This window comes from Micromys minutus (genome assembly GCF_963924665.1).
Source record: "Micromys minutus genome assembly, chromosome: 12".
Lineage (NCBI taxonomy): Eukaryota > Metazoa > Chordata > Mammalia > Rodentia > Muridae > Micromys > Micromys minutus.
This window is the reverse complement of record NC_137981.1, coordinates 22,972,219-23,116,397: the sequence shown is the minus strand read 5'-3', so window position 1 is coordinate 23,116,397 and position 144,179 is coordinate 22,972,219. Positions and strand designations below refer to the sequence as shown.

General features: G+C 43.6%; 6 protein-coding genes across 7 annotated transcripts; 2 read left to right on the top strand and 4 right to left on the bottom strand.

Moving 5' to 3' along the window:
• Nucleotides 1–44,829: 44,829 nt before the first annotated feature.
• On the bottom strand, nucleotides 44,830–58,157 carry RGR (retinal G protein coupled receptor; the record flags this gene model as incomplete). Of its 2 annotated transcripts, none has more annotated exons than XM_080925875.1 (7): nucleotides 44,830–44,961; nucleotides 45,340–45,453; nucleotides 49,251–49,368; nucleotides 51,359–51,512; nucleotides 55,065–55,213; nucleotides 56,109–56,265; nucleotides 58,079–58,157. In XM_080925875.1, the coding sequence occupies 7 exons, from the start codon at nucleotides 58,155–58,157 to the stop codon at nucleotides 44,830–44,832; spliced, it is 903 nt and encodes a 300-aa protein (XP_080782001.1). The 2 variants fall into 2 exon arrangements, with proteins under 2 accessions (XP_080782001.1, XP_080782002.1); XM_080925876.1 differs by having other exon boundaries at nucleotides 55,065–55,186.
• Nucleotides 58,158–63,984: 5,827 nt separating this feature from the next.
• Nucleotides 63,985–71,336, top strand: LRIT1 (leucine rich repeat, Ig-like and transmembrane domains 1; the record flags this gene model as incomplete). The annotated part of the gene is made up of 4 exons (XM_080926064.1): nucleotides 63,985–64,106; nucleotides 65,996–66,462; nucleotides 68,708–69,013; nucleotides 70,360–71,336. 4 exons carry the CDS (start codon nucleotides 63,985–63,987, stop codon nucleotides 71,334–71,336), a joined length of 1,872 nt encoding a protein of 623 aa, XP_080782190.1.
• Nucleotides 71,337–76,755: 5,419 nt separating this feature from the next.
• LRIT2 (leucine rich repeat, Ig-like and transmembrane domains 2) lies at nucleotides 76,756–81,094 on the top strand (the record flags this gene model as incomplete). The annotated part of the gene is made up of 3 exons (XM_080926912.1): nucleotides 76,756–76,865; nucleotides 77,161–77,942; nucleotides 80,337–81,094. 3 exons carry the CDS (start codon nucleotides 76,756–76,758, stop codon nucleotides 81,092–81,094), a joined length of 1,650 nt encoding a protein of 549 aa, XP_080783038.1.
• Nucleotides 81,095–88,838: 7,744 nt separating this feature from the next.
• CDHR1 (cadherin related family member 1) lies at nucleotides 88,839–107,811 on the bottom strand (the record flags this gene model as incomplete). Its single annotated transcript, XM_080926726.1, has 17 exons — nucleotides 88,839–89,375; nucleotides 89,895–90,152; nucleotides 91,583–91,811; nucleotides 92,405–92,472; nucleotides 92,999–93,163; nucleotides 94,960–95,112; nucleotides 95,567–95,770; nucleotides 97,453–97,553; nucleotides 98,765–98,843; nucleotides 99,204–99,347; nucleotides 100,506–100,619; nucleotides 101,812–101,898; nucleotides 103,866–103,955; nucleotides 105,030–105,080; nucleotides 106,090–106,235; nucleotides 107,119–107,214; nucleotides 107,754–107,811. 17 exons carry the CDS (start codon nucleotides 107,809–107,811, stop codon nucleotides 88,839–88,841), a joined length of 2,580 nt encoding a protein of 859 aa, XP_080782852.1.
• A 5,439-nt stretch (nucleotides 107,812–113,250) lies between these two features.
• Nucleotides 113,251–120,076, bottom strand: GPR15LG (G protein-coupled receptor 15 ligand; the record flags this gene model as incomplete). The annotated part of the gene is made up of 3 exons (XM_080926992.1): nucleotides 113,251–113,336; nucleotides 117,722–117,802; nucleotides 120,007–120,076. The coding sequence occupies 3 exons, from the start codon at nucleotides 120,074–120,076 to the stop codon at nucleotides 113,251–113,253; spliced, it is 237 nt and encodes a 78-aa protein (XP_080783118.1).
• An 8,788-nt stretch (nucleotides 120,077–128,864) lies between these two features.
• On the bottom strand, nucleotides 128,865–141,712 carry GHITM (growth hormone inducible transmembrane protein). The gene is made up of 9 exons (XM_080925978.1): nucleotides 141,593–141,712; nucleotides 139,932–140,102; nucleotides 139,485–139,584; nucleotides 138,077–138,188; nucleotides 137,310–137,451; nucleotides 134,333–134,441; nucleotides 132,643–132,831; nucleotides 132,138–132,309; nucleotides 128,865–131,035 (listed from the first exon to the last, which is right to left on the bottom strand). The coding sequence occupies exons 2-9, from the start codon at nucleotides 140,061–140,063 to the stop codon at nucleotides 130,951–130,953; spliced, it is 1,041 nt and encodes a 346-aa protein (XP_080782104.1). The 5' UTR covers nucleotides 140,064–140,102; nucleotides 141,593–141,712; the 3' UTR covers nucleotides 128,865–130,950.
• Between the last annotated feature and the right edge of the window lie 2,467 nt (nucleotides 141,713–144,179).

The following is a 144,179-nucleotide window of genomic DNA, read 5'->3' as shown; positions in this document are numbered from 1 at the left end:
CACACATGTACAAAGACCTGTATGCAGCCAAAACATTCATACACATAAAATAAAAATAAAACTTAAAAATATTTCCCTTTCTGTATCTAATGAAAATTATAAAATTATTGAGCCTGAAACCAGAGAGATTAGAAATAATAAATAAAACATAAACAGAGAAATGTAATGGAAAAGAAATAAAATGAAAAAGCACAATTACTATGTGTTGCAGGGATTATTCTTAAAATATTCCTGTCAGAAGCCATCTAGAACTTTGGAGATAGCCCATCATCGTCTGTAATGGGTGAGCTCTAAAAGGCAAGGTCCAAAGAGACTTCACCTCAGGTCTGCTTTTTGCAGCTGATATGCCTTTCCTATCATTATTAAAATAGTTTAATAATTCCTGGGTATTAGCTCATTCTGTTGGGAAGATTTTTTTTGCCACTCAGTGAAGATGTATTCTCTTGTAGCAATGCTATGTAGACAAATTGATAATTTCAAAAGTCTTAATCATGATTCTATAGAATTCCTAACTTTATAAAGGTAATTTGAGCCCTCTACAGTAGGACTGACGAAACCTTCACATGCCTTGAGCTAATTGCACTAGGATAGAAAGCAGACTTGGAACAGATTTGTGATCAGGAAAAGTATTCCTTCTGGGCTAGCTGTAAAATGATTGTCTGATAGCTAAAGGTTGTAAACAGGGAGTGAACAATTTATTGTGGGTACAAGGACAAAAGATGAAATAGTGACTGGATTTACGTATACAAAACTTCACTACTAGTGAGACACAAGGCAGATGATTTGCCTCTTGACAAAACCATGCTAACTTATGACATAAAAATTATTGCTTTACAGCCCTATTTATAATAGCCAGAACCCAGGTGTCCTTCAGTAGATGAATGGATACAAAAATTGCAGTATATTTACACAATGGAGTACTGCTCAGCTATCAGAAAAAAAATGACTTTATGAAATTCTTAAGAAAATGGATACATCTAGAGAATTTCATCCTGAGTGAGATAACCCAGTCACAAAAGAACAGACATAATATGCAGTCACTGATAATGGATACTAACCCCAGAAAGCTCTGAACACCCCAGAAACAACTCACAGATTGCGTGAAGTTCAAGAAAAAATAAAGGTCAAAAAAAAAAGAAAAGAAAAAAGAAAATGAAAAACCATTATGCTTAATCTTCACACACCAAGAAAACTTTGAGTATTTCCATGTTACATCTTGTTTTACATGTACTTTATGCTCATTGTAACTAGTAAGATTTTAATGCATACTATCAAACCTTTAAAAAAATCAAGTACTGACAAAAATGTATTCATATACTTTTATGCAAAAATGATTAAAATCTGTACAATTGTCTTTGTTTTTTTAAAATAAAGTTGTTCAATTTAAAAAAATATTGCTTTAAACTTTTAATGAGCTTGTGGAATTAATGACAGTTAATAAATATTTACTTAGATAACTGGTCTTAATGAATACTAAAGTAAACATTGCTACTGTTTGCTACTGAAACTTCTTATTCAATTTATGAAGAACTTTTGAAATGTAGATACTTGGAAAACCAAGTGATCATGTATCCTGAGAAAATATAAGTACAAAGAACAACAATTAAGTGCTTATTTTTTCTTATTCACAAGGCTTCTTTCATTCAACAAAAAAAAAAAAAGTAAAAGCTTTTTCTCTCTCTGAGCAATAAAGGTTGGAGTTTATTTTTCATTCAGAATAAATAAGCTTTTCTGCAAAGGTCCCGATTCAATGGAACTTGCTCACCGGGACTTTTGCTCTGTCTACCAAATATATATATATATATATATATATATGTGTGTGTGTGTGTGTGTGTGTGTGTGTGTGTGTGTGTGTGTATGTATATATATATGTGTGTGTATGTATGTATGGGTGTGTATGTGTAAGTATGCATGAATACTTGTGAAGTGAATGAGACAGGTGGTCAGGCCTTACAAGAATTTGTGTGTGTGTGTGTGTGTGTGTGTGTGTGTGTGTGCATATTTGCTTGTGTAAAAGTTTTCTTTCTGTAAAGGTGACTTTCTTTTCCTGGTTCACCAAGAGTTAATAACTCCAAGCCTTCCCCTGGCCAGTGAGAGGTGAGGCAAGAAAGAAAGGAGCCATAGTAATAAATTCTCTACTGAATTCCCTTCTGTTATACTGCATATGTTAATCACCAGAGATCGGTGCTTATTCAAGCACAGAGAATTGTAAAGTAAGAGTTAAGTTTCCTACAAGATCAGAGATCACCACCTTTTGGCCTTTGTCCAGTCTGTGTTCCACCTCAACTCATTCCCCCAAGGTGGGTAGACTCCTGGCACATTACACTATGTATTTGTAACAGCATATTTTTGTAATCTCTAAATTACATTTCTCAGCAGAAATTCAACTATTATAGTCCCAGCAGAGATAGACAAAGAAAGGAAAGGAAGCTAGAGAAAGGGAGTATTAAGAATGTAGAATATGACAGGGCCTGCCTATGGCCCTACCTCCCTACATTCCTGCATGCATTGTGTTCCCACCCGCCTAGATGCCAGCTTTAGAAGTAAGAGACAGAATATGGACAGAATGTTTATCTCATATAAGAGACTCAGGCAGAAAAGGTCTGAACTTACGAATAGCAGATCTAAGTTTTTCCCATAGCTCTCATTACAGGATAGAGACATTCACATGACCATTATAGAGGAATTGAAAGCTGTGTTCTTTTGTACCTTAATAGATCACATAGTTCTTAGCCTTACCTTATACAACATGTATCTTTATTTTTAACTGTATGTATGAATGTGTGTCCACGTGTGTCTGTGTAATTTGGAGGCTGTGTAATTGGGGCTGGAGTTACCAGAAGTTGTGAACAACCTGATATAGGTGCTGGGTATCAAACTTGTGTCCTCTGTGAATGGTAAGAACTCTTGCTGGCTGAACCATCTCTCCATCCGTGAAACATTAGCTTTTTCTTTATCTATTTCAGTGCTAGGGCTTGAACCCAGGACTCATACTTGCTAGGGAACTACTGCTAAGCTAAAACCCCAGCCTTCAAAATGCTTCATTTTAAGGGTAGCCCCACCAAGATGGCTAAATGGCTGAAAGCACCTGCTACCCAGTCTGATGACCTGAGTTTAGTCCCCAGGTTTCACATGCTAGAGAGAGGAAACTGAGTCCTGAGGGTTATACTTTGGCTTTTGGCCTCTACATGACTGTTGAGGCACATTCAAGTACACACACACACACACACACACACACACACACACACACAAATAAATAAATAAATAAATAAACAGACAAATTGTATTAAAATGCTGCTTGTAATAACATTTGATACTAACAAAAATGATATAAGCATTAAAGGGAATAGTAAGTAGCTATTAAAGCCTTAATTATTTTCTTGAAAATGTTCACAGATTGCTTTCAACTGGTAAGAAGAAAATTACAAGAGTGTCACAAAATTCATTTTTGTAAACAGTTCTATTTTTTATGCTGGTGATTATATGTATAGTGTGTGTGAAAAAGATTTATCTTTTAATAAAATATTTAAATTATTTTTCTTTTATTTTCTATGCATTATTATTACCTAGTAATTACCAATTTTTTACATGTGGTGGTTTGAATAAGAATGGCCCCTGTAGGCTCATATATTTGAATGCTTAGTAGCCAGGGAGTGGCACACTTGAGGATTAGGAAGTGTGGCCTTGTTGGAGTGAGTGTAGCCTTGTTGGGGGACGAGTGTCACTGGAGATGGGATTTGAGGTTTCAAAAATACAAGCCAGGCCCAAGTGGCTTTCTCTTGCTGCTGCCTGCAGTTCCTGATGTAAAAATTCTCATCTACTACTCCAGCACCATGTCTGTCTATATGACACCATGATTTCCACTGTGATAGTAATGGACCAAACCTTTGAAACTGTAAGTAACCCCCAATTAAATGCTTTCTTTTATAGGAGTTGCCATAGTCCACGTGACAGTTTATTCTGGGGAAGATGTAGACCAAGGGGAACACTCCTCCATTGCTGGTGGGAGTGCAAACTTGTACAGTCACTTTGGAAATCAATATGGTGGTTTCTCAGAAAATTGGGATTCTATCTACCTCAAGACCCAATTATACCACTCCTGGGCATATACCCAAAAGATGTTCCACCATACCACAAAGACATTTACTCAACTATGGTCACAGCAGCTTGATTCATAGTAGTCAGAAACTGGAAACAACCTAGATGGCCCTCAACCAAAGAATAGATTTTTAAATGTGGTACATTTACATAATGGAATATCACTCATCTGTTAAAAACAATGGTCTCATGAAAATTTCTGACAAATAGCTGGAATTAGAAAAAGAACCCCACCAACCTAAATGAGGTAACTCAGACCCTGAAAGACAAATGTGATATGTACTCACTTATAAGTGATATTAGCTGTAAAGTAAAGGATAACCATTCTACAACCCACAGACCCTAAGAGGCTAAGTAACAAAGAGGCTTATGGGAAAGAATTCAAGGATCTTCTTGAGAAGGGGAAATAGACTTCCCAGGTGTGCAGGGGGCAGGTGGGGATAGGAACAGGGGATGAGGTTTCAGGGTTGGGGGTAGAGGGGAGAATACTAGGAGAAATGACTAAAATTGGGGTGGGGGCATTTTGCAAGCGAGGTAGAAACCTAGTGCAATAGAAACTCCATGGAATCTATGAGAATGACACTAGCAAAGACTCCTCATAATGTGGGACACGGAACCCAAAACTACTGCCTTCCATAGCCACGCAGGCCTCAAGTGGAGGGACTTGGACACCAACTCAGCCACAAAACCTCCAGTCTAGTTTGTCATGGCTACATGATGCACTGGGACCAGAGCTGAGCATAATTGTCATCAGAGAGACTTCATCCAGCAACTGGTGGGAGCAGATTCAGAGACCCACAGCCCAATATTAGGCAGAGCTTGGGAGTCCTGTGAAAGAGGGAAAAGGATTAGAGGAGCCAGAGGGACAAAGGACACCACAAGAACACAGCCTACAGAACCAACTGACTAGGATTCAAGTGGGCTCATGGAGATCAGAGAGCCTGCGTGGGGAACTAGGTCCTCTATATATGTGCTATGGTCCTACAGGTGTTTTTATGGGACTCCTAACAACAGGAGTGCGGGCTGTCTCTGAGTCTTCTGCCTATGACCCTTTCCTCCTACTAGATGACCTCATCCAGTAGAATAAGAATATGTGTCTGGTCTTGTTGTAGCCTGCTATAGCATATTTTCTTGATGTCCCTAAAAGGGCTGCTTTTTTTTTTTCAGAAAGAAGGTGAAGGGAAGTGTTGTGTGTTGGGGGGGTGAGGGGTAAAGAAGAGGGGAGAAAGTCTGGGGGAGGTAATGGAGGGGATTAAGTTAGGTATGCAATATATGAGAGAAGAATAAATTCAAAAGGGGGGGGGACGAGCTGCCATAGTCACAATGACTCTTCACAGCAATAGAACAATGGCTAAGGCACTAAAGACACTACACAATTAAACAGAAGTTTTGGTGCTGCGGACTGAACCCACAAGCTAGAGACAAGCAGTAGTTGATACAGCACAGAAATGTACCCTTATGGTGGATAGTTTAAATCTGTAGAAGAATGCACACTATTACCCAGTTTAGGAATGTGATATCATTTTGGAAACAGAAACCCTCTATTTAAAGAAAGACTGGGTAAAGAAAAACAAACAAACAGGAACAAACACCGGTGACAGTTGGGATTTACTGAGTGCATCCTGAGTAGCAGGTCCTGTTCTCAGCACTTTGTGTACATTCCTTTCTTTAAATCTTGCCGATGCCTTTCCTCCTCTCATTTTCAGAGGTAGAAAGTGCAGCTGAGCACCTCAGTGCCAAAGGAGAAAGATGGCATGGCTGGAACTCCAGCCCAGGAAAGAAGACTGTCACACTGCACTCGGAACCTACACAGTATTCTGCATGTAGATTTGCCACTAATGTGACAGTCCATGAGACCAGATGTCATAAGCAGTTTGCCAAGAAATACTTCATATGGGCAATAAAATGTCTGTAGGCCATGTTAACAGGAAAGGCCAAAGACCATACACAGAGCTTCTTCCCTAGTCAGAACTAGCTTCCTTTAACCTATGGTAGTAGAGAAATAGTAGCTTTTAAATGTTAGTTTAATTTAAAAAGTTGTAGTGTTATAGGTGTGTGGCATATATGTGTGAGAGTATATACAGTCCTGCTTACACACAGACCACAGAAGAATGTCAGGTGTCCTTTTCTATCTCTCTGCCATATTCCCTCCAGACAAGGTCTTTCACTGAGCCTGGTACTAGATTGGTTGCCAACAAAACCTGTTTACTCCACCACACCGCCCAACAGTACCCAGGTTGTATGTATAGGTTGTATGCATATGTCTAAAACCATACCTCACATTTTACATAGGTTCTGGGAATTGGAACTCAGTCCTCCATGTTTGTGCAACAAATGCACTTACTTTCTGAGCTTTTGCTCAAGCTGCTCTGTGAAGATTCTGATCAACGTCTCTCAGAAAAGTCCCTCAGCATCAGGGATCATCCATGGCTGGGACTTGCTAGACCATTGGTTATGCCAAGTCACCAGGACCTTGGCTGCTTCTCACCCTCAATGCAGTACATGAATGGTGAACATTTCAGGAGTCCCTGTCCTTTAACATCCTGCAACCCTAGGACATGATCTCCTTTCAAAAGCTCTACAGCAAGGTCACTTCCATTCTGCCAAGGATAGGTTGGTAATTCTTCATTGATCATCAAATCTTAGAGCTGATTTCATATAAACATAAGTAAGACAATTACGAGTACACACAAGGGTGAGAGCAGACCCTGTCCATCTTTGAGTGCATCTCTTCCAGGCTGTCACTTGTCATTAATGGACTTTAGATACCTTACTCTTCAGTCACTGTGGTGTAGACATGGTTTGTTTCTACAAAGGCTGACACTGAAACTGAACTGCCAGTGCAATGGTGTTGAGGAATGGTGCGACCTTCAAAAGTTATTAGGTCACAAGGGCAGAGGTCAGCAGACAGAGGTAAGTTCTTGTACTCATGGGTCTAGGACAGTTGTTTCAAGAATGGCTTGCCACAGTGAGGATACCTCTTATGATTTATGTCCTTGAATGTGTCTGTTTTCCCTTCTTCCTTCATCTATGAGTTGAGTACTATTATTCTCTCCAGGTACAGTTGCCTGATTTGGGACTTTCCAGCCTCCAGGACCAGGAGCCAAAATTAATTATTTTCTTTCATAAATTGTTCCTTCCTGGGTATTGCGTTATAGTAATAACAATGGATTAACTTCCTGTGGCTGACAATCTCGTTCTTACGTCACCCTTCTTTCTCTTTTCCTATTATAGCTCCATTACTGTTTTTGTTTCAATCAATCGATAGGGCCTATCATATTATGTCTACATCAACAATGTTCTGGAGAGCTAGGACTATGCTGTGACTCCTATCCCTTGCTTCTATAACCCTGTGTCTTTCTCTTCTGGAATGAGTCCAAGTGTTCTTTTTTTTGTTTTGTTTTGTTTTTTTCCCCTTTCTTTCATTAAACAAACTCCACTAAAACAAGGTCTTTGTGTTATCCAATTTAGAACTAACCATTTCTTCTCCTAAAAGACAAAGTCCCTCCCAGGGAAATCTATCATTTATTCTGATCAGGGTGTCCCATCCTGATGCCATTCAGAGGCATTGATTAGGTCAAAGAAAGAATGCTTACCTTGTGGCATACTCCTTCCCCCAACAGTGACATAGACCCCAGTACAACATAGGCTTGGAATGGCTTTGATGTTTAGATGGTTATTACCACTAGGTCAAACTGTGTGTGTGTGTATGTGTGTGTGTATGTATCCATGCCCATGTATTTGTGTGTGCTCACCCACGTCCACCTTGGGCTTTTGACACAGAATCTCTCACTTGTAATCCAGCAAGCTTCAAAGATCTGCATGTTTCCACTCATAATACAGGAATTTCAAGCGCACTCCTGTCACAGTTGTCATTTTCCCATGATTCTAAAGTTCAAACTCAAGTCCCCAAGGGTACAGAGCAATCATTTTACTGATTGGGATGCCTACCAGCCCCTGTGTAAGATTTTCTGTGCAATATTCCCACCTGTGTGATCCTCGATTCTGCTTCCTTGGTTATGTACGTCGACACCTTCAACTTCCAAGGACAAGCATTAACACTAATAGTCAGAGACAGAGTCCCAAGTCTCAATAAGAAAATTGCTTTTTCCTCAATGGCCACATAATTAGTGTGCACTTCCCTTTTTCCTGGAGTCGGTTTCCGCATTGCTGGGCTGTGCAGTATTTGGTTTGTTTCCTGTGGCTCTTTAAAAAGCAGCCACTTCATGCATTTGAGGAGGCTCCCCTGGCTTTCCTGGAGGGGCTACAAAGCCACCCGTATAAAAGGCTTTATTTTATTCTCAGCCAAGAGCCTTTGTTCTCACAAGTTCCTTTGGATGAAAGGGTCATAGGACCAAGTCTTCCAATTGCAAGTATGTAGTATGTCTCCAAGTTTACATGTACTAGAGAAGAATAGAGACTGGGAAGCAATACATCGATATGTTAACAGTTACATTTCTAGGAGTGAATGTAAAAATGATTTTATTAGCTCTTATACTTTCTTTTATTTTCTTCTTTTTTCTACCTTGTCTCCTATAAGATACTTCTTAAAAGATGTTTTAAATGTTGGACAAAAAAGGCCATCTTGAAGTGGAATCAGATACCTCTGAACATCTCTGGTTATTGGTATGGGAGGACAGAGGGTCCTTCTGAAAGAATAGGAGTCCTAGGATTGTCACAGCTGTGTCCTCAGCTCCTACCTGCACATCTGGTACATAATAGGTCCTGGGACTATGTTCTTCAACATATTTGGTGAACTAATGAGTGGGAAGAAATTCCTGAGGGCTGAGTCTGAGCCAACCAGGAACTTGGTTACCTGGGAGGAGGCCAGACCAGACATCTCTCAGCTTTGTCTCTCAGTACAGCATTCATTGTTTGAGTCTTGGGAGAACCGGATATTTAAAAAAAAAAACAAACAGAAAGAACTCTCATTCTAACAACAAAGAACATGGCTTTAGAACTGCACAGGAAACTTTTTTTCAAAGAAAGCAGGGAAACTTATTCATTCGTCTCCTTCTTTTTGGATCAGCCTCACTCTTTGGCAAGGGGGTTTGTACAGGAAACAGAAGCCAAAGCCATACCCTGGCTAAGCCAAGACCCGCCACAATCAGCACTCTACTTAATTCTCAGTACATGGGCTAAGGTTATTGAGAGTCATCTGAGCACAAGAAGCTCTCTTAAAACTGTCCCAGGTGGGAAGGGAGGACAGTTAGCCATTTCTCTGTGGGTTATACCCCATGTCAAGTCCAAAGACTGTTCCTGGGGTCCAGAAATATGTTGAAAAGTAAAAGCTTCTGTTCTAGTCATCCTTGAGATTCATATACAAGAATTGCGTTCTCTTTCAGAATTAATACTGCAACACCCGTAGTGACGCTCCCAAGAGCATCTGCCACAGTCCAGCTTCTCTGGAACTGAGACTCTACTTTTCAGGTTTCCTGACTAATAGGAAATGCCTGAGTATTTGTTGTCAGAGACGCAGGCAGGTAAGCTTTGCAGACCAGTGGACTTCTAAATATAGCTTCTTTATATGAAATATGTTCTTCTTCATTTACCTCTATCTTATAAAAATAAGTGCCAGGAGAGGAACTGGGGGGGAACCTGATCAAGGAAGGCCACACAGGCATCTCTCTTTTTTAAATGTACATACTTCACTCAGGCCTTAAGAGAGTTAATTTTATGTTTCAACATGGCCAAGATGTGTGAGCTAGTTGTATGGTCAAATACTAGTCTAGAAGTTTCCTTGAAGCTGGATCCTCCAGGAGGTGGGTGGGAAAGATCAATCATTTGAAGGCCTTAAGAGCTACCCCTGAGGGTTTTCAGAGCAGAATGTATTCTGTTTCAAACTTTAACAGAAATTCAGTCCCGGGGGCTGGAAAGCTGACTCAGCACTTAAGAGCTTGACGAGCAGGCATTCGGATCCAGGGCACATGTAAGTGCCAGGTGGGCCTGGGAGCCTATCTGTAACTGCAAAGCTGGAGCTGGCCATTCTATGTGAGTCCTGGGAGGCATTTGGTGGATTCTGGGGTAGGTTGCAAGCCCCTGTTTCAATGATTAAAGAGAAAAGCAACTGAGAAAGATCATTGCCATCAGTCAGCCTCGGGCCTCCACATCCATTTAAGATACAAGTACGCAAGCCACACACATAGACACATGAAAAAGAGAAAGGAAACAGAGATTGAGATTGAGTTCCTGGCTTGGAGGTTTTTAGAATCCTGTCTGATTTTTCAAATTTTCTACAAATTGGCCTGCCTACCTATGTCATCTTTGTTAACACTCTTATTATCTTTTCTACTATACCATACACATGCACAACATATACAAACATACCACAAACACATACATACACACAACATATACATGTACCACACACACTATACACTGCATACATACACATCATGCATACTCACTCATATTGATATGTACACAGAGACACATAAACATGCACATCACACACATATATACAGTACACTGTATACATACACATGCACACCACACACACACATATATACACATTTCACATAGACACATATACACCACACAAATGCACTACACATATACATCAAACACACACACACACACACACACACACGCACACTCTGTTGGCTGTTTCTATAGATAGCCCTGATGCTAACAGTCACCACCTTCTGGATCAAGGTTCAATCTGGCACACACACACACACACACACACACACACACACACACTATTGTTTCTCTGACAAACTGATACTAACAGTGACCACCTTCTTCCTCTGGATTAAGCTTCAGTATCACTCTTACAAGGCAATAACTATAAATATTTAATAAGTGCAAGACTACTGTTTCCAATATTGCTAGAGTAATTAGAAGCATTGAGTTAGGAAACAGCATATGGGTTTGCCTTGATTTTGGGAGTGAATGGCTGCATTTGTATTCCACTGAGAATTGAGATACTGCAGAAAAGCAGGCATCACTAATTTTGCATTCCTTTGGTCTGAGTAGAGGCCAAAGAGTTCACAGCAGACTGAGGTGGGGCCTAGAAGTGAATGAAGTTTTGTTATTGCAAGCTTCATTGGGAGTAGGATGTCCTTGGCAAGTTCATCTGCCAAATCCAGAGGGACCCTTGTCCAAATAGGTTTGCAAAGCCAGATTAAGTCACTAGGGAACCAGAGCTTTGAGTAAGCAGCTGGCTTTCCCCAGGAAGTGACAAGTTCTCACATGGGTGAGAGTCACAGTGGTAACTGGCATACCAGGTGGCTTCCTCTCCTTGGATGTCAGCATACTCAAAGGACTGAGCTCAGCTGTTATCACAGAACATGAGAACAGTTTTCTCTCACTCGTGGGCAAAAGGCAACAAGATCCAGGTGGGGAGGCTCTATCCTCAAAACAGAGTATCCAGGGAGTGAGTTAGCCATTAGGTCAAGGGACAGAGGTGACTGGGAAGAGAAAAGACACTCCAGGAATGGGTAGGCATCTGGCAAGCAGCCTAGCTGTGAAGTTCCTGGAAATCTAAGGCCAAGATGACTTCAGTGCTGGTTAGGAAGGGTACAGGCCATAGGTAGAGCTTCTGTTGCCGGGGGGGGGGGCATCCCTGAGACTCAGTAGGGAGAGCCTGAGGGGCGCCAAATCCACTGTCTCTTGTTCTCACTCAGAGAAGGTGCAGACACAGGAAGAAGTCTCTCTTTTACTGAGGAAGAGGTGTGTAGACTCAGGTTCACAGCCATGCGCATGGCAAGCAGGTGCACTACAACTACGTGATGTTCCCAGCCTCATCTCCTTCTTGATGTTGAAGAGCAGAGTGTTCTCCTTCCATGACCTGCATCAGTGCACAGTAATACTAGTGGCAGTAACAAATGAAATGACACTTATTGAATATTCTCCCAGGCTAAGCACGTGACATACATAATTGCATACAAACAAGCCTGTCACTCACATTTAAAGATGAGAACACTGGGGCATATGGAGTCAAGTAAATGTCTCCAATGACCCAGAAAGAGGAAGTTTCACTTGGGTGCAGACAGTCTGTGTTGACACTTAGTTGCCATGCTATTATTTTTGAGTAAGTATTTATCCCAGAGTATGGTTCTCACTGACCTGACCACGTCTGAGGTCTGACAATCTCAGAGAGAGTGGCACCTTCTGTTCACTGGGGTTCTTCCCACATCAGAGAATCTTCAAATCGCTTCCAAATGTTAGTGTTCTTCGGCCTCGGGGTATTGACATCCCAGGAGGGATGGTCTTACTTTCTCATTCTGGGTAGAACTTAATATAAACAGACTCCTGCATCAAGAAGAGACTCCCCAGAAAACTGAAAAGAGGCGTCTAGAGGAAGCAGTGTCCTCCAGGTTCAACTTCTTTTAATTTATCAGTGACCTTTACTTCCAGTTAGTTTTTACATAAGTTGAACATCTACAGCGTTGTCAGCTTTTTAGAAACAATAATATTCAAACTGAAATGAACTGGGTGTCTTTGGACAGAGGTCTGGGATAAGATCCTTTTCCCTCCTAAGATTGATTAGGTGACCCTACCTGGGAAAGTGAATTCTCTATGTATCAAATTACCCCTCAGCAAAGAAAATACCCAGGGATTGTTATCATTGATCAGAAAGAAGCTAGTGTGTGTTTTCAAATTCTTGGCCTTATCCGGGGAACTGGAAAAAAAAGGCTTACACAGATCTGCAAAATAGCAAAATAATGCTACTCACAGTAAAGCAGTAAGACAGACTATACAAGTCTGACAGTAGTCTGCATGGGTGAGAGTACTTGGGGTTCCAGGTTGTTTGGAGGGGTCTAGTTTGGGTGGTTCTGTAGTTACATTTATAGATTAAGTTGTGTATTACTTTATCTGCTGCTCATATTCCTTCCCATAATGTACCTTATTTGTATACTTACTTAGGATGACAAAAAAGGGTCATCTCTCGTCTCTCTTAGTTTACTTGAAGACATAGTTTTGCTCTGTTGTGCACGCACCCCAATCTAGTTCAAGCCTAGTCAGCTGTTCTATTATTTTTTTAAGGTGGGAATATATTTATATAGAATCTGTCTAAATGGTTGTTGGTAGGAGCAGGGAAATTTATACTACTTCCCAGAGAGGGATTTATTTGTATCTTGATGTGGATCTGTGTTTGTTAGGAACACTGTTGTTTGAAGAGGATGTTTAGGCATTGTACTCTTGAGTAAGGTAGCTGGGTTGACAAGTACGATATTAGAAGAGGTGTTGTGCATAAGCCAATCAAGTAGAGTTTCAGGTTACTAGACTACCCCCTGTGCTAGACTATCCTCCAGATGAGAATAGGGTATAAGTTCTTCTAATGTGTACTCGTGTCTTCTTTGTTGCTAAAAAGGAACATGACTGTGTGGCAGCCAAACCAAGCCAGAAACCTGGAACAATTCAGGTTTTATGTAACCCCTTTTTCCAGAGATTTCTTGTTTCTAGGGTCATTGTTTCAGCTAGACAGTTTTTTTTATGTTCCCATGGTGAGTTGAATATGTGTGGTGGGCAAAGTCAAACCCCGAATCAGCACTGAGAAGAAGGACAGCGCCTTCCTCCCAAGCTGGGTCCCACTCTGGCCTTGGTGCTGAAAGACACTTAGCAACATTCTCTATTCTTCCCCTCCTCCCGCCCCATCTCTCTCCCTCCCTCCTGCCCAACCAGTGGGTTTGAGGGAAAGCCTGGACCCATTTAATGGCCCCTTTTCACGGTTTACTTTTGTAGTTCTCCATCATAACAATTCTCCCAGTTCAAGAAGACCCTGAAACAGTTTGGATGCTGGGAACACCAACACTCATCTCTGATACTGCACTCAGTTCAACAACCTGCTCCCTGTTCAAGAAAGAATTGAAAGAATGCTGGTCGCATCTACTTCCCCTGTCTAATTCAGCTAAGTAATAGTGTATAATACTCTCAAACTCTGGCCTGATGCAGAATAACTTGCTTTGAGCACTATTGTTTTCCTTTCATCCTTTCAAAACCCCAATGAGCAGATAATGCCATCTTCATGTTGTATATGAATAATCTAACATTTGTAATGAATATATAGCACATGCAGAGGCCACTAATTCAGAAAACATCAGGAAGAAGCTAGACTCAAGGTCATATTGTTAACAAAAACAAAAACCGTTGCCAAATTTTACTAATTCTCTTATGTGTATGTTTATTTGTGTGTGTGTGTGTGTATTCATGTAAGTGTTACAGGACAACATCTAGTGTCCTTTATCTAGTGATGTCTACAATTTAATTTTTTGAGATAGGCTATCTCATTTACCAAATATTAGACTGACTGACTTCACAATGCTGAGATCAAAATGCATCCCACCACACCTAGCTTTAAAAACAAACAAACAGAACAACAAGGATTTGGGAGATTGAAATTATGTCTTTGTACCTACAAGGCAAACACTGTATTTAGCAAGCTATAGCCCCAGCTCCATTGTGCTATTTATTAAAATGTTTCTAAGCCACAAGGGCAGAAGTACATAGTGTGACTATATGATCCGTCTATTACTGAGTACTCAGGAGGTTACTTTTGTTGGTTTAAAAGAACTGGTTGTCTGCCTCCCTTTTTAACTCTGCACTCAATGACATCATTCTTTAGCGCTTGCTATGAAGAGATCATTTACACTGTACAATTGGGTAAATATTACAAATCAGGGCTAAGTATTTTTAGAGATTTTACTGACTGAAAAATCACTAGCTAAGACTATTAGAGTACATATGGGAGTGTCAAGGATTATCACATAAGTCGGTGATATTTGCAGCATGGTTTTCTAACTATGCATGTACTATATTAACCACAAAAGCAAAGCAATATAAATTGACATTATTGTTGTATTAATTATGAAGCTATAGGAAATTACCTTGAAATATAGTGACCTAAAATAATAAATACATACTATATCTTACAGATAGTTGGGCCATGATTTAGGATTAAATTTATCTGGATAGTTCTGGCTTAAATATCATACAAGGGTGGTCACTTCACCATAAGCTTGCAATACCAACACATGGGGGCAAAAAGGAAGAGAGAAAGAAGTATAAATTAAAGTTCAGCCTGATAAGGGGTATAGTAATGCTCTGATTAAAATAATAAATATGAATGAGCAGTAAGCAATCAAAAATGTGTCTTAGGAAATTATAGAGAGGATGGTATCTGGGATTCCAGTTATCTGAGGAGTTAACTCATGCATGCAGACTGCAAATTTGTGTTATTTTGGAGCATACCAGGTCCTGGTCATTTGTACTGTAGCAAAGGGCTGTCACTGTGATCTTTTCTTTGTGGTCAGTGATCGAAGGGAGCAAGGTAAAAGCTGCAGTGTCTCCCATGACTTAGTTTCAAAAGTCAAATTCTGCCATTTACCCAATATCCTTTGCTTACATACAACCTGCCCAGTGAAGGAGATGACATGTGGCCATATACCCCAGGGGTGATGATTCCTGAGGAGATGTTGAAGGCTGGTACCATGGGTTCATCGAGATATTGTGATTTGTTCACCCAGTGGGTATGTTATCAAACCCTATAGCCACCTGCTTGGTATCTATAGCAAACAGTTTTCTTTTTCTAAGCAATAAAGGAGGTTGGCTGTTTGTAAGACAAACAAATGATAGTGTCTGCCACGACATTATACACTCCCAGACAAGAAGCTGTTCTTGTTCTCAGCAGACAATTGGCCTCTACATGTTTTCTCTCATCTTATTTGCTGGGATAAATCAGCCTTGTGTCTTCTGTGCCTGGTTGGCACAAGGCAACTTTGTGTCTCTGATTGAATAGACAGCCTTCTCATGGGGTGGGGCTGGAGCCCAGACTGCATCTCTGGGCAGTGAGTAAGAGGAAAACAGAAACTGACTCGGAGAATAGGATTAGTTTCTTTGGCTCTGAGGGGTAGTAACAGAGGATGCCTCTAGCACATTTGGTCTGATACCAGGTGCATAAATTGGCTGCTTCTGGATCTGAGCCTAGGCTGAAGGAGAGTGAGTGAAAAAGATCCAAACCCTTCCTTTTGGAAGTGTTTGAAACATTTCTAGTGAAGTAAAAGAAGAAAGGAAAAAATTTATAACAAATCATTCTTTTATGATTCTCAGTATCTAACACTTTCAAATTATAAACAGCACAGATGAGTTCGAAGGAAAATATTGTGTTGACATCCCAAACTGCCATTCAAAATTTTAGCCTGAAAGTTCAAAGAAAGCAGCTGAGAAATCTTTGTCTCATACAAAGGGTTAGATAAATGAGATTCTATGCACTCCCCTTTACTCTCTCCAGCCCCCAAATTAAATATTTAAAAACAATGAACTCACAAGCAACACATATACTCCCTGCCTAACTGAGGCCTGTCTGTCAAAATTCACTAAACATGGATTTCCTTATTAATAAAATCAATTGCTCCATCTGCTCGTATATGTGTTCTATGTAGAAAAGCACACCAGAGCAAGGTATGCCAGACACAACAGCCATTCATGGTGAGATCCCTCGTCAGTCAGGTTAAAGAACTGTTTATATGGAGTTATTTGGCTGTCTGTAAGGTACATAGTAGAACACCTTTTTGTTACCATGGGGACAGAAGTGAGGGATGGAGGGTGGACAGAAGTATTGTGGGGAGAATGATTTATGGGTTGTTGAGAAAGTATCAGATGACCATCTCTGCCCACCTGGAGCAAGGCCGCCCCCTTTTCCTCTTAGAAACTCTTAGGTATATTCTTGTAAGATACCTGCAATACCCAGGGTCCACTGTGAGAAGCAGAATATTAGGCACCGTGTTTATCCACCCTTGCATGCTGGCTAAATAGTCTCAATGAGGTTGTCACACTTGTCCTTGGGGCTGAAACTTAAAGTCATTTAAAGGCAGGTGGGAAGGAAAAGGGAACAGGAGGAGAAAAGAGGACATGGGGGGGGGAGAGGGAGGAGGAGGAGGGTAGAGAAGATAGATGAAAATGTAAACAAATGTAACAAGCAAAGTCCAGAGGTGATCTGGACTGTATCCAGTGCTGGTATAGCACTGCCTCCCAGCGAGAACGCAGTGTGTTCCATAGGAGAAGCTGCACTCGTCTTTGTGGAGCTGAGTACACTCCTTCCTCATGTGTAGAAGGCGGAGTACAATTCCTGGGAACAAGGAGTTGCTGCAGGATGGTTGGTGATCCAGCAAAATGGACCAGCAGGTCAATGGCAGAGTGTAGAAACTTTCTGGTGCTAGCATTTCATTTCTCCCTTCCAAATGCCTCACAAATAGTCTACTGTGGCCATCCCTCCTGGAAACAAACAAGAAAAGGATCCTGGAAACCATTTTCTTTTGCCAAGCCAACAAATGATAATGCTGCTGCACTGTGCCACAGACTAGAGTGCTCGTCTCCTTGTCCATAGCCTTGTTCCCCATCTTCCTATTGTCTACCCATAAATTTGGTTATCTCAGCATACAATAAGTGGGACTTTCATATTTTTGTTGTATTACCAAGGATCTTTTTGTCCACAGCACCTTATCATGATTTCCCCTATGGCCCATCTGCATGGTCTAGTTAAAATGCCCTGTCGGACACACCCTTCAATCCAGCTTGCATTTTCCTGAATTCCAGTGTTCTTTGACTTCACCATAAATAGTGGACTATAGGCTTCTTGGTTTTCAACAAACATATAAAACCTTCTTTTTCCAAATATTTTATTTATGTGTTTGTATGCATGAGTGTCTGTATGAATGCACGCATCCAGGTCAAAAGCAGGCACTGAATTTCTGGGAGTTGGAGTCATAGTAACCTGTTAACTGCCCCATATGGGAGGTAGGATCCAAATTGTAATCCTCATGACTTAGCAGGAAATTCTCTTAATCATGAGCCATCTTCCCAGTCCTTCTTTTTCTTTTCTATTTGTATGTCTATTTATTTTATACTATGTCTATGGGTGTTTCACTTTCAAATATATAGGTACATCATATGTATGCCTGGAGCCTACAAAATACAGACGAAGGGTGCAGATTCCTTGGAACTTGTTTCAGATAATTGTGAATTATCATATTGGTTCAGGGAATCAAACCCCAGCATTCTGTTGTATGGATATAAATCACCTCTATTGAACACTTTGCTGATTTATACAAATATACAGATAAAATGATAAATTCATGTAATCCAAAAAAAAATTACTACAGATCTTCTGTACATTTGGACCAATTTTCTTTATTAGTAATGTTTTCTTATATACCAAAGTATCTCAACACTGATAGATTCCCTAATATTATCAAATTTCCTCTGTGCCTGTCCTAATTTGTACTTTAAGTTGCTCTCCATGTGCTCTTCATGTGATGTGCTCTCCAGCATCACAAGGATGCCCTTCATCTGTTTACAAAAGCATCCTTCTTGTTTTGATTCTGTCTCCATCTCTAACTCTAAACAATTACCACCTAACCTGCATATCTAAAATATTGACATTTGAGAATTACTGCCTAAATGGAAGCTTAAAGTGTGTAACTTTCTATGGCACAGGTTTTCCACTCAGGATAATTCTCTGAAGAGTCATCCAGGTGGCTGTGAATACCAACAGTTTATTTTTTTTATTGTTTGTACAGAGGTTAGTACGGTGTATGTGTTCATGTGCATTTCTATGTGCAGCTGCATATGTACATGTATGTGCACTTGTGCACACATGAACATCCTTGTGAAACCAGAGTGTGGGTGTTCTCTTCAGTCATTCTTCACTTTCTTTGAGGCAAGGTGTCCACTTAACCTAGATTTCTTTGATCAACCTGTCTGTCTGTTGTACTCCAGTATCTGTCTGGCTCTGCCCCTCAGTGCTTGTGTTGCAGATATGGGTTTAAACTGCTGGGAATATGAACTCAAGTCCTCATGCTTGACTGGGAAACACTTTATGGACTGGGATTTCTCTTTAATCCCCATTATTGACCAAAGGAGTTCTATGGAAATCCTCAAGCAACTCGGGTTATTGACAAGACTATTGGTTTCTCTCTAAAAATTGGTGGTAAGACTCTATTCCTGAAGACAACACCCATGTAGATCACTGAACATGGAGAAGTTGAACTGGTAATAACTAGAGCCTTCACTCCTGCTGATAGTGTTCATGATACTGGAGGAGATTCTGAATGCGACCATAGCAGAAAGGTAAAGACCAACACTTCTCCGTACAGCTGTGACCTGCCTACATGATTCACTAATGCAACAGTGGCACACATGTTGTGGAAGTAACACACTACTATCTGATTGGAGTTACAGCCTATGCTATGATATGGGACCCATCTCTGACACTGTTAGTCTGGCCAAGAATCTGAGACTGGATAGGCCATGAACCTAGGGGAAACCCAACTAATATTGTTTTGCTAAAGCAGATGCAGTAGTGATCCTGACTGTACTCTGCTATACCTGTAGATAAATGTCTTACCCAAAGAACCTGTAGTGGATGGGAACTAATGCAAAGATCTACAGCTGAATGGTATTCAATAGAACACTCAGTTCTAAATGGGAAGTCTTCATCACATCCTTCATTTTAGGGTTCAGTGAATTGTGCAGAAGAGGAAGTGGAAAGCTTGTAAGAACCAGAGGAGATGGATGGTACCAAGGAAACAGTGTCTTCCAGACACAGCAGGAATGATTCACACACATTCGTAGAGACTATGGCTGCATACACAGGGCCCTCACAGACACTAACCCGGTGGGTTCTCAGCACTGAGAAGGGAAATAGACAGAAGATCCCATGCCCAACTAAAAAGCCATCACCAATTAACAACCACTCAGAAAGGAAATGTTAGTTTCCCCAAGGGAACCTCTCACTGGGAATTTAATCCCCACTTACAGGCAGGCCCCATGCCCAGTGGTAGATGGCCAACACAAAATGAACTCAAACATATTTTTGAGATGGTTTTTGGTCTCATATTGCTTTGTTTGGGCTTTATTTTTTTAACCATAGTGTTACTTTGCTTATAAATTATGGGTTTTGATTTTGAGTTTGTGTGTGTGTGTGTGTGTGTGTGTGTGTGTGTGTGTGTTATGTTTCTCATTCTCTTTAATAGTTTCTTTTTTCCCTTACTTTTGCTTGTTTGCCTTTTAAATTTTGTCTTTTTTTTTTAAGGGAGAGTGAAAAAAAAGGTTTAGAATTGGAAGGATGTGGAGCCATAAAGGGTCTAGGAGACTAGCAAGGGGAAAGTGTGATCATAATATAGTGTATAAAAATAAATTTATTTTTAATGAAAAATTAAAAAGAAAAATAAACAAAATGCAACCAAACAAAAGCACACATAATACGTGGAGTCCTTTTTGTACTGACTGACTGACTACCCCTGAGCATGGGGCCTGCCCTGGAATGTGGTGGACCTACCCAGTGCCTCTCCAGTAGAGAAAACTTACTTGTCCTCTTCAAGCAGGTATCACTGCAAACATTCCTGATGACAGTGGGACTTCATGTCTACATGCCCTTCTAGGTGTTGAGATTTTGACTGGTTAGCACCTGTGCGGGCCTTGTGTGTGCTGACACAGATTTTGTGACTTGCTACGTATATTAGCCGTGTTGTGTCTGGAAGATATGGTTTCCTTGACATCATCCACCACTTCTGGCCTTTACAATATTTATGTCTTCTCTTTGTCATAGACCTTGATGGCAGGTTCTGAAAAAGATCTCATTTAGGGTTAATGTCCTAATTTAAGCTTAGCGGTGGAGCACTAGCCTAGTAAGCATATTCCTTGAGTTCAGTCCTCCGCTACACAACACACACACACACACACACACACACACACACACACACACAAATTAAATTAAATTAAAAAGAAAAGAAATCAAGTTTTTAAAAAAATCACAATTTAGGGCTGGAGAGATGGCTCAGAGGTTAAGAGCACTGACTGCTCTCCTAAAAGACCTGAGTTCAATTCCCAGCAACCATATGGTGGCTCACAACCATCTGTAATGGGGTCTGATGTCCTCTTCTGGTGTGTCTGAAGACAGCAACAGTGAACTCACATAAATAGATAAGTAAATCTTAAAAAATCTATTTTAAAAGAATTACAATTTATGTAATCAAGTTTAGTTTGCATTGGTCGACCAGTGGTAGACTTCCTGTTTGCCATGTGCCTTTCAATTCCCCAGCTGTCTCTCATAGCTGACTATCAACTGAGGTTATTGCTGGCTTGATTCATGGGTTGCTTGTTTGTAAACCCATCAATATCTGGTATTGTCTCTATTTTTCATTTTAGTCATTTGGAAGCTATATCAATAATCACGTGATTAATTGGTTGATTGATTGGTTTGAAGTGAAAATTTTCTCATATAGCTCAGGCTGGACTCAAACTTGTGATCCTGCTGTCTCAGCTACCTAATACTGGAACTTCAGGTCACCATTATCAGCTTCTCCTGAGGCTTTAATTAGTATGTTATTATTTAAATGTTTATTTTATTTTATTTTATTTTATGTGTGTGCTTGATAATAGGCATATGCATCAGGTATGTGCGTGTTTTAGTTAAGGTTTCCATTGCTGCAAAGAGACAACAAGACCAAGGCAGCTCTTATAAAGGGCAGTATTTAACTGGGCTGGCTTACTGGTTCTGAGGTGCATTCTACTATCATCACAGCAGGAATCATGGCTGACATGTTACTGAAGGATTTGAGAGTTCTACATCTTGTTCTGAAGACAATCAAGAAAAGCCTGGCACTCTCAAGCAGCCAGGAGAAAGCTCTTGAAGCCCAGCTACATAGTGACATACTTCCTCCAACAAAGCCACACCTACTCCAACAAGGCCACACCTCCCAACAGTGCCACTCCCTGGGCAAGCATTCAAACTACCACAGTGCTGGAGCTTGCTGAAGTCAGAAGATGAATTGGCTCCTCTGGACTTGGCTACAGAAGGTCATGTGGGTGCTGGACCCTCAGAAAAGTAAGTTCTCTTACTCTGGAGTAAGCAATCTCTCCAGCCCAATCAGTATATTCTCATATTTCCCTACATTCCGGAGTTTGTTCTGTTGTTCCCATTCCTGGGCTTGTCTTTGCATCCTCTCAACAAAACATTTTGCATAAAAACAGTTTAACTAAATGAAGCTCTTTTCATCTTTCCTTTCTACCAGCTGATATTTGGTATGAAGTCTAAGGACATTTTACCGGATTGTGTTTCTGTGCATTGGCAAATAGCACGTGGAACCGAAACTGAAAAAAAAAATAACACTGTTTACAACAGTTCAGAGAAAGTAAGAGATACAAGTAGTGAGGGTGGTGGGGGATGGGGCGGGGTAAAGCAAAGCAGCCAAATATAGGACGTGGTGTGCTGACTAGATAAATCAAAGCTCTTAAGAAATAGACTCACTGCATTCATGAACTGTAGGCCCAACACAATAAAAAGTTAACCTGTAAACAAACACGCAAGGGTAAAGCAATTACTACAGCAGTCTACCACAATTATGCTATTCCAGACTCTAAAGAAAAAGGCAGTGGAGATCAAAATTTTAATACTCTCTTAATTTGTTATTACCATTATTAAAATTTAGATTCATTTATTTTATGTTACGTGTATGAATAGTCTTCCAGCATGTGTGCAAATTCTATTTGCCATCATCATAAGCAAGTGTGGTGCCCTGGGAGGTCAGAAGAGGGCATCAGATCCCTTGGAACGGGGCTGCTGATGGTTCTCAGCTGGTATGTGAGTGAGGGAAACTGAACCGAGAGGACCCTGGACAGAGGGGCTCTTGTCACTGAACCATCCTCTGGTCAAAATCTTATTATTATTGGCAGCAGCAGCCACCATAGTAATGCGTGCACTTAGGGGTGTATGACATGAACCTCAGGAGTTTGTTCTCCCCTTCCACTGTGGGCCCTGGGGACTGACGTCAGGTTGGGAGGCTTTTATGGCAAGTACTTTTACCCCCTGAGCCAGATCAGCTCACCATGAAAGAAGAGAGAGAATGGGCACAACTTGGTATCCAGTTCTTGTACATACTTCACTTCCCCTGAGCAGTTTTAAATGGTGCTCTCTCTTTCTTCCCGAATCCCTTCCAATTCCTTCTCTCTTTTTTAGGATTTTCATATCTAATCCTAACCCCGTGTCTTACTTAGGGCTACAGTTTCTGTGATGTTAAGCAACCTGGGGAGGAAAGGGTTTTTCTGACTTGCCCGTTGAATAGGAACTCAAAACAGTATGAACTAGGAGGCAGGCAACGATACAGAAGCCGTGGAGAAATGCTGCCTGCTGGCTTGTTCCTCAAGACTTGCACATCCTGCTTTCTTAAAGGACCAGGAATGCCAGGCCTGGAGTAGCTTATGCTCAATAAATTATGCCCTCCCGCATCAATTCTTAATTTTAAAAATTCTCCGTAGGCTTCCTTACAGGCCAATTTTTTTCAAAGTAAATGTAAGACGTTAAAACAAAACCCATCATACGGACGTTGGACATCCTGTCTTATTTTTCAGTTCCACAGGCTATCTGCTGAGCAGAGAAATACAATGTGACTTCAACATTTCTCTCAGCTTTTTCTATGGATGCTGAACTCATTATTTATGGGTATCTGTGTCTGGATTGCTTGGTGTTGTGTATGTGGACAACCCTGCCATATGTGAATGAAAGTATCTTGCTTCTTCCTTTCCAGTCTGCATGTCTCTTATTTCCTGTCTTTTCCTTACTTGAACTGTCTTGGACATTTAGCTTCATGCTGAAGAGCACTGGTGACCATGGACACCCCACCTTGCTTCCAGTCCTAGGAGGAAAGCATTCATGCTCATTATTGGAAGCAATGTGAGTTGTAGCCTTTTAAAGGTGTTCCTTACCATATTGTATTAGCAACCTTTCTCATCACTGGAATAGGATACTTGACAAAACTACTTAAGGAAGAGAAAGTTTATTTTGATCCCTGGGTTGAATCCCTCCTAGTGAAGAAGGTGCAGTATCAGATCTTTATTGTTGTTGCTATTTTGTTTTGTGTTGTTGGTCTGGTTTTTGAGACAAGGTTTCACTATGTAGCCCTGGCTGTCCTGGACCTCACTGTGTAAATCAGGCTGGTCTGGAACTCACAGAGATCCACCTGACTTTTCCTCTCTCCTGCTGGGGTTTAAAGACGTGTGCCAACACCACCTGGCTCAAGTGATTTATTTTTAATTCTTTTGGATATTATTATGATGGACTGATTCCCTTCCTTCCCTCCTTCCTTCCCTCCTTCCTTCCTTCCTTCTTTCTTTCCTTCCTTCCTTCCTTCCCTCCTTCCTTCCTTCCTTCCTTCCTTCCTTCTTTCCTTCCTTCCTTCCTTCCTTCATTTCTTCCTTTCTGCATTTATTTATTTATTTGGTTTTTTGAAACAGGGTTTCTCTATGTCACCCTGACTGTCCTGGAACTGAACCTGTAGACTACACTGGACTTGAAATCAGAGATCTGCCTTCCTCTGCTTCCCAAATGCTAGGGATAAAGGCATGTATCACCACATACCTAGCTTGTATGGTGTACTTCACTATTTTCTCCCCAAATCAACTATTTATATAGTTGATTTTTCTCACATGAGATTAGACTTAGATACCAGAGAATAAACCCTACTTGATCGTGGGATTTCTAATTTCAGTATCGTGTTGAGGGATTTGTTTGTTGGTTTGATTTAGTATTTTATTTGTTACTATTCTGTTTCCTTTCACGATAAAACAAAGCAAAACAAAAAGAAAACAAAACAAACAAGCAAGCAACAAACAAAAAACAAGCAGGGTGCATATAGGCCAAGCTGGCCTTGACGTTGCTGTGTAACCGAGGATGACCCTGAATGGCGGATCCTGTTGCCCTCATCTTATGGGTGCTAGGATTACAGACATGCCACCCTATGCCAGGCTACATTTGGTTTGGGGACTGAATCTGGGGCCTTACTCTCCCAACTGAGTCATACCCAAGCATCCATGAGAGGAGCAGTTGTGTTCCAGTGGGCCAGCCAACCGTGGCATAATACATTTGAAATACCACAAATGAATTGTTTCTTTGTGTTATTTGACGTTGTTGTTGTGTAATTTGGGTTTGATATAGAGTTCACGAACATATTTTATAGAGTTTTGATTATTTTGAGTGTTTTATGTCTCAAGATCTAATTAACCTATGTTTGCATTTTGCATGAACTTGAGAGGAGTGTCTCTCTTGTCACTGGGTAGGATAATCTACAACTGTCATTAGATACTGTCTTAATTACCAAAGTAACCCATAAAGAAAGTGCTGACTTGGGCTTACGGTCAGAGAGTCCATGATGGTGGAGCAAAGGCATGGCAACAGGGAAAACTGAGAGCTCTTGGGAATAGCACAGATCTTTTGAAACCTTGAAGCCTGCCTCCAATGACACACCTCCTCCAACAAGGCCACACCTCCCAATTCTTCCCAAACAGTTCCTCCAACTGGGCACCAAGGATTCTAGTATATGACACCATTCTCATTAAAACCGCCCCAGATACTGTTGTTTGAAGGTGTTGAGTTCTGGGTCCTGGCTGATGATCTGCTTAGCTGTCTTCACAGTTATTGAAAAGAAGTGTTAATGTTTCATGCGCTGCTTTATCATAATTTGTACAACTGGTTTGCAGCCTTATTACTGTGTGTATATACTCTTATGATTACTGTCTCCTTGGGGGTTTTTACTCATCATTGCCCACATTTCTGTGGATAATATGGATTAATTAATACTCCAGCAATGAGAGTGAGACACATGTTATCTCTGATCATTTTTTCAAACTCAGAGGACTATTTTATTTAACCTTCCCTTTCCTTTACTTAACAACTTCTCTACCTTCTTCATTTTACTATAGAGCCATGTCCCTTTTGATTATTACATATTTCTGTTGTAAAATTTATGTTTTTTAATAAAATTATTTTGGCTGCATTTTTATTCTTATTTGCTTTGGTGTGTTCAGAATTTCTTATTAAATCTTTCAAAAATTTATTTAGTGTGTGTGTGTGTGTGTGTGTGTGTGTGTGTGTGTGTGTGTGCGTGCACATACATACCATAGCATATATCAGAGAACAACTTTATGGAGTAAGTTCTTTCTGTCCACCTGTATGTGAATTCTAGGGAACAGACTCATATCATCAATCTTATGAAGCGAGAGTCTTTACCAGCTGAGCAGTTTCATTAGCTTTTAAGTTGTTATAAAAGTCAACAGGGAATGGTGGGGTGGATGGTCATGCTTATAATTTCTGTAGGAGAAAGAAAGGCTGAGGGAAAAGGATTACTAAAAACTTGAAGCAATCTTGGGATTTAACCTGAGATCCTGTCTCAGGTTAAAAAAGAAAAGTCATAGCTATGTTAAAATTATTCGTGAGATGACTCATCTTTTCTCTTCCCTTGCATTGGACACTATTGACTTCGTCTTTTCATTTGGGGTTCGTCACCAGTGTGTAGTTTCCACTTAAATCTGGACATTTTTACATGATCTGTCTCTGGGTCTCTCTTATGTCTTCTGTCCCAGCTGGCCATCCTGTGCATCGCTCTGACAAGACACAATGGAAATTCCTCACTACTTCCCAGGGGAAGCCTGCGTGCTCTACCCTCAGGCATTCCGATGATGTGAGGGAAGGCCCCTTATTGCTGCCAGGTAGAAATGGCACGTCACCTTCCATGGCGTCTGCTGACAGTCTGAGGTGGGCTCATTACTTGTTGTCGAGAATGAAATCCTCAGTTGGTGCTGGAGTTTGCCTAGCACCATCTCATCGGGGTTTTCCATGCCTTGTTACCGCCTCGAGAGTAGAAGTCTGAACTTCCTGTCTAGTCTTTGCTAATGTAAGTTGGGTTGCAAGCCACAGTCTGTTGCTTGATGTTTGGCTCAAGTAGGGGGAACTCTCTTCCTTTTTGAAACAGGATCTCGGGTACGCAGGCTAACCTCAAACTTGCTATCTAGCTGAGGATGACCTTGAACTGGAATTTATGATCCTCCAGCCTCTAACTTCCAGGTGCTGGGAATTACAGCCAGGTACCACCACCAAGCCTGATTCTTGCAGAGCCGAGACTGAACCCAGGGCCTTGTGTTTGCCAAGCAAGCACTTTAGTGCGGAATTGGTGGAAGTCCCAGCCCCATGTGCAGCTTTTATCTAAAAGGTTTTTGCCTTCTTAGGCTGGTTTCTTTTCTTTTGATTCAAGACACCAGGCTCTTACTCCTGCTCGATTCTTTTTTTCTGGATTTGTGTTGAGGATTTTGAATAGAACAGTAGATTTTTGTCCTTTCCAAATTTGGGGTCCGTGAGGTAAAAAAGAGCTCTCAGGGCATCCACTACTGTGTCATTCTTTTGTGCTAAGGTCTCTGAGCAGCCTACCTCCTCTCTGGCTTCTGGCCTTCCTATGTTTACATGGAAGCTCTAGGGTTTTTCATTGTACTTAGGAGGAAGAATAGACAACAAACAGTACATCTATTCCACTTTCCTGGAAGTGGCTCTCATTGCGGTTTTCGACAGCATTTCTCTGATGTCTAATAACATCTCAAGTATCTATATCCCATTTGCAACTCCCTTCGTTAAAATCCAACTAGCATTTCCAACCTCCGTTCTCGGCTTTCTGATCATTTTACATCTTGCTTTCTGTATAGTTGCTTCTTGAGGTCTCTCTGGTCCCATGACTCCTCCACGCCTGAGCTTCCCAGCCCTCTGTCCTGCTCTGGGTGATGGGGTGGGGGGGAGTGCAGCTTCCCAGCCCTCTGTCCTGCTCTGGGTGATGGGGTGTGGGGAAGGAGTGCAGAGTAGCCTGTCTGTCTCCTGTCAGAAGGCTGCACGGTTGATCGTCAGTATCTTTCTCGTTTATTCAACTGATCCTTCTCAGTTAATCTGTCCAGTTAAACTTAGAAGCACATAGAACTTCCCACCTTTCGTCAGGTTTCCTTACTTCTTTCTTCCAGGCATAGTTTTTCCTTGTTTTGTTTGAAGTCTAGCTTCCATTGTTTCTCTTCATTGACACTGATCTTGCCTTGGGTCACTGATAACTACCAACCCACTCAGTAAATCCAGTGAACATCATTCAAACCTTGTCTTTGTTGGTGCTTCTCTTCTTGGAATATTCTCCTCCCATTACGCCTAAACACTCCCATTCCAGGCTTCCCCTCCGCTCCAGATACTCCGTCTTTGTCTCCTTGGGAGTCGCCTTCCCCGGGATGATAAGAACACTGCAGTTCTTAAGGCTCAGCCCAGTCTTCCTGCTTCTCCTAAAACATTTCTTTTTCAAAATTGAATACAGTACTACAAATATGGTATTGAACTCCAAAGCAAAGGCTGTGTCCTTCCCATCCAGGTTCCTCTGAGTTCCGACTTCCATAGTCAACTTCTTTCCCCCACTTGACTTGCTTGCACTAAAACAGGGCTGAGATCACATTCCTCTCCTGTAAACCTCAACTCCTTCAGTGTTCTTCCCACTGCCAACATCACGGAACAAGCAACCACTGTCTTTCACCTGGGTGTCAGTAACAGCCTCTGACTCAGTGTACCCGCTCTACCTACCAAACACTGTACTTTGGGCCAGAATGTCAGACTTGACATGTATTGAATTACAGCAGCTTCTGTTCCTTCCAGATGTGCCTGTGACTAAGAGCCAAATCTTAGCTGGTCTACAAGGCTCCTGTGACCTTGATCCTACTTCTGCTCTGTCTCAGGACAAACTATTCACTCTCGTTTATTACTTAAACCCTCATGACTTTCTTTTTTTTTTAATTCATTTTACATTCCAATCACAGTCCCCTTTGGTCCTCTCTTCCCAGTCCCACCATGTGTTAGTTAGGGTTTCATTACTTTGAAGAGACACCATGACCATGGCAACTCTTGTAAAGGACAACATTTAATTGGGGCTGGCTTACAGGTTCAGAGGTTTAGTTTTAGTTTAGTTTTCTATTGTCATGGTGGGAAGCATGGCAGCATCCAGGCAGGCAGGATGCAGGAGGAGCTGAGAGTTCGACGTGCTGAAAGCAGCCAGAAGACGACTGTCTCTTCCAGACAGATAAGAGGAGTGTCTCAAAGCCTATTCTCACAGCAACATACTCCCTCCGATAAGGCCACACCTCCTAATAATGCCACTCCCTGGGCCAAGCATATTCAAACCATCACACGCCCTTACAAATCCCTGGCCTCATTACCCTTCCCCTTGGGTACCACCCTACCTGAAGCATCTAGTCTCAATATGACTAGGCCATGTCCTCTCCCACTGGCCCTTGTGTCTTTCAACAATACCTATACTCTCATCTCAAAAACTCTAAAACTAAAGGGATTTTGGTTTTCCTAACACCATCAAACACAGAGTGCAGAGCAACAGAGGAAAGACCGCCTCCTAGTATAGAGACAACTGCTTCCCAGCACAACTCATTCTCAATGTTGTCCATATCCACAGTGCCCTTGGTGCCTCCTCCATGACTCTTCTGTTCTTTCTGTTCCTTGAACCTGTTCAGATCCGGGGGAAGTTGAAGGAATCTTGGTGTTGGGCGTGGCTTCCCTTTCAACATTGCTCTGCAGTCTGTCGTGCTAAGGCAGAGTGCATGGTGAAACTGCCACAGATCACAAACAGATGCCCACTGCAGCTCCCCTGCAGCTCCCAGCATCCCTCCTGGCCTGCCTTCCCATGCTTCATAGCGATTTGTTAATACCTTTTTTTTTTTTTTTTTTTTTTTTTTGGTCCTTGGCCCATCTAAGCAGTTATATACATTTTGTTCTATTTCCAAACAACTTTTCCCCCCTTTGTAACATTTATTTAGTTGTTACAGTTTCCTCTTTCTTCATATTCAGCTTTCCTTTTGTTTGTTCTTTTTTTTTTAATTCCCCCCCCCCACATGGTTTAGGTTGCATGTATACCCTGCTCCCTACATTAGGGAGTCTAATCTCTACACCTCAGTGTGATTATATTTGAAGAAAGAACTTATAGGAGGTTAATGAAAGTTAAATGGGGTCAAACTTTGAATTCTAAATTTGGTAGAATTGGTATCATTAGAAGAAGAAGCAGAAGAGGAGGAGAAAGAGGGGGAGGTGGAGTGGGGAGGAGGACCGGGAAGGAGGACAGGGGAGAATGATGGGGGAGGAAAGATATCTCGTGGCCAAGAATAAATAAACAGTGTGGTGGTGGTTTGAATAGACATGGTCTCCATAGATATGAGTGTTTGAAAGCTTGGTCATAAGGAGTGGTACTATTAGGAGGTGTGGCCTTGTTGAGTGGGTGTGGCTTTGTTGGAGGAGGTATGTCACTATGGAAAGGCTTTGGGGTCTCAGAAGCTCAAACCAGGACCAGTGTGCAGTTTCTTCCTGCTCCAAAAGCAGAATTCTCAGCTACCCCTTCAGCACTGTTGTCTGCCTGCATGACGCCATGCTTTTGGCCATGATAATAATAGACTAAACCTTTGAACTATAAGTCAGCCCCAATTAAATGTTCTCCTTTGTATGAGTTGCCAGGGTCATGGTATCTCTTCACAGCAAAAGAAACCCTAAGACAGAGACCTCACCAGAAACCAAACCAAGCTACCTGGGAACATGGTCAGAATCTTTCATCTCTTGGAAGTGTGGGAGAAGCACATTGTTGCTGCTTCAGCACGTGGCCTTTTGTTGACAGGTGGAGCCAGATCAGTGTCCGTTCTCTTGGTCACAGTGGGTTCTGGCTGCGTGTACTCTTCCCACATGCCTCTCTGGGGAGCACCTCCCATATTCTTCCACGGTCATGTGATGCCTACAAATTCTCTGACTTATTGCTGCTTTGCTGCTGTTTGTTTCTAGATTTGGAATGCCCTAACTTCTCTTTTATCGTCTTAAAGAGATGAATTTTCTCTTGTTTGTAATTGGAGTGGTTATAATCTGTAATGGCTCAGGAGGTCAGAGTGAAGGAAGCAAAGAATAATGAACACTCTCTTGTTTGTGAACGATAATTTTGTTAAACACTGATATCTCTCTCTCTCTGTCTCTCTCACACACACACACACACACTCACTCACACACACAAATTGACTATGTATGTTATATTTGGGTGTAGTATGTGCACGTATGTGCAGATGTATGCTGAGGACCTCATGTGCCCTGCTCCATCACTGTCCTCCTTATTCTCCTGAAGTCAAAGTCTTCTACTGAACCTAGAGTTAAACTTGAAGCCAGCACACACACACACACACACACACACACACACACACATATACACATATATACACATACACTCACATACACACTCACACACACACTCACACACACTCACACTCACTCACACATACACACTCTCACACACTCACACACACAAACTCACATACTCTCACACACACTCACACACACACTCATACTCACACACACACACTCACACACACACTCACACACACACTCACACACACACACACACACACACTGACACATACACACATACACTCACACACACAGACACACACACAGTGAGATTTTGTTACATCATTGCTGGTGATGTTAACTCAAGTTATCATGATTTTACAGAAAATACTCCTACTTGCTGAGACGTAGCTTCAGACTGCTGCTTGTTTTTAACTCTTTTACTATGCTTTCAATGTCATTTCACTGCCTTCTGCCTCTGTGGCTTTTGTTGGAACATTAGTGGTTAACTGAATTGAAAACAATCCACGTGATGAATTGTTTTCTTCAATATTTGTTTCTTTTTTTGACTTTGAGACATGGGTTATTCTTTGTCTGGCTGGATCTGTTAGTTTTTGTCCTTCTTGGACCCCGAGGAGTTTTTTTAGATGTGCCCAGCGAACATCAATGCTTTTCCTAAAGGCTGTGAAACGATTGGCCGTTACTTCTTCAATGTCTTTTCTTTCCTTTTTCTCCTCTCCTTGTGGGATGCTAATAGTGTGTAAACTTATGTACTTAATGGTGTTGCATAACATTCGATCCTTTTAATTGTTCTTCATTCTAACAAACATCCAATGACCTATGTTTAGGTTTACCAATCTCCCTTTTCTTACTCCTTTACATTCATAAACACTTTAGGAAAAATTGTTTTAACTTCAAAATTTCTGTTTCATTCTTTTTATAACTTTTTTTTATTGGTATTCTAAGCCCCGTAGAAAGTTAGTGTTATGATTTGCATTCATTAGTTGTTTAGATGATTTCCCTCAGTTCTTTGAAAATCTGTAGTTAGCAGATTTAAAATTTTTTGCTTCGTAAGTTTGATACATGGGATTTCTTAACACATCTTTCCTTGGTATAAGATGTGAATTTTATTTTCTTACACATCTCATAGGGTTTTTATCTGTTTGCTTTGGGATTTGGTTTTTGCTTAAAATTTGCTAACTTTCTTGAATCAATTGCTGAATGCTCTTGGTTAATTTCCAGGCTGTATGAATGATGTTTTTGCTAACTGTATATGTATCTATGTATGTATGGGTAATATGCATGTGGAGACCACATATGTGGAACTTAGAAAATAATCTTGGGTGCTGGTCCTGGCCTTCCACCTTATGTGAGGACAGGCTCTCATTGGTGGCTGCTGCTTCACTGACACACACACACACACACACACACACATACACACTGTGAGATTTTGTTACATCACTGCTGGTGATGTTAACTCAAGTTATCATGATTGTACAGAAAATACTCCTACTTGCTGCATGCATTAGGATAGCGGGCCCACAGAATTCCGGCCATTTTCCTAGGCTTGCTTTCCATCTCTTCATCTTGCAGCAGCGCATCTGAGCATACACCACTGTATCCAGCTCTCATGTCGCTCTGAGTATCCAAACTCAGGCTCTGACACTTGGAGGAGAATCTCTTACTGACTGAAGTATCTCCACAGTCTAAGTTTTGTTCACGTAATGTGTGTGTGTGTGTGTGTGTGTGTGTGTGTGTGTGTGTGTGTCAGACAACTTTTAAGAATCAGTTTTCTCCTTCTGCTTTGGAGGCTTTGGGAATTAAACTCAAGGGCATCATCTTTACTGGCTTTGTATTCACTGGAATCTCTAAACCTCTGAACCATACTGGATCATGATAAGACCCTAAGTCTTATTACCAGTCTTACACAGTGAGTAAACACAGGACCCGAGTGATTATAAAAACTTCCAGAGGGTAACCAACCACAAAGTGACACTGTTGTGACAGAGTTCTTGTTGATGATCCAGAGTTTGGTTTTGGTTGTTGTTGTAATTTTAGACAGTAAGACAGAACCTCATGCTGACCAAGCTTGGCTTGAACACACTATGTATCCAAAGGGGATCTCGAACTTGCAGTGATTCTGGCTCCACTCCCAAGTGATGGGATTTCAGGTGTGTGCCACAGTGCTCGGTCTCTGTGGTACTGGGATTGAGGTCTTTGTGCATGCTGCGCAAGTGCTCTGCCGATTGAACTGCATCCCTAGCCTTTTGGTGCTGTTAACCTTCCTTTAGAAGCCAGTGTTCTCACTGATTTTATATAACAGAAGCCATTACTCCTTCACCTATGCTAATCTCATGGGAGTTTAAATTTTCTCCTATGGCAGCACTTGCAGCCAATGGCAGGGCATGCTTCGCCCTCTTCCCCTGTTAAGCTATGGGTTTTCATCTCCTTATTCTCCCCTTCTAGAGCAACCAACAAACCTGGAAAATACCTTGGAAAATAGGCTGTTGTTGAAGGAATAAGGAATTAAATCTTCAATGAAGTAATTAGATGAAACAAAAAAAGTGTTATGTTGTTCACAATGCCAGGCTATTTATTTCCGCTTAAAGTTAGGGAATCCTTGAAAAATATTTTTGCATTTGTACATAGGTAGTTCTGAAGATTTCTGTCCCAGTGGTGCGACTTCTTAATAGATTGTTCTAAAGGCAGTTTTTCTAATCACTCACAACTTCAATTTTTCTCATGCATGTAATATAGGATAAGATGTGACATCATGACATTATGATCCACTTTTATCCAAAGAACTAGGTATGTGGAGGCATATAAAGCCCAGAACAGCATATCAGACACGGATGCATCATATTACCTGTTTATTCTGCCCTCCTTTCCTGACTTTGGGGAGTCCTTTTAAATCACTTCCTGTCTAACATGAACAAGGGTGTGGAAAATGTACCCACCAACAGCAACTGATGGACACAATCTGCAGTTTTACGTAGGTTTGTGAGTTTCCACAAGGACCTTCTCTGGAACTGAGGCAGCTCACGAGGACTATAGGAGATAACTCCAGTCCTTTGCCAAGCAAAGCAGAGAGGCCCTGAGAGCTTGCAGGGTCAGGTTCGGGGAGAGGACGCTTATCTCATACCTTATTTTGATAACAGAAGCTAGGTTTCAACCTTTCAGAAATGCTTCCTTTCTGATATTTTAAAACAATGAACTTAATCTAACTCTTCATTAGATAAATAAAAACACAGCTCAGAAAATCTTGCAGACTTTCCCAAAGCCAGGAAGGGAGTAGTCATGTAGGTGTCTGTTGTAACCCGGAGTCCAAGGTCCCTGCCAACTCACTGCTCAGCTGCCTCCTGGAGCACCTGAAAATGACAGCAGGTATAGAGTTGAGTCACTCGTTCTTCTTGTTTGTGGACATCTTGTCCCCAAGATATCTGAGCATAAATATTTGAATCGTCACTACCTAGATACTAGATTTAGGATCAATAGGGTGTTTCATACTCCGGTTCTGATGTGAGCCGACCTGTGCCCTCTTTTCTCTGAATCCTCTTTCTGTCTGCTTGTCTGCTTTGGGGGGTTACTAAAGCAAAACCATATGAAAGACAGTTTTTATTTTAATTTCCTTCTACTGCCCTGTTCACTGGTCCTTACTCGTGGCCTTGTTTTGCTTAGGTACTTGCTGCAGTAGCCCTCTTACCACAAGGTCATGCTCAGACTGATCCCTTGATCAATCTAAGAGAGACTGTGCCAGTGGCTGGAAGATTCCACTCTGTCCCACACCTACAGGATGCTCTGTGGTGTGGACGAGCCAGCCGAGGATAGCATCTCCATAGCTTAGTATTTCTTGGTGCTTATTGAATAGACACTTGACAAGGCTAATGTATTTGCCTTGCTCCAAGCCAAACTCTCTTCATCTTAGCATATAATTCCTTTAAAAACCTATCTGCCATCCTTTGTTCTTTCAGGCCCTCAAACACAAACAGGGTACACGTGGAAATTCTGAGTTTCTTCTCAGTAACGGTGCTACCCTCACTCACTCCTCGCTACATTTGGTTGGGTTGGCCAAATGCCTAGAGTCCCCAAGCAAGTTAAGAAAGTCTTCAGGTCACCTGCATTTCCAGAGTGTTCCTGCAAGCTTATCTCCATATACAGACTCCCTATAGGTACTTATGCAGGGAGGTATAAGAATCAGAAATTTGGACTTGGAATTCCTTCTTTCTAGAATGTTTCCATTTTCTTCATGCGTACATTCATGGAGCTGCTAAGCTGCTCTCTAACTTGTCACTGAGTGATGGTGGCATCATGCCCTAGTGCAGAGCATCTCTATGAGAGAACTGAAATGAAGATGCCAGCTGGCTGCCAGAGAAAGGGCCTCTCTCAGTGCTTCCTGACTGCTGAGTCTGGAGCTGTTGTGCTATGCTTTGATGGATCGAAACATTGTATCCAACCGACTGAAACATTGTATCCACTGGACTGAAACATTGTATCCACCGGACTGAAACAGTGTATCAATGAGCCAGACGACATCTTTCCTTCCTGACCGCTTTTTTCTTTTTGGCTTTATGTGATGAAAAAAATAACAAGATAATTGATAAAAACGGATCAAATCACTCTTGTCACAGAATATCTTTTGAAAACAAACAAAAAAAGCTGCTTACATCTTATTGTGATACCCTTCACCCCCTGCCTCTAGTACCTAGGCATCACCGGCCTAGCCTCCCGCAACTTTTCCTGTTCTGGTCAATATTCTTACCTATACTGCAGGCCCTGACCATGGCAGCCAAGGGATCAGCTGCTGGCTATTTTCTGACTTAAATCCTTTACAGTCTTTAACTGCTCTCAAAATAACAGCCAGTTATGAAGGCTTGTGTGAAGGTGTATCCTATCCCAGCACCGAGAGAGGCTGAGGTAAGAGATTGTTGGCAGTCAAGCTGAGCTTCTTAGGGAGTTTTAGGCTAACCTGGAGCTACAAAACAAAAACAAACAGATAACTCCATTACTCTTCTCCTCCCGTTTATCCCTCGGCCTCCACAGACAAACAGGTTCTCTGGCTCCGCCTTAGTTTCTTGAGCTGCTGGTCCATTTATCCCCCACGTGCTGCTGTTCCTTCAACTGAACATTCATCTTATTGCTCCTGACTAGCATACTCACATTCTGTAAGCTACTGTTCAAGTGTCACCTCCTAAAGAACATCATTCCTGACCTGCCTTCCTGATTACTTTTGGCCCGCTGGAGTATTTCTCTTCATTGATAACCATCATTCCTATTATTTTTTTCTTGTCAATAAACTGTAAACCAGAATTAGGCTTAGTAAGTATTTGTTGAGTTGTTAAATAATGTTGAATGTTTCAAAAATTGACCTGCAGTGGTAAATCTTGTAGCCAGGGTCCCAGAAGGGCAGCCAGTAGGGCTCTTCAGAATAAGTTCAACTACAGAGTTGGACCCATAGGTTCCAGTCATCCCCCAGATGAAAGAAACCAATGTCAGCTCCCAGCCTCTGCACCCCCAGCTTCCGGATGGCCGAGGAGATTGGATTCTATGGTGCTAATTTGGCCATGGTCTCAGCAATGTCAGCTTTACCTGGAAAGCTTTGGAAGTGCAGACTCTAGGCTCACTCTCCAATGTACCAAACCAGCGATTGTGCTTACCAAGAACCCAGGCAATTCCTGTGCACCTATGAGGTGCATGTGCTAGTGTATGAGACACTGGCCTTGAGCAGTCTCGGCAAACTCTGCCTATACCCGTCTCTGAAAATCTCTGAGCCAGGAGTCAAGAGTCATGTCTTTCTCTGTGCCTTACTTTCTCTGTCACAAGACCTGGCCTTCTTATCTTCTAAATGACATCATGACGACAGAGTGGAAAGCCTTGGACAGAGGTGGCTCCTTGTCTATGGTCAGAAATTAGTAAAAGAAAGATGGACCTAAGCTATGAGACAAATGGGGCCGTACAAAGAAGGAAGTAACTTCCAGGGGAAGGTCTGTGAGCACACACATGCATACACCTTAGTAAAGTTCATCTTCGGAGAGAACTTGTAGTGATTTCGTGGTGATGACTCATGTCCGGTGGAGTGGCAGGGTCCGTAGCATCCAATAACAATGCTTTTCGATCCTATTTGCATATTAGAATCCCCAAAGAGCTTTGAGAAGCCCCTCCCCGTCCCGTGTGTCTAGTTGCAGTTATCCACACACGAGACCTAAACATGACAGGTCAATCTGGACATTCCATTTGGGGTGAGGAAGGACTTGGGAAGTCCCACCTTTCCTGTGAAGCTTGCAGCACCTGATAGCTGATGGGGAAGAGGAGAGTTATTTTACTCAGTGTGACAGCTACAGATACATTGCCCATGGTCTACTAAATAAACCCACAGCCCAGCTGTGCTCATGCAGGCAACCCTAATTAAACTCAGCAGGTCAACCAACAAACTGAGTGTAGGAAGGGGGCTCATTTGAAAGGAGGAAGGGTTCAGTCAGAGTGGGAAGGGAGTGGGAGAGGGGAATGAAGGGCAAAAACATCCAAAATGTACATTATATATGTAAGAAAGCATCAAAAATGCATTAATAGACAAAACTGCTATATCAGATTCTCTGTGGCATGATCCCAGGTGTCTGCAGACTGCACAGTGCCGTGCCTGTCAGTCAGGATTAACACACACACAAACTCCCCTGGCTGTGTTCATGAAGATTCCAATCAGATTTAGGAGACGTGGGTGGGCCAGAAAGTCTGTGCTTCTGTCCCCTAGGTGAGTTTGAGTCTGGCCTAGGGATTGCCTTTTGTGTTTCCAGACCCCAAGAAATTCAAACGTGCAGACAAAGGGGAGAGTTAAGCTTTGGGGATTGAATGGGGGTTAAGTGAGTTTTAGATGAGATGGTTGTTGCTTGTGGTTGTCATTCAGCCACTGGGACTCTGCTGCCCATTCTTCAGGAGCAACCAATGACCCAGAGGGCAGCATTTGGCATCAGAGAAGAATTGAATGGAAAAAAGCCAGCACACACTAAGTACTCACTCTGACCCATGAACTGTGAAATGATATTGCTTCAAGGAGTCCATTTTTTGTGCATGTGGCACAGGTCTGCTCAAACGTCATCCTCCGTTTGTTAAAGGGAAATTATTCTGTAATCCTTCTTAGAGTGTGGTTATGAAAGATGCTATTTAGGATGGTTGCTTTAGAAATAGGTACCATTGCCAAGACATGCCGTGGGAAGGGGTCAATATAAAACAACATGGGTGAGGGGAAATTTATAGTGAAGGAGGTTGTCAGTGGGTAGAAAATAACCAAGAGGCGCACTAGGGGTAGGAGTGAATGCTGGCTAAGATGATTCTGTTAGGCAGCTGTCTGCTGCTGTAATAATACCTGAGGTAATCAACTTAAAAACTGGAAAGGTTTGTGATGGCTCAAAGTTCTACAGGTTTTAGCCCATGTGTGCATTGGGGCCCATGCCAGAGAGCCATCATGTGAGGACACGTGGTAGAGTAAAGCTGTTACCTTAGGAGTAAACTTTCCAGTTAGGTCCCTACTCTTAAATTTCCCACCCATCTCCTAAGAACAACACAGGCTTCTGACCCACTCTTAAACATGAGTCTTTAGGGGGGTATCATAGACCTAAACTGTATCACCGACTTAGACAAGGATAGAGGTCAGACCACATTCGGAGGTGGTGAAGGGTAACCTACTCAAGCATCAGCTATTGAGGATGGGAGACTTTTTGCTATACCAATTATCTAAAATTGGTTGTCTTAAGGGATTTTACAGAGGGGGCTAAAAGAAGCCTGGAGTGCCTGAGTAACCAGACTGTCTTATTGACTAAATTGAAAAACTTGGATTCTTGCCCAGGTCTTCCTGACTGTGGATTCTAAGTGCTTTCCAAGCTGCCACACTGCCTCCTACCTAGAAGGGCGAAGTGGTCACTGATGCCCAACAGCTGCCGGGGAACAGCAGCTGAGCCAAAGATACAATCCACAGAGACAACGGAGGCCACTGTTAAGAGAGTTTGATGGGCAGAGAGAAGAACAGGTGTGTAGCATTGGAGCCAAGGAACAGCTTGAGAAAGAAACAGTGACCGTGACTGACAGGAGAGGGAAGGCTCAGGGGCTGTGCCTTTGGTTTTCATCCAGAAGTTTCCCAGCTCTTGTTTCTTTGGAAACATTGTTCAAATTTAAGAAACGGCACGCAGTGCGCATGTGCACAAGCTGCTTCTCCTGGAGCCGTACCAGAGTGCCTTCCAACCCAGCACTCAGAAGTTTACATTTTGTGTTTGTTCACATGTAATCTCATCATCCAGAGCTATGGCCATCAGCGGTTTTTGTTATTGTTGTTGTTGTTTTCTTTTTACACGCAACTCCAAAGTCAAAAATGTTCAGAGCCTGTCCTAACATACAAGTTAGACAAAGACCAGAGTTAGCCGCACCCCTATCCTGTGTGGGAGGGTTGTTTCTCATCTAACTAGATGCTCCGGTGATGGTTTTAAAGGCGGAAAAAGGGGGCTTTATGGGGGCAGTCTGCAATCACTCCAGACAATGTACATATAATTCCGTTTCTTTCAAGGAGAGAAATGGGATCTTAAGATTATGCAATGAGAAACAGACAAGCTACAGGATGCAGTACTTAGAACAGACAAAAAGGAAGCTCAGGAAGATCCAGCAGCCTGGGCTGGGAATTTATTGGCTTTTTCCGAAAGGCACCACCGGGCAGGTATCTCAAGATACAGTCATCATCGAGAGAACACTGCCACCTTGTGGCAGCAGGTAGGCACTGCACACCTTCACCCACCCGTGAAGGATTCCTACATCCTTATTACAAAGCGTTGCCTCCAATCCTTCCTCCCTCCCTCCCTCCGTTCCTCCCTCCGTCCCTCCCTCCTTCCCTCCCTCCCTCCCTCCTTCTGACTGACCAAGAATCTTTCTAATTGGGAAAACAGAAAACAAAACGACTCTCAGTTTCTCACAACAATGTATCAGACAGCCAAGAATGTAGCTCAGTCCATAGAGACTTTACCTAGTAAGCTCACATCCATGCGACTGGTCCCCAGTACAGCAGCATAAACTGGGTATAGGGCCAAAAGGATCAGAAGTTCGTCATTCTTAACTGCAGTTCAAGAACTTATCTCAAGGTGTGTGTGTGTGTGTGAGAGAGAGAGGTGTGGGGAAGGAGATAGAGATTCTGTGTGTCTGGGCATTTTGTAAAAATTAGGCCAAATAATTTGCTAGTTTCTGAGCGACTAGAACGCATATCTCTTTGGCAAGGCAGGGAGAGCAATGCTTGACAGTAAGGTGAGATGGGCTGAGGATATTCTTTTACTGTTTTTTTATACACGTAAACAATGGCTCTTAGAGTCTGCAGAGATCTTGGAAGACACATTTCATATCTCTTATTTTAAATATGTATTTTTGAGGTCTGACCTAAAGTGTGTGTGCATGTGTGTTTGTGTGTGTGTGTGCACGCACGTCCACCTACAAACATACATATGCACACATGTATATGCTGGAAGCAAATATGTGTGACACCACGCCTGGCTCTCACATTTTAAAATAAAATGATATTATTCAAGCTGGAACTCTCATGAGTGGCCCTGGACATTCCAGGGAGCTCATCTGAGCTCTCGTTCTCCTCTGCTATTCATCTGTTAATATGAGCTTCCATCAAACCCTGCTAGTGATATTGTAACAAAGTCTAGTGAAGCCCGTGCTCTGGCAGTGCAGCCCCCGCCTCTATGTGCTCACAGGGCCCTTCCTTGCAGCATGCATGGGAGGGCACAGGCAGCTGGAGGCCTGGCTCTGTGCTGCCCCTCCTTACAAAGGGACCATTTTGTGACGTTAGGGCGATACTCTCACTTAATTCACTTCTGTGGAGACTATTTCCAGGGTGGGGTTTGGGGTTTTTTCTTCTTGTTATTGTTGTTTGATATTTTTTTTTGATGTTGGGAGGAGATAACTGAGCCCATAATAAACTTTAAAAGGATAAAAGAAGAGGTTTTTGATGGTCTCAGAACCTTCTGATCTTATCAGTATCCACGGAGATCACGAAGGCAGAAAACATGGACGATGAGTGTTCTCTGTCCCCAAGGGGGCAGCAGAGACAGAGGCTGATCCTGACACGGGCGAGCATATATGGAGCCTTTCTCTAACTGATCCCACTTCAGGGGAAATTCTGAAATCATCGCAGCATTTGGGTTCTCTAGTTAAACCTCAGAAGTTTCTTCTTAACCCAGAAGGGGGCTGAAAGTGGAAACACATTCTAATTTTGTTGAAACTCGGGGTTGAACTGAGTGACTGTGAATCTCGGAGTACACATTTAACTTGTGCAGTGGGAAAAATGGCTCCGTTTTGTGGTAAGAACTTTCAGAGGTTTAGTGAAACTCCTGCATTGTCTTTTCAGGCCCTTTTATTACGTCTAATTGCATGGACGTGGACCCGCTGTTGTTCAGGAATTTCTACTTTCACTTCTGATCTACTGGGGACCTGTTTTTACCTGTTTGTTTGTTTTGGTTTGTTTTGTTCTTTTTACTTGCAAATGTCACTGTAGCGTGTAACAGCCATCTTCCTGAGGTAACTGGATTGACCCTAGCACAGGCTCATGACACCATGACACACAATAGCTGTTGAGGGGAGAGAGAGAGTGGGAGGAACAGGAGCTAAAGACAGAGAGAGACAATGTTCCCAGCACTAACACAAAAAGACGGGAGTTTTGTTCTGGTTCCTGGTTCTGCTTGCCTGGTTCCTTTCAGTCGGCCTGCTTCCTGGTGGCTTTTTCTGTGTGCATTCCAGGGCTCTGCATGTTAGCACTGTCTTTATGTGAAGCAATGTGTGCTGCAGCCAATGGGATTGAGAGAGAAATTCAGCAAGTCTTCCTAGGAAACCAGCAATGGCCACAGTCCTTGGGATCCTGGAGTTCTGCAGCTGAGACTCCAGCACAAGGTCCTCACTCTTCTTCCCTGAGTTCTCAGGCTGAGGGGCTTTTCACCTTGTCCTCGTTCTCCTGATGGGGCCTCAGTTTTCTGAGGGTTCGGGAGCTTTCATAGAGCATGGTGCAGCCAGTGATGGGTAACATGAGCCAAGAGACCTTGCTGGTAAGCCTTTCCAAACTTGTCATATTTGTATGACATATTTGTGTATGTGGGGAACAAGAAATGGTACTGATAAATGACACTGAGGGCACACGTGAAGGAACGGAGGAAAGAGATCTATAAGACCCCTAAAGGATCATCAATTGTTTCACAGGCATTTGAGGGAGAGGGACCTGACCTACAGGCCTACCCAGCCTACAGGCCTACCTGACCTATGGGCCTACCTGAACTATGGGCCTACCTGACCTACAGGCCTACCTGACCTACAGCCCTACCTGACCCACAGGCCTACTTAACCTACAGGCCTACCTGACCTATAGGCCTACTAACTTACAGGCCAGAAAATGAGCAATCTAAAAAGGTAGATAACCTCTCCCTTTGCATATGTTTTTCTGATGCTAAGAGTGGTGCAGATTCAATGTTGGAACTGTGGTGCTCAAAGGAATGGGAAAGCAGGACAGAAGAAAATGAGCCTGAGGATGCTCCTGATATTTGGGAGCTGTTGCTTAACTTCAGCCAAGCCTATCCAAGTGCAGGAAATGGGTAGACTTCTCATTTCTATTCAAGCTTAGGGGCTGTACCCAAGTGCTACTGTAAGATAGATCTTGAGCACTATCCAGCCACATTCTTCCTTGATTTGACCCAGAGACAGCTGAATTACTCCATGGAGGGAAAGGTACAGGTACTTAAGGCAAATGGGAAGCAGGCAGAAGCAGAGAAGCTCTTCCTACATGCACTCAAGATTCTGAAAGTTCCCAAAGATGATGAGACACGGTAAAGTTCTCACATGGGGCATTGGAGAGTGGGGGTAGGTTGGGGACCCTGAAATGAATGTCTTTGGGCTTTTGTTGATGGGCTTCTGTCCTTTCCCATCATTCCCAGCCTGGGTCACAGTTTTTTTCTTCCAGGAAGTTGAAGAGGGAAAAGCTCAACATATTCCTAGTCACAGCCTGGCCAACCTGCCCTCTTCCCATGTCTCTACTGAGAATGTACAAGGATGACAATTCCTTTGGCCTATTTCCCATCTCATTAGAATTCAGAGACTTGGACAAAGCTGCTACTACCCAGTCTTGATACTTGTCTTCTGGCTCTGTCTGTCTTCAACCTGTTCTTTCTCTTGGGAGGGTCATCCCCCTAATTTATCCCTCATCCCTCCTTAGCTCAATGTCTTCAAGGGTGGAAGAGAGGAAGGGTCCCCAACAAGGTTACTGAGGGGATTAACTGGGGTTAAGTCAGCATCTTGGGTCTGGACCCCACAACTTTCTTGGTCATCGGCTCCACCCATATACAAAACAACTTAGTCACCAAGATTACTTTGCTTCACTCTCTATCCAGAGCATAAGCCAAGCATCGTATGTGGGCCCTACAGTATGGCCAGGTGCTATCTTGCCTGCATATTACCTGGCTGAGAATGTAATCCAGAAAAGGGTGCTGTGGGAAGGCTGCCACCCCCATTCTCCTTTACCATATTTGGTTCTCTTAAATGACCAAATAGGACTATGTTATGCAAGCTTCATCTGGGTATTGTATATATAACCTGATTTTTTGCATCCAGAGAACCAGGAGGCAAACCCAAATCTACAAGTTGTTCTCATGACCACCCTGCCCCCATCCCTAGGAACTTGCCTATTCATACTCTCAGTTTCATAGGATGTGCTTTATGTCTCTCACGGTGCCTGGGACATTTGGCCCTTCCCCATTAGACTTTCAATACAGCCTCCATTAATTTACAGTACTCATCTCTACTTTCCTCTAGGACAGCAAGTCCCATACAGGACTAGGCACCTATTATATCTTGACCCTAAATTGATGACTCTGTACCTATAGAAGGTACAGGTGCACATCTAAAGGTGACTGGGGGGAGGGGCATTAGTGTTTCCAACCCAGAGGCACATGGGCTCTGTGCAGAACACATCAGCTGAACAGGAATATATATGTCTGGACAAAGGGCACAGTCAGCCTGTTGTGGTGCCAAATCTTCTGACATCTGGAGTGTTAAATAATTGCTTTAATTTTTAAATAATGGCAATGAACTTTAAAACATTTAAAAGCAATCTTTAATCCAAATTTCATACAACCAAGGGCTCATTTTGAATGCTGGTGCTGGTGGCTGACTCAGGGGGCACCTAACCTGCATGTTCTGGTCCAATCTGTATGGTCAAATCATAATTTCGGTCATCTTGTCTTACAATAAGGGACATAGAGCAAGGGGCAGGATAAGTCACTAGGTGCCATTACAATTTAGTACATGCTATTTGGAAGACAACAGCCTCAGACTTCCAAAAACAAATTCCAGGGATTTCTCCTTTTATTGTAAGGCTGGGTTCGTGTAGCACATGGTCAAGGCTCATATCATTATCTGTTTCAGTGAGTGTTTTATGTGCTTGCTGAGTACACGTTAGCTTGTTCAGCCATACCATCATTATTCCACAGTGTCATCTTTACTCTGGGGTTTGGATAGATGAGGTTGGAGAGAGTTACTTGCCCATGACCCCTTAGACTGTGGCAACACTCCTTTCATTGAACCTAGTATCTGTATTCTTGGGTCCAGCCTAAGGTTAGACTCTACAGGGATCTCAGGGCTGGTGGGTAAGTAGTAGTGTCTGGCATGGTTTCTGGGGCTGCTGGGAAGTATACGGCAGCATCTTCCTGACCTGGGGTGTACTTAGCCCAGGCTTGAAGAGGTAGGCTTGAGTGTGATCAGCGCCTTGAAGAATTTCACTGGGTTTTGTCCTGCTTGCTCTTTTGTGTAGACAGGCACTGCCAGGATTCTCCATAGACCATCTCTCTGTGCAATGCATAGTTGATGGCGTTGATTGTAGGCGTGGTTTTGGCAATGAGGGCAGGTACCTATTGTGGTAGAAAAGTCCATGAAAGATGCTTTGAAGCCTCTACTTTTCTCCCAGTCCCACTCGAGACTTCTTGCTCTTTCCCCTTGGAACTCATTTGTACTAAGCTTCATTCATTGGCCTCTGAGCCTCTCCTGGTAGATGTTCATGGTCCATAGGACATCACAGAACCCCCGCTACCACATCAGAACATACCTGTTCTGAAACTGGGTGTTGATTTCAGACCCTGGTCTCAGGGCTCATGCTCTATGTCTAGCTGTCCCTGTCATCTCAGTATGGCCCAGTATGGGGTGGGTGTATTAGCAGAAAGCCAGAAAGAGTGATACAGAGAGACAGATGTGAAGATGTATAGGGTTTCTGAGACTTTGAGAATCTGTACCATTTGTAGTTTGGGAGAGATGAGGCTCACATCTGCGATGGCTGCATACAGGTACAGGAGGGCATAGGGGCCCCAGCCTAGCATTAGTATCCTTCCTGGAAGAGTAGTATTCACCTAAAGAGAAAACATCAGAAGGAGCATCAGGTCACTCCAGAGGCAAGGCTCCTAGCACAGACTATGCTCTTGGAAAGGTTTGAATCAGATGATCTGGGCTCACATGAGCTCTCTACCTTGAAAGCCTATACAGCCCTCAGCTTGTTAGTTAAGCTCACCTGTCCTCTGTTTCCTTGTCTATAAAATAGTCTGAGTTGCCTGTAGGTAGGGCCTGGCGTGGGGTGGATAAGAAGCTTCCTTCCAGGTCTTGAAGTGCTCAGCTCTGAGCTCTCCTCAGGCTTAAAATGATCTCATCCTCAGTGGCTGCAGCCACGTGGGAGATCAGTCTGTCTGGGCTCAATTTTTTCTACCATATCAGATGTAAACAGGGAGTGGGGCTGGCAGGGAAGGTTGTTGATGCCAAAGTTTGTCACGGATCCACAGGAGTACTAACAACTCGACATCTAATTTCAGGATGAATTGGAAATGGTTTCATTCTTTACATTCTCTGAGGCATAAGGATTTTTATCAAAATATCTCTTTGACAAAGAAGATTTAGTTGCAGGAGGACACATTTCCTTCAGTGTTGGGTTTTAAAAATACACCGAACAGTGAGGCTCCTAGCACTGCTCAGAGGGTAAAACTGGTGATGAGTAAGAGTGGGGACCAGTGTAGGATCTCCAGCTCCCACGTGTAAAGGGAGATGTGGGGGCTCCTGTGTCTGCAATCCCAGCACTGGGGGGAAGGGAGACAAGAAGAAACATACATGGGCTCACTGCTTACCCAGGCGAGCCAAGTAGCAATCTCCAGGTTCAGGGACAGACTCCCTCTCAGAAACTAAACTGGGTAGTGACAGAGAAATGAGCAGGGACTTCTGGTCTCCACAGGCACACGGGCCTCCCTCCCCCTCCCCCCCAGCTCTTCAAACACAAACCAGGGAATGTTCAAACTGCTCGCTAAATTTGTATATCTATACCCAAACATTAATGAACTCTCTCAGTACTTTCGAAAGAAAGCTTTTTTTTTTTTTTTTTTTTTTTTGCAATGAATGACAGTTAATGCAGAAATTTGTAATTGGTTAGAGTGCAAAGGATGTGTGCCAGTTGAGAATCCAGCCACAGATGGGACATCTATATCATCCACAAACACGACAGACAGACAGACAGACAGACAGACAGACACACACACACACACACAGCTCCAGAACCATAGAGGAAGATGGAGCACAGACAATCACAGCCAGGGGTCAGGAAGAGCAGAAGTAGCAGTGTCTTCTGCTGCGCTGAGGAAGTCACAGAAGTTGAGGTTGTCTGCACTAGATTAGGCCAGTCAGCACTCTAGCATGGAGTGTGAAGAGGTTGCTGAGCTCCACTGTTAACTGGGAAGCTGTGGCAGTTGATAGCTTGCACCAGTGTGACCTCACCTTGGCTAGCCATGCTCCAGTGGAAGGTCCCACATGTGTGAATATGTGGGCAGCGCAATGTGGGGTTGGTGAGGTTTTTTTTTTTTTTTTTTTTTTAAAGAGGGCATTAATCTGTGGATTTAGGAAGTGGAGGTGGAAATTTTCTCCAGTACACATGTGTTCAAGGCTTTTCTTCTATTAGTTTTGACTGTATCTGGTTTTATATGAAGGTCCTTGGTCCACTTGGACTTGAGCTTTGTACAGGGTGATAAGAATGAATTGATTTACATTCTTTTACATGCTGACCACTAGTTGGACCAGCACCATTTGTTGAAAATGATATCTTTTTCCACTGGATGGTTTTAGCTCCTTTGTCAAAGATCAAGTGACCATAGGTGTGTGGGTTCATTTCTGAATCTTCAATTCTATTCCATTGAGCTACCTTCCTGTTTCTGTATCAATACCATACAGTTGTTATGACTATTACTCTGTAATGCAGCTTGAGGTCAAGAATGATGATTTTCCCAGAAGTTCTTTTATTGTTGAGAATAGTTTTTGCTATCCTGGGTTTTTTGTTATTCCAAAAGAATTTGCAAATTGCTCTTTCTAATGCTATTAAGAATTGACTGCATGAAATTGTTAGGCAAATGGATGGATCTAAAAAATATCATCCTGGGTGAGGTAACCCAGTCACAAAAACAAACAAACAAACAAACCCCATGATATGCTCTCATTGATAAGTGGATATGAGCCCAAAAGCTCAGATTACCCAAGATACAATTCACAGACCACATGAAGCTCAAGAAGAAGGTGCAGATTCTTCATTCCTTCTTAGAAGAGGAACAAAAATATTCACAGGAGGAAATACAGAGAAAATGTTTTAAGCAGAGACTAAAGCAAAGGTCATCCAAAGACTGCCCCACCTGAAGATCCAGCCCATATACAGTCACCAAACCCGGGCAATATTGATGATGCCAAGAAGTGCATTCTGATAAGAGCCTGATATAGCTGTCTCCTGAGAGGCTCTGCCAGATCATGACTAATACAGAGGTGAATGCTGGCAGCCAACCATTGATCTGAGAACAAGGTCCTTAATGAAGGAGTTAGAAAAAGGATTGAAAGAGCTGAAGGTGTTTGCAACCCCATAAGAACAATACCAACCAGCCAGAGCTCCCAGGGACTAAACCACTATCTAAAGAGTACACATGGACAGACCCATGGCTCCAGCTGCATATGTAGTATAGGATGACCTTGTTAGGCATCAGTGGGAGGAGAAGTCCTTGGTTCTGCCAAGGCTCGATAGGGGAGTGTCAGTGCGGGAAGGAGGGAGGGGTGGGCGAGTAGGTAAACAACAGCAAAAAGGAAGCGGAGTGGACCCGAGAGGACGAAATAGGGATTGCATAAAAATATATTGTACAAAATTCTCAAATAATTTTTAATAAATTTTTTAATGTGGAGATGAGCAAACGAGCAATGTGGAAGAGATGATGCTTCAGCCTCCAAGCCAGGATCCAGGATTCTTATCCCGGTGTAACCCTCAGCCTCTTAGCTAGATCCACATGAAACTGATTTACAATGTGGCTTTCTAGTGCGCGCTGATTGAGCTGCAGATTGTCTTAATAAGGAGAATGTTTTTATGCACTAAAATTGAACACCTTGTTGAAGAGCCCTAAACCTGGGTTTGTATCAATCTCTGCTATTACTAAGGGTGACTTTCTCTGTACCTCAACCCAGTCTGGGACTGGGAGTCATAAAGCTTCCATATGTCAGAAAAGACTCACAACGATGAAGTGAAAATACACACAACACCTATAATATCAATATTTTCTTTCACAAAGAAAAACACAACATTCATGGCTTGTTACGACTCATTTGCTAGTTTTTTTTTCATTTGTTAATTTTTTAAGTAGCAAAATTAAACAAAAACCTCTGGCAAGAGAATTTTAGTGTAGAAATTCTTAAATGGCCAGCAGGTCTCATTTTAAAGCATCATTTTTCTTAGATAAATGTGCTTGCAGGTGTGGTTTTACATTGTGGGTAATAGCCTGTGACTGTGATTAAATTAAACATTTTAAAACAATTTAAGAAGCACCATTTCAAGAGTCCTGCAGTTTAGCCTGGGATCCCTAGGAGGAGGGGAATGGAACAGCCTGGGTGATGTACTGAAAATGCCTGGATCTTGGGATTGCTGGGTCTGGGTAAATCTGTCCTGTTACGGCCCTTGCTCCCCGAGTTTTGCGAATGCGAGCAACTGGGAAGGTATTTTCTAGCCCTGACAGCATATCCTTTATGCAAGCTGGCTTTTCTCATGATTGTTACAAACACAGAAAACACTGACTTCTGCCATGCCGTGCATGTTTCCCAAGTCTCTGAGAGGACCAAGAGGTTTCCGCTGTCATAGGAGCTGGCTTCTTACCTGGAGATGACCACTCCTGGATAATTTCTGCTCCATGAACCGGTATGAAGTGTGTGTGATGAACATGGGAACAAGGAAGTTGAAAAAGGCCATGGTGAAGAGAAAACTGATGAAGTTTCTACAGGGACAGGGTAGAAAAACAGAGGTCAGCACCAGGGGGACAACAGCCCAGGTCTGCCAGCATCTGTGCTAGACAGTGAGAGGTATCATCCCGTCCTAGAGAAGTCCTCAGAGCACAGCTTCTTCTGCATCCAAATGAACTCTCCTCAGCAGTCAGGTTCATCAGTCTTCCAAAGACTGGGTTTGGGAGCCAGGAGCTGAGATGAAGAGGTATTTTGCAAATCTCCAACGCTCAGCCTTGCTGTCTCATTTGTGAGCCAAGAACAGAAGATGGGGTTTTTCAATTTGGAAAACATTGGGATAATCTTTTTGTCTCTGTATAAAAGTTGTCTTTGTATTAGTCAAACATTGTTTTCTGTACTAGCAGAGAGTGGCATACAGGCAGACTTTGACACTCTTATATACCTGCCTGTGTATTTTGTAAACATTTTTCTCCATCACCTTTTGATTGGTATAATAAAGAGTTGACAGCGCATAGCTGAGGCAGGAAAGGCGAGACTTCCAGGCAGAGATAGGTACTGTGGAAAGAATTGAGAAGTGCAGGAGACACCAGCCAGACATAGAAGTTGGACAAACAGGGAGTGAGTGAGAGACTATGGGCCATGTGACAATCATGAACTAGAATAAATAGGGTAAAAAGTCTCGATGTCATTATTGGGAACTGGTGGATCAAATAGCCTGAATCTATCTCTATATCTGTCTGTCTGTCTATCTGTCTATCTATCTATCTATCTATCTATCTATCTATCATCTATCTGTCTATCTATCTATCATCTATCTGTCTGTCTATCTATCTATCTATCTATCTATCTATCTATCTATCTATCTATCTATCTATCTTATTTATCCTGGATGAATCAGTGGTCCAAGAGGAAATACTACCCAAGGGAATCCCTTGCTTGTCCTAAGATTAGAAAATAATATATGGATGACAAAGAGACTAAATATTTTATCATTTAAGAAATTAGTGGCTCATACCTGGGAGGGCAAGGTAGAAGGATTACCACAAGTAAAGTGCCAGGCTGAGGTTTATAGTGAATTCCAGGCCAGCCTGAACTGCAGTGTGAGATTACATTTTAAACTATCCACAATGCAAAACCCATTAAAAGGGACACAAAAGAACCTGGTGTCTCAGTTTAGGCCTTGAGACAGAAGGATGAGCAACCAGAAACAAGTAGGAAGTAGCAGGAAGCAGATCATGAAGGGGAGGCTACTCACTAAGATTTTGCTCTTCACTAAGGAGAAGTAGGAGAAAGAACTGTCATAGGAGCCTTGGTGGCTGGTGTTCTGCAGGACTCTGGGGCCATTCAAGTGCAGAGGTCAGTTTTACCTGAGAAGCCTATGTCAGGGGCAAATGCTCCATGAGGTATTGTTGTCAGTAAAACATGAATGAAGTGTGACTGTGCTGGAAACAAGAAGTGGGAGAGGCGGGAGGCACGGCGCTAGAAGCCATGGGACCAGTCCTCATATGATCCCTGATGAAATGTCTAAGCTCTTTTCTCCCAGAGCTACACAGATGGTGCAGCAGAAGAAGAAAACCCCATGGTTGTGGAAAGTGCATACACTCAGTCCTACCTTGTCATGGGTCAGACCACAGAGGATGCTCAGAGATGTAGGATTTATCTCCATGCTACAAGGTCTCCACCAGTGTGAAGCCTTTCTGTGCTTTGGATCTATTCATCTAAGGGCATAGGTGCCTCTCAAAATCAATGAATTCCAAGCCAAGACAATTCCTTATGCTGAAGAGGGTCAAAGAGTAGTGGGGCTCCATGAAAGTTATGACTGATACAGGCAAATGACCCACTCCTTTGGATGCTTGAAGTTGAGTTGTTGCTTATGTAACATTCACACTGCTTGTCCAGTCTCGGTGACAGTCTGTGAGTGGCTGTCATAACTAAAGAGCTCGGATGGCCCCAAATGTTGATATTGTCCCAGCAGAGTTGTCAGCTTTGAGGAAGAAAGCCTCAAAGCTGCAACTTCCATCTCACCTGTCACCTCTAGAGTAGTCCAGTGTACAGCATGTCCCCACAGGCTCATAGTCATAGTGGCCCCAGCCCATCAGGGGCAGGGATGCCCAGAAGGCAGATGATAGCCACACAAACAGCACCAGAGGGATGGCTGTGTCCCATGCCAACTGTCGACCTGCATAAGATACAGGAAGGAGAGGTTGTCTACATAAAAAAAGAAAGGACTCTGTAGCTGCAGAGTAGCCCCAAATCCCTAGTCCAATAGGAACAGCATGGTGCCTCAGGCAAGTTGGGGGTATCTTTGAGCCTTAGATTTCTCCATAAGGAGCATGGTACTCTCTGCCTTTGAGGACTGTGATGAGACTATGGGTAGTAGTGGGCTACTCATCTGCCCTAAATCGTCTTCAGAAAACAGAGGGGAGGAGGGAGGTAGTGAAAACAAAAGTCAGATGCGTCTCCCAAATCCAAGGGTAAGGATAAGACACATTTGGTAGTTCGGGTAGAGGTGAGGTGTTTGCTGAGAGGCAGGGTGTCTGCTTCAAAAATGTCTCTTAAAAACCCAGGGACTTGGATCCTATTCCTTGCTGCTGGCAGAAGCTATTGTATTGACATTCTCTTAGGGTGTGATCCAGCCTGACGGTTGTTGTCTTCTCCCTTCTGTCCTTCACAGCCTCCACGAGAGACCTGGCCTCAGCACACCAGTCCCAGTCCCAGTATCCTTATCTGAGAATTATTTGTTGATCTCCTTTGACCCTAAGGCAGAGGACAGGCTTGAGCCAGCAAAGAAGAGCAAGTTTACACCTTCCCTCACACCATACATAGCCTATCTTGATGTCACTTCAGATGGGATTTTCTTGGATGTGCTTCCCTGCTAAAGATAGGTTTGTGTCCTCAAATCCAAGTGGTGATGCTATTTAATCCAGTGTGATGAGATTTGAAGGTAGGGCTTTGGGAGATCGTGAATCTGAAGAGGAAGTCCCTGGGTGAGATTGGTGCTCCTTTTGTGTAGAGCTTCCTGGGCTTCAGTGTGGTCCACAACTCTCATATTCTTAGAGGGAGAGCCATGAGAACAACGGGTTTGCTCTCTTCTGTGTGGAGATATAGCTCGGTGAACATCTGCAAAGAGGAACTGCATCAAGACCAAACCATTCTGGCACACTGATCTCAGGCTTGAGGGAAATAAATTTCTATTGTTTAAGCCTACTCTTGGGCTGGAGAGATGGCTCAGCAGTTAAGAGCACTGACTGCTCTTCCAGAGGTCCTGAGTTCAATTCTCAGCAACCACATGGTGGCTCACAACCATCTGTAATGGGATCTGATGCCCTCTTCTGGTGTGTCTGAAGACAGCGACAGTGTGCTTATATATAATAAATAAAGAGATCTTTGAAAAGAAACTACTCTTCGGTGTTTTTTAAAGAAGCCCAGGACCACTAAGGAACCCTCTATTCCATCAGAGAACATGGTGATTGACAGCCAGCTTGGCCCACATGTGAAGAAAAAAAGGAGCCTTTCTGATTGAAGAACATTTTCAAGATAGAATTTTGGCTGCCACCCATTGATGGAACAGATGAGACTGGCTGCCCTCCTCCCTCATCACGGTCTTTATGCTTCTCTGCTCAACCATCTAGGGCGCAAAGGGATTGGATGTGAAGGCTTGGTGGGACTGGAGGTTAATGTAGAGATGTCTGTTGCTATTAGAGAAGGTATTCTTCCCTCCCTCCCTCCCCCCTGCATGTGTGTGTATATGTGAGTGTGGGTGTGAGTGTGTATGTGTGTTGTGATGATCCTGGGGATATTTGGAACAGGTGCTAGTATGAAAGAGGTGTCCCCAAGGCCATGCTGACAGGAAAAGCTAACATCATCACTCAGAATAAGAATAAGGCAGTTTCTCAATGGAGAGAGGCCCCTGATGTCTGAGTGTTAGGCTGTGGGTGTCACAGATCCAACAAGAGCCTTCAAGCTGATAAAATTCACTGCAGAAGACTTGGGAGTCAGATGGGAATGGGAACAACAACCTCTGGAAAGATCCTGGCCATACTCAGTGCTATCCCTAACCTTACCTACTGTGTGGCACAGATCAAATCGTTTGCCTTCTCTATGATTGTTTCTTAAGCTGCACACTGGAGGTTTCCTGTGTGGGTCAGTTGAAACACAACTCCTCACAGTATGTCTATGTGTCTCTCTCTGGTGGTGATGTTATGTGTTTAAACATATATTGAAATTTAAGTACATTTATACCTCTGATTTCACAAATATCATTTAGAGTAAGAAATTAAGATTTTTCTTTGAGACAAGACCTCATATATCTCAGCTGGCCTTGAATTCACTAGGTATCTAAAAATGACTTTGAGCTCCTGTTACTTCTGCCTCTGCCCCCCCCCCCACAACTGCTGGCATTATAGGCAGGCACCACCATGCCAGGATTATGTGATGCTGAGGGCTAGATTTAAGACCTTGTAGATGCTAAGTAAGGACCCTACCAACTGAACTATATAACCAGACCTTAAATTAAGTTTTAAGGAGAAGTGGACAGTGCCCAGTGATATACACGTATAACACCTAGTACTTGGGAAATGTAGACTGAAGGACCAGGGCTTCAGGGCCACCCTACCTACATATAGAATGCAAGACCAAACAGAGCTGCATGAGACTCTGTCATAAAACAAAACTCACAAAATAAAGCAAAACCCATAGGACTAAAGGAAATGTTTTAAAAACCCTAAAGAAACTCATTTGTTGGGGACAAAAATAACAAGCAAAGGTTAGGGACATGGCTCGTTTAGTCCAATGCTTACCTCGCTTACATAAACTACTAGGTTAATCCCTACCACCGTATAAACCATTCGGGGAAGTGCACACCAGTAAATCCAGCACTCATAGGGAGTCTGAAGCCAGCTTGGGATACATGAGACCCTGCCTTAAAACAAAGTGAAACAAACAAAAGTAGCAAGCAACCATAAAGCAGATGGCACCCTGACAACAAAATCTAACAGTGAGGCTTAGGGAATCTACACCTGGATTCATCCTAGTGCAACTCCACCATGGGCACACACCCAGCCCCACCGCCACCACCATGCCTGTGCCTGTGTGCACATGCGCACACACATTTGCTCTCCTTTTGTCTCCCAATTGTACCTGACTACCAGGAAAATTTCTATATCCATGATCTCACTTGATTTTATAAATGAGTCTCTGAGATTTTTGTTTGTTTTTGTTTTGTTTTTTTTTTTAATAATCTTGCAGGTGTTGGAGAGATGACTCAGCAGTTAAGAACATTCATTGACTGTTCTTCCAGAGGTCCTGAGTTCAATTCCCAGCAAACACATGGTGGCTCACAAGCATCTGTAATGAGATCTGATGCCCTCTTCTGGTGGTGTCTGAAGACAGCAACAATGTACTTATATATACTAAATGACTAAATCTTTAAAATAATCTGAGAGAAAACCAAGGTTCAAAATCTTGAATCGCCAAGGCTGCAGGAAAGGCAAATTCATTCCTTCTAATGTGCTTCTCAAAGTGTGCATTCTGCAGACTTGTCCACCCTCCCTCTTTTTCCAAAAGGAGTGTCTACATGTTGTGTGCATGCACCCTCTCTTTCACTCACACTCTCTGGTTTGAAAACATGGGGTGGAATTGAATACTGACCACCCTGCACTATCTTATCCTCACACAATCCAGGGTCTCAAGGGTGTCCCTACACTTGGAGGGGAAGGGGGCGGGGACATACGGGTACAGTGGTGGTGATAGCGTCCCCAGGCAATGGCTGCACTGCTACAGATGCTGGCCAGCGCTGTTGCAAATCCCTGGAAACCATGAACCTGGCAGCCCTCTGAACCATGTGGCCAGCGCCTGTGGGAAACAATGGGAAAAATGACCCTTTCTTCCATCCTTCCCATCTCCCATACCTGTCCAGGCAAACCTGGAAGGCATCTGGATATTATCCTTGTTCACGCAGGAAGGACGTTATTATCCAAGTCTTCCCTCTATGGAACTGGGGTCTTGGAGTTTACGTGGGTGGGTTAAACCGATCTATCTGCTGGATGCATGCCCTTTAGTCTCACTGATTTTTTGAAACCACCAGTGCACCAAAGAGTATTTCTGAATGATCATATGCCCCCATTGCAGGTGGAGAAACTGAGGCCAAGGTACCCAGGATAACACAACAGATGAAGGTAAAGTTAGAGGATAACACCTCCCGCCCCCAATCTCTAGATTCTCAGCAGGTAGTGCTAGTTCATAGAGAGAAAGAATAGTTACTGATTCAGGCTCCAAAGGCAACTTTTCAGGCCACATGACAAAACCCTGGTGTGCACATAAGGTATTAGATGCTGAACTATATCCTGTTTGCTTTAATAAGCATTTATTTAGGGCTTACCAGGCAGTCTTAGTTCATGCTCCTTGTAAATAATTAAACAAATACATCTAACAACATGTATGAATTAGGTTGTAATATGTAATTGACAGAAGTATCCCAAGATTGGAAATAATGGGGGAAAGACTCAAGGCTAGACTAGCTGAATACAGGGCTCTAGTCCACTGTCTCTTTGGTCATGGCTGAGAAGCCCCTGCATTCTAGATATTGGCTATTTCTTCAACAATAATCAGACATTGCAGTTTAACTTTATTCAGTCTGTCTAACCTCTGACCTTGGGATGGTCTTCTATAGGTAGAGAGAAAGGCTATGGTCTGCTTACCCTTGACCCCAAGGGGAAGCCCCAAGCATGACCCCAGGGCCTGTTGAAGGGGAAGGGGATGATGAAGGGGCTGGTACCGGAGGAGGCTGGATACAGCTGCAACTAGGGCATTCAGGCTGATCCCAGTGTCTGCCAGGGCCAGGCTCAGTACCAGAAGGTTGCTGGGAGTCCGCAGATCTGGAGTCTTGCAGAAAGAGAAGATGGTCAAGCCATTGAGACTGATGCCAGAGAGTGCTGAAAGGAAGGGTGAGGGCTGGTATCAAGACTGGTGAGACCCATGTGGGTGTCCGAAGCAGGGTCTGGGTTAATGGAGTTTCAGCAACCTTCCAGATTCCACCTCAGTGACCTCTCAGCACAGCTTTACCAATGCTGCCCTGGTGGATGACTCTCAGGTATTATACTCTGTGATTCTCCCTGCTGACTTACTGACCGTCTACAGGAAGATGTAGAAAACTTTGTGCCCAGTGTGGCCCGTGCTGTGACAATCAGTCACTGGCAAGTGCTGAACGAGTGGGTGCTAGGCACCCCAAAAAGCACTTTTCAGGGATCCCTTCATTCATTCTTTTCCCTATGGCTCAGAGATGCTAAATGTCATGCTTTAAGTACAGTTAGGAAGTACCAGGGCTAGGGACAATCTCCAGTCTTTCACATTTTAAAGTGCCTTCTTCAAGAACCATAGGACAATATCAGGAATAGCCCTGGAAAGAAGATCCAACTTAGAGCCCAGAGTAATCCAGGACACCAGGCAGTGTGAAACTGCAGGAGAGGGTCTCTAGGAGACCTGAACTTGAATTTCAGCTTGGTGTTTCTTAAACCTTGGCTTCTTAACCTTGGCTTCTTGTTTCAAAACTGAAGAGCAAGAGTTGGGCCTGGTGGCCAAGTTACTCAAAAAGCAGAAGCAGGGGGATTACAAGTCTAAAGTCAGCCTACATAACCTACCTCAAAACGAAAAAGTAAAAACAGGACTAAGGATAGCTTAGTGGTAGAGAATATCCCCAGCTTGCGGGAGGCCCCAGGTTACAGTCTCAGTAATATCCTTCTCTTACTAGAAAGGAAGAAATGGTGGAGAGGGAAAGATCTCTCCTTTAAAACGGTGGAGGTCAGTGCGTGGAACCAGGTCCCAGAAAGAGAGAGAAGCATACACAGAGATATAAACTTAAATTTCACAGATTATTAGGGGACCAGAAATCAGGGTAAGTTTCAGAGGTTCTCAGAAAATGGGGCCCACTTAATGGTGTTCAGGATCTTCAGGACAGTCCTAGTGGCTGTCACTTTCTCTGTATTGTCAGTTTTAAGTGAAAGAATGTACAGGTTACTCTTCTGGGCCTGGTCTGAATGAAGACTTCACCCCATCAGCCTAGCTCTAGAAAGGACCATTTCTGTACTCACTGAGCATCCTAGAGAGTTTAGTTTGAGGCAGGCATCTCTTGGGCATAATTTTCTTCTTCTGGAGAAGTGCCTTTGGTAGTAGAAATAGACCAGGTAGAAGTAGTGGCAGACATGGACAGAGGTGGCAGGGGGAAATTCCCTGTATATCTATTTAGGAAATAATTTTATGCCAATGATTGCACTTAATCTCTGTAGGTACCCCTTTATAATGACTAGGCTCTTAGAGTAAGAGATGAAATGATTTGATCAAGTCCCACATAAAGCAGGTGACTGAGTTGTCCATCTCTGGAGACTTCTGAGGCCTGGTCTTATATGAGATTCTTAGCAAATTTTGGGGGGAGTAAAATAATTTTTTCTCCTGGCTTAGATATGAAAATCATAGACTTGACCCAGTCACATCCTAAGCAGGTAGCTCCTGTCTAAGTGTCTCTCTTTCTCTTTGACCCCTTCCTAGCTTCTCTCTCCTGACTCCTATGCAGCAGATTATATCCTACAGGGGCTCCTGGATCCACACACAGAGGAGAAGCAGCCAAGATGATATGATACTGCCCACTCCACAGTTGTGGCCACTCCACAGTCTTCTGCCCACTCTACAGTTGTGGCCTGGGTAATGGGAACCACTGGGTCCTTGCTTCACCCAAGGTCTCACTTGGCTCACCTTCCATCAGCAGGACTGTTCCTACAGCCAGCACCTCAAGTTCCCCAAAACCAGCAGGCAGGGCCCTGGTTGCTGTCATTCTTGGATGCCCTCTGTCAGCTACCCAGCTCTTTTCTGGCTCTCTGAAGCCAGGTTCCTCTTTTTAAATGGTCACTCCACTTACTGGCACATGGAGATTATTCTGGTAGACTAAGACCTTCTTTATTTCTTACCCTTCTAAGTATTCCTCTTGGCTCATACAGAAGGAATCCTTTCAGCAGATGGATAGTGCAGCCTTTGTAAAGCTGGAATGAGCTCTGTCTCGTTCATTTCAGCCCACTAGGCAGGATTAAGGTCTCAGATCCAAATGGTGTGTGAGTGAAAGCTGAATTGGGAAAGGGTTGCATAACTAAGGGAGGGAAATGGAAGAAAGGATTTGAGCTGCAGCTGTCCCCGAGAATTGGATAGTAGCCAGATTCTTGTATGTGCACAGTTGCTGACAAGCTGCTTGTGCATGTGCGTGTGCATGTGTGTGTATGTATTCCTGTGCATGTACATGTGCATGGGTGTGTGTTGTGTGTTAATTCACAAGCTCATAGGCTTGCGCAGGCAAGCATTTGGGGGGGGGGATGAGGTTTATGAAGTCACCTGCTGTCATAAAGCAAACGTTGATTAGGACCCAACCCTTGGCTTCTGGTACTGAGTCTACCATGACTGGCTATCTGCTCTGCACTGCTGCCACTAGATGACATTTCTATCCAACTTAGGCATTTCTGCTCCATACCCTTCCCTAGCTAAATGCTGGTTGAAATCCATCATGGATTTAGTCTTTAGCGCTTCACTTCCTGTCTCACATGCAGCCTCTGAGCTATGCAATCATAAAATACCTCCCAGGATAAAGAATGGCTTGCATTCTTTTCAAAGTAACCCATGACCCACTAAGAACTTCAGCTTCTACACACAAGGTCTTGTACAACTTTGTAGTGGCCCATGCTGAAATCCACAACAGAAAAGAATGGTCTATGGAGCAACTAATTATCCAATAGAGAAATCAAGTCCCAGGGGGTTATTAGCAAAGGAGCTCGTGTCTACTAAAGTAGCTGACATTAGACTATGCTAATGGATGATGATCCAGAGACTTGTAAAAACAACCTCATGGATGATATGCTAGTACATCTCTATTTCAGATGAGGACATTAGAGAGAAGTTGGTGACAAATCAGTCCTTGTAGTGAGCCATCTAGTGAGTTTAGGTGAAATTGCAACAGTGCCTGTCCTTCCATCATGTAGTTCCTGGCACCTCCCATTGCTCTGTCTTAGAGTTTTCCATTGCAGACACTGTGACCAAGGCAGGTCTTATAAAAGACAACATTTAATTGAGGCTGGCTTACAGGTTCAGAGGTTCAATCCCTTATCATCAAGGTGGAAGTGTGGGTGTATTGGAGAGTCCAGACAGGCATAGCACTGGAGTCACTGAGAGTTCTCCATGTTGTTCTGAAGGCAGACTTGTCCCTCATGGCTAGGAGAAAGATCTCAAAGGCCACCTCCACAGCGACACGCTTCCTCCAACAAGTCTATACCTCCTAATAGTGATACTCCCTGGGCTAAGCATATTGAACCACCATATTCCACTCCTGGCCCCTGGAAGCTTTTCCAAATACATGAGTCTATGGAGTTGTACTTCACCATAGCTTTATACAAAATACATTTAGTACAACTTCAAAAGTCCCCATAGTCTATGGCATTCTCAATGATGTTAAAAGTTTAAAGATCAAAGTCCTTTCTAAGATTCACTCAATCACTTAACTATAAAGTCAAATCATAAAGCAGACACATACCTCAAATATCACAGTATATACATTACCAATCTAAAACACCATTGTGAAGAAATTGGACCAAACACCCCCCCCCCAAAAAAAAGCTAGGCAAACTCCAAACTCTGCATCTCCATTTCTGATATCAAAGTGCTCCTTGGATCTCCAATTTCTTTCATCTTTGTTGACTGTAACAAATGTCTTTCTTCTAGTTTGGTTCCACTCACTGTTAGCAGTTTTTCTCAGCAGGTATACAATGGCTTTGGCATGTCTAATGTCTTGAGGTCTTCTATGAGCATTATAGCTTCTTGTTCCAGTGTCTGGAATCCACACATGATCTTTTGGGCTCATCCAAAGGGCTATAATCACATCCATCTCTGCTCTGTGCAACACTCCAAGGTCTGGTTAATCTACTTCATCGGTGCTTCTGCTTTTGGTGATCATCCATGGTACTGGTATCTCTGACATACTGGAGGTTTTCACTGCAACTTGGCTTCACCAATAGCCTCTCATTAGGCTCCCTTTATAGTGTGAAGCCTCAACTTTGTTGCATGACCTCTTCAGTCCTGGGCTATCAACTGCAAGATACATCTTCTGCAATGGCCTTTCTTGGCCTCTCATAATTCCCAACCTCAGCTGCTCTCCATGACCCCTTCATGCTTTCAAAATAAGTATCAACTGGGTGACTCTTACACATTACCAACTCCAGCTACAGCACAAGGTCCAACTTGGTTATCTTTGAAACACAGCTTCCTTGTGTTCTCAGAAAATACTTCCTAGGAGATTTTACCTCAGTGATGCTGGTCTTCTTCTTAGGTCCAGCTAACCAACATCAATTGTCCCAGTAGTCCCTTCTCTTCTGGACTCTAAAACCAGAGCTACATGGCCAAAGCTGCTCAGTCACTCTGCTTGCTGGGGATGAAACATAGCCCACTTTTGCATTCCATCTTCACCGGCTTTCTGTTTTCCAATTGTTTCACTTCTTAAGCTTGGCTGTCCTGGAACTCTCTCTGTAGACTGACTTTGAACTCAAAGATCTGCATGCCTTCGCCTCCTGAGTTCTAAGATTAAAGGCACATATCATTATGCCTAGACCTAAGCTTTTCCTGACCACTGTTCTTCAAGATCCAGATCAAAAGCCTGTGTCTTTCAGCCTCAAGATCTGGAACACAAGTGTGCCTTCCATTTCTGAATTGTAGTTCATTCCAGATTAAAAGTACAAATTATTTCTTGTTCAACTGCAAACACAAACAATAAGCTTAGCTGTGTGGGATCTTGCCCTGAAATCACTACTCCCTTAATCTGTTTATCTCATTGAACATAGAATTCAGTTCCATTTCACTTCCTGGTGCCCCCTTATTACTTGAACCATATATTTTGTATATTTTCTTCTTAAGCTTGCTACACTTCATCAAAATGCTTTTCATGGCTAAACAACGAAGGAGAAAGTCTATGTATGCTGGACATTTCTGAGACTTCCTTTGTCAAGGCAATTAAGCTGAGTCTCTTCATGTTAGCCTCAGGCAGACTCTTCAGACAAGGGCAAAAAGCAGCCATGTTCTTCACCAAATTACCACAAAACAGTCTCTAGGCCACATACTAACATTCTTCTCTAAAACCTTTTGAGCCAGGCCCCACAGTTCAAATCACCCTCAGCACCAAAGTCTTCTATATTCCCAATACGATGGCCCATGAAACCTAAAGCATTCCAAGGTCTTCCAAATTCATATTTCTCCCAACAAAATTATGTCCAGGTCTTTCACAGCAATACCCCAGTCCCTAGTATCAACATCTACCTTAGTTAGGGTTTCTATTGCTGTGAAGAGACACCACAACCAAGGCAGCACTTATAAAAATCAACATTGACTTATAGCTGACTTACAGGTTCAAAAGGTCAGTCCATTATCATCAAGGTGGGAACATGGCCGAGTCCAGGCAGTCAAGACACTGGAGGATGCTGAGAGTTCTCCATCTTGCTCCGAAGGCATATAGGAGAAGACTGTCTCCCACATGGTTAGAAGGAGAGTCTCAAAGGTCACCCCCACAGTGACATACTTCCTCCAACAAGGCCACATCTTCTAATAGTGCCACTCCCTGGAATAAGCATATTCAAACCACCACATCACCCTTTGATTCCTTCTAGAAGAGTAATTCTTTCTATTCTGACAATGTCCAGATCACAAACCTTTTCTCCTCTCAATGCCTACTTAAGTCTGAACTTAATGATTCTTAGAGTCCAAAGTTCCAGCTATATCCTTCAGGACTTTCCTTACTCTTTTTTGATTTCTAACCTACTGGTTAACACCTGCAGCTGTCTTTCCTGTGCCCATTAGATCACCAAAGACATCAAGAAATAAGAGAAGGGACAAGATTAGGAATGGCATATAAGATCAGATAGATAAGGTCAGAATAGAGGCATTCCAAACAAAAGGAAAGGGCAGTCTGGATGTAGCAGATTGGGAAGGTAACAGGTACTTTCTTAGCATTGAGAAAATGCTATTGGCCAGATATGAAGTGAAAATATGAGAAGCATCATCTTTCAGAAGCTGCTATTTATAACTTGGCATTGAGCTAGGCACTGTATATGTATACCCTGAGTCCCTGTCTGAGGGTTACTAAGACTACAACAAAACACCATGACCAAAGCAACTTGGAGGGGTGTATATTTGGCTTACACTCCAACACTACTGTTCATTTTAAAAAGTCAAGACAGAAATTCAATTGGGACAGGAACTTAGAGGCAGGAGCTGATGATGCAGAGGCCATGGAAGGGTGGTGCTGCTTATTGGCTTGTCCCATATGGCTTTCTCAGACTTCTCTCTTGTAGATTCTGTAAGTACCAGCCTGGGGTTGGCATCTCCCACAATAGGCTAGACTCTTCCATATCAATCACTAATTTTAATACCATATAGGCTTGTGTGCAGCCCAATTTTACAGAGACATTTCCTCAGATGGGTTTTTCCTCCTCTCAGATGACTTAAGTATTTGTCAGCTTGACATAAAACTATCCACCACAGTCCCCAGGCATCTTCCTTGGCTGAACCTAAACAGTCTAGGCTTGACCAGGCTCCTGAGAATACCAGACTGTGGAACTTACCAAAATTCAGAGGACCAAGTATTCTGAGACAGCCATCAAGAAGAAATCTAGTATTCAGTCCCGCCTGCCATCTTGAGAAGGTTTTTGCAGGATGGGGTTATAGAAGAGAAAACAAAATCTACCTCTGTAAGATCCAGTGCTAGGACCCTCCCTGGTGTATGATGCTTGAGGAGGGGGGACCTCTCCTCTCTTGCAGTGATTCCTTTTGTTTTTAGCATGGGTAGTAATGCCTCAAAAGGTTACCCACTGACTCCCCAAGGTTCTGCAACTGGGTGCCCATGGGGCAATGAGGGAAGGTAGATGTTTGCCTATGTTCATGAGCATGTCTTCCTGCAATGTCAGAATCTTCCCAGCTCCTCTGTGAACCAATGCCTGTAAGTACCAGAATTTGACAGTGTTCAGAAAGGTTCTATCCCCCAAGACAGCCAAAAATGGGCAAGCCTAAGCTAATTTTCACTGACACTCCAGGTAGAAACACTTTGTTTCCTTTTGTAACTGATGGTCTAGATCTGAATACAAGTGTCAGACCCTGAAGTGTGGACTCTTTCTAAGGCCTAGAGACTATCATAGGGAGGGAAGTTTTTAGAGGACCTTATTTAAAGGCCAGAGTTCTGTTTCCATTTTTTCCCCCAAGCCTAGCACCTCAAACACACAGATTTATTCTGGTTGAAATGGAGTTCTTTGCAAGCAGACAGCTTATTCGGCCAGTCACTAGTCACTTGCCTCTGGGTACCTGCCCATTTGCCTTTTCTCACTGTGCCCCAGCTTCTTCTGGCCTGGGATTGTTGCTATAGAGAGATTCTCTCCCTCCCTCAAGACGGGGTGATTCAGGCAGCAATAAGCTGCTGAGGGCTGGGGCTGGGGCTCCCTCTCTAATCCCCAGCCTGTGTTTATCCTGTGGCTTGGATGGGGGTTGCAGAGTGATGAGCAACTGGGTAGCCGTTGGACTTACTGGACAAGCAGGACAGAGCACTCCTGGGTCAGGCACCTGCCTGGGCCCAAGAGGAGCCAGAAGTCATGTGGGTAGCCCTGGGCATGCTCTGGCTCCTCACACTTGGGGGACCTCACCAGGCCTGGAGCTTCTGTCCCTCTCAATGCAGCTGCAGCCTGCACATCCTGAGTGACGGCAGCAAGGCCAGGTATGGCGCCAGCAGATGTGGGAGTGGGTCACCAAGCCTTCTTAGGTTCATCAGCTAGGCAGGGTTGGGAAGGGTTGGATGCCCAGCAACTGTCCACTTACAAATCTCCTGCTCCACCCCCCTGACATGCTAGATTTGGGACCCTTGAAATCTGAGATGGAGAGAAAGCTGTCCGTTTGGGGTCATCCTTGGTACATAGGGAGTTTATTCTGCCCAGGAGGATATGAGACATGAACTAGCCAGGCTCCAGATGTTCTTCCTGAGCCCACCTTCATATTTCTGCTAGGGAGAGGACCCCCTCCATGGTCCAGAGGTTTCTTTCTTATCTCTATATTTTTGCTCTGTTTGCTTTCTTCCATTTTCATCTTTGTACCTCCCTGCCCCTTCTTTCTCAGGCATCTCACATGCTCATGTCTGACCTCCACAAGACACACAGTCACATTCGGGTGATTTTTGCCTCCTAGCTCATGGTGGGATACCTGCCCCTATATTCCATGGACTTCCCCTGCTACCTCCCTCAGCCCAGTCCTTGATTTTTCCCTCCTGCTTTCTTCTCCTCCTCATGGACTTTTGAAGCCAAAGCCACTGTAGTTGGTGGCCATTGCTTTTCTCAAGCAGCTCATCTTCTTCCTTTTGCCAGTGAGCTTTAAGGCACCTTTTTTTTTTTTAACCTTCTCTGGCTTAGTCAGTGGGAAACTTATTTTCTAACCCCAGTCTCCCACTCAGGGATTTTCCTACCAATTTTCCAACCTTCTGGAATCCATCATCCTTTTTTCTTTGTCTTGAGTGAATCCTGGAGAACCACTGATGTTTTCTGATCATGGAAATAATATTATTGGAACTACCTTTTTCACATGATCCTGGCAGTGCCGGGTTGATTGAGGATGGTGGTGGCTGAAAAGGAAACAGAAATCCCATTTAAAAAAAAAAACTTGTATATTCTAGAGAAAAGAAAGCATTGTGTCTTTGACATGTTTGATGATTTAAATCATATGGAAAGTAAATTTCTCACTAAGTTAGACAGGCTGGCACTTCATCAGCCTAGAAAATGACCGATGACTAAGGACAGCGTGGTATGATTGCTTTTTGTCACCCTGGTCACAAAGGTGACACTATCCTCAGAGAGCAAATGCCTTGAAGTCACATGCCATTGGTGATGGAACCAGTGCCAGAATCCACAGATCTAATTTTAAGACTCTGGAAATTCTGCCATTCGTGGGGAAACAGGAAAATCAATCATCTGTATAGGGTATCCTTGGAGGGCAGTGAGGCCACTAGAGGCTGTGGGCAAGCCCAAGGTCTCTAGTTACCACAGACATGGACTGTACACTGAGATCAAAGCTCCTTTTGTATGTAAGATGCCTTCCTCAGCTCTAAGCTTGCAGAGTGCCATCCTAACACTTTCTGGTTCACATTCAAATTCTGTACATAACATGTGCTCCTCTGGGAATTACAGTTGCAGATGTGTGTATTGGGTGGTGGCTGGCAGGAGCAACACCTGCATCTAAATAGATGTTCCCTCCTTTCTCTTAGTGCCCAGTTGATTTTAGCCTCTTACAACCCTTTATATTCTTTCTTGACCACCCCCTACCCCTGTTTAGGAACAATTTCCCTACCAGTTTCCTTCCTTTACCTGTACCCAAACCTTCTTCCTTGCTAGCATCCTACCCTGTATTAGGGTCTCTCTTGCTTGGCTAGATTATCAACAGCAGTGGACAGGCACTGTGGCTTTGTTCTGGGGTGCGCTCTCTTTCCAAGCTCCCAAGCTTGGAAACATTTACGTGAGCACCACCTATGAGACACTGCAATTGGTTTCTGTGTTAACAGGCAGATCTGGGAACTCATAAGGAAGGGATCTTTGCTCAAACATTCCCCATTTCTGTGTCCAGGACAGTGGTGTGCAGCGACCCTGACTTGACTCTGCCCCCAGCTTCGATTCCTCCAGACACCTGCAAGCTGCGCCTAGAGCGAACCGCCATCCGCCGGGTGCCAGGAGACACCTTCAGGCCTCTCAGCCGCCTAGAGCAGCTGTGGCTACCCTACAACGCTCTCAGTGAGCTTAGTGCCCTCATGCTCAGGGGTCTGCGACGCCTACGAGAGCTGCGGCTGCCTGGGAACCGCCTGGTCACTTTCCCCTGGGCTGCGCTCAGGGACACTCCACAGCTACAGCTCCTGGACCTGCAGGCCAATCGCCTCTCGACCTTGCCGCCTGAGGCTGCACACTTCCTGGAGAACCTTACTTTCCTGGACCTCTCCAACAACCAGCTGATGAGGCTTCCGGAGGAGCTGCTGGACACGTGGGCAAACCTGAAGACCCGGTCCTTTCTTTCCGGACATCTTGTCAGGCTTGTCTTAGGTAATCAAGGTAGCATCCTTCATCCGGAGCCATTCAGGTGCATCTTGTGGTCTTGGGCAACTATCGAAGCTACTGAATCATGTTCATCTTCTACACCTGGGGGAAGATGGACTCATGCTGACATTAATCATAGGTTTAATCGCTCAAGAAAAACCGAGAATTCATATTTCAGCATTAGAAATAAGAAAACTGAAACTCAAGAGGTTCTCCAGTCACACACCCAGTGTACGGCCCTGTTAAACTCAGTTTCCCACCTAAAGATGGAATGAGTTAGTAAAATTTATCAGCCAGACCCCTTTTCTCTTCTATCCCTTCTTGCTCTAAAACACCAAAGTTTTACCAAATAAACAGGCAAGCCTCTGTTGCTCAGGGCACCTGCTTGCTCTTAGGGCTGACAGGCATAGCGTAGCTGGAAAGGGCTGGAAAAGCCGTTCAAAACAAGACAAAGAGGCTAATGATTCCTTTGTGCCTTTTCCTACCCTAATCTCTTCTCCTGGGGGGGAGGGACAGCAACTGATTATCACATTTACTTACAACTTCCTTATCTTTTACAAGAGATTTACCTGTGCACACAAATATATACTTACACACACAAAGAAGAGAGGCTCCGCACAGTGTTTTATGTGTTTGCGTACCACATGTGTCTGGTGCCCTCACAAGCCAGAAGAGGGCGCGGTGTCCCCTGTACCTGGAGATACAGGGGGCTATGGACCTCCACGTGGGGGCCATATCCGTGGAAGTGCCCTTAAACAGAAAGTCATCACCAGCCCCGGGCGTTAACTTTTTGAAAAGCCTATTGTACGTATTAATTGGCATCGAATTTCTCATCATCCAAACAACACATCTGTGAGGTCTTTCTAAGTAACTGCAAATGAGGCAAGTTCATGTATTAAATATTTCACAGTAAAGCAGCCACCCACCCCAAGGCCTTTAAATTGTTTCCACTGATTCAGTGACACCTTTGGTGCCACAAAAACTATTCTCAGCTGTGTATGTTTTTTAATTAATTAGTTAAGTTTTTACATCCTGATCACAGTTCCCCCCTCTTCTCAGTCCCTTCCCCACCTCCCCTCTGTACCCTTCATCCACCTCTCCTCCGTTTCTCTTCGGAAAACTGCAGGGCTCCCATGAACATCAACCAGCCATGGCATATTGTGTTGCAGTCGGACTAGGGACATCCTCTTCTATTAAGGTTTAACAAGCCAACACTGTTGGAGGTGGGTTCCCAAAGATAGGCACCTGAGACAGTCAGCCTCTGCTCCCACTGTTAGGAATCCCACAAGAACACCAAGCTACACAATTGTAACATACATGTACAGAGGTCAGTCCTATGTAGGTTCCCTGGTTGGAGGGTCAGTCTCTGTGAGCTCCTTCAGGGCCAGGCTAGTGTATTCTCTGGGTTTTTTTTTTTTTTTTTTTTTTTTTTTTTTTTTTTTTTTTTTTTTTTTTGTGGTATCCTTGACCTCTTGTCTGCCACGTATTCTTAGTATATATGTGCAAATGTCGCTGAAGTATAGAAGGTATGAAGCGGGTTTTCCAGATAAGATGGTACATATGTTCAAAGTTTACAATCAATTTGATTGTGTCTAAAAGGGCTGGCATAAGCTTCAGTCTTCACCACTTGCATGTGAGATATTCCTGTGGTCACTAAGCAAGGCTGCTCTGCATATTTATGTGTATGTAGTATGTGGATTTGTATGCTTACACGGTTATGGGCACATGTGTGTGCAGGTACACATGCATGTACATAGAAACCCGAAGTTGATGTCGGTTGTCTTCTACAATCTCCATTTTGATTATCAAGGCAGGGTCTCCCACTGAATGCACAGCTCATTGGTCCAGCTAAGCTAACTACAACAATGTGCCCTAGAAATTTCCTGTCTTTGCCTTTGTAGTGCAGGGAATACAGCCTTCTACCATGGCTTTTATTGGGAAATCCAACTCTGGTCCTCATGCACATCCAGATGGCTTTAGTCACCAAGCCAGTTGAGTATCTTTGAGTAACTTGTCATCCTTGATTCTGTGAGTACTTTAAATAAATGAAGAAAGGAACAGTGAAGAGAACCAGTGCCGTCCAGGAGAATGAAAAACAAGTTTCAGGTCATCTATTTGGAAAGGCAAGGAGCTGTGATTGGAGGTCAGTTCTGCTGACTCTGAGTGGAAAAACCACCTCATCTTCCCAAAGGAGAAATGGAGCTGGTTTGAAGATCTAGGGTTAACTTCTTGCTTATTCTTACTTCCACAGGGCTTCAGGACAACCCCTGGGTGTGTGACTGTCGGCTCTATGATCTGGTTCATCTCCTAGATGGCTGGGCTTCTAACTTGATCTTCATCGAGGCTAGGCTGAGGTGTGCCAGTCCACGAAACTTGGCTGGAGTGGCCTTTAGTCAGCTGGAGCTAAGAAAGTGTCAGAGCCCAGAGCTCCGCCCAGGAGTGACCAGCATCATATCCCCTTTGGGTAGCACAGTATTGCTACGTTGTGGAGCAACTGGAATCCCGGGACCTGAGATGAGCTGGAGGAGAGCCAATGGACAACCACTCAATGGCACAGGTGCGTGAGAAACAAGACTAAGACTTCTGTGCTGAGTGCTGGATCAATACAGCTGCGTCAGCTTCCCAAATGGAGAATGGCCAGCATTTATTAGAAGAAACTGGTATAATCCAGGCTGGGCTCTCATCTGTATGAATATAATTGGAGAGAATGTGCTCATGTGCTGAACATCGATTATTATATCAATGGCTCTTTATCCATCCTGTTACAGCGTATTAGCCATGTTATTATCAGAAACTCAGAGCCCATGTTGGGAGCAATACAACGTTGACTTTTAGGGAGAGAACAACTCCTAGTTTACTTAATATTTTAGCAAGTTTTTTTTTTTAAAAATAGTAATCCAGAATCATCGGGAATAATTAGTGATGGAATTGCCATATGGGTCCAATCTTATGTTAAGTAAAGTATGTCCATTATGTTGTTAACTTTAAAAAGGAGGTAAGGTTGAGTTTATAACCTTAGTATTTGGGAGGCAGGAAGATTAGAAGTTCAAGGGCAAGCTTAGCTACATTAGGGGTTAGTAGACTGAACTACATGGGACTTGCTCTTGGAACCACCCCAAGCCTTAGCCAAAAATAAAACAAAATTGTAGAAGGCCACCAGATTAATTTGTTCATGAAAACAAAAAGTGCTGAGAGATAATTGTTTTCCCCCTATTACACAGCTCATATGAAGAAGCTGGGGTCCCAGTCCGTCTGGCTATGGCTTCATAGTGTGTGTGAAATGTCTACTCTGGCTGAGTTGTGTGGGCGGAGAGGGCTTATCTCTGTTACAGCAGCAGTGGGGACAAGAATCATAGTTGTATACATGCAGATGATAAGTTGAAAACAAATAATTTCTTGCACCTAACTGGCAAAATCTAGTACCACACTCAGCTTTCTTCTGGCTCCCTCAACAAGACTGACAACTGTTACCCTAGAATAGGGGGTTTGGACTAGTTTACAAAGCAGTGCAAAAGGCTTTACTGTGTAAAAACACAAAGGTGAAGGAACTTAATAGACATGTCCACGGGGTTATGCAGGGGTGGGTACAGCATTTCCAGATTATCCTCTGCCTTATACTCATGTAACTACCCCCAACACACTTGCCTGCCTCCCTGAACTTTGCAACTCTCTAGGGCCTGAATAATAAACTATGGGTACCTTAGATTTAGAAGGCAATTTATTCTTAGGCAGTTTAACCTTGAGTGAGGTGGGCTTGAAGGACTTGATATTTGGTGCATGCCATAATTTTCTTGGGATGACTGGTATTCACTACCTTGTAGACCAGGCACTGTAACCTTGGCCTCGGAAAAGAGCCTGTGAGGACAACACACTCATTCCTCCATATGCATTTTCTCTCCCTAGTTCACCAGGAGGTCTCCAGTGACGGCTCAAGTTGGACTTTGCTGGATCTGCCTGTTGTGTCCCTCTTTGACTCTGGGGACTACATTTGCCAAGCCAAGAACTTTCTGGGAGCTTCTGAAACTCTTATCTCTTTGATTGTCACTGAGCCACAGACCTCTACAGAATATAGTGGGATTCCAGGGGTCCTGTGGGCAAGGACAGGGGAAGGGGCAGAAGCTGCTGCTTACAACAACAAGCTGGTGGCCAGGCACGTTCCTCATATTCCCGAGCCTGTGGCCCTGGCTACTAAACCCTCACTGCCCAGCATAAAAGAGGAGCTGACTCTCCAGAGCTTCCAGATGGATGCCCCAGGGGAGTTCTCCAGAGAGTCATCAGAACACCAGGAGGCACGGATGGTCAGGTCTCTCAAGGTGGTAGGAGATACTTACCACAGTGTGTCCTTGGTGTGGAAAGCCCCTCAAGCTGGGAACACAACTGCTTTCAGTGTCCTTTATGCAGTCTTTGGGCAGCAAGACATGCGGAAGATGACCGTGGAGCCTGGGAAGACTAGTGTTACTCTCGAGGGGCTTGCTCCAAAGACCAAGTACGTGGCATGTGTCTGTGTGCGGGGCCTGGTGCCTACGAAGGAACAGTGTGTCATCTTCTCTACGGACGAGGTGGTAGATGCGGAGGGCACCCAGCGACTCATCAACATGGTGGTGATCAGCGTGGCTGCCATCATTGCGCTGCCTCCGACTCTGCTGGTTTGCTGCGGGGCTCTCCGAAGACGCTGCCACAAGTGCCGGGCTGGGGACTCTGCGGAGGCATCTGGGGCCTATGTTAACTTGGAAAGACTGGGCCACAGTGAGGACGGCTCAGAGGAGCTGTCCAGGAGCAGCCTCAGTGAAGCCGACAGGCTTCTCTCTGCGCGCTCCAGCCTGGACTCCCAGGTCTTGGGTGTCAGGGGAGGCAGACGCATTAATGAGTACTTCTGCTGAGTCAGCACTAACACCTGCCGCCCCTCCCCCCCTTCATACTCATACACTTACCTTCACACCTTACTGAGTGCTCAGTCCCCTTGATTGTTTGGGTACTGGGCTACTTGTACCTTTACGTCAACAATAGTTAACACAGTGTTTTAAGCACCTACTGGGTGCCAGTAAGCATTCATAGGTATCTCCTCACTTAACTTTCATAAAACCATTCACAGCAGGCATCATTTCTCTCTACTTTCCTGGAGAAGAAACAGGTGTCAGGTATTTTGCCTGTATCAGTCAGTTTCTGCCCTCTAACAAACAAAAGCAAAAACCCTGGTATGCCACATTTGGATATGTATTTTTACACTGTGTGTCTGTAGGTTGACTGGCATGGCTCTGCTATGTGTTTTCTATTGGGGCCCAGAGGTAGAGAGCAACAATGGCTACCTGGGCCAGCGTTTTCTCATATGACATAGAGGGAAGAGAAAAGCATGCAATGCCTCTGAATGTCTGCGTGTGAGTCCGACACATTGCGACTGCTCATGTCCATATGGTACCTGCCAAAGACAGTCTCATGGCCAAAGGCAACATTAACAAGGCAAAAAGAGACACTAATCCTCTGAAGATGATGACGGGAGACAAAACATTTTTGAAACAAATTTACTACATGGCCTGCTATAATACTGCCTCTGGGAGCTCCAGCTTTGGACCAGGCAGTCGGACAGTTGGTTCTCCTGAAAAGTCCTTACCATGCTCTAGACCATTACATCATGGCATGTTGCATCTATGCCAGCTCGTGTACACATACACACAATTTCTTTATACATTTGCCATGTTTTTGAACACACACACACACATACACACCTACCTCATCCACAAGTGTCCCCTTCCCCCAGTAAATTCTAACATTTATCCTTTGGAGTTCTTGGAGATAATCTTGGAGACATTCTTGGAGAATTTATTTGCAATAAATTCTAAAGACAACCGCTCTTCTGTTCTCCATGTGCCAGACTGGAGAGAGCCAAGAGGCTTCTACAATAGAGGGCACCAGCACAGTCAGTCTTGTCTCACACCCAGCCCATCTCTGTGGAGGAGACTTTGCAATGTTTTCTGAAATTTGTTTGGTTTGGGAGAGTATCTAGGAGATTTTCTGCTCACCCAGCAGGCTATTAGGAAGAGAATTCTTGCTGAGTTTTGCCTAAGGCAGAAACTGCTGAGATGCTTGTGCACAGAGTGAATGTTTCTGCTGAAAACTCCCTTTACTACTTGTCTACAGAGGAGATGGGTACCATGTCCTTTGGTAATGACTGTGGACTTCTACAGTCAGAAGTGAGCCAAGGAAATTATTTAACTAGTACCGCACAAGATAATTGATATTACGTGAATGCTGACTAGATATAGATCCCATTCCTATTTCTAAAAGGTCTCACATCATGCCCCTAACAGCTCATTTTGGAGGTTGGGATATTTGATTTTACAGATGAGGAAACTTAGGAGTATATGTATAGAAGGGAGAAATTGTTTGTCTTTTGGAGTCCATGTCTTTGACAACTTTTTGGATGCTGTGTCTTTACTCATTATTGATCTTTGAAGTGTAGTCCTCAGAAAGCTCACTATGAAAAATGAATTTTCTTGCAGCCACCGAAACCTGGATTCAGAACCACAAGAACACACATGTATATGAACATTAGAGTCACCAAACTTGATAATTTTCTGTCACTTCCATGAAGGTTACACTTATGGGTCATAACCATTAGCAAGAAAAGCAATTTGGTTGGACAGTAATGGCCTTGTCTGCATCAGGGATCAACATTGTTTTTGGTAAACAAAGCTAGATAATAAGTTTTGCAATCACTGGCATTGCTAATGGAATGAACAAAAGCAATATACACTACAGGTGAATTAATGGGCATGGATGCGATCCAATAAGATGTTTACAAAAACAGACACCAAACTGGAAGCAGCATCCAATTAGCTTTATTGCACTTTGTGTATGAAAACCCAGGGACTTGAAAGCAAAAAATAAAAATAGTATACCCAACAGTGACTGAGAGACAGAGGAGGAGAAAGAGGAAAAAATAGGGATGGGATCAAAATTTCCAGCAGTCTAGGAGGGCTGCCTTCAGGGTATGGGTGATCACTGCATATTAATGGCCATGTATCAACTATCCTTCATGTTTTCTGTCTCCCCTGAGTTTTCTCTTGTAGGGAAGAGTCATTCAGGAGTGCTCTCATGGGGTATTTATGTTACTAAAACTTCTCTGACAAATGAATAAATAAACGGTATCTGGTTTACACGCTAATCTTTTAGTGTGACTCATCCACTGAAAAGTAAATGTTATTTGAATACCCTAGAAAAAAATTCCTGGTCTTTCTGTACTGAATGCCAGCTGCCATTTAGGCTATGGTGATCCTGTGCTCCACTGCCCCTGGGTGGCTAGTTTAGGAGTTGCCAACCAATGTAAATCAGTTTACATGGTTTTATAGCGTCTACATCATATATTTTTCAGACTACAGCATGATAGTATTCATCCTGCCTACACAGATAGTATGTCCAAACTGATTTATTTTCAGTTGCCTTTCCAGGCTGCAGAATACAAACAGACAAAACCAAGTTATGTGCTGGAAAGTGGATATAAGCTGTCATACTAGGCTCTTAATCAAGGGAATAAATGAGCTTGTTCAGAGGGATAGAGCTAAATCTACTTAATATAGTCATCAATTTCCAAGCACTATATTTTGTTTGCTTTCTATGGCCTTGTAGGAAAGGCAGGTCCGGCTTATGGTTTGGCAGCTGCTTTCACATTTCAGTGGCTTAGCACATCATAGCTCATCCTTGTTCAACCAGTCTGCTCATTGAGAGTGGAAAGATGGAGGGAAGGTTGGGTCTGTTTCAAGTACTCAAAGACCTAGGCTATGAGAAACTCCACCATCTGCAATATCAACAGTTAGTAAGGAAAAAACAACACAACTAGAGAATCATGAAGGGTTTTTTTTCAAATATCATGATTTCTAATATCTCAATAGTAAAAATTGGGTCATATACCTTGAATATTTCAGGGGGCTTTGAAATGTGGTCTGCATTTCTATCACTGGCATAGCACACAGCGTGAGTGGTCAAGGGAATATCTCAGAGATTGTTGGCAAAGGACAGAAGGGAAAAGACTTTATCTAGAGAAAATGGAGGATATTTGTCTTCTACCTAGTAGCATGCCCAGTTCTCTGTTTGCTCTAAGCTGTCTCAGACTGACGTATTTGGGAGAGTAAGTGGCACTTTTCAACTGGATATGATATTCTTTCATTGAGAGTGTATTCAGATAAAACAGGAACTGTCTCCCAGCAGTAATTTATCTTCATGCCATAAACACATAATAATTCTTCTCCAATAATTATGTCTTGAGAGAATGCTACAGTTTGAATTCCTAAAGGTCTCATTCAGGAGGGGAGATAAAGATGAAATATCTTCAGATCCTATCTCTCTTTTGATTTCAGAGTCTTGTGATTCTTAAAATTATATTTGGTTAACACTAACAACACTAACCAAGTAAGTTCTCTAGAAGAACCAAACTTAGTGAGTGAATTTATATTTATTTCCTAGTGTATATATCTATTTATATCCATCTAGATATGAATATATGTACATTTATATATACATGTATATATGTACATGTATTTATCTAGATATAGGTATGTAGATATATTTATCCATATCAATCTAGATACAGGCAAGCTATAACATCTAGGAAAGTGAGTAGATCTGAATTTATACTAAGTAGAACGGAGTAGACGGAGAAGATATTATGGGAAAGGAAGAAGATTGTCTATTCTGGGCTGTCATGTTTAGGTGTAAGAGGAAAGAAAGGAATTTACTTGTGCTTTCAAATAGCCATTCACTGAATTATCGGGTCCCATGAAATATGTCTATGCTGTGGGATACTTGGCAAAGGGTTCTGGAGCAAACTTCTCTCGGTGCTAATTCTTTATGGACAAACTGGCCAGAAACTGATGTCTCCGCCAGCCCAACCCTGCACGTGTGCTGCTTTGGGAAAGATATTGCTTTGTGCAAGATCTCCGTGCAGCTGAGTGTCACCTTCTTGTCATTTGAAAGATAATGCCAGCCGCATACCTCCTCATCTCACACAGACTTTGTGCACGCCACAGCACACTCCTCATTTGAATTTTTTTAGCTTGAAAGTAACTGCAAAGATCTATCCAAATGTCTAGTTAGATTTCTTAGGAATGCCAGAAAAATGCATCTGGTATGAGTGGGGATCCTGGGATGTAAGCAGCTTAGCTGGTGACCCATTTCTGCCTTGTTGGTTAGCTACTAAGCGGATTTCTTTTCACTGAAGCCTTTTGTGGGGTATAATGTATATCATGAATTTTACAAGAACTCATAGGATTTTGGCGTTTTCTTGATATGCCCTCATTTAGTAAGAAAGAGGCTGTCACTAGAGAGGATGAATTATGGGGGACCCACTGTCCTGGGTACTTTGTTTTAATTAATCTAAACATTTCCTGTACAAGCTGTGAGATGTTTGCTGATAATTCTTGTTCTGCAGAGGAGACACAGAGGCTCACAGCTTAGAAGATATTTCCCAAACAGGCAGACTCAGAAGCAGAGGCACAAAGAAGACTAAATGAGGAAGTATCTATAGCATTTCTTTTCTCCCCACTGTTATGCCCAGCAAACATGACTTACAGTGAATTTGTGAAGAGTGATAGAGAACTATCTTGTCACAGATGCCATTTACAAGACTGACACTTGCTCCTTGTGGTGTGCTGCAGTGTTTTAGAAAAATCAAGGAAAAGACATACCATTAAGCTTTTTGCCCTGGACCCCAAAGCTTTGCCTTTATGTTTTTAAACTTCCATGTTGGAAGGACACCCTGATGCTTCTGATTCCAGTGATATGAACTGCAGAAGCATCTGTCTTAACACCGTAGAATAAACACATCACCCACCATGCTAGCAGACAGCAAACAAGAAAAACAATCACAGAGTTGCTTTGTTGCTCATCATCTGCATTCACTTCAAGAAAATAATTGGAAATTGGGTTTCCAGGATTCCTTTGTGAACTGTGAAGTATTAGATGCATTCTGGTCAAATCCTGAGCTATGGTACTCAGGATTACGACACCTGATTGTTTCCCTGGCTTCTTTGTAAGAAGCTGAGAGCAAAATAGAGCTTGATGTTTGATGGAAATTTCTCTTTCCAACCTCAAGAGCCACAACTTTCTCACTTTAGTTATGAGACACAACTTCTTGACACGGGCTTTTCCTGAATCTGGGAGCTGGGCTGTAACAGACCTCGGGGCATTCAGAGCTTTAGTGCTGCTGTGCTGACCTACATCTTTATGGATTACCAATAATAGGATTTGCTACTCAGAAGCTGAGACCATACCAACCCAAACCACATAAGGTATTGGATACAGATAAATATGGCTTTTGTTTTTTACTGTTTCTTGCAAGTTCTGATCTCTTGGGTTATACAAGCAGCACTGCCATACTGTTTGCCAGAGTGCACCTGCTCAGAGGAGAGTTTTGGCAGGTGTGATGTGCTGACAGAATTCCACAGGGTGATTGATGTGGGGGTGGAGGAAATTTTCTTTAAAAATGATATGGAGTGACACAGGCTTAGAATTTGTGGGAAATCGGCTAAATCTCCATGGAATTCATCTTGGTTGGTTCTGGAGTTTATCAAGCAGAACATTTTTACCAAAAGCAATCTCTTTTATTTTAAATTTATTATTTTTATTTAATCCCCATGTCTAATGACAGGATCCACCAAATATCACTTACAGGTCCTTTGATGCTTATTAAAGTTTTTCTGCTTTCTTATGCAGGAGCCTTCAGTGCATGTCTACGTCTTTGGGAAAGATTCCAGACAACTTTCCCGAAGAACTCAAGCAAGTGAGAATTGAAAACTCACCTTTATTTGAACTTCCACAGGGGGGTTTTGCCAACATGAGCACTTTGGAATACCTTTGGCTCAACTTTAACAATGTCACTGTGATCCATCTAGGCGCCCTGGAGGACCTGCCAGAGCTGAGAGAGCTGAGACTGGAGGGGAACAAACTCCGTTCAGTACCGTGGACAGCGTTCCGCGCCACCCCTCTTTTGCGGGTTTTGGATCTCAAACGCAACAGGATTGATGCCCTCCCTGAACTGGCTCTTCAGTTCCTAGCCAACCTGACTTACCTTGACATATCTTCCAATAGGCTGACAGTTGTGTCCAAGGGTGTCTTCTTGAACTGGCCAGCCTATCAGAAACGGCAGCAGCTTGCTTGTGGAGCTGAGATTCTCTCCAACATGGTATTGTCGCTGCACAATAATCCCTGGCTATGTGACTGCCGTTTAAGGGGGCTTGTTCAGTTTGTCAAGTCCATTGGTCCCCCTTTCATCCTGGTGAATTCTTACCTGATATGCCAGGGTCCTGTCTCTAAGGCAGGGCAGCTTTTACATGAGACTGAGCTCGGAGTTTGTATGAAGCCAAATATCTCATCTCCTGGTGCCAATGTCACTATCCAGGTAGGAAAGAATGTGACCCTGCAATGTTTGGCACAAGGTAGTCCCTCACCAACCGTTGCATGGAAGTATCCCCTGAGCACGTGGAGAGAATTTGATGGTAAGCCACATGTACTCTCTGTATATGTTTGAGGGCAGTGTAGAGATCTGTTAGGGCTCTGTCTCAATACAGAGGTGTAAACTGTGCCTGTCATAAAGAATGGGTGCAGGTAAGATTGGCTCATATATGCATTAACTCCCTAGAGAAGAGTCCAAGGTAGCATTCTGCTAGCAGCACTGTTTAAAGTGGGTACATGTAATCTCATATATAAATAGATTTACTGGATTTTATGATCTCTCACAGTGTATAAATGTTAATTACAAATATAGTGTTTGAGAACCTTCTAGATGAAAAGAGCACACCATTTTAGAGTCCCAAATTTTCTGGCTAGAACTTATTCTAGCAAGTGTTATCTCCCAGAATTCTTGCCTCGCCAGAATTCAATGGGATGCTTATTGAAATACGATTTATAAGGTCCTGCTCCGGCGATTTGAACTCAGTGAATGGAGGGCCAACAATATTGCATATGTATTTCTGCTGTGTTGTCATTGAGTTATTCCCATAAGATAAGGACGGTAATTCCCACATATCAACTGAATATTTACTTCCTATTAAAGTGTTAACTAGACAATATTAGCTCAAAATTATAATAGGGCTTAGAGAGATTAAATGACCTCCGGAAACCCAGAACTGGGACATGATTTTTTTTTTGGGGGGGGGAGGAGTAGGTTTTACCATTTTCCAAAGCTGTGCAAGGTCTCCCAGGACCATGATGGAGCTGGAAGGACATTTGTAGTGTCTTAACTCTTCCTCTGTCTAAAACAGCTGAAATGGAGTAAAATCTGGGGGATTCAACCAAACCAGTTTTCATAGATGATGGTGAGCCTCTAGGAGGTTTTAAAAGATGCACAGCTGGTTGAATTTTTTACTTTTTTCATTTTTTGATATTACTGTATTGGTGACATGTTAAATGCTAACAGCAGAGAAGGACGGTTTTCTCTTAAAATCAAGTAATTAGATGGGGAATGGTGGCAAACATCTTTAATGCCCACACTTGGGAGGCAGAGGCAGGCAGATCTCTGAGTGTGAGGCTAGATTGATCTACAGAGTGAGATACAGGACAGCTAGGGCTGTCTCCAATAAAAACAAGAAAAGAAAAAGAGAACGAGGAGGAAGAGGGGAGCAGGAGGGAGGGAGGTAAGGAGGGAGAGAGGGGAAAAGGAAGGGAGGGAAGGACAGTGTCTAGCGATGGTCTGTCATCACTATTTTCAAAAATGTTTTATTTATATATTTTATGCATATGGTATTTTACACAGTGTGGCTGTGATAAAACACCATGATCAAACACCTTAAAGAGGAAAGGGTTCATTTGGCTTATGCTTCCTCATCACTGTACTGACATCATTGAATGAAGTTAGGGAAGAAACCTCAAGGCAGAAGCTGATAGATGGAGGAATATGGACGGGTCCACAGAGCTCGCTGAGTCTGCTTCCTTAAAGAAACCAGGACAACCACCCTAGCGGTGGCTCCAGCCCTCACCAATCACTAATTAAGATAATGTGCTATATGTTTGCCTAGAGTCCGATCTTATGAAAATATGTTCTTACTTGAGGCTCCCTTCTCTCCAATGACTCTAGCTGTGTCATGTTGACATAAAACTAGCCTGCTCAATGAGTGTTTTACCTTCATCAGATATGTGCACCACATCCATGCTTAGTGCCTTCAGTGGCCAAAAAAGTGTATTGGATTCCTTGAAGCTGGAGTGCTACCATGTGGGTGCTGGAAGTCAAAACAGGGTCATCCGAAAGAGTGGCCAGTAACCTTAACTGCTCAGATATCTTGCCAACCCCATTATAATCATTCTTGATACTGTGTTATATCTAGAAATAATGACAGGTAAGGCTTACTGACACTTTTCTATAAAACTTGTAGAGTGCATGTTACCTAATTTTCTTGACAAGAAAATTGAGGCTAGGAGAACTTTAAGTATTTTGCCCAGTATGGTATATTTTAAAGGAGTGGGAGCCCTGGCATTGGATTTCAAGGTTCTGAGGAACTATGAGGTAAGAGCTCCTTTGGAGCTCACAATACCTCTTAATCACACCCTTTTGAAAAATCTCCTTAAGTTGTGGTATCAGACTCAGTAAGGCCAAAGTGGGCACAACTAATACTAAAAAAAAATGTGGTCTCCTTAGATAGAAGAATGGGCTCCCCATAATTGCTGCCTCTGAACAAGCATGTATAAGTTATTCAGCTGCTCCAACCCTCAGTATCTTCTAGCAAATTAAATGTTTAGTCTATAGCGTTTCAAGAAAGATAACCCCTGACACAAGAGCATACTTAATAAGTAATAACCATCCTTTCAACACAAGACCTAGAAACCTAGGCATTGCTAGAACTTTCCAGCTGTCTATCAAAGACATGCACACCTTTTTTGTTCTTCTTTTCACCCAGTGTTGGCCTCACCAATTGCAGAAGGGATCATCCTATCCCAGCTTGTCATCCCAGTGGCTCAGCCAGTAGACGGCGGTAATTATACCTGCGTGGCCTTCAACTCCATCGGACGAAGCTCCTTTGTCATCTCACTCTATGTCCAGCCTGCAAAGGCCACACCTGGACTACATTCCCTTTCCACCTCTTCAGAGGGCAGTGCCTATGTTGACTTACGGGTGGTCAAGCAGACAGTGCATGGCATCTTGCTAGAGTGGCTCACAGTGACCAACCCCCCCAAGGAACAATGGTTCACCCTCTATATTGCATCTGATGAAGCTCTGGGAAAGAAGGTGGTCCACATAGGCCCTGGAGTCAACACATATGCTGTGGATGACCTCCTCCCTGCTACAAAATATAAAGCATGCCTCAGCCTGAGGAATCAGCCTCCAGGCCAGGGACAGTGTGTGGTCTTTGTAACAGGCAAAGACAGCGGTGGACTGGAGGGCCGAGAGCACCTCTTGCATGTCACTGTGGTCTTGTGTGCTGTGCTCCTGGCACTACCTGTGGGTGCTTATGTCTGGGCATCCCAAGGTCCATACAACTGCAATGAGTGGTGTTTTCACTGTTGCCCTCTTCACAGGAAAACCCTAAGATGCCCACAAGCAGTGCCACAGTGCAAGGATAGCTCTTTCAAAGATCCTTCAGCTGTCTACGAGGATAGTGAGAGTCACAGAGTCATGGAAGAGGATGAGGAGATAGAAAAGGAGGGTATCAGTTAACACCAACCCACCATGGCATGGAATAGACCTCCAGTTCCTGAATCCAACTTTTCATGACAGCACAATTTGGTTTCAACCATTTAGCAAACAAGTATTTCTTGAGCAGACACTGTGTTCTAATTAAGGTACTCAGTGAAGAGAGTTCAGACATAAGAAAGGAGACACCATATTTATCTTCATAAAACTAAAGGCAATGGAGCTCTGACTTATTAAACTGATAATTCAATTATGCCTGATAGTGGCTAGAATTTAATAAATGTTACTCTTGTATATACACATCCCTATAGGGTTTACACAGAACAACTCCTATGTATTGTCCTGCAAAGGAAAGCAGGAAATTCCTCGTTGTAGGTAAAGAAGCTTGGTCTCAGCAAGGTCGATGATTTGCCCATCACTTAACCAGCCAGTGGCAGGCACTGGTCTACAGAGGAAGGATCCCATTGCTTTACAAAGAGCCAGAGACTGGTGTTACTCTAGCCACTGTGCCCATGTGGGTGTATTGAGAATCAATGGCAGTTGAAATAACATTTTAAAAATGGATGGCAACACTCATGTTGAAATCAATCACCCTTCATTTCCTTAGGTTCTTATCTTTTTTTTTTTTTTTTTTTTTTTTTTGAGGAAGAAGAATTAAACCTTTTAAAATGGAAATCCCCTATTTGTGCTGGAGAGTTTTATGTCAAGTTGAGGAAACTTCAACCAAAAATGCCTTCATAAGATTGGGGCTGTAGAACATTTTTTAAATTAGTAATTGATTGGGAGGTAGCCCAGCCCATTGTGAGTGGTTCTGGGATCTATAAGAAAGTAGAGTGAGTAAACCATTTTGCAGCACCCCTCCCTGGCCTCTGCATCAGCTCCTGGCTCAAGGTTCCTTCCCTATTTGAGTTCCTGTCCTGGCTTCCTTAAACCATGTATTGTGATACAGAAGTGTAATCCAAATAAACCCTTTACTCTCCAGCTTCCTTTTCAGTCATGGTGTTTCAGTGGAAATCTAATTATGACACTATTGTATCAAGAGTAGAATAAAATTACAATCCTTCCTTTCTGATAACACAAATAAGTTTTAACATTTTTCTAGTCTTAGTGTGTGTGTGTGTGTGTGTGTGTGTGTGTGTGTGTGTGTGTGTGTGTATGATATACATAGATAATAGATAGATGATAAATGATGGGTAGATAGATAATAAGTAGATAGATGGATAGATAGATAGATAGATAGATAGATAGATAGATAGATAGATAGATAGATTGTACTTTAAAGCTAAGTCCAAGCTTCTGACTAGTTTATCTGGAATACTTTACTGTTTCACAGAAGAAATTTAAAATTATATAACCTCAAGATTATTGCTATTCCCTAAAAACCTATAGTTTTATAGATATACTTAAATATATGCATGACAACACACACAATGTAGTAAGAACCTGTTAATGGGAAATGTTCACTGGTACATTTTTTTTAAAGCAAATGTCTGGAAAGAGGGAAAATCATGCTACTGTTGATTGTTTATGATTCCATCTGTAGGAGTAACAAAGTCGGTATGTAAGGTGTGGAGGATGCAGTCATCACAAAGGGGTCCAGGGCTAGCATAAAGGTGAGAGAAGATGTAACCTTGAAGATGGCTTGGGAGAGAAAGACAGAAAGAAGGAAGGGCCATGGAAAAGGAGAAAGCCTAGGAGTGAGAGTCAGGAGCATGTTGATGAGCTGTGTCCAGCTGCCTGTATGGACTTAGAAATTTGAGGATAAAAAATGTGGTCTAGGTAGGACTTCTTGAAATAGGGTATTTTTAAAAGACTGTTGAGTTACCCTTGGAAAGCCTCAAAAATTCACATTATACATGTTCATAGGCTTGTGGTTGTGGTTAACGGTTTTCAACATTATATTTGTACAAAAGCAATACACGTCTAGTACAGAAAAAACTGAATCTGGATGTTGTCTTTTTTTTCCCTCCTTAGTTAATGACATACACAGGGATTCTCCCTAGATGTGCTAGGATTCCAGACAATGACTGCAAAAGAAACAGCCGAGATCACAGTATTGTGTGTGGCTAAGGTTGTTTAGTTGCTGTGCTTAGTTAAGTAAAGTATTAAAAACAGCTTTAGCTTAGAACTTTTAGTATATTTGTCAACACCCGACAGTTTTATTGGGGCTGTAATCTCATTGTAAGTCCAGAAGCATCTGCATGTGGGATATCATGACATCTATGCTGATCTTCACTTCTTTTGCTTAATTCTTGTTTAAAGGATTCTCAGAGCCTCACATCTCATTGGCATATTTGGGACATGTTGTGCTCAAAACAATTTAGAATTTGGACCATGTGTCTTAGTTACTGTTCTATTGCTGTGAAGAGACACCATGACCATGCCAACTTATAGAAGAAAACATTTAAACCACCGCTGCTCACAGCTTCATAGGGTTAGTCTATTATCATGGTGGGAGACAGACAGGCATGATATTATAACTGTACCTTTAAGCTTTACATCCTGATCTATAGGCATCAGACTGAGAGAAAATGAGAGACAAGGGGGGGGGGTGGCGAGGAGACTGGGCCTGGCATGGACTTTTGAAAACTTCAAGCCCACACCCAGTGATACACTTTCTTCAACAAGACTATACCTCCTAACCCTTCCTAAACAGTTCACCAACTGTAGACTAAACATGCAAATTCATGAGCTTATGGGGGCCATTCTCATTCAATCGGCCACGTCATATAAGTGTGTGTATGTGTATGTATTTGTGTGTTGGGGATAAAATCCAAGGTCTAGGGATAAAATCTCACACATGCAAAATAACACTGAGATGTAGACCAAGTTTCAGACCGTGTAATTATTTTTTTTTATTTTTTTTTACAAAAGGAAATTTATTTCAAAAGCATAAGGGAACATTTATATTTAAACAAGGGTATAAACAGGTGTCCTTGCAGAAGAAAAAAGACTCATGGCATGAAGATTTTCTTTCAGATTTTTGAATCAAAAAGAACACTAAGTTATGAAGAACTGATTAGGCAAGGACTAGGAAGCCAAAGGATGAGGAGGGGATGAATACAGTGAGCTCTGCAGTAGACACGAGGTCAAGTTAATTCTGCTGAGTTTACAAATACCCTGAACATACCCTGAGACGAGAGAGGAAAATCACTGTGTTCAAATTTATATTGCTATAGTCCAGTTCATTTCTGTACTTGAAGTGGTACTGAGCAATAGCCGATCTATCTCTGAGGTCCATAACTAGATGGTCACAGTATTCAAGGGGCAATCCTATGCTCCTATGTCTGTTCAGATTCCAAGGGAGCCTGGGTTCAGCTCAGTCTTGTGGGATGTTCAGAGTTTATTGCCAGCACCCCGTAGTTAAGTTGACTAACTTCTTATGCTCACTTGTATCATTCTAGACTTGCAGAAATATTTTTGCCAATAAATAGGTGCAGTGAGTCTCACAAAGGAAATTGATTCCCTCCTCCCCCACCACCAGTGTAGAAGTGATGTTAGTGAATACACCTGTGTGGGAATCAGAACCTCAAAAAAAAAAAAAAAAAAAAAAACAAACCCAAAACACAAACAAACAAACAACAAACCCTTAGAAGTGTCATCTGAATTTCTGATTTGAATAGCAAACTTGGAGAAGGAAGATTAACTGTGGAACAAAGGTGTATTGAAACATTCAAACGAAGAACAGAGTCTGGGCTACTAAAAATGCCCATCACGAGACACTCTAGAGACCTCCCATCCGTTGTCTTGATCTAAAGACTTTGGCTAACTTATACAACAATCTGATTAATAACCCGAGAAGTTAAGTTTTGAAAGTGGCAAAAGCAAGCTGAGCGAGCAACTCTTAGGGTAGGTGCTATGGCATCAAGTCACTTTCCTGGGTAGCCCTGGTCAGTAAGCCAGACCATGTAATTTTCAAGTAATTTTTAGGAGAAAGTCATCTTTTAGTTCCGGAAATTTGGAGGATATTTTGTCTTTCTTCTCTGTCTTGTTGGAGCCTGAGAACAGTCTGGCATAGATGACAGACTCTAAACATGCATGAGCACAAGGGTGACTGAACACATTAATGCATAATGACAGTGATTAAACCTCCTTCAGCCAAAAAGGTCCATTAGTACAGTTTCATAAAGGCATGCAAGCATCTCCAACATCCCATCCCTTAGTTACTTCTGACCCTTCGAAAGGGAACTCCATGTGTCCATATACCTGGTGGATAGCCTTAGTCCTTGGGTAGCACCTTCTCTCTTATCTCAGCCCATTTGTCCACAACTGGAGTTTTGATAACCATCAGAAGAGTAATTGCTTGCCAACTGATTCCTGCATCTGTGACAGGTTAGCTAGATTCTCTCAAAGCTTCCATTGTGACAATCTATAGTCTCAACTACTTGAAAAGTTGAGACAGGATTATTAGATTCCATGAGTTCAAGACTACTTTGATTAACACAGCAAGATCCTGTCTCAACAATACAACAACAAGAGCAAAGCACCTTTGTCTATATAGACAGAATCCTTAGAGGTCTTGAGGAACAAGAACGGTAATGTCATCCACACCTTTTGACACACTTGCCAGCTTAGCTCTGAGGGAGAGCAACTGCAGGACAATGTCCCACTTATTCTCTTGGTGACAACTTTTCAGTGTTTGCTTAGAGTGAAGAGAATGCCAAAGCACAGGCTGCATGTTTCAGATGGACGATACAGTGTCTACCTGCTTTCTTCGAAGTCTTTCCAGGTGCCCTTAACCCTTGCTTGAGTACCATCCATGCAGAAGACTGAACACAACAATCCTTTCCTCCGGGACATGTGCTTTGGTATATGGGCTACAGCAAAGCAACCTCAAATGTATCCTATACAACTAAGAATAGCAACTGAGTAGCTACAAAGCAGACATTAGGTGTTGGCATATATTAGCTCTTGCTGTTCTCAGAGCAATACACGTTTGCACCCTGTACTGATGAGAAAAGTGAGACCCAGACAACCTCGGTCACTTGTACAAAGTCACACATAAGTAGTAAAGCCTGAGTTCAAGTTACAACACTGTCAAAGTGTGAAAACACCTTCTTAGTTCATAAAATTAGAAAGCCTGAGCCAGAGGGCTGGGGGAAATAGCTCCGTCAGTAAAGTGTTTGCTATGCAAGCATGAAGACCTGACTTTGACCTCCAGAACCACATTTTAAAAATCAGGCTGGCATTACGGAGCATGCTTGTAATCTCAGGAAGTTGCAGATAGGCTGATCATAGAGCTTACCGGCCAACTAGTCTAGTAAAATGGGCAAACTTCAGATCAAAGCAAGAGACCCTATTTCAATATGCAAGGTGGATAGTAATTGAAAGAGAGATCTAATATTGACCACTGACCTTCTCAGGTGCATAGGTACCACCCCATCCCTGTTGTACATGCATATGCACATAAGAACACACACATACAGGTAAGTCCAAGCTCACAGGGAAGAAAAAATGGCTTCAGATCACTTAGACTCACTCATACTGATTGGGCATAGGGTTAATGCTCCAATCATAGGCTTTAGAAAGGGGAAACCATTCCCACCTTCCTGCTTTCTACCTACTCGGAAACATAACATCAAGCTAACTGTAGGTGTGGGCCTATCTCAGCATTCTGGAGTAGGCTGTCCTTCAGCCTGCCTTGTCCTAACACTGTTAGACTTGGCAAGCCTCACCCCACTGATGGGGTCTCCTCCAGTACTGACCACATTTACTGATCTTATTGTTTAGTCTATCCTCCTTTCTCCCAGTAGGCTCACGTTGGCTACTAGACCCTTTCCCCTTCCACGGGTCAGTTCCCAGAGTGGCTCCTCTTGGGTCAAGTTCCTGAGTTTGACCATAAAGCCACACTCTCCTTCTAAGGACCATAGTACTGAGTGGAACTTCTAGTCCAGAGGTCTTCACTCCCCATTGGCAAAGATGAACCGCTTTCCTGGCTGTCATACTCACACAGAGCCTTACGAAACCTGTCCCTGATGGGCTCCCTTAAGAGTCATTAGTCCCTGCTACAGATTTATTTCTTTCTTCAAGAAATCCTAACTGGACTCTTCTTGATTGGGGGGAAAAGCAGAATTTAAGTCCAGAACCAACAAGGTCTGCAAAGGTGTGGTAATTGAGATGTAGGCAGACAATTTAGACAAAACGATGCAAAATCCCTGAGTGTCAGAATGGAGGTCAGGAGCAGCATCACCCACTGAATGAGTTGTGAGTCAAGGATATCGATCTCCACAAATCAATGCACACAAATACAAAAGGACCAGGAGGTCAGCTTATCCTTTGAATGATAGAGTTTATTTACCATTTACAGAAGAGGTTAACAGCCTGCGTATTATAGAATGCTGAACTCTCTGTGGTGGCAAACATGATCCAGCTCAGCACTTTCTGGGCTGGACTTTAGCAGGTTTAGCCTGTCCCTCAATACTGTGTGGGCCAGTGACTACAGACCTCCAGACGAGGACTCTGAATGTCCACACGTCTGTGTAACACCTTCAAACACGGCCTGGAGTGGGGGTGGACATCAAGAAAACCACATGATCCCACAATCTGACCACATCAGTAACTGTGGAATTCTAGAGGGCTTCACAGAGAATACATATCTAGTTTTCCTTAATTTTTTCTCAAAAGAAAACTAGAATCTTCCACTTTGCAGGATTTCCCTCCTCAAGATTTTCACATATAAATAAGATATATCCCAAGGAGAGAAAAAAGAGTGTGAAACAGGAGTTCTCAGACCAATCCCTGTTACCGATTCACTGTGTGCATGGAGCCAAGAACCCTGTCTCAGTCAAATAGACTTGGACTGGAGCTTACTGCCTGACTGGTTCTTTGTGACAGTGACATGGAGGGGAAGGAAAGTTGTTTGAGTCAAGGGAAAGCCATTATCAGAGTGTGGTTGTTCCCAACCTCAGCATTGTCCCTCCTGGGTGCTAATACTTTCTGCATGAGATGTAGCCAGAGAACTGGCTTCCAACAAATACTTTGTAATCCTGCTGCTTTGCACTTGCTTAAAGTTGCTTTCTTGGGGTTTGCTTTCTTCATCTTATAGACAAGGAAAAATACAATAAGACTTAAGACTTTATCTCCAGGATCATGTGATATAAGAAGGGCTGGATTAAAACGGAAGCCTTCCCTGAGCTCAAGCCTCAAACACACTTTGCCCAGTCTCTGCAAGGGAGGCTGGCGATTTCTAATCTCAGTCTAGGAAGAGCTCACTTTACACCTACCTTCGAGTGCACACACTTATCTAGATGCTAATTCTGTTGTTTACTGGCTTTGAGTACAGTCAGCATGAGCTTTCAGAGCATTTGGCCCCTTTTTTGCCTGTATTTGCATCTCCATATCCCACAAAGCTCACCCAACTTCAACTTTTGTTGAGAACAAACCTCCATTAACCTGCTTGTTGGCTGAAGCTTGGGGATCTAGATTCTTGCCAACCTTGTTACTGGTGGTCAGGGGCCCTACTTCTCAACTAAGGATGACAGGGCCTCAGGAGGACTCCTGTGACTGTGGGGCCTAGTGTTGGTGGGTAGAAATATACAGACTTGACTCCTCTTCGGCTTCTATTCTTTAAAGAATGGAGAGTTTTAGAAGTGTGCCAAGGTTTCGGGCAGTGGGTATATATTTGCCAACTGCATCTCACAGTCTGAGGAGTCTCTTCTCCGAAGCCCTTTGCAGAGCCCTGTATGCAGTTTTACAACATTATACAAAATTGGGGTGACCTTGAGAGTCAGAATTGGGGAAAGGGAAGAGAAAAACCATGCGACACACTCTAGACATAAGCCTTGTTGCCTAAACTCTTCTTCTCAAACTTTTGCTTGAGCTCCGACACCAAAGAAGACTGAACGGGGCCTCCCAGAGGCTTGGCCGTGGGTAGCTGTTGGGATGGTTGTGGGGTAAGGGATCCAGACACAGTAGGCACTGTCTGTTGGGCTACTGTACTGGATACTATTTTGGGGGGTGGTGGGAGAGCTGGAGCTTTGGGGGGCACTGTGACTCCCACTTTGCTGTTATTGCAGTTCTCATTGGAAGAATCCTCTTTGAGTATAAACTTGGAAGCCGCCTTGGCCCTCCTGAATTTGAGCCATTCTATTCGAACTGTGTGGTGCACAGGACTGGGCCTTCTGCGGAGCACACGCCGCACAGGCAGGACCTTGTTAGACTTCTTGTTACGCCAGAAGGTGGCTGTCGAGATGAGGACGGTTATGGCCACAACAATGGCCATGACACCAGCCAGTACACCCACTGCCTTCATGGGATTGTCCTTGGTCTGAATCAGGAAGGCAGCCATGGGACCTCTGGACAGCCTCTGGAAGAGAAAGCCACCCCCTGTGTTCAACTGCTTCATCCAATTCCTGGAAGAACAGTGGTTGTGTGAGTTTCCCTAAGCCTGACAGGTTTAGCATCCTGCCTTGAGGCACCCCTTTGAGCACATCAGGCAAACTGAACCACGACAGACCACAATAACTTCTCTCAGATTCTGAACTTCTACTTTCATGTTCTCTTTAGGTAGCAGAGTGTTGCTTGTCTTTGATTATAGACCCATAAACCCAAATGAACCAGGGACCTCATACATGATGAATTCCTGCCAGACACTGAGCTGAGACCTACACATAATGAATGATTTTACTGCTATGTTTCAACATGGGAAAGGTTAGTGGAGGCTGAGATAGCCAGACTCACACCACTAGTTAATACTATAACCAGAATTTCAACTTGATTCCCAGTCCCATGGATTTGATTTCACAGCAACTCCTTGGTAGAATTCAGCATCTTTTGACAGAAGCTGCTCTCTGCCCCCTCTTCCTAACAACAGCACTGTACTCACCTCTGTGTCTGTGATGTCGATCTTGAGTAATGCTGTTGTGCTGAAAGATGGAGAGCCTCGATCCTTGGCTTGCACCTGTAAGGACCATGAATAATCCCCGTTGGGTGTGATGTTGTGTAGGGCCTCCAAGGAACGGATGGAATTCTTGAGCCTGATCTCCCCTGTGTGTGCATCAATGTCAAACACGTTGACTGGCTCTGCACTGGTAATGGAGTAGTCTACCAAGTTGTTTGGCTCCTCTGCATCCTGGTCTGTGGCCTGAGAGAAAAGAAGATACTGGGAAGATATTTGTACATGTAGGCTAAATCGGTATACATCATGGGGCTTTCTGGATTGGTGAGAAAGGATTCAGATGCTATTTGCAGTAGATAGAGTTGGGGAAGAAGAAAGTAGGTGCTACTTTGAGCCATGGTCCATGTTTGGTCCATGTGCTATCTGGCCTCATTCCCAGAATAAGTCTATGGAGTAGGTGTTGGCAGCTCGTTATATATGCAAGGATGAAAGCTTGGATGCCCAGTGGCTGGTCCAGGATGAGGCAAAAGGGGGATATCTATCATTCAAAGCAAGTCTGCTGGGATTCAGAATGCATGCCTTCCCTGCATTGAGAAGATAAGAGTATTGTGGGAATAGCATGCTTTGAAGGCAGGCAGATCAGTTCCATGAATTCAGGCAAGCCCAACATTCAAGCCCTCTGAATCAAGTGTTTCACTGGTGATGTCTTCATTCTTAAAGTTTTCTAGCTGGGTTGGCAGCCCTCACCTCCCTCGGCACTAACTAAAGAGGTGTTATCAGGGCATTGGGCCAGAGTAAGCAAGGAAAATGAGCAGATTGTGCAGGGAGATAGATAACCTTGATCGTTAATTGCTACCCTAACCTTGCCCTTTAACCCGTGATATCCTCTAGCTCCTAGGTGAGGTGTTCTAATATCTCTTAGAGATCCAGGCCCCCTAAATTATCTCCTCTCCCATTTTGGTCTTGAGAAGGCTTTTATGTTCTCCCCCTGACTTAGGTTCTGTAGACGAGGAACCATAAGCTGTTCTAGCTGTCACGGGACCTCCCTCCACCACTCCCCCTCTTTATCCCATATTTGTAAGGGTAGGAGAGTGTGTGTATGCGTAGGGGTGGTGGTGGGATACGGGTAACTCCATGCCCCAAAACTAACAGGGGCTTTGTCTTGATGCGTCAGGCCTCTGAAGGCAATGATCCTAAACGAATTGTCTGTTAGAGGAAGGTGTGCTGATCCTTAACGTGATAGGAATATCTAGCATGTATGAAGAACGTCAGAATAGGAGATGGTGGCCAGTGAAGAACCATGGTGAACACATTGAAGCTGGGGCAGTGGGGAGGGGCCTGGGTCCTTTGGCTGCACTAACTTTAATAGCCTTCAGTGTGTACCTAAAGTGGGACTAGGGGAAAGAGCGTAGGTCTGACTGCTTGGGGCTTGGCATCAGGGTGGGAAGGGCTACCTCAGGCTCTGACCATACTGTTATGTGTAGAGCATAACCTCCTGTCTCACACAACTTCTGCTGTGACAATAAATGACAGAAGAAACTGAAAAAAAAAGTTTTCTAGCTGGGTTGGAGAAGAAGCCATTTAAAATGTCATGTAGTCTATTGCCCTTAGCAGAATATGTTTAAGATAAATTCTTATGGCCTAGTTACAGGTGCTCAGCTGTCTCTAATACCTACCTCAATTTTAAGTGGGGTCCCCAGCACCATTGTCTTCTCCTGGATGTTCTGTACAAACTGGGGGTAGTGGTCATTGACATCCAACAGAGTGACAAACACCTCAGCCAGGCTGTACCTCCCATCCATGTCTTCTGCCTTGACATAAAAGTTATACCTCGAAGTGCCCTCAGCATCCAGGCTGGCCCAGGGCTGAGTGTAGATGAGCCCAGTGGATGGGTGAATCAAGAACCTGCCAGTCATAGAAAGAAGAAAACACAGGAACTCAGGCACACTTGTACATTCATGCTAATACCTCTACACACACACACACACACACACACACACACACACACACACACATGCATATGAATGCCCACAATAAGATGTATCCAAAAGTCCTCAATGAGATACCAGGCAACTTCTCCAAAGATCCTGCCTCCTCCTCTCAGTCCTTTCGATCTGACTTTTTGAGGCAGATCTAGCTGTTAATTTTTGAGGTCAATAACCCAAACCTCAGCCTGCACTCCTTACGCCTGGCCTGCCCCCTCTCCCCAAGCCCCAGGCTATCCATTATTGTTTTCTGAGGCCACTGCATATGCTCTAGGGTATGACCACAACCTTCCTTTCCAGTCACCTCAGTAGTGTGTCTCTTATTGTCACCTCAGGCTCTCCATGCGTCTCCTCTATTCCTTGCCCCTCTATTCTGTACTCTTGGATGCTTACCTCCCTAATTTAACTCTTATCCTTCTCCAGGTTCTTTCTGCCATAAGCAAGGACTCCCTTCACCCAGAGCCACATAAACTCCTTGCCTGCATCTTTGTCTTGGGTTCTAGATCCACTTACATGTCTGAACCGGTTCCATAGATGGAATACTGGACTTCGCCCCATGGTCCTGAATCTGGATCCATAGCCTGGAAAGCAAAGAACTCCTAATGGCCTCAGCCCTGTGTTGAGGCAAGTGGTGGCTCCTGTAGCTGGAGGCAGCCTGCAATAGAAAGCTGGCAGAGCCCGGGGTATGTCCAGCCAGGGAAGATGAAGCCTGAAGGCTGCTCTGTACATTAATTTTCTTCAGGGAGGTATCAAATGTGAGAGAACCCAAGAGGTTCATATCCAGAAGATGGTTATTCTTCTTTCATAAATGAGGGGGGAGAGGGGGATGGACTTTAGGCCTTGTGCTTGGGGTTTGCACATACATCCCCATTATTACTAGCAGCTATAGAAGCCTAGGTGAAGGTGAGGAGATACTCCTTCATGAATGTATGATGAGACTGTACCTTCTGCTATGATACAAGACTCTTCCCTCACCTGGCCCCTGCTACATGAGTAAGGGAAGACACAGACTCATTAGATGGAGAATTAGAGACTAAGAGGAAGTGAGGAGCCTCTTCAAGATCACACTTAACAACTGTAGACCTTGTGAGCCAGTCCCCAACCTACTGTGACAGCCACCACGTTGGAGCCCCCAGGAGCATTCTCTGGGATCCTGGCAATGTAGTAGTGAGAGGTGAACTTGGGGACGTTGTCATTGGTGTCCAGAAGCTGGATCACAATGTCTGCTGTGGAACTGAACTTCTCTGGGGTGTTCACTTCTATGGCCAGGAGCTGGAGAAAGATCCAGAAACACACTTGTCTGGGTGGGCAGTTACCCTGCCAAGAGCCCCCTACCACCTGTCACCTTGTGACCATGTTCTCATCACTCCATCTTTTGTTGTGGTTTTTTTGAGTCCATATTCTTACTATATATTCCATCATTAAATTCACAATTTTTCTTTCTAAGCCTTCCAAGTGCTAAGATTGCAGACACGTGCCACCATACCCAATGTGCAATGTTTTCCTTCTCCTGGCTCCTGGTGGGCTGTCCCCAGCATCATCCCTCCTTTGACAGTCTGCAACGCTAGTGTTCTTATCACTGCTGTTTGTACTGGGGCCTAGTGTTGATACTGTTTTCTTGATCTACAGATTTATATATTCCTTTTGTAATGCAAATTTCAGAAACAAGCTGTTCTTACAAATTTCTCCAGATACAAACCAACATATTCTCACCAAAGAAAATTCTAGATAGGAGTTAACTTGGCTTGAATAGCCACAGTAGCACATGCTTATTATCCCATGACTCAAGATACAGAGGCAGGAGGATTGTGAGTTTGAAGTCTGACTGGGCTACACAGTGAGCTCCAGGTCAGCCTCTGCTATATGACAAGGCTCCGTCAAAACAAACAAACAAACAAACAAAAAAACAGACACCACAAGCAAAACCAACAACAACAAAAAAGCATGAATTAACTGGATGGTATTAAAGTCTTCAGTAACTTTGGGAGGATTTGCATTTTTAAGGCCAGGAACAGCTTCTACCCTGGGCTCCTTTATCTGTCTGTGGAAGCTTGCATTTTTCATTAAGTGTTGTTGCATAGTTCTTGTTAGAGCTTTTTTTTCTGAGAATGTTCTATTAGTTCCTTTTGCAGAAGTGTCTTTTATTCACATTTCCCACCCCCCTCATCTTGAGCCCAGCCCCCTCCTCTTGCTCCATAAAAAAAAAATTGCTGGGTTTAGAGCGCTGATGGTTCTGTGATTTTGCTTTAGTTATGAGTCTTTCAACTGTTTCTCTTAGATTTGCCTAAGAAAATAATCACTTGGCTTCTAAGAAGACAACAATACTCCTTTCATCTCTTCCTAACATTTGCAGCTCTTATTTCCTCTATCTGAAAATGATGTCATTCTGAACACCAAGTGAAATCGTGTTGGGGACAGCCGTCATTCCTGTTTATCCCCAACTTCAGACAAAGCTTTCAGTACCTCTCTTTTAACCCTGACGCTGGCTATACACCCTGAGAGTATATCGCATTTTAAGTAATGATGAGTTATTGAAGTACTTATTTTTCCTTTTTATTAATATATTACTTCCATGTTAATATAGGGTAGGCATTACTTATATATAATCATGGTTTTACATAATTATAAATGACATCAAAGGAGTATAAATCTCTACTTCTGTTCAGGTTGCTATTGGAACAATGAAAAATGCAAAGGCACATGAGAAACCCTGTGTTTTGGTAGTCACACAGTTTCTCTCCATCTATTACCACGGCACACAATATTGGTAGTGGACCCCTGACTCCCCAGTCCTTACATTCCCGAGCCAGTGGTGATTTAGAAGCTGGTACCTCAGTAAGGCCATGAGCCCTTTGCAGAAGCTACGTGTGGGTGTATCTCCACCCTCACTCTTAACCGACCTCCTATTGTTCACATGCCCATAGAATTGGCAGAGACTCTGGGGGCAGGCTGAGTAGAACTTTTGTATGGAGATGACAATGGTACCCCACTTTGAATTCAGTCAGTGGTGTGAGCTGACCCTCTCTCAGCCCAACTTCCCATTCAAGGCAGTGCAAAGCATAACCTACCTTGAAGGTTAACAACTTAGACTTTTCAAAGTCAATGGCAGCTGAGTTTTCAACTATGATGGTCACTTGGGCTTCATTCAGGACTGTCTGTGGCACCACTCGGAAGATGCCTCCAGGTCCCACCAGCCGTAAGTTGAATTTGGCATTGGCTCCCTAAGCAATAGAGTTTGAAGAGAGGAATAGAAGGTGAAGGAGAAAAGAAATATGTTAAATATTTGTGCTAGGTGTAGAGCCCTTACATGCTCTTTACCCTCAGCAGTGTACAATCTTTCTCTGTAGAGGTGAGTTAATTAAGGATCAGACTCAGCAGGGCATGGTAATTAAGCAAGGTAAGAAATGGATAAGGCCTAGTTCTGTGCTGAGCATAGGAGGAGGAAGAGACATTTATAGAGATGCAATGGAAAGTCAGATGCAATCAGTCTTTTCTCTGACTGGCTTTTACTTTGTAACTGATTATGTATGTGTAAACAAATAGTACAGTAAACAAATAGCCATCCCTTTGGTAGTTACACCACAGTGTTTTATTCATTCTGTGACTTGCCTAGGCTCTTATGGAAACCTAGCATGGGACACGGACCCATTCAATTTCGAGGGCATGAACACACACCTGGTCAGAGTCATTGACAGTGATCTTGAGTCCATGGAGGATCTCCCCCTGAGGTGGGTGCTCATACATAGATAGTTCAAACTTGTTTTGGGGCCCACTCTCCCCATAGAAGGTTGGAGGGTGGTTGTTGAGGTCCACAATCCTGATGGTCACTGGGACTGTAGACTGAGCGGCAGGGCTTCCTGGAGAGTTGACCTCTGTCACCTATGATGGGGATAGATGTCTATGGCTGTGTGGCAGGCAGACTGTTACTGGTACTAAGAATTTTCCATCCTGGGGTTCATACCCTTGTAAACTCTCTCTTTAAGGTGACTCAGCCTGACAACTTGCTTTAGACTGACAGCATCATTAAATTACAAGAGATTGTAATTCCCTTTTGCTAGCAGAGTTTCTTACCCAAGGCTTTCGTGAAGCAGACCGCTTTGCTAGAGAGGCTATGGGTGTGATAAGGAGGCAAAAGCCATCAGGTAACTGAGTCATACCAAAGCCAAGTGAGCAGAAAGCCAGTCCTTCCCCACCCAAGCTTTCGATGAGATCCCAGCTCTGAGAATCTGATGTCAGCTATGTCAATGACCTTGGAATCCAAGATCAAGTCAAGCTACTCCCACACACTGTTAGATATGAACATACACTGTCTTCAGATACTAAACTGAGGATGATTTTTCATGAAGCAATATCTAGATGATATAGGCTATAAAGTCACACCTGAATGTTCATAGGCAACCCATGAAAGCTGTATCAAATATCCTTTTTTGTGGGCCTTGAGTATTCATAGGTAACCTACAAAACTTTTGACAAACATCTTTCTAGGGCCTCCTTCCTGTGTTGTTTAAGAATATTCTACTTTAAAAGATACTGTAAAACAGTGTTTCTCAACCCTCCTAATGCAGCAACCTTCTAATACAGTGTCACATGTTGTAGTGACTCCCAATCATAAAATTATTTTCACTGCTACTTTGTAACTGGAATTTTGCTACTGTTATGAATCATAATGTGAATGAATACCTGTGGTTTCCAATGGTCTTTGGGGAGTTGTGACCCACAGGTTGAGAACTGCTGCTCTAAGGTGACCCTTCCAGACCCCATCCCACACCTGTCTGTAGCTTACTCCTTCTCAGAAGCCTCTGCATGCTGTCCCTCCCCCCAACCCGCTCCGTCCTTAACCCTCCCCATTAGAGTTTTCACACCAGTTTCTGCACTGCATCCAGTGCTACCTCCTTAGCATCAGAGGGCTCAGCACCCTAGGTTATGTGACTCAGTTCTTGGCCAGTGCTCAATGACTTCTTCAGTCTCTGCTGTTTCCTCCACCTGCTCCCCTAGCCTCCTCTCCCTTAGCCTCTGATGCTCTGCAGATATGGACTTTGCCAAAAGCTCCTCTCTTGCCCCAACCATCCTCTTGGGAGAATATCTCATTCCCTTCATTCCTGTCCTACTTTTGTCTCAGTTGCTGTCATAGAACACCCTGGCTAAAAGAAACTTGGGAGAGAAGGGGGTTTGTTGCTGCTCACTGTTTCAGGAACCATTAATCATGACCATGAAATAACAGAATGACATGGGAGCTTACGGTAGCTGATCATATCCCACCCACAGTCTAGAGCATAAGGAATGCATGTGTTCACGTCGCTGGCCTACTCCTGCTTAGAACACATCTAGCTTTCTCTTCTTGTACTAAATCTAGGGCCAAGCCCATGATGCTTCTGCATTCTCATCAATCCTACTTGCACACGCATTCCTCTCTGCAAGTGTTTTTGGCAGCCCGATACAGGTACTCTTTGGAGCAACATTTCAGTCGCTCCTCAGACTAAGCCTGTGGCTCTCATCACATTTGCTGCTCTCTAAGACTGACTGGAGAGTGGGTGGGACAAGGCAAACTAGTGGAGTGTCACCTGGACATGAAGCTCATACACCTCTCTTCGGAGCTGGGCAGGGCTCTGAAGGACGGAGATAGCTCCAGATGTCTCATTAATTTCAAAGACTCCATCACTCTCTGTCACAGAAAAATGTCCTGCAGTTTAGTGTAAGGTCATAGGCAGGGGAGACATATTACACATTCCTCTGGTATCTCATGGGAGGGGGGCTTCTCATAGGCTATAATACTGTTAACCATCTGTGTCTTGCCAGTGAAGGAAACTGAGTCTCAGAGGAGCCAAGAGTCTCAGAGGGGCTAAGTAACTTGTTTACGGTTCCTCAGCCTGTACAGGAGTACAGATCTGGATGCAAACTTTTTTACTGCTCTCAGAATCTATTTAATGTCTCTTTTCTTATACAGGTGTGTGTGTGTGTGTGTGTGTGTGTGTGTGTGTGTGTGTGTGTGTGTGTAAGAAAAAGGGAACCAGAAGTCCTAAGGAGAGAATGGCATAAGAAAAGGAAGATGTGGAGAGAGCGGAGTGGAAGTGGGGAGAGTTGAAGTCAGAAAGCAGCTGAAGAAGGCACAGGAGATGGAAGGGGTAACGGAGAGGTGAGGACAGAGTATGGGGTGAGTGGACTGTACCTGGAAGATGGTTTAGAGGTGTGGTGAGGGAAGACACCTGGTAAAGGGGCCCATGCGTGAGTGATTTCTGGTTGGTCATGGGCATGTTTTGCTTTGGACTCCTGTGTACCAAGAAATTACAGCTGTAAATTCATCCAGGATTTGACCTGGTCTCCTGAGGGTTGTAGAGCTCACCCCAGGGACATTGTTGGTGCTTGGCAATGGTACAGTTATATTAAGAGAACATTCCAGAGTCATCTGACTTAGTAAAAGTCATGAAGTAGTCAATACCTATTCGCCCCTCTGAACTTCAGTTTTCAACACATAGGCCTGGTGCTTTGGAAGTGCCCCAACATTGTATCTAATGAGTTCGATTATCTGACCCAGTCAAAAACAGTGAGAACAAACCAAGTCAGTTCTCAACGTATGAGAAATGTTGCTACACATGCCACTGGTGACTATGTCCAGGGCAAAGAGTGCACATGGCTCTCAGGAGCTTGTGGTGCTCTCTCTCTCTCTCTCTCTCTCTCTCTCTCTCTCTCTCTCTCTCTCTCTCTCTCTCTCTCTCTCACTGGATGTAATGACAAACAGGGATAGAGCAAAGTTGTCATCTGAGGAGACTAGCACCACCCCCTGCTCCAGCTTCCTGTCATTCTGCTCCCATAGGTGAGGAAACAAAGATCCAGTTGCCCAAAATAGAGCTATGGCAGAGAGCTACCCTCACTTACCATTCAAGAGCCTGTAGAAGATGTGGTTGGGTTTGCCTCGGTCTCCATCTATGGCAACCACGGTCAGCACCTCCGAGCCCTTGGAGAACAGGAACGAGTGTCTGAGGCTGATGGTGATGTGGTTGTCTCCCCTAGCCCAACACTGCCCCATCATGGACAAGGGTATCATCTCACCCAGGAAAATAGCTAAGCTTTGAGTGGCTCCATAAGGTGACCCTGCTGTGTCCTGCTTAGGGCTCTTTGCATCTGACCTCCCAGGGCTGAAGGAACCACCTGAGTGAACTTCACCACCCCCTAACCACAGGATTAAAGCACGAGTTTCCAGAAACTCTTGGCTTCCCCATCTGCTCTGAGGGGAGACTGTGGTGAGTCCAGTCATCCTCAGGCTAGTCCCAGGGAGTCCCAGAAGAAACACTGGCTGAGAGATGCGGCCACTTACCGGAAGGGTGTCCTCATACACATAGCCATAGTAGGGTGTACCCACGAAGATAGGGGCCATGTCCTGAACATCTTCCACATTGATGGTGACAGTGGTGGTGGCTGAGAACACCACATCTGCTCCTCGAAGCCTGCCCCCACCATCCTGGGGAGGAATTGGTCCAGAGAAGGAGGGTGAAAACAAGCTGTCCTCAGGGTGATGGGTGACAGGCTCCACTTGAATGGGACTCCCGCCTCCCCCTGGTTGTAAAGCCAGCTGGATCCTTTTAGTGCCTATCTGTTCTTGGGTCTCTGGGGCCCACTCTCCTTTCTCAGTGCTGTTGCCCATGCCAAAGCAATGATGCATGGAATTTTTAAGTCAAATGCCTGGAAGGTTTCTTTGGATACAAGATTAATTAACTCTCTGGGTACATTATGTGTGATGAGTGATTTAGGAGGAAGAATCAGACCTAAATTCCTACTCCCAGCTGAAAGCCAAGCTTCAGGTAATTCTGAAGAATTTTCCATATGTCCAGTCTATGCTAGGGACCATAGGATCACAGGAATATGACTTGGGTCTTCCTCTGTTTAAGAGTAAGGGAAGTGATCAGCTAGCAGGTAGAGTGGTACCCAGTCTCCTGGTACAGACTGTAGGGGTGTGGCTCATAGGAAATCAGTGATCTGAAAGGGGGCTGCTGCAGAAGAATCCAACAGGTCTAATAGGACACTTTTCCTTCTCCCTGATGCAGGAGGCTTGGCTGAGGACTGGCTAGCTCCCAACTTCCCACTGTGTGCTTCATAAACTGAAATGGAAGTCTCCCTTAAGCTTCAGCAATGGTACATGAGGAAACTAAGTTCAGAGAAGGGAACTGGTTGCACAGCAAAGAAGGGAAGCATGAGCCAGTCTGGCCAGCGAGAGATAGAGAGAAAGAGAGAGAGAGAGAGAGAGAGAGAGAGAGAGAGAGAGAGAGAGAGAGAGAGAGAGAGAGAAAGAGAGAGAGAGGGAGAGAGAGAGAGAGAGGTGGTAGAGCTTGTGAGAGGGACACAAATATCTGTGTCATGGTTGCCTCCTCTATGAAAGGACCTAACATTTAACTTTCTAAGGAGCTGTATGATAACCCTCAGAGGGAAATGTGGCCTCTCTAGCCTAACAACACTAGCCATCCTGGAAAACGTGTTCAGGCAGAAAAGAGTCAAAGCAGTGGCCTCCTGGTCCCCCTTTGCCCACATTATGTCTCCTGCTCTTGGAAATACCTGCTCCTTCATAGAACCTCACTGTGCTCCTAGCAAAGACTGAAGTTACCCCTGGATCTTCTTTTGTTACCTTGGCAACCACAGTGATGAAATGAGCCCTTGACTTCTCGTAGTCCAGTGTGGCCCCAGCCTGGAGTCGCAGCACCCCACTGTGACGGTCCACAGTGAACCTGGAGTGTAGGTTCTGTAAAGTTGGAGAAGAGCTGAACTCAGGAAGGAAACAGGCCACACCAAGAGCGCTTGCTCTGACTACAGAAGGAGTCATTGGTCTTCCTTTCAGAAACTCTGGTTCTCAAGCTTAGATTCCAAGTTCAAGAACTCTGTTTGAACTTGAGGACTTTCCTCACCAGTTTTGCTTGGGCTTTCTACCCCTTCAGTCAAAAGCATCTCATTCCCTCTCAGAAAATCCTGTTGGACCGTAGTTGGAAGAAACATTCAAAGAGTGGTCTAACTTGGTTGCAGCGGGAGATTAAGTATAGTAGTAAAACAGAGCTGGAGACCTTCAAACCACACCAGGTAACTGGCTGTGGTGATTATAGGTAGTATCTGATGGGAGATGGTGAGAAACCAGGCTGTAAAAGCACTTGCCTCTGGCAAGGTGCTCTGGGGTGGGAGGGGGACTCTTCCAGTTGGGGAGGATCAGGAAATAGGTTTCAGAGACTAAGCAAAGCAATGTTTCTCATTTAACCTGAGAAAGCTGAATAGAAGAGTGAAGGAATGTGTTGGAGGACTCTGAGTGGTCGGTGTGTGTTTTGGGGGCTCCTCTCTAACTCCTACGAGTACAGAGGGTTTCTCGAGAACTTGTAGTTTTAGCCACAAGGCTGTATTGCTTTGAGAACTGTGAGAGCAGTTGACCAAACATGGGGGGAAAAGTAGGAAGTGCTGCACAAAACCAGCAGCCACATGAGGGTGGACAGCTGCTCCTGGGAGACCAGGGGAAGGCAGAGGTTCGGGGGAGAAGGCTCCATTTATTCAAGAATGAATGGGAGCGAGGGTTGGGACATCTTGGATCTCTTTTTCGTATAGTTATTTTCCTCTTTTTCCTATTGACTATTTCAGTCCTAAACAGACTTCCTGAATCCTGTTTGAGTGCTAAATGCTCAGGAGTTCTTTAAGGAAAGGAGTGGGGAAAGTAGAGAGCTGAGGGTCCTAGAATCCCAGAGAGGGCGAGGGAGCTGGGCCAACTCTGAGAAAGCCAAGATGGGCCTATGACGGGAAGAGGTCCTCTATTTCTTTCTGCTCTTTGTACCTGTGGGGTACCCCGGAGAACAGAGGCACTAGCAAGCTTATAGGGGTTAGCTGGTGAGGAAGTAGGAGACAGCCAGGTGCCCTCTCCATCTCAAGGCCCCAGATGCATCCTGTGTGTCCCATCTTACCTGAAGGGAGTAGGTGACACTGCCTCCAGAGCCTGCGTCCTTGTCCTCTGCATGGACCTTAAAGATGCTGCTCCCAGCAGGTATGTTCTGAAGGGCCACACACAGAGAAGTGTCAGTGTCAGTGACAAGATGGTGGGGGAGGCAGAGGCATGGTGGCCATGGAACTGAGAGACCGTGACTGACTGAAGAGTAGTGAGGGGCAGTGACAAACAAAGCACCCAACAAGAATGGAAAGGGACAGGGACAGTGCACCTGAGGGAGTGGATACAAGGCAAAGGAAGAGAAAGGAGGCAGGCCAAGAAGTCAGAGGATGTCCTCAAGGGGAGAGAAGAAAAAGCTAGGCCCCCCAAGAGCTAAAGGATATATATATATACATACATACATACAAAGACAAAGCTCATATTCAGGATCATAAACATAAACATAATCAGGATCATCAGAGAACACACACATGGTTAATAGCAAGAATGGAGTATCTTCCACCACTGACTTGACATAGAAAACATATTTCTGAGGCATGTGTATGTGTGTGTGCATATGAGTTTGTGTGTGTGTGTGTGTGTGTGTGTGTGTGTGTGTGTGTGTGTGTGTATGCATAGTCTGTGACACTTGTATGCAGATCAGAGGACAACTTGCAAAACTTGCAGAAGCTGATTCTCTCTGTCTTGTAGGTCTTGGGGATCAAACTCAGATCGTCGAGATTGTTGGCAAATGCCTCTACCCAGTAATTTATGTGAGTGTCCCCTTTGAAAACTTTAGAAAGGAGACAATCTTTCTCTTGCACCATAGAGCAGAGAACAAACAAGGTGGCCTTTTAGTCTTTTTCTTTTGGAAACATAAGAAATGAGTGACTTCTTCCAGAGTATCTGGGCTCAATTCCTTATGGTGCTCACAATCATCTGTGACACTGGCCTTTTGGGACACTATGCACATGTGGTACACAGATATACATTCAGACAAAACACTATGCTCATAAAAATAAATAATAAAAAATGTTACAAGTCTATGCATGTGACTCAGTACAGTAACTTCAAATTTTTTACTCTATCTTAAGAGTTCTTTGTGTAGTGGGGTAAACAGAGCCCCAAGCATTACTGGTTAGTTTCATGTCACTGGAACTTACCCATAGTCAGAAGACAAATTATCTAAAATGGAGACAGAAGGACCAGAATTCAAGGTCATCCTTGTTACATAGTTAAGTTGTCTCAAAAACAAAACCCTTTTGGTTTTGGCGACACCTTTTGATGACACTCTTGATTCTCAAGAAATAAGACTACAGATGCATATCACCACATCCAGCTTGAAAGCAATCAAAATTAAAGGGGGGGGGGGGAGACATGTCTGTATTCAGCTAGAAAAAGAGCTCAGTGGGTTCTAGCACTGAGCCTTGCAAAGGACAGGTTTAGTTCCCAGCATCCACACGACAGCCAAGAGTCCAGTTGCAGGAGACTTGACCCTTCTTCTGGCCTGTGAAAACCCTGTATCTATGTGGTACACATATGGTCACATGCACATACAATAATCAGTAAACATTTCTAAAATCTCTGGTATAAGGTTGGTATTTTATGGAAGTAGAAATTTTAAGCTTAAGTGTGGAAATATAAAGAAATTCTTGGTTCTATCTGTCTCATGGGCTGTTGACTTGGTAGAAGTATGAAAATGTTGCTAATGACCTAAGCTTGACATGGAAGGAATGGCATCCTCCTGTTATAGGAATGAAAATCAGGATACAGAAAGCATATTTTTAGAATTCCAATTATGTCAAAAAAAAAAAAAGGAATAAAATCCCTATTACCACACCTAGAAAAATACTAAAAAGAAATACACCAAAATTTAGAGTGGTCTCAAAGTAGAGGGCTCTATAAAACACATTTAAATTTTCTACAGTAACTGTGTACTTATACCTGGAATGAAAATAGCAGTGAGGTGCAGTGAGTAATGGCAGGTGTGCTATACTCAAGACCCTGGCCCCTGCACAAGTCATAGGGCAGCCTTGGGGCCAGGCTGTGGGCCCCCGTGGGAGCTTCATTCCTTCCCAGAGATCTCTCACTCACCTCTGGAACCAGGGTGATGTAAGGCTCCTGGATGAACCTGGGTGCTTCATCATTGGCATCTGTAACAAGTATCACAACTTTCTCTGCCACCTGCAGAGTAGAAGAGTCAGAAGTTGGAGCAAGGTGACCTTCTTGAGAGTAAAAATAATGGCCTCTAATGCGTCCAGATATATGTTTCTTCTCTCTCCTTCCCTCCACCCCTCTTTTTGTTTATTCACGCAAGTAATATTGTTAAGCAACTGCTCAGTGACAAGAGCTGTAGAAACTGGACCATTTGATGGGATATCTTCAGGGACCACGGTGGCTTAGATATGGGCAGAAACCAATAGCATTTAGAATGACAATGGAATAAGTGAGTCTGGAGAGCAATGCCCTAAAGAGAACTACCTGAGGCAGTTTGTGCCTATAACCTGTGCCAACATGTCTGTCATGCCAAATGCTGCACCCAGAGTCCCTGCAAGGAGCCTGCATTGTGGTGGTGGTCAGCTGGGAGCCCCTGGGATAGGAGGTGTCAATCCTGAAGTGACGTTGCCAGGGTGAAGAGGCAGAAGTGAGCCAGGAAGTCGGTGTCAATGTGCAAAGCCAAGAGAAGAGAGACACCCGGGGAGTTCAGAGAACAGTAGCTGCTGGGCGGATGGATGGCAGGATGGATGGGAAGAAGGGTTGGAGAAGCAGATGGTACCTGACAGGGAGCCTTCCAGGGTGACTTGGATTTCATCCTGGGGGAGGTGAGGGCCAGATGTCAGTGCTTTCACAGCTAGAGGGGCTGCAAGGCTTATATTTCCGCAATGAAAGCTGTGACAGCACTTTGAATGCAGATTGGGTGGTCAGGGGGCCCCCTGGGGCCTGCTGTAACCATGTTAACATTGAAGAGGCTGGCAGAAAGTCATGGCTGTGGGAGTTGGGGGTGGTGAGGAAGAACACCTGGCACCCAGGTGCCAAGAGCCAGCAGCAGACAGTGGCAGACAGTGTTTGAGAAGATGCAGGACCAGGACGAAGTAAAGCCCAGCAGTCTTGATCTCTACTTGTCTCTTGCCTTCCTTTACTTATGGTCTCACTATGCCCCTCCGATGTGGGTGCTTTGCTTTGACCAGGGAGCCACACAGCTGGAAGGGAAACCATGCCCCATCAGGCCAGAGCACTATATGAGGAAAACCGACTCACCAGGTTCAGGCCATCGGAAATGCTGATGATGACTTCGATCTCATCTTCCCTCTGTGAAGCAAAGGCCTAGTGAGTGTCGAGAGTCTGAAAAGCTGAGAGCTGCTTAGACTTGACACTGTGCTAAGCTGTGGCCCTATCAGAAAAAAGATGTTTTAGGGAGCCCAGGAGCTGAACAAGGTAGTAAGACTGCCCGAGGCCTATGAAGCTCCTTCTTGACAGACTTGAGACCTTATCTAGGAAGGCTCTGTGTGTCCAGAGTTCTCATAGATCCAGAGGGTGGCTTGTGCCCTCAATGGATACTAGAGGAATGGGAGGGGCAACCCTGCTGGACCAAATAGAGGAGTTCTCCTCACTTCTGTACCCCCCCCTTATCTCTCCACACCTCTCCATACTCTAGGATTTGGCGATGGTTCATGTTCATGATGTCACAAGTGTTTCCTAGGACTTCGTGGGATCTTGGGAGGTTACTAGATCCACACGCAGTGTCTTCATCACAAAGTCCCACCACAGTGCTGAGCACTCTCTTTCCCCACAACCTTTCTCCTGTTCCTTCTGCTGATCTGTGGTTAGAAGGCTTTACTGTGGAATCAGAAACAGCAGTAGCTCCATTATGTTCCAAAGTGAAGGGAAAGGAAAAGCAAGCTCCGTCATTCCAGAAGTGCCCAGAATCAGGGTTGTTTTCCAAAGTCGGAAGCGTTCTTTCAGTTCCTCTCTAGCCCAGCCTGTGATGCTCCCTGTGGTTTGTGGGGGCTCCTCCAAGGTCAGGCTTAAAAACATGCTCTTAGGAGGGCTATTTCAGAAACGTTTAAATACAGCTTTTTTTTGTTTGTTTTTAGTTAAACATGTTTAAAGATATCCAATAGCTAACAGGCGCTATCGAAAAGATTATCGCTGTTCACACTGGAAGAATAAGGAAGTCTTTGCTCCTGTGAAACAATCCAGAGGCAGAGCTGCAGTAGGGGGATCGCCCCTCCCTTGCACCCCCTTCCAAAGGGAGCAGCACAGAGGTGTCTGAACCCTAGCAAGCAGTGGCCCGATCTCCCCCTCTTCTTGTTTATACCTCTCTGTCCAGCTCTTCCACCAGGGTGATGTTTCCAAAATTGGGGTCAACAGAAAAGACACTTCTAGTGCTGGGGTCAAAGCTGATATGGTAGGAAACAGGGTCTCCCTCAGGGTCGGTCCCATTTAGGGTGTACACATGAGAGCCTGGAAAGGAAACAAAGGGAATATCTGGAGCCGGGGACCCAACTTTTCCTGAAAACAGGGATGCTCAGAGACTAGAGAGTCAGCAAGTCGGTGCCAAGGGGTCAGCCCCCAGCCAGGCTTCACCCCGGTTGTCTGCTTCCTACTTAGCTTTCTCCCTCCAAGTCATCAGATGTTCTCGGTCACGTTACAGACTGTGATCGGTAATCCAGCAGATGGAGGAGGGGTCTAAAGGTAGTGACTTTCCCTCTGCCTGGAATGACTTCTTTCACAGAAGCTGAAACTAAAAGGGTCCCTGGGACCAGGAGCTAAGTGGAGTTAAAGCATAAACACTAGGAGGAGGGGGTTGGCTGCCTCTCAGTGATGGGACTGGCTGTCAGGGATTTCTGAATGCAAGCACCTCTTCCCTGGAGCTAGAGAATCCATGACAAGGTAACTTACAGACGGTGAACCCTTCCTCTCAATTCCCCCACCCCTCTGCACATTTCAGCTACTTGGAAGTTCTTGGCTGGCTTTAAATCTTAGATACAGCAAGCTTGTGGAGGCAAATGTGTTTGCTTGTTCAAGGTCACATCCCAAGGAGCACCAAGTTTCTGAGGGAGCCAGCCAACCCCATCTTTGTAAGACCCTATCCCCAGTCTCTTCGAGGGGTCCAGTTTAGGTCACTAAGGAAGCAATGACCTCCTTCCTTGCCATTACCCTGGGGCCTTCAGAGCACAAACAGGGGACCCACGGGAGCCGGCACTGTGTGGCATGGGCATGCCATCGTCTCTGGAGGAGTCACGAGTGAGTGGTGTCACTGAGTTCTGGGGAGGTGACTTTGCCCTCTGGGGGAAACTCTCTGAGGGCCCTGGAATGGCTGCTGAGGCCAAAGCTACTTTCTTACCTACAGGAGTGTCTTCTGGGAGGCTGAACAGGGCCATGTTTCCGTTGGTGCTGCCCACTCCATTTTCAAAGAAGTGAGGGGCAAAGTTGGCCTGGGCTAGGAAAAGAATGAAGACAGAAGGACAAACAGACACCTAGACACCCTGAGGGAGCTTCACACTAACCAAATCGCCTGTCTTGGCCCAGCTAATGAAAATTGGAGGGGATTGTCTCCCTCCAAGGAGCTCCTCGGTGAGGCACCTGGGGAAGGAGCTAAGCATTTCAGGGACACATTTTCTGGCAGGCACCTAGAAGCAAGCTGAAGGACAATCCCACCCCATCAAAGAGCTCAGAGAGAGGAAGTGTATCCGGACAAGGTCGTACTTCTTGCCTTAACGCAAGCGTCCAGCCAATCACCCCACCCCACCCCTGTGCCCTGCTTCCCGCTGTGAGTTTGAAGGAGCCAAAGCATCTAGTGGCAGAACCGGGAGTCTGCTGGGATTCGGGCTCCAAGTCTCTGGAGAAGCGCCTAGGGAACAGTCCCATCCACGGGATGCCTGACCCCTTCCCGAGGTCTACAATTGGATAGTGCAGCCTCTGTCCTCGCGTTCCCCTAGAGGGCACCGACACCCACCCTCCAGGGCCAACGCCGCTCACCTAGGTAAATGCGCAGCAGCAGCCCCAGGACCAGGGCGACTTGTGGGCCACGCCTCATGTCTCTGCGGAAGGGTCCAAAGCCTGGCCACTGCCGAGGCCGGGTGCTGGACCTGGGAGCATGCCCTGGGCTCGGTAGGAGAGCAGAGGCGACGTTGTGGGTGACGGCGGCGGCGGCAGTGGCGGGAGGGAGCGCGGGTGGTGTGAGGCCGCTAAGCGGATGACAGCGCTCAAGGATCCGCACTGCTGGATGGCTCCGGTCAGGTTACTAATGAGACCAATTACAGGGACCAGTTTAGAGAGGCAGGCGGGAGGGTGTGACTAGACAACCTCCCTCCTACCACGCCCTCTCTGCCCTAGCAACTCAGGAGCGTCAGGTGCTGAGGCGGAGCCTTGCGCAGAGAAACTGTCTGCCTGCTCCCCGACTACTTTGAGCGAGCCTTAAGAAATTCGGGGTTTAAAAAGAAAAAGAAAAGAAAAAAATTCGGGGTTTGCTGTGGTTTGGTGGGATTCCGGCTGCGCGGGAATTTTTCTGATTTGTTTAACTTGTTTTGCGGCTTTTTGGGGGGCGGGGTCAAGACCTCTCTCAAAGCATTCATGGAAATAAAATAACGAGCAGGAAAAAAAGCTCTTAAAGGCCAAGGGGTAGGCATTGAGAGAAAAGAAAGGATGGTGGAAAGCGGCTTTGCCTTGCAAATTCAAACACGTTCTTTAGCTTTATGTGAGACCAAACGAACAAAGGTGGAGAGGGTGATGTTCTCCAGAATAGTGTAGGAATACAGGAAAGTCCGGGACTCTTTCTAGCGTGAATCCTCCTTCTCCAACACTGGATGGAGTGTGAGCAAACACTCCCCACCCCCACAACTTAAGTGGCAACTTGAAACTAGGTTGCTTTCAAAGCTGCTCCCCTGGGTTGCTGTACCCTTAGACAAAGGAGGCTCTCTGCAAGTTCCCCAGAGGTCCCAGAATCCTGGGACTTCAAGGAAGCAGGGCACCTATTCCCCTTTAGCCAGGCCTTCCTGACCAACTCTTGGCAAGAATAAGGGATACAGAGAGCAGTAGGGGAGCTGAATCAGTACACCAAGAAAGTATGGCAAGTTTTGGGTATTCTGACCAAAGGCCTTTGTATGAATTCTGCTGGGTCTCTGGTTGAGAATCTGTACAGGAAACCACACAAGTGTTTTTGCAGCTTTGCTTTTCAAGATGTTAGTACAAATCCAGGTCCAACCCAGGGAGTGGGAGACAGGTTTGCTGGAGATTAGTCACACTTAAAAGGTTCCTGAAGCAGGTATCTTACTGACATGCTGAGAAGACCTGGTCCTCTCTGCATCTTTTCCATCTCCTCCCTTAGAGGCTCCTTCAGGCCTTTGACTTCTCTGCTCTCCGTTCATTCTACCAATGGACTTGCACTGGAGAGGGACAGAGATGTGTTGGCCATATGCTTTGTAATACATAAGAGAAAGAGAGAGAGAGAGAGAGAGAGAGAGAGAGAGAGAGAGAGAGAGAGAGAGAGAGAACTTACCCTCAACCACGTGTCTCATTTAACCTGCACAGCTTTGCTGGTGTGAGTGACCATGCTTTACAGAGGAAACCTTTAAAGCTAAGAGAAGGCAAGTCACTATCCTAGGCTCACCCAGCCGATGAAGGGCAGAGGTTGGAGTCTCATCGGATTTGGGGTGGCTTTCAAATGGAAACTCTCTGCGGTTTAGGCACATAGTCACATAGCTCCTGAAGCTTTAGGCTGCCTGCTCTTCAGTCCAGAGCTGTAAGTTTATACTTACATTTTTTTTTCCTTAAAGAGACTGACCTGCCCATAAATGTGCAGGCTCTGCCAGAGGGGCAGCTACTCATCTACATTTGCTGTGACTCAGGGGTTTCCAGGAAAGCAAGACTTTCAATACCAACATCAGGCAAGTCTCAGGTAACTTCCATGGGTAGGTGACTGCCCTATACGTGTCCCTGTCCTCAGAACACACGGAAACAGCAACTCTTCCTGGTAGTTCTGATTATGCACCATAATCTTCATTTTGTGGTTTGTGGGTTGTTGTTGTTTTTTTTTTTTTTTTTTTTTTTCTTGAGACATGGTTTCACTGGGTAGCCCTAGCTATCCTGGAACTCATTCTGTAGACAAGGCTGTCCTTGAACTCACAGAAATATGCCTGCCTCTGCCTCTCAACTGCTGGGATTCAAAGCATGCAGCAATACCACCTAGTTTGTGCACCATAATCCTGACCTTACAGTCTAGAGAGTCTGGGGACTATCTGGAGGGCTTGGCTTGATGTATCTAAAAAGAAAATTATCTGCTGTGGAACTCAAGGATTGGTCTTTACCCTGTAACCTTGGGCAGCTTCACTGAACACCCCCCCCCCACATGCCTATCACCCTGTAGGGTGATTCATGAGCTTTTTATCTTCCTGTGTGCCTTTCCTAATTAGATCATCTTTAATTCAGGTTCTGACAGCTCTTCCTCTGTTGGATTTATAGCAGCCAACCCAGTTGTCCATAAGCAAGACTTTGAATGTCATCTGTCTGTCTGGCATGGATACATGTTCCAGGTGTTCTCAACCCTCCTAATGCTGTGACCATTTAGTATAGTTCTTCGTGTTGTGGTGACCTTCAACCATACAACTATTTCATTGCTACTTCATAACTCTAATTTTGCAACTGTTACGAGTTGTAAAAATTTTTTGGAGATAGAGGTTTGTCAAAGGAGCCACAACCCACAGATAAAGAACAACTGTGCAAGAGTTTGCTAAGTCACGGTCTCTTTCCCTCATATATTTTTACAGTTATCTATAACACAAAGATGAGTCCGACTTCTATTTGTAGACCCATCTGTGTACATACATAAATACATACACACACAAACTTTCATGAACATACACCCCATCTGCATGTGAATTTGCTCATCTTCATGAGATTTTGGGGTTTTGTTTGTTTGTTTGTTTGCTTGTTTGAGACAGGATATATTTCCCCTAATGACCCTACTCCACCTTCTAAGCATGCCTGGGTTCTTCAAGGAGCTACCAAAGGCAATCTAAGACTTGTAGTCTCATTGCTTTACACTCACTTCTTATCCTTGGGTTTTTCTCTTGAAGCAGGAGCAGTCACCTTCATTAATTTCCATCTGCCCTTTGTGAGCAAAGGTTTTCACTGCTGGGAATGTTTAAAACCTTGTGGGGCTGATGCTGGAAGCCAGTGAATGATGGAGATGCTTGGTCTTTGTGGGGAATCAGCATTCACTTCCTGGGATGATGGGCCTTCATGAGACCTGACACTGTGCTAAGTTTTCCTGGAAACCAGACCTGGGATTTCTTTTATTCCTTAGGGAAAAGACAGATGTGGGGTGGTGGTTGGAGGTGGGGAGTAGGTGCTAGATCTTAGCTCCTTTTTGAGTTCTTAAGACCTGAGCTGCCCTAGGCCTGGTGTCCCTGGAAGTCTGATCTCCACAGCACACTTTTCCAAGAAGTAGCTTTAAGGTGCCACACTGCAGTCACTGCCATAGGAGCTGCTCCCCTTCTTCAAGAACTAGGTATGTCCATCTGTTACTTATTCATGTTAACTATCTTGTCCCCTCCCCTCAGGGATACTGGCAACAAGTATCATCATGCGCTTTCCTTATTGTGCCCATTTCCAGGATGAGATGGGCTCTGTCCGTGAACTCTTTCTCTAGTAGATTCAAGTACATGTATAAAGTCTTACATACATGTGTTTCTCATTTCAAGGGAGAACAGAGGAGAGATGAGGATGAGAGGTAGAAGCTTCCAGTAAGCTGCCAATAAGGTATAAGTTTCCTATACAAGGGGCTCCTCCTGATAGGTCTGAAAGAACCACAAATGGACTGTGGACACATACATCACCCACTGCCCAGGAAGCCTGGGAAGCATGAAACCATTGCCCTGCTGTTTCCAAAACCTCTTACTGCCTTCTGTACCTCTCCTGAGAAAACTCGAGCTGCTGCTACATGCATTCTCTATTGCTCTCACCTGTTCTCATTCCCCCCAGTTCTCAAGGCACATGATGACACACCAAGTCCTAATTGTCCCCCCTTTCCTCTGTTGATGAAGTCTGCTAGAGCTCTCAAATCTTCCTGCCTATACATCAACCCAATACACACAGAGGGCCTTGTACACACTATGCACTTACATACCACGGCAACACTTACCATGTAAGTGGATGACATGCTTCTAGCACACACTGCACCTCTCTTGTACACAGCACATCCCTCTCTAGCTGGGTCTCTCACTGAATCCACGTCTCAGGTACCTGTCTCCTCTGCTCTACTCTTACATGTCACCTTCAGTTCTTCACCTTGTGCTAACACAGCGGCATCAGCCTCTTAGATGTCAGAGGACCTTGTTCTTTGAGAATTAGGGCCCAATACAGAGTCTGGTTACTGTTTCCCTTGGGGATGGGTAAAGGGAGAAGTGAGTGAGTGAATGAGTGAGTGAACAGGTTTGAAAGGGAGGTGGAAAGTTGGCCCACAAAAAGATACATGCTCAGATTTACCTGGGAATGACTGTCTCAAAGGATGCTCTGCCTATCAGCCTTGTACCTCACAGTTCTGGTGTTGTCACTGAGGTCTGGGAGTATTGCAGGAATAGGTGCTTCTCACCTTGCCAGGAGGATCCGATTAGAGGGAGCTTTACTGAGACAAACCTCTTAGAGCTGAGCCACCTGTCTCCTCTGAGCTGTTTTCACTGTGGATGTAAACACTATTTCAGGTTGGGCCTTCCTCAACCTAACACTTTGCAGGGACCCTATATCTGTCTGCTTGCTCCTAGATAGATTCTTGTCATCTCTATTTTATAGAAAATTGAACTGTCTACCCTAAGTCATACAGAAAAACCTGGGCAGTACTAGACTCTGTGTCTTGCTTGGTGGGACCCAAACACCTAAGTACTGTCCCTTTTCCTTACTGGTCAGGTTATTCTATGATGAAGGGGTAGGCTCCAAGTTTTTGCAGCAACTTTTTTTTAGTGTAAGGTTGTGTCTCAGGCCATGTTACTAACTTTCTCAGACAAGGATGTTCCAGGCATAGTATGTGTGCTGATTTATGATTTATTATTTTTGGTGTTCTGCTGATTTACATTAGGAAATTACATGAGTTGGCTCATAGACCGTTGGTTAAATGTTATGGGTTCGGGGCTGTCTGAGGGTTCCTGAGATGCTGTAGTCTCAGACAGCTGATCACACCTTGTTACTCTGAACTCCAGTCAGCTTGGAAGTCTCGGGATCTGTAGCTCCCACAGGTTGGAATCTTAGACTTTACCTCTGCAGGAGCCATGAAGATTTGTAGGTGGGATCATCGTGACTCTGAAGGTTGATGGCACCTTTGGAATGAGGACTTGGAATTCTGCTATGAGGATGTCACTTCTGGGTGTCTGAAGCATTCTGCTGTCACGGCTTACTGGCCAGGAAGGTTGGTAGTGGGACAGAAGGTTGTCTCCACATCTGGGCATCAATGTTTCATCTCGGCAGAGGCCAGCTTTGAGAGGCCCTATATCTGAGGGAGAGCCCCAGGCACCACCCATGACTTGGATGGTAGCTTGTGTCTGCATGGTCTGCAGGTCTTTATGTGGTTTCCTGGACCTGAGTGACAGAAGACATGAAGAAGAGGTGCAGGAAGGCAAAGTGAAGAGGGTAGAAGACATGATTAAGATGGGTAGAGAGAGGAAGACATGATTAAGACTCATACCTAACAATTTACAGGAACTAAATAAGTGAATCTTATTGCCCGCTCTGGAGCCTAAATGGACCTTTCCTGGCATCAATTAAAGTAACACTGATCAGGTGCTAACTGAGTGAGAGTGGACAGGATTACAAGTAATGGCGATACAATTGTTTCTATGATTCCAGTTTATTTCTATTTGCACTGTGATATGGAAATTAAAGGTACAGAATCTGGAGCAGAATTGCCTTGATTCAAATCCTATAGTATTCACTAGTCTTCCATTGACTCTACCTTTAACATGTTTCTTTAACTTAACTTCTCTGTTGTTTGGCCCCGCATCCTTAAAACAACAACAGTAATAGTACCTAATTTTCAGGATACTGCAAGTGTTGGTGGATGTAAATACTTATGCAAAGCAATACTTATTCATCCTCTACCACATGCAGCCACCACCAATTACATTCCATTACCCGATCACAAACATACAAACAATCAAATAAACAAATGAATGCCATCGGCCAGGATGAAAGACAGATCTACCTGATATGCAAACTCACTGCAAAGTATACTTATTGCTTTGGGTTACCCAGGGTCAGGATAGCTTACTGTGCAGATGAGGTTAACAAGGATCCGGTGATAGAGAATTGGTTCCTCTGAATGGACTCCTGGGCAGTAAGGCTGCCAGCTCTGCCTGCCACCTTCTTTCTAGGGTTTATTGTTCTGGGTCTATATGTTATACATCTACCCTGGTGTTGCTATCCTGAAACCCTCAAGTGATCCCTCTTTCCCAATGGGTAATCTTTACCACTTCAGTTAAGCCCTTGTAAAGTCAGAGGCAGCTACATGGGATGGGAACAGGCTCTGCAGTCTTCCACCCTAAGTCTGGCCTGGGTTATTTTGTTGAGCTTTGAAACAGAGAGTGGAGTCCAAATATTTAGGACCAGACCTTGTCTCAGGTGTCAGGAGTCTCTCTATGTGGCCTCCTAAGGGCTTCTCCTGGTGACCTTGTAACTCATGGAAGGGAGATGACCTGACAAAGGCTCATAACTTTGATCTGGTGGGATTCAAGAAGCCATGGGTTTGATGTAGGCCAGTGTCTAAGCCCCTCAGTAGTCAACTGTGCCAGTGTATTGAGTGTTCCTTTCAAAAGTGCTACCTGGGCAGTATTGCTATGCAGATGGCCCTACAGTTTATAAAACCACTTTAAGAAAACTCTACCCCACTTCTCCCAGTAAGCTGTTAAACACAGTCACTTCAGTCAGCCTGCTATTCATTTATCACATCCATTTTCCAAAAGGGGTTTGTTACTTCAACACAAATCCCAAGCCGTGCACACTGTTTCATTCCATGGGCTTAGCACAGCAAGTAGACACAAAGCAGAGCTTGGAAAAAGTTGTCGGATGAGCAGTGGTCAGTCTGAGTGAGTGCCTAATGTCCCTGCCTGTGAACCCCAGGACAGTAGACTAGATGGCAGGAACGTGACACACTCTGAAATTCTGCAGTTGATTGCCCAATTCCCTGATTCATCTTCTCATTCCATCTCTCTGGATCTCAGGTCTCTTCTGGAAGATTCTGGGTGAAAACTCCAAGCCTGGGCAGGCATGTGCTCTGGGTTAGTGTTGTGTAATCAGCAGCAGTGAAGAGTCAAGAGAAGAAAAAAAAAGCTGGAGGAAAGAGAGGCACATGCATGCATGTGTGCACATACACACGCACACACACACACACCACATACACATAAACACACACATGTGCATAGAAACATATACAAATACCACATACACAACACCTATGTACTATGTAACTCTATACACAAAGATACACAAAACACATGGGTTCTCAAGTAAAAGCCACTGCCCTGGAAACCCAACCTCCTCCACTGAAATGGTGATTCAAGTTCACAGGGTGTCATGGACTTGGCCTGATGCCGAGTGTTCTGTGAACATAACCCTACTGATTTCTCAACATCAGCAGTCACACACTTTCTACAGAGGAGGGGAATGCTCAGAAACACAAAACCAGAAGATGGTGGAGCTCAGATCCCACCCTGAGGGTATTTTCCTTCCAGTATGTTTAATCATCATGACATTCTGTGGGAAACTTCTTTCCAGAGATGAGGCAGCCAGTTATAGTGCAAAACACCCACAGAGCCTGGTGTTTATACGGTGAGGGTCCAGTAAAGATGTTTGCTTCAGTCTTCTTGTTCTAACTTGCTCATGAATTCTGCCGTGGAATTCTTGAAACATACACTCAGTCTCAGCAGAGGATTTGTGACTTAGATCATGCTCAACAAAAGGCTGCTCTCACACCGGACACAGAGAGTGTACCTAGCACATTCCACATTTTAGGAGCTGTGCGTAGAGTGTGATGTGTGTGTTTATCCATCCTTTTCTGTACATATGTATTTATGTGCCTAAGTCTGTATGTGTCATGTAGGTATATGTATGTGTACATTCGATGCACACATCTGTATGTATTTATATATGTATATATGTGTGTGTTTATGCATGAATCTGTATGTCTATATGTGTATAATGTTTGTGTCTATATATGTACTAAGTGGTCTATGTATTTGTGTGTCTGTAATTCTGTGTGATATTTGTGTGTGTCTATAATGTGACATGTGTAGGTTCATGTATGCAATGTAATTGCTTTTGTGCAATTATGTGGTGTACATATGTCTGCATGCATGTACTTGCATATGCGTCTGTGTGGTTGTGCAGGTATCTGGGTATGTGTAGTGTGTAGTGTGTGCATGCGTATGCACCCCTCTTCTCTCAGTTTCTCTTATCTCTTCTGCCTTTGTGCATCTGTGCAGGGAGGGGCTAGAGGGGAGGACAGGTTCCAGCAAGCCCTCAGTAGGGATCTGGCACCTCTCTTCCCTACATTTGCACTTTATTTCACAAGCCACTGTGGGGGCAGAGTTGCTGGCAGCCTATACTCATCTTCCACCTTCCCTCAGCGGATGCCTCACACTTGGTTATTCACGAGCTACGTGTGAGAGAAGCAGTTATTTTTACCCAGCCCTGACAGGGTGTGATGGCAGTGTGGAGGAGGGGCTGTCAGCCTGTCAGGGGTACTGAGGTTGGAGCTATCCTGTCTTCCTCATTTTGTTCCCCAATTCATTCACATCGAAGTTTCCTCTTGGAAGACAAGACTCTTGGTCATGTGCCACAGCCTGGAGGAGCAAGGGCAGCTGTAGCTTCGGACTTGCAAACATTTGCACCGGGTCTGCAGAGAGCTAAGATACAGGTCCGAAATTGAAGTCAGACCTCTCTGGCTCAAGTTCTGCAGCCTTTCTACAGGGCTCTGCCTGCCTTAAGTTCTAGGACTCTGTACAGAAACCACAGAAGTCCAGCATCTACCCTGGAACAGCAACTCAGAGCTTCGGTCTAATGCTGATCTAATTTCCTAGTGTTGCAATCTGTGTACTTTGGATCTGGACCTGGGCCTGTCTACCTCACTACTACTCAGTCTCTGGTCCCTCAGGTTTGGGAGAAGGCAGTTTGGCCCTTGCAGGCTCATGCTGATCAAGGATGATCCCAGCCTGGTGTCAAGACCAAGCCTCAGAGTCCTTGTCTATATTTTTGGGTACAGTCTTGTCTTTTACCGAGCTGTCATTCTCTGCATCCACATACTCCACACACTGGCTGGAGACCCTCTTGCAGGTTCTGCTTAGGGTTTCTAGGTGGGCTATGGTTTGCAGATGCTCTGGGCCCCTCTGTCATTGTCATGTAGCTCCTCTGTCACTGCTCCTTCTTGATCACACCAGACTTTCAGGTTGTTCCCTTTTCTCTTCTCTGTCATCTGCATTCAGTCTCATAATCTTTCCATAAGGTTTCCTATCCAGAAATGAATACTTTTTCATATCTCTTCTCTCTTCCTTTCCTTTTTTTTATATTAAATTTTTCTTCCAATGGAGACTAACTCAGGACCCCGAGCTTTCTAGGCAAGCACTCTCGCACCGACTGAGCCACATCCCCAGCCCTTGAGCCATGAATTCATTGTATAACTCTAGCTGGTCACAAGAATCACATTCTTCTTGTATTTGCCACTCTAATTCTGGGATTACTATGTGCTACCATGCCTGGCCCCTGTACCCATATACTTTTTCTTGATAGAAAGTGTTCATCTTTAAATGATTGAATTATTGCCTCTTTATCGGACTCTAAACTCAATGTGCCTGAGATTAAATGTGGTCCCTCTGTAATAGCACTTGAAACCAGCTGTCAACTCGCTGGTCCCATGGCTTCCCTAAAAATCCTCCCACTTCCAGCCCAGACAGGATGAGGTCACTGACCTTTCTGGGTTGTCGGTTTGGATCTAGGAGATAGTTGACAGCAGGACCTGAGTTTTGAGAACTTGGCAGGATGCCTTCTCCCTGAAAAGAAGAGGAATATAGAGCCCTTTTAGGTGGATCAGGGCCACCATTGGGATAATCTGTATAAGGATGACTTGGGAGAGCTTCTACTCACAAAGTCCAGAGTTTAAAAATATTTATTAAAAGCTGGGCAGTGGTGACACATCTTTAGTTCCATCATTCAGGAGGCAGAGGCTAGCGGATCTGTGAGTCTGAGGCCACCCTGGCCTACAGAGGTTACAAAGAGAATCACTGTGTTAAAAAACAAACCACCACCACAACAAAAGAATATTTGTTAAAATAACAAACAACCACCACCACTAACAACAAAACCAGGATGAGGTTAATGAGGGAAGGTAGAGGTAGCCTATGTTGTGTGGTTTTCCAGAGATAAAGTTAATCTTGGATGTCATTGTATCATCTGAATATTTCTTCCTCATGATGCTTTCAAAAACACCTTAGCACTGTGCAGAAATATCTTTGTGCTTAGATGTTAATTCTGACTGGCAATCCAGATTCATAGTCTATGAAAAAAAAATCCTAAATACAAAAAAACCCATTTTATATTCACAAAGCTTTTGTGACTGAATATTTAATATAGTGTGTCTGAGCATACAAATTCATCAATGAACACTCATAGGATGTTGAGGCACACACACACACACATATCTGATGCCATACCCCAAAGCTGCAGGATACAATCCTAAATGAAGAGAAGGTTTAAGGTCAAGGATACCATTCCCACTGGATTTTCATTAGAGTCATATTGGTAACCTTAAAATTGTCCAAAAATAAGGTGCTGATATATGGCAATGCTTTGGGCTATGTTGAAGAAACTAACCATTGTCTTCCTTATAGAATGTGTGTTTTTACCATAGAGACTTGAGCAGCAGCAACATCTAACCAACCAACAAAAATCAGAAGCAAATGCTTCCTGTAACTCAACTACTCAGGGAGAATCCTGTACGGGAACGAAGTCAATCATCAGCATTTTGGGTGATTAAGTAATATGGTGAGGGGTATTTTTTTTAATTGCTTATGCCAACTAAGTGTTAAATCATCTTAAGTATTGATATATAAAAGTAAATGGAGGGTTAAGTAAGAAGAAAAGAGTCCAATACTAAGCTTTTAGAATGAAAAAGGCAATAGGTGGATGGGGAGTTGACTCAGGCTTTAAGAGCGTTTGCTGTTCTTCCAAAGGACCCAAATCTGGTTCCATGTCCAGAGCCACACAACCACCTATAACTCCACAGCAGGAAACCCAGCACCCACCTCTGGCCCTTGAGGGAGTGCATACACATGTGGCATATCCACATACAGTCACACGAATAAAATAATAAATCTTAGAGGCAGCAGGTATAGTCCTCTCTACCAGGATGAAAAGAACATGTATGTTCCCACACATATCTCCCTTCCACACATTACCTCACTCCTTCTGTTCACAGAGCTTTCTGTGCAGGAGGATTTGAAATACTCAAGTTTAGAGAGCCAGCTGTTCATTTCCATTGTCCCAAAGGCAATACAAACGGCGATAGAGGTCGCCTGACTGTCCAGACAGGAACAGCTCAGATAAGTAGCTAGTTAGGTGGACTTGTGTTTGTATGGTAAGTATGAAACTTCATATAGGTGTCAGGTCCAAAGGAAACTCCACTCCCCCAAATTCTGGTGCACGTTTTCCTCAACGAAAGGAGATACTTCCTTATTACTTTCAGAAGAGACAAGTGGCTGTCTGTGGAACATGTTAGCAAAGTGCACACAGGTCTCCAGGACTTCCCAGGAAAACTTCTGGCCCTTTACATCCTATTTTTCTATCCTTAACTTCTACAAGCCATGGGATTCTCTTCCCCAACTTTTCATTCTCATCTAACCATGACATTTCAGTCATGTGTGCTCTCTTTTGTCTTCCTCTCTGGCTTTCTTTCCTGGTTTCCTTTGCCTGCATTTTCTTTGTCTTCCTCCTTTCTTGCCCCCCCCCCCTCTTCTTTCTTTTTTCTCTCATGATCAAGTTCTGTCTGCTGGCTATGTTCAGTGTACTACTTCCCTTCTCTGCTTTGGATTCTTCCAGATGCCTCCGGCTGTAATTACCTTGTATCTACAATAAGCACCTTCCCTTTAACCATACCTTGGAACCGAAATATCTTCCATTTATATATCTGGTGCCAAAACTCTGTTTACACAGTAGGCCTGCAGCATCTTTGGGAGCATAAGACATAGAAGCAAGTTACCTTCTGAGGAGAGAACGCAGAGGCAGAGGAGCAGTATGCAGAGCAAACCGGAAAGGGCTAGAAGTCTCATAGTGAAGTAGCTGGAGTCTCACAGCTAGGGAGGAAGCGGTGCCACAAAAGACCTTCCTTTGGCCTCCAAAGACATTTATAGGTTGGCAGAGAGGCGTTTCCCCATAGGCAAGGCATCCCAGCCCTAGGAGTCTCATAAGTACAGTGGGCCCCTCCCAACAGGATAATAAACCAGCTCTTCAAGAAATTGGGAGAATTGGGTGACTTGCTGCATATGCTTCTAAATGTCTAGCCCTGAGAGGTGTTCTGTGTTGGTCTCAGTGGTTAGAAAAAGAAACTCTTGTGCAGTGAAAAGCCACCGTCCGGGGTTGAACGTTAACTTTTAGAGTGAGCAATAACTCCATCAAATGCAGATCTTCCTGCTCTCTCGTAAATGTGGCTGGGAAAGAGGTCATAAAACCAAAGGCAAAGGCTCAGGGGGAGCCAAATGGTTGAGCTTGGAATCCTTTGTCTGACACTTAGCAACAGTGTTATCTTGGACTTGTCACCATCAAATGTCTCTGGATCTGCTGTCCATCTGTGAAGTGGATACAGAGCTGCCTGAGGACATGTTCCAGAAGTTACCTGTACCAAGCTTGGTACTTATAGCATTGTTAAATTATGCGGGGACTGAAGTTAGCCCATGGTGAACAACTGGCAAAGTGATTAAATAAAAAGAATGCTACATGCCGACCTGAGGAAGGCGTAGCATCTGGGAGAATCTGACTGAGGAGTAAGGGAGTGTTTCACAGCCTCAGGAAGCTAGATTGCCCATCCCTTCAACATACCCTGAACTGGGATGTGATACTGTGCCTGATCCCAGAGACCGCTGTGCAGAGAGGTGACTGCCACACTACACATTACCATGCCAAAGGCCCATGAAAGATAATGTACAGTCAGCTAGAGGAGGAAGGAGAGAAGGCTGCCTAGAAATGGAGTAGAAAGTTTCGGTAGGGCAGTGAGCCAGTATGGTGAGTCAGGTTGTGGTGGACTTCCTGGAACATGAAAGAGTTATATTGGCCAAGATAATAAAGGTAGGCCTAGTGTCTTCTAGCTGGGCAAACAGAAGCTGGACACTTAGGGGTAGTCTATGGTCTCTAAGACATGTGGCCTAAGCATAGGGAGTGAATGGAAGGTCCCTGTGGGACAGGGCAAGCACAGTCTTATATGGATGCCTGTCAGAGTTACTGAGTTTTACTGCTATGAACAGACTCCATGACCAAGGCAACTTTTATTATTATTATTATTATTATTATTATTATTATTATTATTATATAAGTACACTGTAGTTGTCTTCAGACATACCAGAAGAGGGCATCAGCTCTCATTACAGATGGTTGTGAGCCACCATGTTGTTGCTGGGATTTGAACTCAGGACCTCTGGAAGAGCAGTCAGTGCTCTTAACCACTGAGCCATCTCTCCAGCCCAGACCAAGGCAACTCTTATAAGGACATTTAATTGGGACTGGCTTACAGGTTCAGAAGCTCAGTCCATCATCAAGGTGGCAACATGGTACAAGAGGAGCTGAGAGTTCTACATATTGATCTGATGGCAGCTAGGAGATTGACTTCTAGGTAGCTAGGATAAGTCTTCAATCCATGTCCACAGTGACACACTTCTGCCAACAACTCCATACCTACCCCAAGAAGTCCACACCTTTTATAGTGTCACTCCCTCTTCCAAGCACATTAAAACCACCACAGTCATTTGGCAAGTGACAGGTCTTGAGGGTAAGACAAGCCAGGCGATCTCCAGCCTGTGTAGGATAGTAAGTGGGCAACTGCCACCACAGTCTACTGAGCCTTTCCTCAGCTCTGCTCAAGCCCTCAGCTCCTGTCCTTCTTCCAGACCAAGCTCATGGGATATTCTCTTCCAGGCTTTCCCAATATCTGGTGTGGTGGTGGTGGTTTGCTCTCAGATTTCTCTTTCCTAGAAGCAGCAGAGGTCTGGGAGACAAATGGCCTGAACCCAGGGGAGCAAAAGGAGGGTAAGGCAGACACTGGGGTCTGTGGCATCATCATGAGTCATGGGCATCTCTGAGCAGCTGAGTGGCACAGAGCTCTATAATGCCTAGGTTGTGCTGAGACTCGTCTAAGGCACCTGGCCACCTGTGTCCAGGTCAGGCTGTCATTCTGGAGATGGTTGAAGATAAGGTGCTAAGCCTGAGATTCCCTGGAGAAAAACCAGTTCCACCATTTTGAGCCAAATTTAAAGCAGGCTCTGTTGAGTACTAAATACTGACCAAGAGACAGACTTTGAACTATTCCCTGGGATTTCTCAGCTGAATGGCTCCTGAGACAATTGCAGGGGTTCATAAAGACTGACTTATAGGTCACTGTAGTTTCCCATGAGGCTTTGTTATTTTCCAAGTACTACAACTTCCAGCATCCCAGGGAGTTAACTGGTCACTTAACAAACGGGGCTTACAGGTTAATTTCTGGGTATTCAAAAGCTCCGGTAAGACGAGGTAACTTAAGAGAGGAGGAACTGGGTACATTACACACATCCATATCAGAACCTAAGGAATGAAAGATTGAGAACCATACAAATGTTCTTCAACCAAGAGAGCACAGGGAATATGTATGGGAGGGGTCTCCACAGGAAAGCAGCTCACTCTGGCTGGACAAATATGGTGAAGGTGGCCAGCACCTTCAGGACTTTTTGGAATCAAGGAATGGATGGTTCCTAACTGGGCAGGTCCCATAGAAAGGTGTCACATTCTATCCCACTCTCCAGGATCCTGGCAGACAAGTCAGACATCTCTTGCTGCTGGAGACTGGCCTATGGAATGTCCACTTCCCTTGAGGCTTTGCTTGCTTCTGACTAGTGAAGCAGTTTAGGTTCATGCCCAAAGCGGTTCGGTAAGAAAATCAATGGCCAGGGGACATTTTAACCAGGAGCCTATGCTTTTTAATCGATGTGAAAAAACTTTACAGTTGGTTTACCCAGAGAAACCAGTTCAGGTTCCTTGTCTGTAGGTCTGTAGATCACATCCTACAGTCTGCTAGCTAAACTGTACTTTCCCCTTAATGTGCCTCAAGAGCAGACAGACATCTAGGCTCCAAAATCGGCTGCCCCACCTCTCTCCGGGGCACCAGCTCTGGAGTTGTTCCAGAGCTTCAACTGCTTAGTAGGTACAGAAATTAGGGGAACGCTTGCTGCCTGGATCTTCTGACCCACCTGGCCAGGCTTTGATCATTCTCCTGGAATTTTTCAGCACTCTACCACAGAACTGTAGCACCGTTTTGGCTCAGCACAGATTGTTCCTCACTGCAGGATAAAGCCATAAGGACATTGTTCAGTTAAGGGTGGGAGGAATCAGTTATCTTGGGGGCTTTTCCTGACTCACACAAGCCAGAATTCTCATATTTGCAGATTTTGCTGGGATCATAAGCTTTAGAGGAAGAACGGATTCCTATGTTGGGATTCTGCCTCCTTTTTAAATGGTCAGAAAAATGTATTGAAGCAAATTAAAATTAGTTCAGGGAAAATAAATAAGATAAACCTAGAGTATAGCCTCATTCCCATCTTCTCGGATTTCCACTTAGTTTTTTTTTTTTTTTTTTTTTTTTTTATTAAACATTTTCAAGATAACTGTCAGCCTCTTATTTATTTATTTATTTATTTATTTATTTATTTATTTTAAAAGAAACACCTCTGTCTCTTTAGAATACTCAGAATCTCATGTTGAGCTGAAAGAGGCAAAAATGAGAAGCATTTTAATGGGCACAGCTGTTAGTCTTAAGCATACCCGGTTTTAGTATGGAGAAAAAAATAACCCAAATTTGAATGGTTTCCAAAAATGATTTTGAAAACTTGGCAGTCATCCTGAGGAGAAAGTCTTTGAAGACACACCTAAAACAAAAGGGGATTTCATATCAAGAACCATTTCACATCAAGTTTGTTATTTCCCAGAGCAGTGAGGAAGAAGCTGCCCAAGGATTCTCCACCCCATTTGCTCACTTTCTGGCCTGAGTCCCACACCTCAGGCAGTACTTACCTCTTCTTTATAGACCTCATGGTTGATCAGAAATGACGTTCCCTCCTGTGTGCTTGGCACGAAGCAACTGATGGAGGGTGATAGCATCATGACATTCCCTCCCCACTTGACCCGAGGGGAATGTATGAAGTCATGGTCTTGAAGCCATGAGGGGTCTCTCCAGTGGAACTCCATTTGCCAGACTCCAAAGCTGTTGTTCTCACAGAATTCCAGGGTGTATGCGCAGGGGAAGCCCAGCATGAGGGACTTCCTTGGATTCCTTCATTCAATCCTCTGTTCTTACTGCTGGGTGATGCTTCCCACTGGTAACGCCCATCTCCCCACTGCCAGATAATTCTCCCACAGCCCTGGTTTTGGGACTATCCTGTCCTTCCACAGAGGCAGCAGTTGGTCTGGGGTTTCTTTCACTGATAAGGTTCCTGAATACTGTGTTCTCTACCAGCCCACAAAGGCTTGCAGGGAGACTATTTTTCCCTTTCCTCTGCTCTTCTACGAGCACTGAAGATTGGTGTTGAAGCCAGGATACCAGTTTCTGTGCTCTTGATGTAAACTGCCCACCTCCATTCACTGCTTTAGAGCTCACATATGAGCACATATATATCCCTTTTGTTTCTTCCCCTGCCTTATTTTACATTCAATACAATACCCAGGTTGTTGCTTTTAGTAGATTTGCCTTGTCACGGTTTAGCAGGATTATGTTGGACATATACATCAGATGCTCATTTTCCACTCAACCACTGACGGTCACTCAGGTTCACTATCTTGGTTACTGTCAACACTGCTAGGACGAACATGAGTGCAAATATCTTTTCAACATACTGATTTCACCTTCTTAGGGTATATACCCCAAAATGGAATAACTAGGTCTTTCTATTCCGATAACAACCGGTCTCCAAACAGTATACAAACACTGTCTGTGTTGATATCTGGTGCTTCTTTAATAGGAACCTTCTCTTGTTACACTAGGAATACACATGCACATACATTTAGGTCTTCAAAGTTAAGACAGACAATATGCACATGTCGATTTTGGTAGAGGAAGATGAGGACGAAGTTGAGCCCGCATGAGCCTTGGCAGGAAGGGGGGTATTGATAGAACAGGAGTGGCAAGGGTTTCTGCTTAGAACTGAAGAACAGCAGGAAGGCTCGGGATGCATCTAGTTGACATCTGCTCTGTTCCTTGCTACTCAGCAGCAGTTTTTCCAGAAGCCCCAAGACAGAATAAAGACTTTTGTGGAGCTGCTGGAGATAGGCAATCCTGGGGAAAAGTCAACTCAGCTGGAGGAGAAAAGGTTACAGACAAGGCATGCTGGACCATGGGTGTTTGAAGGCATAAGGTTAGTGCTGCAGTGGGTCTTTCTGACCATTTCCTAAGGAGCTTTCTATCAAGTGTTACAATGTTCTCACTCTCTCCCCATATGGACTTCCCATGTTTCTTTCGCATGGACTGGACAGATGGGTTATCAGTTAAGGGTGCTGGCTTCCATATTAACTCCATCCAGTTCAAAGCCATCTTACATCAGAGGGACCGGGCACACATAGGATACACATACATGCATGCATGCACCCACATATGAGCTGTTTGTGTGAAGACGAGAGGTGCTCACCTTTTACCCTAAGAATCGTAGGAATCAAACTTGGGTCATCAGGCTTGGCACCAGGTACCTTTACCTACCAAGTATCGTAGGAATCAAACTTGGGTCATCAGGCTTGGCACCAGGTACTTTTACCTACCAAGTCATCTTGACAGTCCTCCCCCTCCCCCCAGTTCAGCTTTAGGAAGCATCATTCAGCTTAAATCATTCATACGTAGGTTTCTAGACACCCACACTGGCATTACTTGACTGCCGGCACAAGTAGAGAGTCCTGAAGACTTTACAGTTTGCATAACCAACAGAATTTGGTCAGGGTCCTGCAGTGGAGCTGAATTCTCTAAGTAGGTCAACATTCCCCACTCATGCTGCCTGTAGAGATGAGGCTAGACTTTCTTTTTCTCAGGAAAGTACCAACACTTCTCAGAACTTGCTACAGAACTTGTTAAAATTACCTTGGATAATCCTTTTTATTTTCTGGATGCTTTTGAGTCATCTAAGTGTTACTTCACATGATTTATTACTTAAGAGTGTCTAATAGATATAGCAATCCCCTGAGAGTCGTTTATGAGTCACTTGGGTATGCTAATATCTGAAGAGTGACTTGAGCCAGAAGACCTAGAGTGTTGTCAAGACTTTTTAACATCTCTCACCTCTAGTAAGGGTTTCTGCCTTAAGCACTGTGTGGTACAGGCCAAGTGCCTTCTTTTGAAATGGTAGCTCTCCTGTTTACTGGCAATCAGATGTAAGCTGATTCAGAGTGACATGTCCCTGGCCATTCATTCCTTCTTTCCACAGCTGGTACCAAGTTTTCCTTCAAGGACTACCAAATTCCAGTTTTGAAAACATCACATTAGCTGGTAAAGCTTTTATCTTCCATTCACCCTCCAGTGCTTTCAGAATGTAACTGGGTTGAGCTGGTCATGCTCTTCTGTAATGCTCTGAATCATCACATTAAAAGAACACATGGGTAAGCACATGTAGAAGTCAGAGGATGGCATACAGAAGCCTGTTTTCTCCCTCCACCACGTGAACTCCTGAGACCTAACACAGGGCTCTGTGGCACATTACCTGTTGAGCCATCATCACTGTCCTACATTAAAGCGGTAAAAGCAGTTACGGATGCACAAGTAGCTCTCTCTCTGGTAGGATGGAAAGGTCAGCGGTATTTGCTCAGGAGTCAACTGGGTCATGGAAGTTCCATTTCTAGTTCTGAGAAACCTCCAGATTAATTTCCAGAGTGGCTCTACTCGTTTACACTCAACAGTGTCCAAGGATTCCCCTTACCCATAGCCAAGAAAGCATTTGCCATTTATATCTTGATTTTGGCACTTCTGAATGAGGCCTGATTCTCAATAGCTAAGAAGCAGCATAAAGATGTCTGTCAACTGATAAATAAGGAAAGTAGTAATTAGTAGCATAGAAAAAAATTATAAAATTTGTGGGTAAAAAGAACTAGAAAAACCCAATAAAGCGGTTTCTTCAGGGAAAGGCAAAACCCGTATTTTCTCTCATACGTGAATCCTAAATTTGAATTTATGTTTAACCTAGAGTACATGCGGAAAACAGGAAACTGGAAATGAGCCATTGGGACTGGCTGCCTTAAGGGAGGGGATAGTAAAATACAGGTAGACAGATTACTTGGGGTGGAAAAGATTCAAGAAAGGAGGGGTTAGGGAAGGAGGAAATACGGTTGGCAAGAAGGCTCCTCAAAGTTACGTGGCATGGCCGACAAACTTGTCTGTACGGAAACCCAGGATTTTCTAACTAAAGAAAAAAAGCCCCATTAGAGTGGACAGTAGAATTCAGGTTACAGGAAAAGGGGGAGGATAGGGTTCTTGGGATTAAGTGAACATAGGGTGATCGCTGTAAGGACGACAGAGGGGGGTTCTAGCCAAAGATGAAAGATACACGAAGCCTTATGGAAACCAACAAGTTTGTAACTCAATATATATGGAAGGAGTCTGAACAGAATGAGTAGATAATGCTGCTCCCAACAACAAGCACATGGTCCTTGAGCTGTTGTTCTGGTATGCCTGGGAGGCACCCCAAATAAGCTGTTGCCATTGCTCCTGGTTGCCTACCAAAACTAGATTGCGAAACCCCATTGCTCAGGACACACACACACACACACACACACACACACACACACACACACAAACCAACCTTGAGAAGGCCAGAATATACATGTCGGCTAACTTACACAGTGCTAGAAAGTGGTATGCAGGCTGCTGCTCTCTGATGCTGGACCCTGAATGCAACAACACTGACTTGTGGACCTAGGTAGATGCTTTTAACTTGGAAGATCACAGACCATAGGGGATAAACTTTGCTGTTTTTCTAAAAATGTCAAGCTAACTTGTAAATATGTAATTCACAGACTACTGCTGCTTTCAACTTTGTTCAGATAAGCTTCTTTTTGCAATGGTTACTGGTCAATGTGGATTCTGAATGGCTGAAGTACTGAGTGTCACTGTGTGCTTAGCTGTGCATGGGTTTTCGATAGCAACCTCCAGCCATCCAAGGCTCAGGGGACTTCACAGGCTGTGTGAAGAAATGGCGGACAGAGTGCTATGAAACCATCTGACTTGTGAACATTGCTAGTGTACACATCAACTCACAGCATGCGATTATATGCACAAAATCCAGCCAACGTTCCAGTATAAATGGAAGGATCTCTGAGGTCCCACCATCCTAGAAGTTGTTGGTAGCCGATGGCAGCTAAGAGTTCACTCTCCACCAGGGACATGGTTGTTCTGTCACTCATGCCTCTGTGGGTGGCCACATAACCAGATACATATGTGCTGCATCAACTCAACTCTGGGACCAAGTTGGAGGACACACAAGAGTGGGGCCCCAGAGGGAAGAATGAATGGCTAATGATGACAAATGTATAAAACTTTCCAAGACTAAACAAACAAAAGAATCCCCAAGCACAGAAGTTTGCCACCTACTGAACAAACTGAATGAATATACTACTTTGACATTTGCATGCCTCTAGGACCTCCCAAAATGAATTAAAAAAAACAAAACCCTTCAACATAACCATAAGAGCCTGTGATAAGATTTCAAGTGATAAAATATTTCCAGTTTTGCCTAAAACTTTATCATTTTGCATGTCAACTCTATTTTGTGAGGGAAATAAAGTCTTCCACTCACCCAGGGTTTCGCATTTTCATGTCAGAACTACTACCCAAGCAAGCACATTTTATAGAACTCATTTTACAGTTTTTATTGTTCCAGCAATGCCATTCAACACCATAAAACACTGCCATTAAAATACATCAACAGCCCACAGTGGACAGAATGGCCCAGTGGGTAAAAGGTGTTTGTTACTGAGCTCAACAACCTGAGCTAAAACCTTGAGACCTATTATGGGCCCTTCAAGTTTTCTCTCAGATTATCACATGCCCACAGGGTGCCATGGCATGTGTGTACCCACACATGTAAAAGAATCCTTGATCTTATTAATTTCTACCGACACTACTGTTGAAATCATACTTGTTTTATAACTATATGAAATGAAAGATCAAACTTTGGGATTTAATCTGCTACTGAAAACAATAGGTCCTTTAAGATTTCAACTTAACATGACAGTGAAACTTTAAGGAGACTAGAAGAAAGACAGAAACTGGGCATCTAGATTTTTTTTACTTCAGGGGGAAAATAAACAACAGCAACAGCTAAAATTCACACAATGCCCAATCATAACCGCATTAACTCCACAGGTGAATGTTGACTCCACCTACAGTTGAGAAAATTGTGCATGGGGAGGTTAGGTCATTTGTCTAGGATCATCTAAGAAATCAGTCAAAATCCAAATGGAAGCAGGCCATCAAACCACAGGTCTCCTGTCTTACCAGATTATAGTAATGTACTGCACAGTAAAAGCCCAAACTGCTATTTTATTCAAGACTCTGGTAACACAGACTGGACATATCAGGCAGAAAAAAGTACAGCAATAACCATCTGGCTGAAAATTTTATTTCAGAAATAAGCATTTGATATACTTTAAAGTGATAAAGAGTTATTTATGGACTACTATAATAAATACTTCTTAAAAATAGCTATTTTGTAAATGTGCATACAGACTTCAATGAAGAACCCCTCACTGCAAAGTGATCTGTATCAAAACCTTATAAATGGCCTGGACAAGAGAGAAAATGATAGGGGAGTCTAATGAAGCACCTCCTCAGTACACTTCTCATTCAACTATTCCCAAGGTCAACTAAGTTTGTTTTGTTTGTTCATGCTTAACCTGACAGGGACATAGGAAGCCAACAGTTCTAGAAGAAAAACCAACCCTAATCTTAGCATAAGCCATAAAGAGGCTTTTCTAACAGCTGTCAAAGCCGTGTTGAGAAAAGCAAGCATGCTTTCAATTAGACACTAAGAAAATGTCCCCCACAATCCCCCTCAAATAAACCAAACCCAAAAAACCCTATCCAACTACAAATATACCATACATTTGAAAATAAATGAATCTTGAGCATTGGAGTATGTTAGACTGAGCATAGCTGGTAGGTTTTTGTTGTTTGTTTCAGAGACAGGCCTTTGGCTGGCCTGGAACTCACTTTGTAGACCAGGCTGGCCTTGAACTGAGAGATCTGCTTGCCTCAGCCTCCCAAATGCTGCGGTTAAAGGCACATGCACCCAGCTTGTTCTAAAAGACTTCATAGTAAAGCTCATATACACAGCATTCTAGCAGGGATTCTCTGTATGGTTAACACTCTGGACTGTCCTGACAGTGAGTAGTCAATTAACAACCATTAACAGCACAGAAGAAACACCGGTTTGTTACCACCACATAAGGTGGTCCCGTTTCCACATCTCTGATGTCTTTCACTGGTTCACCAATCAGTGCTGTCCTACACATTCAAAATGACTGCAGGTGGTTTTTTCAATCTCTCTGACCTCTATACCAAAACTGGTCATTCACAACATCATTTTAATATTCTTCAGACTCCCACAATATGAAGACACACAAAGTCGCTAACTTTTACTTATCTAATAAATAAAACAATATTGAAATTTTCTAATATTTCTTTGTTCACACATTCATCAAAGCATTTTCAAAGTAGGAAAGCGTGACGGATGAAAGTGTATGTGCTTATTTGGAAGACACCTATTGCATTTATTCTCTAAAAGAAAAGGCAGGCCTGAAGGGTCACAGTACTGAACATTTAAACATAGTGACAGGTTCTTCTAAACCTCAAGGAATTCTGATGGTGCAAACTGTAATGACGATCTGCTCCCACTGAACACGTAAGACATCAGGGAGCAGAGACGCCATGGCGGTCACTTCATTTCTTTCTGTTGCTTCCAGTTGCTAGCATAGTTGCCACTCGCATAAATATATTTAATGTATCCATGTAGATGGACAACATCCTAGAAAAAATATTACAGACAGATGTGATTCTAATAATAATGACAACCTAGTTCTTAGTACAAGACACTTAGCACAAGTGTTTTTCCTAGTGTTAGTTATTAAATGGAAATTAAAAATACAATGTTTAATGCTACTTAAAAGTCCTAAACTAGATAATGTTCACTTTCCCTTTTTATAGAACAAATCACCTCTTAGATATAAACACAATTTTTGAAGTATTATCTGTTCTCTGACATCCTTTTAGGAGTATCAAACCTGGGTGTCAGACAATGAAATAGCCAAAACAGATCAAAGAAACACACCTTTAAAAAACTTGCAAGACAGTGTCTGGCATTTTCAAATAGAATAAATATAACTACTTCATCCCCTTTAAGAAAGCTGCTACAAAACTACACATGTTATATCAACATTTAAAAAGCTATTACATTATTTTTAGGTAAAGAAAAACATTACTAAAAATGTGAGAGACACTCTCAAACTCTAGGCAGAATCCAAGAAAAGGGAAAGAACACTAGTTTATATTATTGAATGTCAACATGAGTTGAGTGCATCTAAAACAAGCACAAGGAGAAGTGCCTTCAGGGCTGTTTCCCTCACTGAACATTCCAGTTAATTACATGCACTCCAGCAGGCAGTACTTGTAACTGACACCTAAATGCCATACTCAGTTGCAATGTGATCAGTTTTCCACTATGCACTCTAACAGAAGCAGCAAGGTTTGACCTTATGGTCTTCAAAGATATATTTACGATGCCATTTGGAATGAAGTCATACTGGAACAGAATATGCCTGCTGGCCTTAGTACAAATACAGGACAGACACACAACACAGGGAGAACAGCAGGTAAAGACTGAGGTGGCTATCTACTAGCCAAGGGACACCAGCAGTAATAAGCAGCTGAGAGACAGAAGGATTCTTTCTCAGAGCCTTCAAAGTTCCCCACCCTGCCTAACACCTTGATTTAACACTCTGGCCTCAGGAACAGAAGAATGAATTCTAAGCCACCTGTCTTAAGATGCTGTGCTATGGTGGCACATGTGACACGTGTGTACACAGAACAGAACACCACGGAACACAGTAGTAACAGGAAGGATTACTTACGAATTGATGGGATCATACTTCTGAACTCCATACATGGGTGTTATTTCTGCACGTTTGACTACTTTCTGAGTGTCGTACAGAAGGAACATGCTGAAAAGAACTAACCCACCATACATGGCCACTGAGTACAGACTGGCACCAGCCACAGAGGTGGGGGGAAGAAACATGGACCCTGAGACAAAAAAAAAAAAAAAAAAAAAAAAAAAAAAAGGTTATAAAAAAGGGATCTCCTGCAACCTTTGTATTTGACATTTGAGCAGGTACTTATACACTTTTATGGATTATCATTTCTCCAATGGGTTACTTGCCAACATTAGAGCAATTTCTAAGTCAGCTTGATCACTTCCGAGTAATTTAATAAAAAGAATAGTTAAGTATACATCACGATTTTATGATATATTCAAATAATCAAACCCCAATCAAATAATCTTATCCTTTAAATAGCTTTAAAAACTAAATCTTAATGCTTCAGGGTACCTGTACCCTTTAAAGCATTGTAGCTTACCCAGTGAAGACACAAAGACAAGACCAAGGCCTACTCCCAAGGGTGCTCCCATGTTCAAAAACTTCTCACTAGGTGCACACATGGCCACAGTAGAGAGGCCACCCACAATCCCAGCGGTGTACCACACGGCTCTCAGGAGAAGAGGTCCCCCTAAGATTGTCAGAGGAGCCACAACTGCACCCATCACACCTGGGGAGACAGCAAGATCTTATTAAGTGTCTGCTAAACGACCATCAACAACAACAACAACAACAAAATGTCACTGTGAAAGTGATCCTTATGCTAAACAATGTAAGCACAACAAATTTTACATTTAGGTAGTTTTATGTTAACATCTAAATCATACAATTAATATATGTAGCTATACAAATTCTCTACCACATCAATACTGGGTCATAATTCAAACACAAACAGTAGCCCGCGTTTTTAGTTCCTTTGTAAAAGTCTATATAGACCACTATTTCGAACTTAGACCACTACTAGATTTCACAATTATTGACAGAGAACTCATACAAAGCAGACAGCTAACGGTCAGACCTACTGCTGCTCAAAGGGAAGAACAAAAAGGGAAGTATGTGGTGGATATCTGAAATTTAGACAGATGCTGATTTTGCCTCACCTAATAAGGATCACAGCTCATTTCAGCCTTTCAGAAGAAAGCTTAGTTGTCAGGATTTACAAAACTCTTTTAGAATTACAGGGTAGGTGGGGATAATCTTAGCACTAGGAAGGCAGAGGCAGGTGTATCTCTTTCAGTTGGAGGCCAGTCTGGTCTACATAGTGAGTTCCAGACAGCCAGAGCTACACAGTGAGACCCTGCCTTGAAAAAACAAAATAGCAAAATATTACAGTGGCATATTATTTCCAATTACCAAACATCAACAAAACTTCCCCAACTGGAAGATCCCAAGTTATAAAATTATTTCAATAGAGGAATAAGGTGAAGTTGTTCCTTTATTTTTCACGATGCTGGAAATCAGGTGATGAGTGTGTGCAGCAAGCCCAATACCATTGAACTACATACTGTGCACCTGTCTTTGAGAGAGGGTCCAGTGTTACTTAGGCTGTTTTTTTTAAATTTCCCCGACTCAGACTTGTGAGTGGCTATGATTACAGGCTATACCAGACCTGGCTCTTGTTTGAAATTACTACTGTGTAAGTATTTGTGAATAGTGTGTATGGAGAAATACATGCCATGCCATGGAAGTCAGAGGACAACTCTGTAGAGCTACTTCTCTTCTGTCTGTATGTGAGGACCCCAGGGATTGAACAGAGGTTGCCAGGCCTGGGTAGCAAATGACTTTATCTGCTAAGCTACCTTGCCAGCATCTCAGCTCTTTCCTTATACACAGCTTATCTCACAGCATGACCTCAGAGCTAACTTCATATCAACCTTCAATACCAGTACCTTTAAAGCAAAGACCTGGCAATAATGCACCAACAATGACTGTATGAAATGGTGTTTTCCAAAAATGAGGCTTACTAAGTCATTTAAGAGCCACTTAAAAAGGCCACTATTTGAAAGTCAGATGTGTCAGGAGACTGACACAGGAAGGCACGAAGATGCAGGCCAGTCTGGCACACCTATCAAGACCCCGCCTCAAAACTGAAAAAGAGAAAATAAGTCAAACAAATAACAGGAAAGTGAATAATATACAAGACAGTTTAATAAGAATTTAACAGAACATACCAGAATGTAGCATCCAAGCCAGATGCTTTGGGCCTGGGCTCTGCTCGTATGATATTGACTGTACTAGCATTCCAGCGCCAATCATGGCTGCAAAGGTTGCACCAATTGTCTGCAAGACACACAGTAAGAGAGACAGATCTTAAAGGAGAGACCCACACAGTCAAGTGCAGCTAACCACTTTGAAGAATACTAAACTGAATCCTGTGGCTTTATCCAGCACACTTGGGTTTCTCATTCTAGTTCCCTTCAGCGTTAACTACTTTAGCAAGAGTGCCCTCTACTGCCACATTTCCATCATGACAGGAAAATAAAACAGCTGGTTTTGTGGAGGACAAAAACCAACCTGATGCAGAAAAACATACTGGATTCTACCTCACTGTTTTCTAATGGAGAAACAATGACTAGAAACTGTTTCCCACACCCTTTGTTCATGGAAATTCCTAGTTGTTTATCTCACTTGTATATTTTTCTTTCAAGATTCCAGTATTCTGCTTTTTACCTTTCCACATTCTACATCTTAGTGATACTGAATGGGCAGGACTGAATAAATGCTCCAAAATCTCTCACTTCCTTAACTGTATCCTCTGTGCTTTAAGAATTCATGGTGGGGTGAACTTTAGGCACAAGCAGAGGGATCTCTGAATTCAAGGTCTGCCTGGTCTACATTATTTGTTCTAGGATGCTTAGGCCTGGATGCCTAGGAACTTGTCTCATGAAAACCAACGCCAGCCTTACTACAAACTGAGTTCTATGACAGGGTTGATAGGAAGACTATGTCTCAAAAACCAACCAACCAAATAAACAAAAAACAAAATAAGCCAAACTAACAAACAAAAAACATCTGGCAGAGCAGTAAGATGGGTCAGCAGATAAATTACTGGCTGGGCTCCAAATGCAAACCTGAGGTCCTGTGTTCATCCTCAGGATCCACAAAGTAGGAAGGAGAGCCAATTTCATAAAGCTGTGCTCTGACCTCCACATGCAAGCCAAAGCACTATGTACATATCATAAATACACACAGACATATTCATACACCTTTCTTACTGCCTGCCTGAATTACTTATTTCAGAAGCTTTTCTAGTAGACACTTTGTACAACAGTGGCAGATATCTGTCCTATCCCAAAGTCACTTGACAGATGTTAGGTCTCACACTGGAACAATGGCTGAGATACCTATTCAGCAGTCAAAGTGGACCAGACGACCAGGTTCTTCCTGCATCCCTCAGTGTCACCACCTGTTACTGAGCCCTCCTAGCTGACACACTCTGTCCCCGTCCCTGAACCCTCCAGCCCAGGGTGCTGGGCTGCTCTTCCTATAGAATCCAGACATTTTACTTACACACCCTCTCTTTGTAGTTTTGGCTGTTGAAGCTGGTTCTCCTCTCTCAGGTCTCTTTTTCCCCATGTCTCAAGGTAATGACCCTTAATATATGAACATCTCCAAGATGTTCTTGCCTCTGACTATGCTATCCCACATATCTACAAGCTTTCTCTTCCACCATGTCCCCCTCACCCCCCAATTTTTTTTTAAATTCAGGAGAAACTGCCTTTCTGCCTATCTGTATCGGCTCCAAAGGACTCCATCCTTCCTTCCTGTAGGTCTGCCTCGATTTCTTACATATTTCTTAACTATTCTTAGTAGCAGAGTGGCATTTTACTGCAGAGGCTTTGGTCTCACCAGAGAGCTTTCTTGTAGTCTTTGGAATTGTGTTTTTATGTATGTTTTAATATCTCAGCCTACTGCTCTTCATGTTGGGCACCATTTTAAATCATTCTCCTTAAATCAACTGGCCTTCCGTGAGAACTCACCTTCACTTATTCTTTGCCTTCATGAATCCCCTAAGCTTGGGGAATCAGGACGATGAGCATAGTCCTTAGACTATGAAATGCTGGTACTACCATATTGATTCTCGTCTTGGAGTTCAAGGCATAGGAAATATGGGTTCCAAACGTATAGTTCTTGGTTCCCAACTATGGAAAACGTCTATTTAACTTCCATCTCTTTCTTTGCTCAGTCTCGCTGTACAACATCGCTGTGTTCTAATCAGTCATTCTGACACTCAGAGGCATGGCACAGCTGGTGCACCTGCTTGGTTTCTTCTCTCCCACACTAGCTCTTAACACTCAAACAGAACCACATTTCCTTTAGATACTAGCCGCCCTAGTCTCTACAGTGGTCTCTGTTCATGTACTTTGCCTCAGCTTGGAAATGAGAATCTTTCTAACCATGTCCTCTCACCCTTTAGACTTTAGAACACAGGACACTGCACTTGAATGGACTGTAAAGCATGTTTCCCTTTAGGTCTTCCGAGCTCTTCTCCTTTGCTCATCTGCTTGGTCAGACTGGACTGACCTTGTCCTCTTCTGACATCAAACATGTTAGCCAGCAGCAACCCTGAAGAACCAAGTCTCCTCCACAGAACTGCCTGATGCTCCAAGACGGAGTCTTTCAAGCTGCCTTTCTACTTCATTTTGAATGTTCTATTTCTTACTGAACATACCCTACAGTGCACTCTTGATCTCGACCACAGAGCTGGTCTACAATGTGCTGGGCTAACACAGGTTCAGTTCTTGATACAGGGAAGAAAAATATATTGCTAAATATATTGTGAGAAAGGGAGAAGTCATTAAATGAAAAACACTGCATCATTTTCAAGTATGTGCTTTAATAGGATTAAGAGTTGGAAACTGAACTTAGGAGCATTATTCCTCCTTAGAAGCAGATAGAAAACAACTTCTATTTTGTACCCATTTGCTGAAAAATAAAGTGAATGCAAATTCACCTTGTAGATCAGTGTGAAATTCCTGTCCCCAAAGCCCATGCTTTCTGCACTGTTACAAGAAATTGATATAGTGCTGCTGAAATATATTAATGATCCTACTTAAAAAAAAATCTTTTGATCTTCATACAAAAAAGCAAAAGAAGCCAAGCATCCAGCATCACCTACCCCACAAAAATAGCAAACAGTTAACTTACCACCCAAGAGCCTGTCATCATGAAGTTCATGAGAGCAGGTGTTCTGGCTACTGCCAAGGCAGACAAAGCTGTTAATCCAATACTTCCTGCTAAGTACATGTAAGTAGAGTGAATTCTGTCCTTTACATACTGAGGCCAAATTCTGTAAGAAATGTAACAAGTTAGCTCACAGAAGTATGGGTCTAAACTCTGATTAAATCATTCACTAGATACAAAAGATTCTGGAATAAATCACTTTAACGGTCTCAATCTTATTTACGATGGAAATATTAATAGATGATGATGATGGTGATAAAGACTTCTCTATGTAGTCCTGCCTGGACTCTATCTCCCAAGTGCTGGGCTTACAGTCATGCACTATCATGCTTGGCTATGATGGAAGTATGCACATCTTAGAACTGTTGAGATTAAATGACATAAACCATATATTACATATAAAAATACATAAAAACTAGGCACCAGAGAACATTGGCTGCTCTTGCAGAGGTCCTGAGTTCAACTCCCAGCAACCATATGTAATGAGACCTGATGCCCTCTCTGGCACACAGGTGTATATGCAGATAGAATACTCATAAAAGAGTAATCTTAAAAAAAACTAATACACATAAGAAACCAAAACACTTTCTTCTTTCTGATTATATAACTTTTATAAAAGATTCTTATTTAGACTTGAAAACCAAACAAGGCATTCCAAAAGTGACTAGAGAAGAAAACAGGAGCCTTTATTTGAAGGAAGGATTTTGGTTGTTTGGGAACACTTTACTTACACAGCTTTTTCGATAGCTCCAATCTCATTAGACATTCCCAAGCCATAGTAGCACAGCGCTCCAAGACCAACAGCTGCTCCTCCAGCAACAAACCACCTTCCCATCTGATCAACTGCAAGCACAGCAACAAACACATGCTAGAATCAGCACACCTCAGCTAAATATAAGTGCTGGGGCATTGATTCAGAATATTCAGGACGGGATCAAATGGTGACAATTTCTTCATGGTAGTCACACTGGGAATATAGACAGTTCTCAACCTTAGGACACTCCTGAAGCAAATGTACAGCAATCACTACAAAGAAGTGAGGAGCAATTTGATAAAGGTCCACACAACTACTGAAGCACTTGGGAGACCGAGGCAGAAGATCATGACTTTCAGACTGGCAGCTGGATTTACAGAGCAAGAACATGTCTCTCTCAGACGAATAAATACTCAAACAGTAAAGAAAAGGAAAAATGAGAGAGAAATAGCATTAATCATTCCACACTGTGCCTACAGTAGTAACCCAGCTGAAGCTTTAAGTCACTCTAGAGAACCAATGAAAAAAAATGCTGTTAATGATTATGTAGACAACAAAGGGACAGACATTTTTACTTTAAAATATTGAAAATTTACCAAGTGCTCCTAAAGAACACATCTTACTCTCTTCAACTTAAACTTGTTCATTAGAAATGTTACTGGAACATCCTGATTTCTTCTCTGTGGTCAAGCCTCTAATCAAAAAGAAATGCCCTGCATGATACTGACTAGGGCTTTCCTCAACCATATAATACAGTGACATTTCCAAAAACTATTAAGTGGCAGTGCTTTTGTTTTAGGAAAGATTAGCAATCTGGCAGTCTGGTTTCAGAATCTTCAAAGTTAAAATCCAAATGACTTCATTAAGATAATGCCTTCCAAGGGGCTGCAGAGAATGTGTGGTTAAGAGCCCTCTGCTACTCTTTCAGAGGACTTGAGTTCAGCTCCCAGCACCCACTTCAGGTGGCATGCAACCCTTCTACTCCCAGGCAAGCAGCTATCTTCCTCTGGCCTCTGTGTTGGCACACACCTGACAGACAGTCATACAAACATAAATACAAGTAAGTAGAAAATGACATTCACTAACTCGTGCTTGAATGAAGATTCCAAATAACTTAAAATAAACTTCCTGAATAGCCTCTACCATTTTAGATAATAAGATGATAATAAATTAGGTTTTTCTAAAACCAGTAAATCTTAATATAACCAGGAACCATGAAACCCAATGCAAAGCACCATTTTTTTGGGGGGGAGGGGGTTATCAGATCCCCCAAAATAGAAGTATGACTTTTCTTGCAGAAAATACATATGAATGTATCTTTTGGGAGGCTGTTTACGGACTAAACATATGCACAGGCTTCACATTAAAACTGAACTTCCACGTACTTTTAAAGATTTTTTCCATGGATGGTTCCAAGGCTGCCTCTTTCAGTTCTTGTCCAGTTTTCCCACGGTGAGTCCTAATTCTTGTCTTGGTAGCATATTCCTGACACAGACAAAAAGACAAACCATCTAGAGTAGCAACAAAAACATACATCTTTTAACACTAATGTAGTATGGGCATATTAGATGTAGGAAAGGTGCAAGACCCCTCTTTAATGCATTTGTGATAAGGAGGGACCAGAATGATGTAAACTGGCAAGGATAAAGCTCACTGGAAACTTTACTGTTGCTTTAGTAAATCACTGTTACAGTAAGTAACTAAAGAGTAAGCTACTCCCAACCAGTAAAGCTCACAGAACAGCCCACTAATCAACCACCACCATCACCACGAAATTCTAAAACAGAAAACCTGGATGGGGTAGAAACCCATAATGGAAAAGCATTCTTTACCCTGCTGGGTGTTAAGAGCCATTGGTTCTTTGTGATGGAACTCTTCACAAGTGGAGAGGACTTGGTGATGAAAGTGGGCTGGAAAACCCGGGAAGGTAGAGTCCGGAGACACACAAGCCTTGCAGCCAACATGGTGGGTGATATACCGGTTCACTAAGCAGATCTGAAATGCTAGTTAGAAAGGTAGAGGGAGGAAAATTAAGTTAATTAAGAAGGGAACATAGTAGCCCAAAACCAGAAGAAACTAAGTTTCAATAGAAAAAAAATCAGAACAGTGGCCTCATTATTTTTAATGCTGTATTCTCCCCTGATCCTTCTAACTCATGAAATCTAGTTTGGAATGGGCAGCCAATGATATAAACCCAAGTTTGACCAGATACATGCAATACAGAATGAATGTTATTATGTTGACATAATCACAGATTTTACAATCATAGCTTTGCCCAAGATTTACATCGTCATTCAATGAGTAAAAGCAAAAGAATTTGTGTAACTTTTCATCACACACACACACAAAATCCAGAGGAAAGATAAATAAACCATTCAAGGTCACTTTACAAGACTTAAAAAAAAAAATCAACAAAAGGCATGCATGTAACTGTCCATTAAACAGGTCAAATATTATTTCCCTTTAAGATACAACAGACATTCAATTTAATTTATTCCACTACATTCCATTTGATCAAAAGAAACACAATTGCCGAGCCAGGTTTCCCTGGCCCCTTCCGGTATTCGTATTAGGGTAACCCCTACCCCCAACATTCTAAAATTGAATTGTCTCAGCTTCAGAAAGTTAAGGGAACGTCTTTCTGTAATGCTAAAGACACATTTCTGGTCAATGAGTTGTGAATTTTAGGCAAGTGATTTGTATTTCCGCCTCCTCCCCATTTGTAAATACAGGAAAACTGGACAAAAACAGCTTTTTGACAACAGTGCCTTGGGACTTTGAGATCGCCCAAGATTTACCCTAAACTTCCAGGAATGTAACTAAGTTTTAACTAGCACCTTCCAAAGTTAAGAACTTCCGGAAATATGAAGTGCACATCACTATTGGTATCTGACCTTGCCGTGGGGGGGGGGGGGGGAGGGAGGACGCGAGCCCTTCTGGACTTTCATGCCATTACATCATCTCAACCTGTCGCTTCAGCTTACTACTCGAACAGAGCCGAGTCTAAGTGGCCTTATGTCGTGGAACAGCCAAGAGGGTTATCTGCCATATATTTATGTGCGGGTTCTGGACCTCTGAAACGGGCCCCTGGGCTAGGTCTGTACGAATTACTGTCGACCCTTCCTAAAGCTTCCTTGAGCTCGAATGTACCGGTGCGCCCGTCCTCCCCTCTCACCACAAGCCCGCAGCCTCCGCGACCACGCACCACCCCTGTACGAATTACTGTCGACCCTTCCTAAAGCTTCCTTGAGCTCGAATGTACCGGTGCGCCCGTCCTCCCCTCTCACCACAAGCCCGCAGCCTCCGCGACCACGCACCACCCCAAGGTACGCCCTCCGGGTCCCCGAGCGGCTGACTCAGCATCTCCCTGCCGAGGGAGACGTAGAGAGGGCGAGCCCGGCCTTCTCGCCCCCACCCGTAGCTGCCAGCCCAGATCCCGCTGTGCCGACACCCATTACGGGGAATGGGATTCTCAGGCCTCGCGGGACAGTACCTCAGCTCCGGTCACCTCTACCACGGGACTCCCTTCCGGGCCACCCAAACCGAGAGAGCGCAACCACCTTCTGTCCGCTCCTCCGCGACCGCGCGACTCACTGCGTCACGCAATATCCGGACAAAAGGTAAATAGTACAAGCAGCCAATCAAGAGTAGTCTTCTAACGGAAGGGAGGGCGCAGTGGCGAAGGCGGGTCTTCATTGGAGACCGGACCAATGGAAGTTTGTGGCCTGAAAACGTCACAGTCAGCCTCCATTCTCGGTCTGGGTAGCGAAGCCGACTCTGGCGTTGTAGCTTTGGGCAGCCGTGTTGTGTGCACTCGCTGCCTGTAGGTGTTAAAAAAAAAAAAAAAAAAAAAAAAAAAAAAAGAGAGAGGTGAACTAGTTGGCAGCGCACTAGCGCACTCCTTAAATCCCAGCATTTGAGAGGCAGGTAGATCACTGTGAGCTCAAAGCCAACTTAGAATTACTTTCGTTATTGGATTTAGGTTTAACAGTGAATTTTCACATTTAAGTTGGATTTTAGTTCTATTTAAGAGCCAAACACGTTTTACTCCGATAGTAATTAGTTTGGGTTAATCGTATAGTCGCGGTGGCTGGCACAAAATTTACCAACCCTTACAGGTACAATTTAGTCAGCTTTTTGTTAATTACTAATTTTTATCACTGCTGTGGCTGTGGTGAGGCAGGGTAGGGTGTCTTGGGTTATGTGATAAGTACTTGACATGCTCTCCTTTAATTCATTATGCAAATGTTAAGGGTTTTGATACTGGTTTAGTGAGTTTCGCATGTATTAATTTACTTTGAATTGATTATAAGGCCAGGACCAAACCTTTTGTATTTATGGAATGAAAGGATTCAGTACTTTGCTTTAGCTATAAAGCTACATGAACTCTGTATAAATTAAATTAATACACACAATTAACAAGCGTCTTAATAAAGTTTGTTTTCATGACTTATGACCATTTATTTTTATATATACTGAAAACAAAGCCTTAACTTTACGAACGTTTAGAATTAAGATGGCTAGGTAAGCAGTCATTGGCTGAGTTTCTTGCTTTGGGGTTTTAGCAGGAAAATAAGAGCAATTGTCTGCATAGTGAGCAGTTGAATTTCAGAGTGGGCAGAATAACACAGTGACGCCCAGTCTGCGGCAGGGGCTAGGGGGTGGGGGATGGTGTTAAATTGAATACCACATCTTTCCGATTGCCGTAAAAATTCTTACCAAATGTGGCAAGAATACTTCCAGTGTTGCATAAAGGGATACAGAAACAAAGGGATAGTAAAACAAGGTGGCTTTTAAAAAAAAATCAGAGCCAACCTGTTTCTTGAGTCTACTATTGATGGTTGGTGAGATCTAGAGGGGTTTATTTCCTAGTTTTTGTTTTTGGCTTTTGACCTTACAATGGCATTTTTTTTTTTTTTTTTTTTTTTTTTTTTTTTTTTTTTTTTTGCTTGTTTTCAAGCTTCAGGCTCCACTTGAGTAGCAGAATACATACAAACCACTCTTTATGACGGGTTTTTGTGAAGGCTACTGAAATGCCTTGGTGGAGAATAATTTATTACAATAAGAGACAGGTATCTTTTATTTATGGTTGGGAGCCTGGCATTTAATGCTTGAGCCATCTCTCTAGCCCAAGAGATATTTCTTGGTATTTATGAAAGAGCGCCCTCCCACAGCTGTTGATGGAATCAAACCAAGAACACTTCCAGTGTTGCATCAAGTGAGAGTACATCAGTGTGGCAATTTAATTTTGTTTAAAAAAAAAGTGTGTGAGATGTTTTATATATGTTTGGCCCAAGGAGTGGCACTATTATGAGGTGTGGCCTTGTTGGAGTAGTGATATCCTAGTCCTACCTGCCTGGAAGTCAGTATTCTGCAAGCAGCTTTCAGATGAAGAGGTAAATGTCTCAGCTCCTGCACCATGCCTACCTGGATGCTGACTTTGTTCTTACCTTGATGTTAATGGACTGAACCTCTGAACCTGTAAGCCAGCCCCAATTAAATGTTGTCCTTATAAGAGTTGCCTTGGTTGTGGTGTCTGTTCACAGCAGTAAAACCCTAACTATGACAGTGTGCCACATCCTAAACCAGGATAGCGAGCATATGTGGACAGAAGGTTCACTTGGTTTTTACTCTAATACCAGGGATGACTGTCTTTTCCCCCACTGACTGGGGACCCACCTCACAACTTTTATGACTTGCTAGTTTTAAAAGAAATTGTGCAGAGATGGAGGAAAATGGGGAAGATGGTGACTTTTTAACTCACCCAAACTGTAGAATACTGCAGGGCCTTTGCATAAACAGAAGTTTTACCCTGTAGTGTAGTGGTGAGACATTGAACATTTGCCTCAAGGTATTACAAGGAATGTGGTGGGAGCCTGATACAAACCTTTGCATAAAAGTTTTACAAGGTGAGGAAGTAAAAAGATCTGAATTGGCATAAAACTTTTACACTGACAGGAAAGACTCATGAATAGTTCTTACACTATCTGTATTAACCATGAGACCAGTATTCACTGGGTGTCATTTTGAACCAAGTACTTTGTAATAAAGATGATTAGTAACTGAAACATCTTCTTATT

Bases quoted from the DNA above. Each gene is read 5' to 3' on its own strand.
- GHITM (XM_080925978.1), bottom strand. From the start codon at position 140,063: ATGTTGGCTGCAAGGCTTGTGTGTCTCCGGACTCTACCTTCCCGGGTT. The intron at 138,189-139,484 runs GTACGTGGAAGT...CTGTGCTTGCAG, and splicing joins CATGGAAAAAATCTTTAAAA to TTGATCAGATGGGAAGGTGG. The intron at 132,832-134,332 runs GTATGTTCTGTT...CTGTCTCCCCAG, and splicing joins GGCTTGGATGCTACATTCTG to GTGTGATGGGTGCAGTTGTG.